Below are 144,179 nucleotides of genomic sequence, written 5' to 3'. Positions count from 1 at the left end.
CACAATTTCGGGGCTGGGTCATGTGGCTCTCCCAGCAGGTCTACCTACCTGCGCACCTCCACCACTGAACGTCGCCACCTGAGCTTGCCTAGCTCCTTCACACTACCCTAACCTGGGGAAGGCCCTACTGGCGCTCTCACCCCATCTATGCCCACCTTGGCATTGGGCTACCCGGGTCCTCTCCTGGGATCCTCGGGCCCCACTGAACTCTACACAACACTACCTGGCTCCCAGAGCCTACCTGCAGCCTCACCTGGCCGAATCTATTAATTAAGGCTGCGCGGAGGGCTGGCAGGGTGATAGCACCCGGTGGTAAGGCTGTCAGCACCTCCGCCGCTGCGCAGTTCCCCCACGAGGTGTACTCCACGTTCATCCAAATTCCAACCATTCCCCCTACACACATGGTCGAATTGCGCCAGGTACGCCCTCAAATCACTCTTGCCGTCATATTGCGCGATTAGAACCTTATGGCTGCCCGAAGGCCGGACCCCGTGCGTCGCTTCTTGCGGAGTTAGCACGGGGACGAACCGTTCGGGCCCCCACAGTACACTATTCCCGGGGGGCTCGCGTGCATCCCCCGTCCCTCTAAAGACTATCCCTGTCGGTGTCGATGCTTGGGTCGCCTCGTCGCAACCCGCTACCCACTCCATACTCCATACTCGCACACCCCGGCTCACCAACACCTCTCACACTCCCCATGGTCGGACATCCCTGCTCACACTCTCTCTCTACACACTCCGGACCAGTCGCACACCTTACCATTGGCCTCTCGCGAACGCCCGGGTCTATACCAACCCCCAAGCTCGCTGAACCTCCTCTCACACCATATACATTTCCGATCATATCGCCACTCACCTCGGCGCTTCTTCCTCTTCGCTCCTCCTCAACCACCTGCAAACTCTTTATTTGGTTAGCAAGTACGTCATCATGATGTGAGCACAGACCTTGTACCAATTCCATCACCTCCTCCTTTATTTCCTTCTTAGTCTCCCTTCGTCTCTTTTAAATTTCACTCAAGTAGAGGAAAAATGTTGTTCCTGGACCACCCTCATTTCTCCATTCACTTACATGTAAATTTCCCTCTCACCCTCATTTTCTTTATTTCCCCTTAACACCTCTATTCCTACCCCCCTTGGCCTTATGGACCTTTTACTCTTACTATCAATGTTGTTCATTAGACCACTCAAACAACGATCCTACAAATATTTGTTTATGCATAGGAAATAATTTAATTCTCTTACCACTTCCATCACCATCTAATATATTAACAAAGAAGATGTTTGAGTTTGGTTCTTTATCAAGATATTTTAACTGAGCTAAGATAAAATGATAAACCTCCCTCAATGTTCTTGTTTGAGTGCCTCCAGTGCCACACACCATTTTGGTAGGCTCTGCCCACTTTTTGTTAAGCTCCGTCCACTTTTTTGGTAAGCCCACCCACTTTTGGTTATCTCCACCCACTTTTTACTAAACTCCACCCCCCTTTTGCTAAGCCCCCGCCCACTTTATAAACTCTCTACCATTGTATAATTTTCAGTTAAGACATTATATCATTTTCAGGGAATTTCCATCACATCATTTCCAGTTAAGACATGTCCAGGTTTGCCCAGGGAATTTCCACAGGAAATGACACACACCCAGCCCTTCTTATAAAAGGCACCGACCACACAGGCTTTTTCAAACACGCTTTCTGCTTCTCTTGAGAATGGACGACTGTGCCGAAATGGAATGGGATAACTTTGCTATTCCTTGGAGTCCAACTACCTGTGTGGAGCTCAACCTTCAGATTGATGAACTGGACTCGAACCTCTTATCAATGGAGGTAAGTTTGTTTATTTATTTATTTAATTATTTTTTTTGATTTTTTTTTTTTTCAGATGATACTGATACTCTTGAGTTATCTTCGGTAAGGTAAGAGTTATATAAGAGCAGGTAAGAGTTATCAAAGTTTATTTTAATATTCATAGAGCTTGATTTATACAAATAAAAATATTGTATTAAATTAATACATTGTTATTTTCTCTCACAGGAAATTGTATCTGAGATACGAAATGAAAATTCTGCTTTTAACACAACTTGGGATGAAGTTATTTTTTTGTTTGAAGACATTTTGAACAACCAAGACCCACAGAACGAGTTCTACCTTGATGACCCAGCCAAAGAGTTATACCTTGGAGATTCACAAAATCCTGAAAAAGAGTTCTACCATGATGATACTTATTGTGAGTTATCAAAACAAAACCCACTGAACAAGTTCTACCTTGATGATCCAGAATACAAGTCATACATTGGAGACCCACAAATTTATGAAAATTGGGAAATGGGAGTTCTCCATGATGGTCCGCAGTTATACTATGTGAGACTCATCACAGAAACCCTAAAAAATTGGGAAACGGGAATTCTCCCTGATGGTCCGCAGTTGTACTATGTGAGACTCATCACAGAAACCCTAAAAAATTGGGAAACGGGAATTCTCCCTGATGGTCCGCAGTTATACTATGTGAGACTCATCACAGAAACCCCAAAAAATTGGGAAACGGCAATTCTCCCTGATGGGTCCGCAGTTATACTATGTGAGACTTATCATGGAAACCCCCAATATTTCTGAAAATTGTGGTTCTACCTTGGAGACTTGGAAAGATGGTTATATTTTTGGAGACTCGGAATGGGGGTTTTGTTTTGATGACTCGGAATGTGATACCTATCTTGGAGGCTCAACAGGAATGTGGTTATACCTTGGGAACTTGGAAAGTTGGTTTTATTTTGGAGACTCTACCTGTGGGGTCCATCTTGGAGACTCTTTGGATTCTAAAGCAATGAACAATGTTCTTTGTTTAATGACGCTTGATTTAAGCAATATCAAGAAAGTTCGAGAAAGAAAATGCTGGAAAATTCTTTCTTCTCATTTCTACTTCTTCAAACTTAAAAGCCTTGAAAGACAGAATTGTAAGAAGAGGAAAAAAAAAAAATGAAATACGCATTTAAAAAAAGAAAAGAAAAAAAAGATTATGTTAGGATTAGGATTTTGAATGTGAGGGTTAGGGTTGACGTTGGGTTGGGTTGGGTTGAGTTTGGGTTAGGGATGGGGTTGGGTTAGGGTGGGATTTTGAATGTGAGGGTTAGGGATGGGGTTGGGTTAGGGATGGGGTTGGGGTTGGGTTGGGGATGGGTTGGGTAAGGGAATGTTTAGGATTGGGTTAGGGTTGGGATTTTGAATGTGAGGGTTAGGGATGGGGTTGGGTTAGGGATGGGATTTTGAATGTGAGGGTTAGGGATGGGGTTGGGCTAGGGTTGGGATTTTGAATGTGAGGGTTAGGGATGGGGTTGGGTTAGGTTAGGGATGGGGTTGGGTTAGGGATGGGGTTGGGTTAGGGATGGGGTTGGGTTAGGGATGGGGTTGGGTTGGGGATGGGTTGGGTTAGGGGTGGGGTTGGGTTAGTATATTATTATGACTCACTCACACACACACACACACACAAAAGTTAAGCCCCAACTGAAAAGTTGAGGGATTCTGTGTTTGGGGTTCACAGATCTCAAGAACGTATCCCCATTACATACACACACACACAAAAGTTAAGCCCCAACTGAAAAGTTGAGGGATTCTGTGTTTGGGGTTCACAGATCTCAAGAACGTATCCCCATTACCATATTTTCCAGTGTATCAACCGCACCCCCGATTTTCGACTTCAAAAAAAATAAAAAATAAAAATCAGATTTTAGAGGGGAAAAAAAAAAATCAGGAAAATTTAAAAAAAGAGAAGAGAATAAATAAATAAAATGGAAAGCGAAATATGATGAAAGGAAAGAGAAACTGAAGACAGAGAAAGAGTGAAAATACATGAAATGAGTTGAAAGAGAATTTAAAAAACATTATAATTATTCTTTCTTGCCAATGTGGGGCCCTGAAAAGGGCCGTTGGGTTTTGGCTCTTGCCAATGTGGGGCCCTGAAAAGGGCCGTTGGGTTTACCGGTAGTCTCTAAAATCCGAAGAAGTCCTCGTCATCCGTTTCTTCAGTCCAATCCGAGTCGGGGTAGGTGAGATCCTCGTCGTCGTTATCCTCTTCTCCATCGTCGGAAAAGGGCCGTTGGGTTTAGGCTCTAAAATCCGAAGAAGTCCTCGTCATCTGTTTCTTCAGTGAAGACATTACGAAGATCATCATCCGAGTCTGGGTAGGCGAGATCATCGCCGTCATTATCCTCTTCTCCATCGTCGGTCACTGCCACTTCATCCTCCCAGATGATGTCATCTTGAGTGCACACACGAAACACACCCGACCCGAAACTTTTTTTATTTTGAAAAAAATCATAAAAAACGATCTTTTCATATTCAAATTTGGCGCCGTTCTGCACCGCATGCGCAGTGCGTGCTGCGCAGAGCGTCGCAAGTGCCTCGGGCAACTTCACCCATTTTACGTTGGCCATTCATGGCGGCTATTGTGTGAGATTTTTCCCACTGAAATCTGTATCGATTTGTGCTAGAATCGGCTTGAAATGCCTATTGTGATCGCATCGATAGCCCGTGAGGGCTCTTCCAAGACGGTGAAGGACTGGTTTGCGTGCAATATCGAGTTGGATGTTACAATCTCGGACTTCTATGCAGAGTTCTCAGACGGCAAGTATGATGGTGATAGGGAGCCATTGCCTGACGATACACGCGGTACTTTTGTCAAAGTATTCGCCGGCCCCAGTAAAACTGACATGACGAAAGTTTCACCAGCTTGCAAAGTTTCTGATGTGACAAAGACTCTTGGCTCATTTCTCAAATTTGTGTTGACTGCAGACACGGCCACGGATCACAGGATGGAACCCGATGAAAAAAAACAAAAAAACAATTATCACAAAATGAAATGAAAAAAAGAAAAGAAAAAAAGATGGAACCCGATGAATGAAGAAATAAAATCATTTTGAGGAGAAAGGAGTCTTTATTTCATATTTTTCCATGTCAACAAAACTCAATGGAAAGTAGGAAAAAAAGATAAAAAAATAAAAATAAAAACCTCCCTCCCTATAGGCTATGAGCCAGACCCCCCAAATTGACCGGTCGGTACCATACAGATGGAGTAAGGCTCATTGTGATTTTTAGCAAGATATATGTCCCTAGATATGAAAAAAAAGTGATAGCAGTGTATATCTCTCGGCCATCTCTGTATTATCACCCGAAATATTATTATACGCCTGCTTCGCTTCGCCAAAAAATGTGATATTTGCTAAAATTGGAATAAATATGTTTTTAAGGACCACAGAGTGCCAATAATTTGCATACTGGATGCCAACTAATATAGTAATAGAAATATAGAACATTTGTGGGGATTATTTATCAAAATATTGATATAATGACAAAAAATATGTTATATTTAGTGAAAAAGTGGTCGAAATCGCTTCGAGTTCAGAATTCACATTGTACATTTTTGTCAATATTTCAAAAATGAAAACTCCCAGAGTAACATTTGACCCTTCAAAATCTTCGCAAGGAACCACTGCATTGGAATATATCATTACTTTGTAATATGGTGGTTGTTTGGGGCACATATTTTGGCAAAGTTCAAAATATGTTCAATCATACCCCCTAATTTTGATATTTTGGAACGAAACAGCTTTTGAACATTTTAGGTTTATTCGTCTACTACTTTTGGTATCTCAGTGTAATTTTTGGTATTAGCTAGTATCCTAAAGTAGGTTTGTAACATCAGCTACATTATATTTCACAATGCATGCAAACTTGCTCCACACTCTAGGTTTATCATGATCTCTCGAACAAATACGATCTCAATCTCGATCTCGATCGACATTTCTCTGTCTGCTTCATGTTTTTCATCCAATGTAGTGGTATTCCCATAAGCAATATCATGTTTCATACACACTTCATCAACCCTATTTATAGGTTTAGACCAAGGTTTAGGATTGTCAGCCTCATCTAATCTTTTATCCAAGTTTGTTCCTGGACCACAGAAAGAATACCCTGGAAGGTGTAATTCCCCTGGAATTCCAGTTGTTGTAAATTTACTTCCTGACAGAAACTTTTGTATGTCTCCTCCACTTTTAGGAGAGATGAATTGGCACTTTTTAGATCATTATTCAATTGGTATTAAAAAAAAAAAAAAAACCACCTTTAGAGGCCATTTTTCCCCGCAAGCGTAAATTGGTATCTAAGATCATTATTCAATTCAATTAAATCAGCGGACCAGATGTGGTCAGTGTCTTTTGAATAAACTTTCCTTCTTTTAAACTTTGTGATTATAGGTTTATGTAATTCATCAGCCAAAAGCTCCTCAGTCTTGTTGACATCATTAGAGCCTAATAGTTTTTTGAGGGTGAATAACCAAGACCAAGTTTCAATTTGGCACTTTTCATTTTTTTCACAATAAACCTATCAACTTTCTCTCTCAACGTAGGATTTCGTATCAAAGACAAATTATACAACATTTCTCTGTCTGCTTCATGTTTTTCATCCAATGTAGTGGTATTCCCATAAGCAATATCATGTTTCATACACACTTCATCAACCCTATTTATAGGTTTAGACCAAGGTTTAGGATTGTCAGCCTCATCTAATCTTTTATCCAAGTTTGTTCCTGGACCACAGAAAGAATACCCTGGAAGGTGTAATTCCCCTGGAATTCCAGTTGTTGTAAATTTACTTCCTGACAGAAACTTTTGTATGTCTCCTCCACTTTTAGGAGAGATGAATTGGCACTTTTTAGAGCCACACACTTGACATATTCCTTTTTGATAAACTCTATTATTTTTAGCTTGAACATAAGAGATATTTTTAGATTTAGTTTTCTTTTTACATTTGAGACAATAACTCATATTTATTTATGAGAAAAAGTCCTACATAGTGCCAAAACCTTTTTGGTTTTCAACATATACATTTCGATCTTTATTTTGAAAACATAAAGAATCCTTAGAAATGTCTTCACTCTCTCCTCCATTTATTTAAGAAAAAAACTTAAACTTTAACCAAAATCAATAACCCCAACATCATCAACTATATGACCTTTCTCTTCTTCATGTATATCTTCTCCCTGAACTCATCTCAGCAAATTTTAAAACCAATATCTTCCCAAGAGTCATTAATTATTTATTTTCCTCTTCGGTGCGTTGAGATTGATTTATTTGCCGTAATACATTCAATCTTTTATTAATCTCACTGATTTCCATCTTTTTATATTTTTCCTCCCTCTCTCTTTCCTCCCTTTCCTCCTTCTCCTTTTTCTCTCTTTCCTCCCTCTCCTTTTTTTCCCTCTCCTACTTCTCCTTTTTTTCCCTTCCCTCCTTCTCCTTTTTCTCCCTCTCCTCCTTCTCCTTTTTCTCCCTTTCCTCCTTCTCCTTTTTCTCCCTCTCCTCCCTCTCCTCCTTCTCCTTTTTCTCTCTTTCTTCCCTCTCCTCCTTCTCCCTTTCCTCCTTCTCCTTTTTCTCTCTTTCTTCCCTCTCTTCAACTCATTCCTCATCCCTAGCTACCCTTGAGTTTGAGCCCCAAAGAATATTATACATATACTCATCTGGATTTTGAGATATTCTTGTATCTATAATTATTTTTCTCATAATAGGATACCAATAAGATTTGTTGATGATTTCTAAAAGAGTTTTATATGTCATAACTTTGAGGAGTTCATTTTTATTTAATATTTTAATCAAGTCTCTATTTGTGGGTTTAGCAATATCAGTATAAGGCCAGTTTTTAATTACAAAATTTCCATGTATATGTTCCAATTCATAAGGTATGTAAAACCGAGCACCCTTTTCTTGTAGGTATCCCTGAATACAAAAATTATAATTCTCTTGTAGTCTTCTTCCTGCCATTTATGTATCAGAAATATATGTGAGATTAATATTATGACAGGTAATACCACCCCATCTTCCCACTACCAAATCGGTTTGTATTCCTTGGCTTTCTATCTTTATCTCATTACCTTCCTTCTTTGTCATATAAACTATTATTTTGCTGTCATATGATTTTCTATTCTTAAAATCATGTATTTGTTGTTTACTAATTGTACTTCCACATAAATCCTTATCCTCGCCAAGCGGATAATATTCTTCTTTACGAGACTGATTCAAATCATGTAGCTCTTCTAAGTTTATTGAAAAAGACCAATTATACCCTAAATCAGGCATATCATACCCCCATTTATTAATTCGCATATTAACTAAATGTCCTTCTTTATAAAATTCAATTGTAAGCAGGTAGTTAAATTGAATGAGGAAAGGTGTATGGTCAGTATAACCAGGTGTTGTGGTTGTAAATTTTACTTGTTTAACAAAACGTGCTGTTTTATTTAAAGATATATATTGTGATAAATCACTGAATCTAATTAAGTCATTCGCATCTGTAGGGTTTGGATAATTGATTAATTTATAAGTATTTTTCATATTAATATTTTTTGTTATATTATATCTTTGTCGTTCAGCTTGTGCCTTTGTATAATAATTTGATAAATCAATATCCTGAGAGGATTCTCCAAAGATAGAACCATCTTTTCCAACATAAGTCATTTATATTAGGTTAAAAATGACATCATAAAAATTTTCATTATTGTTGAGTTGAAATAATACATATAAACATAATTGACCACAACATTTAGAATTAATTTCTTGAACTTGAAATGTTTGATAAACACCATTCTGTAAGAATTGTATTACTTCAACAGGTGGTGGTATACCATAACTATCAAAATAATATTTATCCTGACTATTATGAATACAAACCCAATGAGAACCATTCTGTGTGTCTAAATTCATAATAATATTCTTTGTATTCTTGGTCAACTTTGTTAATTCATCTCTCATACAAATAACCACATTATCAATTTTTAGTTTTTTACAATACTTAGCAAGTTCTATATTTGACGTTGTATTCTTTCCAAATTGTTTAAACCATTTATCCATTTATTTATGAGAAAGATATAACCCATTGCCCCTTTTAGTTAGTTTAACACCCGCTTGAGCGATAGAGGAAAGCATATCTCCAACCAACAATCTAGCTTTATCAGGTAAACTTTCAAGTTTTTGAGCAAAATCCACAATTACACCACTTCCACTAATTTGTTTCTCCAACTCCTTGTTATGTCTTTCCAATTCTTTTTGAGCTTTTAGTTGTGCCTTCCTTTCGTTAGCAGTTTTTACCGCTGCTGAAATACCACCAGTCAATGCTCCCGCCGCACTTAAACCAGCAAATAAAGGAATTAGAAACGGGAGAAATCCTCCCTCTTGTATTGAATATTTCTTTAACATAGGTTTTGTCATTTTAATTTTAAGTGAACCAGCATCATTTAGTGTTTTTACCTGCTCTCTTGTGAGTAAAACATCAATTCTTACTGCTCCTTTTCTTTGAATTGTATTAACATTAATAATACAAGGCTTTTGATTTTGAATACAATATGTTAATTTATTAAGATTGATTTGATTAACATATACCGGTTCTTTCCTACTCATTTATTTATGAGAAAAAAATCTATGTGATATTAATCATAACACCATTATCTGTATTAATCTGTAATTCTGTTTCTTCCAAAAGCAAACAATATGTATTAACCTCTTCACTCTCCCCTCTTTCAATGTATAGAGAAGTATCCACTCTATTAGACTTTATAGTTTCTTTTTGGGGAACTCAGGTCAATTGCATAGATCGTATAAAGTTTTTGAAACGCAACCATATCCAAAATAGGTCATTATTACCGTTGATGGAAAGGGTGGAAAGGGTGGAAATGCGAATGGTTCGATGGATGTGCGGAGTATCGTTGAGAGAGAGGAAGACAAATGATGAATTGCGAAAGATGATGGGAATATTGCCTGTGATTGATGCTGTGAAGAGGAACAGGTTGAGATGGTTTGGTCATGTATTGAGGAAGGATGAAAGTGACTGGTTGAGAAGAGTGATGGAAGTTAATGTAGAAGGAAGTAGCGGACGGGGAAGACCGAGAAAGACTTTGCTAAAGATGGTGGAAGAAGAAATGCGGGCAAGGGGGTTAACAAGGAGAGATGCAGAAAATAGGGCAAAATGGAGAAGATTGTCATGGGGACCGCAAGGCTAACCCCCGCTCTAGCAGGGAACATGGCCTTAAAATGCATGTTGTTGTTGTTGTATTACCGTTGCTTTCACATACCTTTTGGTAAGACTTGTAGGCTCCCGCATAATCATTTTTTTCCCAAACAATTTCCAATCTATCTCGTGGATAAAATGTGCCATCAAGAGAAACCCGAAGTTGTTTCACCTTAGCATTATCACTCAGCGCATTATTCTTATCAGTACTGTCCTCTCCATCTGGTTTTTAAAAAATGAGCCATAGGTATCGTGGCTTTCCTTGAAGAACACCCAAATTCCAAGTGTAGGTAGTGTGTTCCAGTTTAACGTGTTGACATCTTCTTTTAAGGTATGATACATTTAGCGGTTTCTTTGAGTTAAGTCTTCTATTCAACATCTCTTCCGTTTTAAGATTAAGAGTATATTCACTGATATACCAACACAAATCATTAATAACAAATTTATTATAGTCTCCAAAAGCATTTTCGGCCCCAAAGTGCAACCTATTTACATTATCATTCCTTTGTAGTTGAAATCTAATTTTAAGCCCATACAAAACTTTATCATAATCACAAAATCCAAATATACCTTTCAGAGGTACTTCTACGGTAAAATTATTCTCTGCTTTTGTATCATCATTATACATTGACTTCCTTTGACTATAACCAGCATTTGTTCCCGTTGACATATCAGGAATAAAACCTTCAACAGCTCCCTTACCCATTCTATCACTAAACGAATATAGTGTAAATTTCATCATTTCAGATGTGGCAGAGACATAATCAACCGCTTCAACCTGTGTTCCAATATAAAGGCGGACACTATCAAACATTTTCCAGAAGAAATCATTTACGAGTGTAGCATTAGTATTATTCGCAGCCTTAGTGAATTTAAATTTACACAGCAAGAAACTATCAGCTAGATTCAAGTAAGTTTGTTGATTATTTATTTCAAAACTTTTTGTTCCATTTGAATTCCAGTCTGTTCCTGTTATAGCATTTACCTTAAAATAGTCTTCCTTTTTAGTGGAGTTTGAAATGATAATCGTATCATCCAAATCATAGATACTATCAATCGCTTCCATACTTGTATTTATATAGCATTAAAATCGTTGAAACCCTGACCCAAGTATTTTAATGATTCTTTGTCCTTGTGAAGATAGTTGAGTTTTACCTTTTTTAATTTTTCTTTGATTGCTTGTAATTTATGAGACTCCTTTTGGGCATCTTTTATACTCTTTATAGCATCCGCAACTGAGCCCACGGCAGAAGCAGTTGAACCAATTAGTTCTTTATGTTTAAGGATGGTTGAACCAATACTCATTAGAGTATCAATTATCCCATCTCCTTTATTTCTAAATTGATGTCCCACACCCCGTTGTCTCTTTGGTTTATAGTATCCTCTACCAAGAAACATACCTTCACCCTTATAGTATGGTGAAAGGAACATCCCATCCCCTGTAATTATTTTATATTTTCCCAACTCGTGTTTTCTCACAATAACCATTATTTATTTATTGAAAAACTTCACGTAGGTGAATTCTGATGGATATAATTTCATCATTAAAGGATATCATACGATTATCTTGGTCGGTTATCCTAAAATTTACTCTGTATATGGTTTTTCCTGACAGGTAAATAGACAAGCTTTTTTGGTTCCATATTAAATTTATAACCAATCGGGGTTGAGTATGCGCTGAATGAAAATATTGTATTTGTTCTTATTCCATCGTTATAAGCACCATCAATCAAATCACAATGAATTAATACTGAATTTATACCGGAGGATATTTGAATGACATTATCACTGTAAGACGTCCCGTTAGTTTCAATCTTTTTTGAAGAGAAACCCAAGCTCTCTCAACGATTTTTAAATCGTGAAATCAACTTTATAATTATTTAAAGTTTAATAGTTGATTTTGAAGTGTGTTTTTGAATATCTATGACCATATTTTTTGGTTCATCACCTTGTTCTTTCATAAGGTGAGAGACTTCAGAAGATATTTGAGAAATCTCATAAGCTCCAGGTGAAACGGTTATAGTTTTATATCCACTTCCTGGATTATAACTAAACTTGTTGTTTTTCTCTGTGATATTAAACAAGGTATTATAAGTTTCCATCGACAATAAAGATGCCTCAAATTCTTTTGTGGTGTCAAGTTGTAGTGGGTAAGGGAATGATGCTGTGTAATCACTCGTGAAATTAAAACTAAGAATTGTGCTTCTCATCTTATTTAATATCTAATAAAATATCTTTGTATTGATATTTATTAATTATTTTCATATTCATGAACTGGTCTAAAATGGCGGATGTTTCATTAAAACAATTGTTGTTTCCAGCCTTCTTACTACCTAACAACAATAATAGTCTATTAACTAATTGTGATGGGTCATCTATCTATAATTCCAGTAATCTCTGTGTGTGTGTGTGTCTGTGTGTGTGTATGCGACCGCTGTTTCTCGACAACTACCGGTCCGATATACTTGAAACTTGCCAGGTATATTGCTGGGGACCCGAGGATGTGCCTTTTCAAGGTTTTAAATTAATCGGACAAGTAGTTACCGAGGTATGGCGATTTCTTTACCAAACTCCGCAAGCCGTTCGCTTTGGACCAAACCATTTCATGTAAATAGAGGGGGGGGGGGGGGGGGCATTGTCACCGTACTCGCAAGCCGTTCGCTTTGGACCAAACCATTCCATGTAAATAGAGGGGGGGGGGGGGGGGGGATTGTCACCGTACTCGCAAGCCGTTCGCTTTGGACCAAACCATTTCATGTAAATAGAGGGGGGGGATTGTCACCGTACTCGCAAGCCGTCCGCTTTGGCTTTGCGAATGGACCAAACCATTTCATGTAAATAGAGGGGGGGGATATAATTTTAGATATATATATAGTACGGGCATGCCCTAGTTTGGAAGAAAGCTAACACCCGAACCAAGCTTACTTAAAGCATCAATAATATGTTTCTCCTTCTCATTCTTCTTACTTTTACCAGCAACAGAAACTCCATAATCAAGTGCGTTTAGCAACTCAATATACTCTCTATCTTCCTCTCTTTCCATATCAAGTGGTTCCTCAAAATATTTTGAACCGCTGAATCCAGAGTTTGTTAGAAGAAACATTAATCTTGGAGTTAATTCAACATTTGGTTGAGCAGAACTTAAGAACACCAATTTATCATTCAATATCAATAACTTTTCTTTCACAAGATGGAACTGTGCTGGTTCTTCTGTTGGAATGAGACCTGCTCTGGTTTTTGAATCCGCCAAATATTCATTGTTTTGAAGAGCTTCCACAACATAATTAGGGGGTTGATTTACCTCCTCAAGTTTCCAAAATAATCCCTCATCATCATATTCTAATTCTCCAAGTTCTTGCTCTGTCATTTGACTAAAATCTTTGAGCATTTGAAGTTTTTTCGGAGTAAATTCTACCGTGGGAACTGCAGGTGAAATCGTTTGTTGCGTTTTTAAAAGTGGTTTAAAAAATTTCTCTTGTTTTCTTTCAAAGGCTTCTTCGCCCGTTAGTTTCTGTCTCCTTTTCTTCTTTATGTCTTCCTGTTGCTTTACAACTTTTGAAACCAACTCTTGATGTTCTTTAAACTTTATTGCTCTTTCTTCGGTATTCATTTTCTGTATTTATTTATTGAAAAATATCATTTACTGAATTGTAAAGGTCAATGGGGAAATTTTCCTTTTCTTCGTCATTATAGTAAATGTGTTGAAATAAATCCTTTTCTTTAAATATTTCATCAAATTCTTTCTTAGTATTAATACGAGTTGTTATTTCTTCTTCACTAATACTTGTATCTCTGCTTTTCATACGTTTGCGTTGAGTCTCCTCATCGATATCAAAACCGAATGATAAAATCTTAACTCCATCACCACGCAAATGTTTAATAATTTGTCTCATTCCTTCAGGATTAGTTTCTAAAATCCCAAGACCATTGGATTTTACTTTATTTAACTCACTCTTACAATATGAATATCTTGTAGAACCAAGAGAGACCTCCTCAAATATTTGACCTTCATTCCTCAATCGCATATGTTCCTCCATTAAAATGTGGTAATAATCTTTCCCTTCTACTTCTCCTGGTCGCTTTTCTCTGGTTTTAGTACCTACAAAACGAATCATAGGGTGTTTAAAAAAAAAACTTACAATCTTTTCATTTTTACTATTCAAGAGTTTAGATTTATGAAAGTTCTTTCCTGAAGCAGATTCACCCACAAGATTAATAATAATTGTTGTCATTTATGTGTGTAAAATATCAGTTAGTATCTCATCTTGTTTCACAACAATATATTTATATTTTCCAATCGTGTGTTTCATATAATTTTCAAATTCCTTCTTACTACATAATGTAGAACAATTATCTCTCCAAAAATTATTTGTATCTATTGAATTCAACTTAAATAAAATAAAAGTATTAGCATTGTTTCTTATTGAGCGCCGAGGGAGTTGAAAATATGACTGACTTAGATGAATACAATTACAAGAAGAATGTCTCCCTCTTGTATAGTAGCTATCCATTACTGTTTGGTTTCTCTCATTAACACAATCAAAGATGACGAGGTTCTTTTTTTGATTTATCTAAATCTTGAGGTGAAGGTATATCATCCGTATTATCACTGAGAATACAAGTTATGGGTTTTGGTTTCGGTTTTGATTTCTGTGTATCACAAAATAATTGTATTATATCTTCAATATTATAATCATTTAGTTTGTTTTGAAATTTAAATAAACCGATAATGTCTTCCTTTTTAAGACCCGCATTAAAGCCTGGTGTTGGCTTAGCGGTTAGGGTGCCGGCTTGGGATCCTAGGATCCTAGGTTTGAATCCCGGTCGATCGCTAAATTAACACCAGGGGGGTTGACTCAGCCTGTCATCCTTCCGAGGTCGGCAAAATGAGTACCAGCTTGCTGGGATGAATGATCCCGGTATGTACCCCGGCTTAGAATAGGTACACCGTATCCCTGCGCATCGTAAGAGGCGACCATGAGTTGGCGTCAGGAAGGGCATCCGGCCGTAAAAACATTGCCTCAAACAGGGAACCATGATTGTCATGGGGCCCGCAAGGCTAACCCCTGCTCTAGCGGGGAAAATGGCCTTAAAACGATCATTCATTTATTCATTCATTAAAACCTTGTGATAGTAGTTGATACTCGGGTTGAAAACTTGACTTCGTAAAAATTATTAAATTATCATAATCTAAAAAGTTGGGGGTAAGGAGCATCTTTAAAAGCAAACAGGTTTTTCCACATCCGCTTGAACCGACTATTAGACATCTTAATGAATTTGGAAGATTTTTATGGTTGTTAAATTTTATCTTGTTTTCCCAAATGGGTAAAAAATCATTCATTTATATATTTGGAAAACAAGTCATCTAACTTTTTTGGAGCTATTTTAGAAACTCTATATTTTATCCTGAGTTCAGGTTTAATTTCAAAATAATTCATTATTTTATTTATATAGTATCTTGTATTAACATTTCCATTAAAATTATTTTGAATAATAAATATCATTAAACCCTTATACATTTCCTCAATACAAAGTCTCTTCCCTTGAAAGAAATGGTGTATTATCATCACAATACTTAACATTCATCTCTCTTATTAATCTTGTAAAGTAATTCATTTTTGGTTCTAATTTAAAAGAGTTATATATTTTTATATATTTTTTATTATCATTAATTAGAAGATAATCACAGAATAAACATTGTTTATATGAATCCTCATCATTAAGCCCCACTCTATCACAAGCCGGGCAATTCTCTAATTTATCATATGGAGAGTCTGGAAATTCTAAATATCCTTCTATCATATTTATATAGTAAATTTTTACTTAAACTAAATGCAAGTTTATTAGCTAATAAATACAATGTTTCAAAACACAAAAGACAAATTTCAATCAATCTCTACTTCGGTACCAGCAGAAAAATATGTCAAAGATGTTAAATTGAACAAAGATAAATATGGAAATTTTTGGATTAAACCCATAATGGAGAATAACATGTGTCCTTTTATTACATTTACGGGACAAGCTATGTTAATTAATAACTCTATTAAAGTAAATTTGACAAAAGTTTCTCCACTACTACTGGCAATTTACTCAAAGCTTGAAAAGATCATTGATAAAGAAGCTTTGAAAATGAATCACAAGACCATCAACGATTCTAGAGGAAACATTTGTATATTCTTTAATAGACCCAAAGATGTGGGTGAAATTAATAATATGAATATTAGTGGTGAACTATCATTCCATACCCTGATTATTAGAGATTATTTGAAAATAACATTTAATGTAAAAAATATTGTGGTTATTAGTTCTAATGAAAGAAAATATATAGATATTGATGGAAGTTTAATGGTATGTAAATGAGTGATATTGACAGTCAATACTCTGAGAGTCAAGGATCTGAATATGATACTGAGAGTCTAGGATCGAAAGATAGTTATGATACTAATAGTTTGTGTTCAAATGATAGTTATGAGAGTAGTTTTATTAATGACTAGCAGAAGTACCCGGCATTGCCGGGTGGGGGAGGGGAGGAGGAGGGGGAAGGGGAACGGGGGGAGAGCGAGCCCCTTGGTAAAGCGAGCGATTTTTTTTTTCATAGCGTCATAGCGTCATAGCGTTCATAGTGTCCATAGCGTTTCATAGCGTCATAACGATTTTTTTTTTCATAGCGTCATATCGTTCATAGCGTCATAGCGTCATATCGTTCATAGCGTCATAGCGTTCATAGTGTCCATAGCGTTTCATAGCGTCACAACGATTTTTTTTTTCATAGCGTCATAGCGTCATAGCGTTCATAGTGTCCATAGCGTTTCATAGCGTCATAACGATTTTTTTTTTCATAGCGTCATAGCGATTTTTCTTTTCATAGCGTCATATCGTTCATAGCGTCATAGCGTTCATAGCGTTTAATAGCGTCATAGCGATTTTTTTTTTCATAGCGTCATAGCGTTATCACGTGATCGCTCTGAGCGAATCAGCGCCCACCTGCTCTGATTCCGTTGATTCCGTGCACTGAAATGCGCTGAGGTAAATATGAATAAAAAATATGGATCGTCAAATATTTTGAGTTCAGCCATGTTCGTCCCAGGCTCAATGGCCATGTCTATGCCAAATATCAAGCACGTAAGCCTCTCCGTTTAGGAGTCTATCGGTAACATTACACACACACACACACACACACACACACACACACACACACACACACACACACACACACACACAAACTGTGTTTTATATATATAGATGATAGTGAATCAATGAGTGATAGTGATAGTGATTTTAGTGATGATAATTCAGTGTACACAAATGATACTGTGTTCTCATTGAACTTAGATGATAGTGATGATGATGATTTTAGTGTTGAATTTTGTGATTAAAAAGCGCTTTACTTTTAGTATACCTGTAACAAGGTGTTTTACTTTAAGTATAGTTTCATCTATCTATAATTCCAGTAATCTCTGTGTGTGTGTGTGTTTGTCTGTGACCGCTGTTTCTCGACAACCACGGGTCCGATATACTTGAAACTTGCCAGGTATATTGCTGGGGACCTGAGGATGTGCCTTTTCAAGGTTTCATATTAATCGGAGAAGTAGTTACCGAGCTATGTCCAAAAAACGATTCAACCAATCAGAGAGCAGCGAGCTATCACGTGTGCCGAACGTGGCGAACAGACTCTGCCTCGGACGGCACATTTGAGAGCGTATTCATTTATTTCACGTTGGCAAACTATGTTGGCGCTATGTTGGCGTTAAACTATGTTTTAAAACTAATTAAAACTAATTTGCGATTCATCGTAACTGCGATATGCGACCTTCCGGACAGTCAAATGAGGACGTCACTTCCGGACTTACGGATAGTCATAGTGACGCTGAACGTGGCGAGCAGACGCTGCCTCGGACGGCACATTTGAGAGCGTATTCATTTATTTGACGTTGCAATCTGTGTTGATTGTTGTAAGGTACGATCGATTGTAGTACACGTTTATAATAACTCTGCCGATACAGGCCCGATTAACTGCAGCGCCATCCGAGCTGCGGCGTCGGGACGATACATTCATTGTACGGTCACATCACGCACTTACGGGCACGCCCATGGGCCCATGGGCACGCCCATGCATGCATGGGCGAAGACATTTTTTTTTTTTTTTTTGGCAAGGAACGGGCACCCACGTACGGGCACGTCCTAGTATATAAAAAGCCTGTAAAAAGGCACTTTCTTCTATAAGTGTTTTACTTTAAGTATAGTTTCATATATAAAAAGCCTCTAAAAAGGTGTTTTACTTTAAGTATAATTTTACTATATAAATATGATCAAAGCAACGTATTGTGGCGTTTGTGAACAAGAATATAAACAATACAAAAGACACCTTAAAACTAACAAACACACATTTAATCTACTTCACCTACTAGCTCCTATTCAGAAGGAAACAAAACACTGTTGTCTGTCATAAAAATATCCTCAAGAAAGGCTTCGAAATACATCTTAAAACAAATCTACATTTATCAAATTTTATCACAACTAAAAACTCTGATGGTGCATTCAAAGGACATATTAAAATAAGAGTCTTTAACTTTAAACCTCCTGAACCAGAGTCTATAGTTGATGCTGTAGAAATAGTTAAACCTGCTGTTCAAACGTTGATTAAAAAAACACTAAAAGAAATGAAACCACTTAAATTTTATATGGGAGTAAAATTAGAAATAACAAAGGACGAAGGAGTTATAGATACACCATACATGAGAACTGAGCCACACTTTATATCTTCATATCAAGATTTTAAAACATCAGGAGTCTATGATGAACTTATTAAACAAGAGCAAGATGTGGATAATTCAATCGTAGGAAGTGGCTTCAATATAGGAAAAATTATTTACATAGACATTCATATTCTTAAGTCAGATCCTCTAAAAGCTTCTTCTTACATTGATTTACCTAGTGTTATCAAAAATAGAAAAGCAGTTATCAATATCAAAAATAAAGACAATAAATATTTTCTCTGGTCTATTCTAGCACATTTACATCCTCCACATTTTCATGATGAAAGAGTATCTCATTATAAAAAATATGAGAATACATTAAATACGAAAGATCTAAAGTTTCCTATGGCTTTAAATAATAAAATAATAATAACCACCTTTAGAGGCCATTTTTCCCCGCCAGCGGGGGTTGGCCTTTTTCGGGAACCATGGTTGTTGTTGTTTTTCGGTCCCCTTTTTGAAGCAATGTTTTACGGCCGGATGCCCTTCCTGACGCCAACCCTTTTTGCCGCCTTTAACGACAAACAGGGAATTACCAGTGAACTGGTCCTCAATTAGCCGACCTCGGAAGGATGACAGGCTGAGTCAACCCCCCTGGCGTTAATTCAGCGATCGACCGGGATTCGAACCCAGGATCCTAGGATCCTAAGCTGACACCCTAGCCACTAGCCCAACACCAGGCTTTAAATGATATTCCTAAATTTGAAAAGATGAATAATTTATCAGTTAATGTTTATGCTCTCACAGAAACAAACAACATTCAGATTTTAAAGCTTTCTGAAAATTATAATCAAACTCATATTAATCTTCCATATTTTAATTCAGAGGAAAATTCACATTATACATACATCAAAGATATTACAAAATTAATAAAACCACAAGTATGTAAAAGAACAAATAAAATATATATTTGTTTGCGTTGTCTTAACTTCTTCCATACACAAGAAATTATTGTGGTGAACATAAATCAACGGTAATCAATATGCCTAAAGAAGGCTCAAAGATCTCATTCAAAGATGAAAAGAAAACAATCAAACATCCGTTTGTAATATATGCTGATTTTGAAAGTATTCTAGAAAAAATTGATACTGCTTCTCCAGATCCAAAAGAATCATACACAAATAAATATCAAAAACATACTTCTTGTGGTTTTTGTTATTATATCAAATCATCCGTTGGTGATGAATATAACAAGTTAGAGGTGTATAGAGGCTCAAATACACCAGAGGAGTTTGTGAAACGACGAGAAAAAGACTGTGTTCGATTAACCAAGATAATGAGAGAAACCAATAAACCAATGTCCTTGACGAGTGAAGAGAAAAGGGAATTTAGAAAAAACAATGTCTCATATTTGTGAGGAAAAAAATTGGTAAAGGTCTAAAGGTTAGAGATCATTGTCATCTCACTGGTAAATATAGAGGTCCGGCTCATCAAAGTTGTAATATTAATTATAAACTCTCCTCTTTCATTCCTGTCTTTCTTCATAACAACGCTCATTATGATACGCATCTATTTATCAAGGAACTCTCAAAGACCTCTGGAAGTATCTCAGCAATTCCAAACACGGATCAGAAATACATTTCATTCACAAAAACAATTCACACATCTCCTATTACTCATATCAGATTTCTTGATACATTTAAATTCATGGCAAGTCCATTGGCTAACTTGGTTCAAAATCTAAAAGAGTTTCCATGTCTTTCAGAGTATTTTTCAGATAAAGATTTACTAACACAAAAGGGAATTTATCCCTATGACAACACATATGGACTCATTTGAGAGATTCAATGAAACACAACTTCCTTCAAAAGAAAATTTCTATAAAAAATTAAATAATAGTCATATATCTGATAAAGATTATGTACACGCACAAAATGTTTGGGAAAAATATAACATCAAGAATCTTGGTATCACGATTTGTACCTCAAAACTGATGTGCTTTTGTTGGCTGATGTGTTTGAGGCTTTCAGAACAATCTGTCATTCTGGATATGGATTGGATCCTGCTCACTATTACACTCCTCCTGGATTGGCTTGGAGTGCGATGTTGAAAATTACAAAACAAGTTTGGATTTGATAACCGATGTCGATATGCTTTTGATGATTGAAAAGGCAAAAAGAGGTGGAATTTCACAAGTATGCTCGAGCAGATACGCAAAAGCAAATAACAAATATCTTCCGAATTATGATTCAACGAAAGAGAGTTCTTACTTGATGTACTATGACGCGAACAACCTGTATGGCTGGGCAATGTCTCAGGCTCTTCCTTATGGAAAACTTAGATGGGTAAAGGAAAAAGATGATAAAAAGGTTTTACAAGATGTATGTATCTCTACACAAAAAGAATTGGATGAAACAAAGAAGGGATATTATTTTAAGGTTGATTTGAAATATCCAGAGGAACTCCATGACCTTCACAAAGATCTCCCATTTGCTTGTGAAAAGGAAAGTCCAAAGAAAGAATGGTTGAGTGATTATCAACGATCGTTTGATATAGGTGAATCAACAGAAAAATTACTTACTACATTATATAACAACCCCCGCTTGCGGGGAAAAATGGCCTCTAAAGGTGGTTATTTTTTAAATTTATTTATTATAGAACAAGAAAAATTATGTTCTACACCAAAGAAATTTGCGACAATATTTATCAAAAGGTCTAAGAGTAGAGAAGATCCATAGGGTTCTAAAGTTCAATCAAAGTCATTGGCTAAAGGAGTACATTGATTTTAATACACAAAGAAGAACAGAGTTAAAAACAGATTTTGAGAAAGACTTTTATAAATTGATGAATAATGTGGTCTTTGGTAAGACCATGGAGAACATGAGGAAAAGACAAAATATCAGACTAGCAACATCTTGGAAACAAGCATCAAAATTTATTAATAGACCGAGTTTTACTAGAGCTGAGGTCTTTACTGAGAACTTTTGTGCGATCCATTTGATTAAAGAGAGTATTGAAATGGACAAACCTATTTATATTGGAACATCAATTCTTGATTTATCAAAGTCATTCATGTATGATTACTTTTATAACTTGAGGAAGAAATATCAAAATGATGTTAAGCTACTTTATATGGATACAGATAGTTTTATTTTGAAAATTAATACTGACGATGTTTATTCAGACATGAAAAGGGACATTAATATCTATGACACAAGTAATTATAGTCCAGAGAGTGAGTTGTTCTCTTCTAAAAATAAAAAGGTGATTGGAAAGTTCAAGGATGAATTAGGAGGATATGTTATGACTTATGAGTGAATTTGTGGGATTGAGGTCAAAGGCTTATGCTTATAAATACATTGTGAATAACGTTGAAAAGACTGATAAGAAGTTAAAAGGTGTAAAGAAAAATGTTATTTAAGAAACAATAAACTTTAAGGATTATTATAACTGTTTAACAACAAAGAAAGAAGAGTTTAGAAAGATTAATGGAATAAGAAGTTATAAACATCAATTATATACAGAAGAGATAAATAAGAAAGCATTAGGAGCTTTTGATGATAAGAGGTTTATTTTAGAAAATGGAATTGATAGTCTCCCTTATGGTTATAAGTGTTAAAATATATATAAGTGATAAGATATATAAGTGATAAGATATATAAGTGATAAGATATATAAGTGATAAGATATTGTTGCGGATATGGGATTTGCATCCATCCATATCCGCTTGTAAATATTCCCCTATTTCCTCAATACTTCCCAACTATCCCCAATACCCCATTCCCTAGTCCCATTTTCTGTAAACAACACTCTGTAGACCCGACCTCCCCCTATTTCCCCCCATTAAATGTCGCATCCAGGTCCACCGCATCTCACGTAGACAACTATAGGACATCTTGCTAGTTATTCTTAGTCTATGTCAGTTAAGGATTCGTTTCCATTAATTCTGACCCTTCGTTGCACCAGAATGTGATTGTATGGCACCGTTAGGAAGTTTAGGACCTCCCAATACCTCCCCGCAGCTCTTCCTCACGGTTCAGAAACAACAACAACAACAGCAACGGCGGCGGCGTGCACAGGGAGTGCGCGTCCTCACTCTGGCTTGGGTGGTAGGGGGTGTTGGGAGGGCACGAGGCCTTCCCCACGAGCCGCCATCAAACATGTGCTCGACGGGGTTACCAAATAGGGGCTCCCTGTCAGCTCCTCGTCAAGGGCGGAGCCCGGTAACCCCCGCACCCAATGGAAGCGGCGGACCGGTCCCATCTGGGGCGGAGCCAACCAGCCGAGGGCGTGTCACTCCCCGTTGAGCATGCGCAGCCGAGGGAGTGGTGACGTCAGATGCGCGCTGAGCTTGAAGCAAGAGAGACGTCCCTTCCGAGCGCAGTGAGACCTCCCTGCATCTCTTGGACCGTGCTTGATCCTGCCCCCGAGCCAAGGTGCACCTTGTGCTATCGACTACCTGTCCTTCCCTGCCATCAATCCCTGTGTAAGTCAGCCTTGTCCCGTTTGTCTGTGGTCTGTCTGGGCTAAGATAAGATTGTATTTAAGTGCCTATCTCTTCTGTGTCTTTACCTCACTACCTTGTAATCTACCCCTTTTCTCCACCACTAATTATACCCTCCTCTGGAGGTCTTGAGAACTGTACCCCTTGCGTCGTTTCATTTATCCCAGTCGTTGTGTCCTTTCCAATCATTGATTTAGCGTAGCGCGATTTGGCCAACGTTCGGGTGGAATCGGGTGAGTTGGGGAAGAATCGGGGGAACTGTTAGGTCGCGGCAATACCACCGCTCGGTAAATAACATCTAATCCGCGATCCGTAACAATATATATAAGTGATAAGATATATATAAGTGATAAGATATAAGTGATAAGATATATAAGTGATAAGATAATGGGGTTAGGGAATTTAAGGGGCTACCGCCACCTTTTTTTATGAATATATAAATGATAGAACCAAGTATCAACCAGACTAAAGAGTGGAGATGTAATCAACCTTGGTATATAAATGGAAAACATAACGAATGTGAAAAATATCAAATAGGTATAATTGAAAAGGCAACTGGTAAAAAAGTTCACAAAACAAATAAGAGAATTAATTTAAATACCGGTGAGTTGGGCAAAAAAGATGGAAATATTTTTGAGTGGACGGAAAACTTTGATGGTTGTCAGGAAAATATATACTTTAATTTTAAAATGGTGTGTGGCACTGGAGGTGCTCCAACAAGAACATTGAGGGAGGTTTACCATTTTATCTTAGCTCAGTTAAAATATCTTGATAAAGAACCAAACTCAAACATATACTTTGTTCATATATTTGATGGTGATGGTAGTGGGAAGATAATTAAATTATTTCCTACGCATAAACAAATATTTGTAGGATCGATGTTTGAGTGGTCTACTCGGGATCATTGATATTAAGAGAGTGAGAGGGAGCAAATATTCGTAGGATCATTGTTTGAGTGGTCTAATGAACAACATTGAGGATAGGTGCTATAGCTCGTATGTTAAAAGGCCAAAAGGTTCGTAAAGAACAGGGTGGGAGAAATAGAGGTGTTTTGGGGAAATGAGGGTGAGAGAAAAATTAACATGTAAGTGAATGGAGATTTGGGGTGTCCCAGGAACAACATTATTCCCCTACTCACGCTCGCCAAACTGCAGGCCATGGAACAATGACTGGATGCAACCTTCCGGTTGTGGCCAGCCAACATATTGAGCAGCTAGTCACAAACCCGATGGATCGCATGGTCCTGCAGTCGATTAAGACTGACCACATATCATCTTTCGGCACCTACGACAAGGTCCCGTCGCAGAAGGTGCACCGTCGGTCGCCAGGTTCGTGAGCAGGTAGAGGAAGAATGGCGCAAGCTTAAGGTGCACAAAACTAGTGCTGCCAGTTCCATCATTTCGTTGGCAGACGACAGTGAGGCGGCAGCAACAATGAAAGTGATGTGAGGACCACTGCGACTTCCACTCAGAGCCGTCATCGCAGCGAGCACACCAGTTCATCCTCCACAATATCCTACGCAGTCTGAAGTTGGTTTCCCTGGACACTCAACTCAAGTTGACAGAAAGACCAGCCAAATGTCTGCGATGTGAAAGTGATAGGCCCAGAGACTCAGCTTAATCATGGTAGGTAGACACCAATGATCTTTAAGACTTTGGTTTCCACAGCATCAAGCTGAGCGAGGTGTGAGGCAGTTGTACCAGCCCAGTACTCCACAAAGCTGCAGGTGAAGGCCTTTCAGATGGACAAGAGTTCAGGTGTACCAAAAAAGGACTTTGCACGAGTCCTTCCCTTAATTTGCTGTCACGTCCTTGTAACCTTGCGTAAAAAGCTCCTTCACAAGCCTCTAAATCAATATATAAAACGACCAACTTGGGAAAACTCTTCTGTGGACCTCACCGTGTAAAAAAGGTTCAGTTCGTAACTAGCATTATCAATTAGAATATCATTGAACAATTAACAAACTACTTCCACTTGGGAAGATCCACTTTAAAACTCGAAGGCACCACCGACTGGTATCATTGCCCAGCAGGCGAGGCCCAGGTCCGACGTTGCGACTACCGTTTAGATCCGGGGCTGACTCAGATGAAGACCATCACGTGAGTGGAGAACCAACTCGTCAGCACCGATTAATGTACTGGCTTCCCGCTTACAGAAGCAGTAAAGGTGAATGTCAGTCCCGCATATAGAAGCAGTAAAGGTGAATTTCTGTCCCGCTTATAGAAGCAGTAAAGGTGAATGTCTGTCCCGCTTATAGAAGCAGTAAAGGTGAATGTCTGTCCCACTTATAGAAGCAGTAAAGGTGAATGTCTGTCCCGCCTATAGAAGCAGTAACGGTGAATGTCTGTCCCGCTTATAGAAGCAGTAAAGGTGAATGTCCCCCTTACAGAAACAGTAAAAGTGAATGTCTGTCCCGCTTATAGAAGCAGTAAAGGTGAATGTCTGTCCCACTTATAGAAGCAGTAAAGGTGAATGTCTGTCCCGCTTATAGAAGCAATAAAGGTGAATGTCCCCCTTACAGAAGCAGTAAAGGTGAATGTCCCCCTTACAGAAGCAGTAAAGGTGAATGTCCCCCTTACAGAAGCAGTAAAGGTGAATGTCCCCCTTACAGAAGCAGTGAAGGTGAATGTCCCCCTTACAGAAGCAGTGAAGGTGAATGTCGCCTTCACAGAAGCAGTAAAGGTAAATGTCCCCTTTACAGAAGCAGTAAAGGTGAATGTCCCCTTTAAAAAAGCAGTAAAGGTGAATGTCGCCTTCACAGAAGCAGTAAAGGTAAATTTCCCCTTTACAGAAGCAGTAAAGGTGAATGTTCCCTTTACAGAAGCAGTAAAGGTAAATGTCCCCTTTACAGAAGCAGTAAAGGTAAATGTCCCCTTTACAGAAGCAGTAAAGGTGAATGTCCCCTTTACAGAAGCAGTAAAGGTGAATGTCCCCTTTACAGAAGCAGTAAAGGTAAATGTCCCCTTTACAGAAGCAGTTAAGGTGAATGTTCCCTTTACAGAAGCAGTGAAGGTGAATGTCATCGACTTCGGCAATTGTCTCTTAATTTGTTTGTCTGTCTTGTCGATTCTGTATTTTGCTCCAGCCATTTTATTCATGAAATAAAAGACCTTTTAATTGCATTCGTTTATTCTGGCTGTCAGAGTATAACGATGTTTCCAACTCCACCTGCAAAAGCCTCGATTTCCATGCTCTCGTTTCTCAAGCACGGACCCTGTGGCCAATAGTAATGTTGCTGGAAGTCGAGGCCCAGCTAAAGATGTTCCACATCCCAGATGTTGATTCAAGGTCACTTCACTATCTCTGAACCCGAAAATGGTCCCAATCTAGCGGAATTCCTGACCACTCAATTGGAGAATGCTGGCCATCGATATTGCAAAGGGGAGGTAGGTGATAGTGGAACACCTCCACACTCCACTCAAAATACAGAAATTCCAGTACTTGAAAGTCCAATCGGTCTATCTTTTGTTTATTGTTGCTTTGTACAACGCACATGTTCAGCATACAAAAAAGAAAAGAACAAAAAAGGAGAACAGCATCCCATGATTTATACTCGGAAACAGAAACGTAATCCTAAGCTCCAAAAAGTACAAAATTACAACATTATTCCTTCTTGTCATGCTTAAAGTAATCTTTAAAAATTTCAACAGCTACCGATACAAAAAGATATATGGTCGTGCTTCAATCTCCATTAAAAGCTCGTCTAAACGTCATAATACTCGGCACCAGACAAATCTATTCCGTGCGGGTCGCTAACGAACGGGACATTACATGGAACCCACACGACAATTTGCTACAAATTGGTGCGTACGGGCCGTTAGTTTACAAACTATATGTTACATGTCAAAACCATCGATGTCTCAAAAAGTGAAGTATGTACACATGAATTATATACGTACGAACGTAATACACATATGAATTGGACTTCCGAGTTTTTCCTTTTTCCACCAATATACACATCGCCGCTCCGTCGTGCCGTTTAAAAAGAATGAAGGGACTGGAAAGAAAAATGCGTGGACATTTTAAATTGTGTAAAAAAAATATTCAAAAATCGGGCCTATCAAAGCTCCCTGCAAGCAGAAAGTGAAGACGTGCGTGACATCAGCTGGCGGTAATCGGCTCTGAGCTGTTGATCGAATGAGCCGATCACCGTAGTCAAAAGTAGCGCCCGATTTCTGTTTATATACATATATATATATATATATATATATATATATATATATATATATATATATATATATATATATATATATTTCTGTCAGTTGATTGTTTGTTTGCCATTTGTATTACAGTGTACAAGAAGGTATAAATAAATGAATGACATGTTTATGTTTATCAGCTTTCGGCTTGATGAAAACTTTCCCGGAAAGTGGATCGGCCGCCGCGGTCCGATCGAGTGGCCGGCACGCTCCCCAGACCTTACACCTCCAGATTTCTTTCTTTGGGGGCTCATGAAAGACCTTGTTTATCGTGAAAAGCCTCGTACCATTCAGGAATTGAAGGCTCAAATCACTACAAAGTTTGAGGAAATTGATATCGAACTCTGCAAGCGTGTGTGCCACTCTGTGCCTGCTCGGCTGCAATTGTGCATCGATCACGAGGGAGGGCACTTTGAAAATTGCAAGTAAAACAGCTTGGTACACTTCCGTAATAATTTTCCACTGAATAAATGGTTAGGTAAACATGTCATTCATTTATTTATACCTTCTTGTACACTGTAATACAAATGGCAAACAAACAATCAACTGACAGAAATATATATATATATATATATATATAAACAGAAATCGGGCGCTACTTTTGAATCACCCTGTGTGTATATATATATATATATTATCAGCACATCAACATCCTTTGATACCCCAAAATTTGAAATTCACAGCACAGTGCGTATCCCAGGGTTAGGTCAAGACATCGTAAGCTAATTCCCATGGCTTAAGGGATCCAGGTCATCGTCCACCCATTCCTCTCCAAATCTGTAGCTTTTCGCTACCTCGCTCGCATACGGCCCTCTTCTAAATACAGCATTTTCTGGCGATGCCAGCATCTTTGGGAATGACACACACAATGAACTGCCTCCATAAAGCACGATGAAACATGGTTTCAAATTGGACAAAACAGCTGGCCAGGCCAGGCAGCGACACAACAAGAAAAACATGCACACGACAAAGAAACTTTCTCAACCATGTCCTCCTCTCTCCTCTTTTCCTGATGTTCTCGCAGCCAAAGTCACCTATACGCAATCAGAGTACAATGAGATTTTTTATATACTATATACAAACATCGCACACAACTAAAACTATCAGGTTGTGAGTATAAAATTTTCTTTATCTTCCTCTTCACTTAATGCCATCGACGGCTGGCACCAAGGTCCCATCCGAGCACCTTTGCACCTCGGCCAAATCCGCAGCGCAAGCTCTGCAGCGAACTGATGCAGTCTGTACATTTTCGCGCAGTAATCTCAAAGATAAGGTTTTCACTGATGTACCCGGAGATAAGAAGGTGATGAAGCATATCAAAATAAATGGTCACTGGAGATCTTAAAACGCCACGTGTAACGGTTAAAATGACCGCATCTGTATTTAAAATAACGGTTATTAAGGGTAGGGGATTAAAGATGTAGGTGTATCGGATCCTGATTGGCTGGAGCGCTGGCTATGCAAGCCCGGGTGACCGAGAAATGCGTCAGTTCTCAGTAAAGCATCCTCTTGCCTGTAGGTTTCATCGATGACACTACAAAAAGAAGACAAAATAATAAGTAGGTTGGTTCATAAAATAACATTTTAAAATAATCTCATGGATAAGAAAAATGTGCTCAATAAGAAGACGATGAACCACATTAAAACTAGAGTTCATTGAACACCTTACCCCGTGCAGTATTGAGAAAAAAGGACAAGGGAACGTCGAGAGAGCAAGCGGCAAATTTGATTGGTTGAGATGGTGATGGTGTAAAATTCTGCAATATTTTGTGCATGTACTGCTAAACGAAAGTTTTGAAAGTGTCAATTTGGTGATTGGTGTTTTACAGTGTTCAAGTTAATAATTAAATTGAAACAAAATAAAGATTTTATAGGTTGTAGAAAAAAAAAATCTTTTTTTGGAAGTTCACCGCCGATGATGCACCCTCTTTTACAGCACATTAACACGTTATATTAGTTAATAGCAAAGGAACACAGCATTGCCGGGCAACGCAGGATCCTTCCTCCCCTTCCCACCTCTTCCCCTCCCTCCTCCCACCCCTCTCCCAGCCCCCTCCCTCAGGACTGACGGGAATACTAAGAGAGGAGGGTAGAGAGTTGGTGGGGATGGGGGAGGGGGGGATGAGGGGGGGGGGGAGAGAGAGGGGTGTGAGATAGAGGGAGAAGAGAGAGAGATGGGAGACACAGGAGTGCAAGAGTAGAGAGAGGGGGAGAGGTGGGAGGGAAAGGAGGGGGGGGGGGGAGAGTGAGGCAGGGTGGGGGAGAGCAACGCCTCACCACACGTCACTATACTGTACACAATGGGAGGGACGGGGTGCGATGAGGAGGTTGGGAGCGAGAGAGAGGGAGGAGGGACAGAGAGGATGAAGGGGAGAGTTGGGGAGAATGAGGGGGGGGGGGTAGGTGAGCAAGAAGAGGGGCGAGGATGGGTGGGAGCTAGGAAGGGGGAGCGAGTGAGGAGGGGGAAGGAAGAGTGAGGAGGGGAGGGGCAAGAGGGGGAGAAATTCTGGCAGATGTGACGGCCAGTTTAACGTCCATCTGAGGGCCGGCAGACACGTTGATGAAACACCAGTATGACAGTTTATAGATGGGTCCAGATTCGAACCCAGGCTAAACAGCTTAGAGCGAGTGTGCGTAACATCTCAGCCATCCTGCCATGCTGTGGGGATTCATTGCTTTGTAGCCACTGAAAACATTTTTCAATTCTCCGTTGAACACGCAGTTCACTTGCCCCGTTGCTTTGGACAGTATGGAGGTTTTATTTACAGGTAAAGGTTTTATTTTTATGGAGGTTTTATTTTTAACTTTAAAGTTAAAAATTAAAACTTTAAAGTTAAAAATCCTAAAACTGTCACACCATAATTTTGTTGCACAAGTACAAACAAGAGGTTTCAGGGAACCTGAACTCAACTGGTCTATATCAATATGGTTAGAATATGCATATAATTTATGCACCCTTTTTAGGGTGACATAGTCACAATTTCGGTCTTCGAGGCCGGCCGATAGGCAAAGTGTGACCAGAAGGGACGAGGTTCTCCTGACCACGTGGCCCTCGACTTGGTGGGGTTTGTCCGCACAATGTGGGCGCATCAGGATGAACTTGGGCCGGGGAGCGTTTGGGCGCGAGGCGCGTTTGGGCGCCCCGGTCTGATACTGCCGCCCACGCACATAACAACGTGTGAGTGCACGTGGGTCCCGGCGGTCCCACTGGCCTAGCGCTACCATGTTTAGACAGCGAAATCCGTCCCCGGGCACCGGCACCTACTCCCGGAAGCTTGAGAGAATAGCGGCGCCAGGCACGGTAGGACACCCGCGGAGCCCTGGCGGACCAGGGACGCGCGAGCCTACGCGTTAGCGTGCTACGGCGGAATCAACGGCTTCGGCCACGGCCGGGCCGATATTCGGCCCGGTCGCACCGGAAATGAACTGGTTCGACGCCCGCGCTGGAGAGGTCGCGGGCGACTGAGATGTATTAACAAATTAATTAATTAATTAATTAATTTGAGACGCCCAATTTCTAGTGTTTGGAAATTTGGGAGAGCTTGACCCTAGCCTTTCCCTTGCGAGGGCAAGGAGGAACTTAACACTTAACACTTAAGCTTAGCTTGAAGTACACCCTGACCAGCGCTCACGGTGGGACGGCAAGGCAACCAGAAGGGACGAGGTTCTCCTGACCACGTGGCCCTCGATCTGGGAAGCGAGAGGCGTTCCATTAGTGGACGCGCCCCTCACGCCCGACTTTTGGGCGGCCCCGGCAGGCCGTTTGTTTTGACGTTCCGTGACAGGCCCCGCACCCCCACCTCCGGGCCGACCGGAATGAATCCCGGTGTCCCGATCCGAACCTTCAGAGCGGGCCGGCTGGGGAGTGCCTGGCACCCCGTACCTGCACTTTCCGTCCCTGCGGTCCCAAATACCGGAACCACCCGAATACCACTTCATTCGACAAAATGAGGTGCGGCCTACATCTAGGCAAGGCCGCGTGCCGTCATCGCGCTTTCACCTTAAAAGACTTATTTGATATAAGTTAATATTTTGATATAAGCCTTAGAAAACCAACCCTATAGAAGTCAATACCTCCAACGACAGGCGCGCATTCGTGCCGCGTGACGTGGTGACGTCATCGCGCTTTCACCTTAAAATACTTATTTGATATAAGTTAATATTTTGCTATAAGCCTTAGAAAACCAACCCTATAGAAGTCAATACCTCCAACGACACAGGCGCGCATTTGTGCCGCCATCGCGCTTTCACTTTAAAAGACTTACTTGATATAAGTTAATATTTTGATATAAGCCTTAGAAAACCAACCCTATAGAAGTCAATACCTCCAACGACACAGGCGCGCATTCGTGCCGCGTGACGTCATCGCGCTTTCACCTTAAAAGACTTATTTGATATAAGTTAATATTTTGATATAAGCCTTAGAAAACCAACCCTATAGAAGTCAATACCTCCAACGACACAGGCGCGCATTCGTGCTGCGTGACGTGGTGACGTCATCGCGCTTTCACCTTAAAAGACTTATTTGATATAAGTTAATATTTTGATATAAGCCTTAGAAAACCAACCCTATAGAAGTCAATACCTCCAACGACACAGGCGCGCATTCGTGCCGCGTGACGTCATCGCGCTTTCACTTTAAAAGACTTATTTGATATAAGTTAATATTTTGATATAAGCCTTAGAAAACCAACCCTATATAAATCAATAGTCCTATATAAGTCCCCCCCTATATAAGTCCCCCCTATACAAGTCCCCCCCCCCTCCCCTTCCCACGCCTCCTGCCCCCAAGCCCTCTCCCTCCCATACTTCTCCCTGCTCTCAAATGTTGTGGTTGTGTGTTTCCCCTTCTCTCCCCATCTTGGCTTCCGCTCCCTCTTTTGTATATTTTGTTTGTCTGGTTGATTTGTTTGTGAAATAAATGTTAGCTCTTTCACGAGCCTCGATTCAGTATACAAAAAAAAAAAAAAAAAAAAAAAAAGAACCACAAACTATATAGTTTATATGTGCGTTTATATGTTTATATGTGCGTTTATATGTGTGTTTTCAAATATCTTTAAGTGGCAAAAGGCACAAGTTTCATCAAATTTAATCAATATTTGTGACTTTTGGCATCAGGAACGGCATCCAGCCATAAAAACATTGCCTCAAACAGGGAACCATGATTGTCATGGGGCCCGCAAGGCTAACTCCTGCTCTAGCGGGGAAAATGGCCTTAAAACGATCATTCATTCATTCATTTGTGACTTTTAGAGCGTAGACGTCTAATTGTTTACAGACGACAGACAGACAAACAGACAGATGACGGACACTGGGTCAAATGTTAAAAGTCAAATGTTAAATTTCTTCTATTGCTCAACGAGGTTAAAGTTTTGGACTGTAGTGTCCTGATACGAGTGGCCTGGCATGTTTACTTGATGTCACTTTTACACTGATATTGTTTACTTTATGCTTTTGAGGAAGCAGCTTTTCTGGTCCTGCGTGACTTGATGGAGGAATTGCTTCTGTTCTTCTTTCTTTGTCATGGTGGAATTACACTCTTCAATAAGGACCACACACCTTTCAGCATTGTCATTTACCTCCTCCAAGTGTTCAACTGCCTGTAATCCTCTCTGAGCTCCTATGACTTTAGGTCACAATCAGAAAAAACAGCTGGAATTTCGAGGCACTTCAGGAAGTCCATTGTGTTCTTTGTGACAAAATCTTCAATTGATATTTGTATTTTCCTGATATTCAGCAGGATACACCTTGGAGGTTTATCCATATAGGTATTCCTTTTTTTTGAGTGCCATCACCATTGCTCGCTTTGACTTTGTGGATACAGCTGAATTAAAGAAGGTCAAAACCAATGAGCTGCTCATTGAGAGGCCATAGATATCCAGCAAATTTAGAACAGGCAGATTTTGAAAGTGCAGAATTGACCTTCTCTTGCTAAACAAGATGTTGTGGTAAGTTAAGGTCATTGCGAGGAGTAGCAATAGCATGAGTAGCAGTGAACCTTGACCTAAAGTAGACTCGAACAACAAAGACGTTCTTTCCCTGTGAGGTCATGAAAGAGCGTGCTATCCCACTGCAATCCCCAAGGTTGATGGTTAGCTCCTGCAAATCACAACCGAGACTCTGAGCTGTGGTAACAAGGACAAATGTTGCTTTTGTATCAGTCAAACTTGGTACTGTCCATAGCTACTGCCAAATTCAGAATGATAATGGACAATGTTTCTTCTTGCCATCGTTTTAGCTTTAGAATATTATGATTAATTCTAGAATATTCAAAAGATGTGGATATAAGGTCAGCCACAAGGTAAAACTTGAACTTCACTGAGAAAACCCTGAGGGCTAATCAATGTGGATCAAATTGGGTGTGAATTAATGCAAATACTTGCAAAATCGAAGATTTTTCAAGTGAATTGGTTGGTCTTGTGCGTCTGTCTGTCTATTTGTCAGTCGCCTACAGGTCACAATTTTAGTTCAATCTTCACGAAACTTCACCAAATGGTAGGTTAAACCACCAAGTAAGTCATAATTGAGGTTAAAGGTCATCTTCAGGTCAAAATTCTAAAATTATCATTTTTCTTCCGATTGACTTGAAAATTGAACAGCATTTGCATACTGAGTCACAAAATTGGGAAACCAGCTATTTTTGAGGTCAAAAGGTCAACTCAAGGTCAAACTACTGAAATCATAATTTTAGTGTTTGGAAAATTGTCTATTTTCATCCAATTAACTTGAAAGTTAAAGAGCAATTGCAAAGTGCATCACAGAATTAGGAAAGCAACTATTTTTTTAAGGGCAAAAGGTCAAAGGTCGACTCAAGGTCAAACTTCTAAAATCATCAATTGTCATCCTTTTGAACTGAGCTTTTGAAGATCGTCAATTTAAATATTAATAAAATGGACAATTTTATGTATCCATGGCAACTTTTTTTGAGGGGAGGGGAGGTGGGGGGTGGATTTTGTAAGTATCGTTCTCTGCATGTCATTTTTCTTGCTTCTGTATTGGAACAAAATGAGACGGTGAGGGCAGAGCCAGATTTATGTGTAACAGGGCCCGGGACATTAGAGTAGGAGAGGCCCACCCCTCCCCCCCATACCAACCTCAAACCGTAGTGGGAAGAAAAAAAAAAAAAAAAAAAACTGAACTGCGTTATTGTGTATAGCTTATACTAATTTATTTAGCGACCTAACTGCATTGAAACCCAGCGATTATAATACAAATGCCCAATACTAATTTTAATTTCAGAGATATAGAGATTATGCGAAGTTTTTATGCAAAGTTTTTCCAAGATGGCACCCATAACCTATGACGTCATAATTATCATAAAAATTCTACAAGGCGATCCTATGGTGAAACTTTTAAAATTTTCAATTGGACCAAAAATTGCAGAGAAAAAAAAATGTCATGCTGATCGGATGAAGCGTTGTACTTGTTGAATTATGACGTCACAGGCTCACAGCCAAGGCACCGACCGATGACCTTATCGTTACCATACCTTATTCCCCATGGGGAGTACTTGACAGTGAGCGTTGTTTCAATTTTTTCCATTGAGCAGTTTTGGGGATATGAAGGTGCAACGTTTTTCGATTTTTCCAAGATGCATCCATACCACGTAACCTATGACGTCATAATTATGAGAAAAATATATATACAGGCGGAGGCACCCCTATGGTAAAATTGCATGTCAATCAGACTAACAATTGCAGGGAAAGTTAATTTTAAAAAATACAGACCCGTACGTACGCACCCGATGACCTAACCCTGTTTTTGCTTCGCGAGCGCAGGGAAAAACTACAACGGCACTGAGTAGAGAGCATACCTCCGCCTGGTTGGCTACATCACTCAATGGTGAAGAATCACTTAAAAAATTAAATAATTATGATATCCGAATCCATATTCAGATCTTCACCAAAAATGAATCGATTCTTCCTTGTCACACACACAATCGGTACACCAAGTTTCATCCAAATCCGTCCACAACTTTTTGAGATATCCTGCTATGTATCGTTTTTGGCCCTATCTCCCAATGCTGAAGAATAACTTTAAAAATTCTCGTAGCCGGATCCGAAACCGCATCTTCACCAAAATCGAATCGTTTCGTCCTTGTGACATACCAAATTTCGTCCGAATCCGTCCACACCTTTTTGAGAAATTTTGTTCACAAACAAACAGACAGACAAACAGACTAGAAATTGGTCAGAGTCCGAGGACTTGCCGGAATGTATTTTTTTTTCCAGGGGTGTTGGTTAGAAGGGAATCGGATAATGTTTGACAGAGTTATGATTAAAAAAACAATTTTTGACCTTGAGTTTGACCTTTCAAGGTCACTCAAGGTCAACGGTCATGGTGCCAAATGAAATGTCGTATGTGACTTCCTATATGTCAGTAACAGTAAGTGTATGCATATCTCTTGTACTTTTAGAGTGAAAGTGGAAGGGAAGTGGTGTGAGAATGGTGAAGGGTAGGCAGGGACAGAAATACAAGTTTGTGTGGCAAGGGTGCCCGGAGGGCGTGAATGGTGTTGGTGTCCTGTTTTCTGAGGAGTTTGTAGAAAGTGTGGTGAGTGTGATTAGAGTGAGTGATAGGTTGATGATGGTGAAAATGACGATTGGAAAGCTCTTGGTGAACGTCATCTCGGGATATGCTCCGCAGGTTGGTCGGAGCGATGAAGAGAAGGACAAGTTCTGGTGTGCGATAGAGAAGCTGATGGAAAACGTGAAAGATGAGGAAGTTGTTGTGGTAGGAGGAGACCTAAATGGACATGTGGGAAGGAGTATGGACGGTTTTGAGGGAGTTGCTGGGGGTTACGGATATGGTGTGAGAAATGGAGAAGGTGACAGAATTTTGGAGTTTGCTGATGGAGCTGATTTGTTGATTTGTAATACTCAGTTCCAGAAAAGGGATAATAAGCTTGTTACATACACGTCAGGTGGGTCGACGACAACCGTTGACTACCTGACGGTGCGTAGGCGAGATAGGGGGCACCTCCGGGACACAAAGGTGATCCCGGGGGAGGAGGCTGTTTCACAGCACCACTTGGTTGTCTGCGACATAAGGGTGAAAGGTGCGAGGAGAGCTCGGCGGGTGAAGTACCAACCGAGAATGAAGGTGTGGAGGTTGAAAGAGGTGACAGTAAGGGAGGCATTAAAAGAGAGGCTGAGTAGGGTAGAGGCTGATGTGGCTGAGGTTTTTTTTTTTTCTTTTTTGGATACAGAGTCGAGGCTCGTGAAAGAGCTAACATTTATCAAAGAAACAAATCAAACAAACAAGCAAAGTATATAAAAAGGGGAGTGGTCGACAAGATGGGGAGAGAAGGGGAGGAAGCACACAAACACAACATTTGAGAGCAGGGACATCGGGAGATGTGTGGGAGGGAGAGGGCCTGGGGGGAGGCAGGATAGGTATAAAATGCAAGGTCACCAAGGACTTCCAGGAAAGAAGACAAAAGTCACCTCAAAAAGTGGATTTGGGGTGAAATTAGCGGGGGTAGAAAAGATCAAGGTTTTGGATTGGGGCCAGATAAGAGATGATAAGAGATGGTGGTGAACAGCCGTTTTAAAGACCTGGAGGGAGGAGTGGGATTGAAGAGAGTGAGGGAGTTTGTTCCAGAGGCGGGAGAAAAGAGGAATTAAGGAGTGAAGGTGAGCAGAGAGTCTTGATTTTGGCAGTTTAACCAAAAGAGGGTTGCAGGCAGATCTTGTGCGACCTGCAGGAATATTTGGGGGACAGAGCCTAGAGAGAGCTGGGGGAGCAAGGCAGGAGAGGAGTCGGTAGAAGACGGAAAGACCACCAACTGCAGTGAGTAGGTGAAAGGCCCTCGGAGATAGCGTCATCGCAGGAGATTCCAATGATTCTGAACGCTTTGGTTTCAACAGCGTGAAGACGAGCTAGGTGTGAGGCAGGAGCACCAGCCCAGAGGGGAGAGCAGTATTCCATTGAGCTGCGGATGAAAGCCTTGTATGTGGTGAGGAGCTCAGGTGTGCCAAGGAAGGACATCACACCACGGAGGATGCCCAGTCGGCGACTGGCTTTGGAGGCCAGCTTGGAAATGTAGTTTTCCCAGGAAAGATCATGGCAGATAGTGAGACCCAAAACCTTGAGTGACAGAACTTCTTGGAGAGGATTATTCAGAAAGTAGATGGGAGGGTTGTCTAGTCGGTCTTTTCGGAGAGACATCGTAAGAGTGTGAGATTTGTCAGGATTGAAAGACATGTTCCACTTGTTTGCCCAGTCTGTGATTTTGTCCAGGTCTGCAGAGAGTGAGGAGGCTGCAGACTGCCAATCTGAGGGATGAGGAATGGAGCGGCAGAGAGTGGAGTCATCAGCAAAGAGATAGAGAGGATTTTCAAGAGAGTCAGAGAGATCATTGATGAAGACCAGAAAAAGCACAGGGCCCAGAACACTGCCTTGGGGAACTCCAGCCTGAACAGGAAGAGGAGATGAGAGAAACCCATTCACGTTGACTACGACGAGAGAGGAAGTCCGCCAGCCATGCGTGGAGATTTCCCTGGATACCAAAGGAGGAGAGCTTGGTGAGCAGAGCGGGGTGCCAGACCGCATCGAAGGCACATGATATGTCGAGGGAGACAGCTCTAATTTCCTGTTTGGCATTGAGGAGCTCCATCCATTGTTGAGACAGCAGAAGCAGCATGTCCAGAGCAGAGTGACCTGGTCTGACACGAAATTGATGAGCAGAGATCAAGCCATTGGAGAAGAGGAAAGATTTCATATCCGAAGCAATGATGGATTCCATGACTTTGCTGATAATTGGGAGAAGGCTGATTGGTCTGTAGTTGCTAGGATCTGTTTTTGCACCTTTTTTGTGCAAAGCGGTGATGTTGGCCGATTTCCAAGCAGATGGCAGTTGACCTTGAGCAAAAGAGAGGGTGAAGAGAACATAGAGAGGGAGTGAAAGAGCGGAAGAACATAATTTTAGGACCCGTGGGCTGATGCCGTCAGGTCCAGTTGCAGAATCAGAGTCGAGGGTTGACAGAAACTTTTCCACCTTGTCAGGAGGAAAGGACACGGAGTCCAGGAGCAGCTGGGTACGACTGGGTACGGTGTGTACAGAGAGGGATGGGTTTGGGACACAAGATTTGGAGGCAAACACAGAGTTGAGGCATTCAGCTTTTTCACGTGCGGAGTCAGCTGTGTAGCCGTTTGAGGTAAGGGAGGGGATGGAGGTGGAACAAACACCAGAAACAGATTTGACCAGACGCCACCAGGATTTGGAAGAGGGAGACAGATAAGGGGGTTCGGTCTTGAGAACGGAGAGATATTGTTTCATGGCTCTCCTGAGGGTGGACACACACTTGTTTCGGGCTTTGTGAAAGGAAATGAGATTTCCTTCCGTTGGATTTGCTTTCCACAACGTGGAAACGTGGTTGGATGAACGTGCTTGAACGTGGTTGGATGTCAATGAAAGATATTCTATTGGGAGCCGTTGGTGAGGTATGTGCATGGACAAAAGGACCACCGAGGCACTCGGAAACATGGTGGTGGGATGATGAAGTTGGAAAGAGGATTGACGAGAAGAGGAAGAAGTTCAAGGAGTGGCAGAAGGCGAAGGGTACGGGAGCAGAAAAAGCAGAGCATGAAAGTTATAAGGCAGCCAAGAAGGCTGCAAAGAAAGAGGTAGCAAAAGCGCAGGAGGCATGTCGGAAAATGTTCGGAGAACGCTTGGATTCGGAAGAGCGTCAGAGAGCGGTATTCAGGATTGCAAAGCAGATAGCGAAAGAGAGGTGTGTTGTGATGGGGCGAGTTGCTTGAAGGATGAAGTGGGACAAATCGTTGTGGACCCAGCTGGAATTAAAGGAAGATGGAAGAGATATATGGAAATGCTGTTGAATACAGAGAATGAATGGGATGGCAACATAGAGAGTAACCCAGTTTTAGGACCGGCAGAGAAGATAACTGAGAAGGAAGTTGAGGAAGCGATAAAAGCAATGAAGAGTGGAAAAGCGGGAGGGCCGACGGGAGTTGTGGGAGATATGTTGAAGGCAGCAGGAAGTTGGGGTGTGAAGAGAATGACAGAGATCTGTAATCTGGCAGTGAAAGAAGGCCGCATTCCAGTGGTTGGGAACTGAGTACCCTCGTCCCTCTATACAAGGGGAAAGGTGACCCTTTGGAGTATGGCTCGTACCGAGCGATAAAGTTATTGGAGCATGCAATGAAGGTATTGGAAAGGGTGTTGGAGAGGAGGATAAGGAAGAAGGTGAAGATCGACGAAATGCAGTTTGGATTTATGCCAGGAAGAGGAACGACAGACGCGCTCTTTATTGTGAGGCAGTTGCAGGAGAAGTATGTGGAGAAGAGGAAGAAGTTGTTTCTTGGGTTTGTTGATCTGGAGAAAGCATTCGACAGGGTTCCACACAAAGTATTGACATGGGCATTGAGGAAGTTAGAAGTGGAGGAATGGTTGATCAGAGTAGTGATGGCAATGTACAAAAGAGCGCGCACAGCTGTAAGGACGAAGGACAGGAACAGTGGTGAGTTTGAGGTGAAGGTGGGAGTGCATCAGGGGTCGGTACTAAGTCCACTACTATTTGTAGCTGTGATGGAGGTGCTGGCTCAGAACGTAAAGGAGGGTTTACCGTGGGAGTTGTTGTATGCAGATTATCTGGTGTTGATTGCGGAGTGTATGGATGGACTGAAGGAAAAGAAGAACGGAAGGAATGTATGGAGACAAAAGGTCTGAAGGTGAATATAGGAAAGACGAAGGTGATGGCAAGTGGTAAAGCATGTGGTGAGGTGGAAAGAACTGGGAAGTAGCCATGTGCTGTGTGCAGGAAGGGTGTTCGTTGTGAACTCCATTGAATGTACAATGTGCGCTGAGTGGGTTCATCAAAAATGTAGTGGTCTGAGAGGGTCATTAACCAGTGTGGCAGCTACATTCAAATGTAAGGTGTGCACAGAGGGAGCTGCAGATGGAGGAAATGTTGAGTTGGATCTTGGACACGGCGTGAAGCTGGAAGGTGTGAAAACATTTTGCTACCTCGGAGACATGCTACCATGGAAGTATTGGTCAGCAGAAGAGTGGACATATGTTGTGTGCAGGAGACAAGATGGAAGGGAAGTGGTGTGAGAATGGTGAAGGGTAGGCAGGGACAGAAATACAACTTTGTGTGGCAAGGGTGCCTGGAGGGCGTGAATGGTGGTGTTGGTGTCCTGTTTTCTGAGGAGTTTGTAGACAGTGTGGTGAGTGTGACTAGAGTGAGTGATAGGTTGATGATGGTGAAAATGATGATTGGAAAGCTCTTGGTGAACGTCATCTCGGGATATGCTCCGCAGGTTGGTCGAAGCGATGAAGAGAAGGACAAGTTCTGGTGTGCGATAGAGAAGCTGATGGAAAACGTGAAAGATGAGGAAGTTGTTGTGGTGGGAGGAGACCTGAATGGACATGTGGGAAGGAGTATGGATGGTTTTGAGGGAGTTCATGGGGGTTACGGATATGGTGTGAGAAATTGAGAAGGTGAAAGGATTTTGGAGTTTGCTGATGGAGCTGATTTGTTGATTTGTAATACTCAGTTCCAGAAAGAGGATAAGCTTGTTACATACACGTCAGGTGGGTCGACGACAACCGTTGACTACCTGATGGTGCGTAGGCGAGATAGGGGGCACCTCCGGGACACAAAGGTGATCCCGGGGGAGGAGGCTGTTTCACAGCACCACTTGGTTGTCTGCGACATAAGGGTGAAAGGTGCGAGGAGAGCTCGGCGGGTGAAGTACCAACAGAGAATGAAGGTGTGGAGGTTGAAAGAGGTGACAGTGAGGGAGGCATTAAAAAAGAGGCTGAGTAGGGTAGAGGATGATGGGGTTGAGCTTGAAAGTGGTTGGATGTCAATGAAAGCTAGTCTGTTGGGAGCCGTTGGTGAGGTATGTGGATGGACAAAAGGACCACCGAGGCACTCGGAAACATGGTGGTGGGATGATGAAGTTGGAAAGAGGATTGACGAGAAGAGGAAGAAGTTCAAGGAGTGGCAGAAGGCGAAGGTTATGGGTGCAGAAACAGCAGAGCATGAAAGTTATAAGGCAGCCAGGAAGGCTGCAAAGAAAGAGGTAGCAAAGGCGCAGGAGGCATGTAGGAAAATGTTCGGAGAACGCTTGGATTCGGAAGAGGGTCAGAAAGCAGTATTCAGGATTGCAAAGCACATAGCGAAACAGAGGTGTGATGTGATGGGGGTGAGTTGCTTGAAGGATGAAGTGGGACAAATCGTTGTCGACCCAGATGGAATTAAAGGAAGATGGAAAAGATATATGGAAATGCTGTTGAATACAGAGAATGAATGGGATGGCAACATAGAGAGTAACCCAGTTTTAGGACTGGCAGAGAAGATAACTGAGAAGGAAGTTGAGGAAGCGATAAAAGCAATGAAGAGTGGAAACGTGGGAGGGCCGGCGGGAGTTGTGGGAGATATGTTGAAGGCAGCAGGAAGTTGGGGTGTGAAGAGAATGACAGAGATCTGTAATCTGGTGGTGAAAGAAGGCCGCATTTCAGTGGATTGGGAACTGAGTACCCTCGTCCCTCTATACAAGGGGAAAGGTGACCCTCTGGAGTGTGGCTCGTACCGAGCGATAAAGTTATTGGAGCATGGAATGAAGGTATTGGAAAGGGTGTTGGAGAGGAGGACAAGGAAGAAAGTGAAGATCGACGAAATGCAGTTTGGATTTATGCCAGGAAGAGGAACGACAGATGCGCTTTTCATTGTGAGGCAGTTGCAGGAGAAGTACATGGAGAAGAGGAAGAAGTTCCCAATTCAGTGAGGCAATGTGCAAATGCAGTTCTATTTTCAAGTCAATTGGATGAAAATTCATGGGTTTTCAGATGAAAATCAACTTCGACTTCAACTTCGATCAACTTCGACTTCCGTTTCCGGTCTTGCTGGCGATGGTTCGTTTTTTCGCAGCTCTCCACGCTCTCCATCGAAATCGAAGTTAAGTAATTGTTCCAATTTGTATTTTCGTTATAACTGTATTTCTTTTATGGTGTATGTACGTATATTGTCCCGTCAAAGATTTTCGGTGCAAATCTTTCATACCTGTATTGAAAATCGTGTTAATTCGTGTCGTCTTGAGGTCTTGTACAGTGTACACTGTACAACCTTGAGGCTTTGTTTTTCTCTCAGCGCCTGTCGTTTGTGATCCAATAACTTTCGTTCTCTGTTTTCGCAGTCTTTCCACCCCAAAGCCTACTTCCTTATGTAAATCTCAACTCAAAAAAACAAAAAAAAAGACATTACCTTCTCTGTGCTCATTCGTTTATTCATTCTTATTCGTTCGTTCGTTCTTCGACCACGTGTTTCTCCCCCATTTCCCCAGATAGATTGTCAAATTTCAACTCGTTATTTTATCGTCCATGTGATATTGTTTGATTATAGTTAGTTTTGGTTTGAATTTCCTGTAACTCGTAATTAATTAATCGTGTTCTGCTCCTCGTGTGTGGCCTTGTAGTTGTACCCCCGTCGGTGTTTTATTAACTTAAGCGTGTTTTGCTTGGCTCTTGGTTTTTTCCCTTCTACCCCGAACATAATACTGTCTAACGTTCTAAATCCCCACCCCCCCCCCACCCCCCCAAAAAAACAAAAAAAACAAAAACATTTATTTTCTTTTCTCCACGTGTACTGTTGTCTCATCCTGTATTTTCTGTCCAGGTGTGCTGTTCGCCCCACCCCCATTATCTCCTTGCCATCCACCGTTTGCCCTGTTCACGTGACTCGTGGTGGTCCCTCTCGGCTCTCCCCCCGTTGGTATTTTTGTGCATATAAGATTGTTCATAGTTCTGTTTAAATATTATTTAAATATGTTTAACCTTTCCCCTTCTGTTTTTTATTCAGTGGTATATTACAACACGCTGTTTTTCTTCCTATTTAAAAGGCTTTTCTCAATTTCCTCTCCAACTCATTCCACTTCAAAAAAAAGAAATTCAATATCTTATACGTCTCCCTCACTACATGGTCTAAATTCACATTCATTCCATCCCTCCTCCATCGTTCTGAATCGGATTGCTAACTTGAAAATCACAACAAACCCAATTTGTTATCAATGTTCGTCTTTCATTAATCATCCACTTTCTAAACTCCCCTCTTGCCCCTCCCATCCAAATCCCCCCCCCTTGCACCTACACTCCGAAACTTCCCCCTTGCCCCTCCACTCTTAAACTCCCCCCTTGCCCCTCCACTCCTGAACCCCCCCCTTGCCCTTCACCTTTGCCCCTCCCCTCCTAATCCCCCCCCTTGCCCCTCCACTCCTGATCTCCCCCCTTTCCCCTTCCCTCCAAAACTCCCCCCTTGCCCCTCCCCTCCTAAACTCCCCCCTCACTCCTCCCCTTCAAAACTCCCCCCCAATCCCTCCCTTTCAATTCTCCCCCCATACCATTCCTCTCCTCTCCAACACCCAATTCTCTCTCCTCCCCCCTCCTCCTCCAAGCTGCCTCCTCCCCACTTCGTCTCCCTTCTATCTCATACCTCCACCCCCCCAAACCTTCTACTTTCCTCTGCCCCCCCTCAAACAACCCCTCACTGTGCCGCATCCCTTCACCATCAAACCTTTCATCCTCCTCATCCTTCCCTTTCTTGGAACTCTTCTGCAACATCTGAAACACTATCAACTGCTCTCCCTACCTCCCCCTCTCATCCTTCATCTTACCCTACTCCTCCCCTCCCCTGTCCTGTACCCGATGCTCCCCCTCTCTCTTCATTAACGGTATGGACCTCAAACATCCGGGGCCTTCGCTCAAACCTGACTGATCTCTCCATACAGGTTGCTTCTGACAATCCAGACTTGATCTGCTTAACAGAGACTTTCCTCCTTCAAGATGTCTCTGATTCCTTAATATCTCTTCCTGGTTACTCCCTCCTCCGGTATGATAGACCTGAGCCTCGGCCTGGTGGTGGGGTGGCTATCTTTGTCAAAAACTCTCTTCCTCACTCTCCTTGCACTGCTCTCTTTCCTCCTCACCCGCAGGAGTACCTCTGGTTACGGCTTCCTCTCCGCTCCCACCTTTTGTTCATATGTGTTCTGTACCGTCCCCCAAACAGTGATGACTCCATCTACATTTCAATGTCTGACAACATGGACCAACTTCTATCCACTCATCCCAACTCTCTCTTCCTCATATGTGGTGACTTCAACTATCATCATGCCACCTGGTTGGGTGTGGGTTCCTCTCTCACTAGTCATGGCACCTCAGCAAAGGACTTCTGTGACTCACTGGGATTGACACAATCTGTCAATTTCCCGACCCGGATCTCAGCCAATGGAGTATCTTCTCTTCTAGACTTGTTTATGACAAACTTCCCTGCTAATGTCTGCTGCTCTTCTTCTGCTCCAATCGGTTCTTCTGATCATGTGCTTGTCAAAGTGGACATCTCTCTGGCCATTCTCAGAGAGCCTCCTCAGCGTCGACGAGTCTGGCATTTCACTCAGGCCAACTGGGACGGTCTTCAAGCAGCCATCAATCGTCTGGATTGGTCTCCCATCTCCACTGCCTCTGACATCAATTCTTCCTGGGAATTCTTCCAAAGCAAACTGATCTCTCTCATGCACAGATTTATCCCATCTCGCCTTCAATTGTCTTACCCTTCCTCCCGTCCATGGTACACTGAATCTTGTGGTGAGGCAGTTGCCCTGAAACAACTTGCCTTTGCCTCTTGGAAGGCTAATCCAACTGAAGGAAATCTCAGTTCCTTCCACCAAGCTCGGAACAAGTGTGTGTCTACCCTCAGGAGTGCCAGGAAGCACTATCTCTCCTCACTCAAGAATGAACTCTCAAACCTGTCTCCTTCCTCCAAATCCTGGTGGCGTCTGGTCAAATCCGTTTCTGGTGTTTGTTCCCCCTCCATCCCCTCCCTTACCTCAAATGGCCACACAGTTGACATCGCACGTGACAAAGCCGAATGCCTCAACTCTGTGTTCGCCTCAAAATCCTTAGTCCCAAACCCATCTCTCTCTGTTCCCACCTTTCCCAGTCGAACCCAACTGCTCCTGGACTCTGTGTCCTTCTCTCCTGACAAGGTGGAGGAGTTTTTGTCAAACCTCGACTCTGATTCTGCAACTGGACCAGACGGCATCAGCCCACGGGTCCTAAAATCCTGCTCTGCCGCTCTATCTCACCCTCTCTCTGTTCTTTTCACCCTATCTTTTGCTCAAGGTCATCTGCCAGCATCCTGGAAATCAGCTAACATTACCGCTTTACACAAAAAAGGTGCAAAAACAGATCCTTGCAACTACAGACCAATCAGCCTGCTCCCAATTATCAGCAAAGTCATGGAATCCATCATTGCTTCGGATATGAAATCTTTCCTCTTCTCCAATGGCTTGATCTCTGATCATCAATTTGGTTTCAGACCAGGTCACTCTACTCTGGACATGCTGCTTCTGCTGTCTCAACAATGGATGGAGGTCCTCAATGCCAAACAGGAAATCAGAGCTGTCTCCCTTGACATATCAAGGGCCTTTGATACGGTCTGGCACCCAGCTCTGCTCACCAAACTCTCCTCCTATGGTATCCATGGAAATCTCCATGCATGGCTTGCGGACTTCCTCTCTGGTCGTAGTCAACGTGTGGCCCTGAATGGATTTCTCTCATCTCCCCTTCCTGTTCAGGCTGGAGTTCCCCAAGGAAGTGTGCTGGGCCCTGTACTTTTTCTGGTCTTTATCAATGATCTCTCTGACTCTCTGGAAAATCCTCTCTATCTCTTTGCTGATGACTCCACTCTCTGCCGCTCCATTCCTCTTCCCTCAGATCGGCAGTCTGCAGCCTCCTCACTCTCTGAAGACCTGGACAAAATCACAGACTGGTCAAACAAGTGGAACATGTCTTTCAATCCTGACAAATCTCACTCTCTTACTATGTCTCTCCGAAAAGCTCGACTGGACAACCCTCCCATCTACTTTCTCAACAATCCTCTCCAAGAAGTTCTGTCACTCAAGCTTTTGGGTCTCACTATCTGCCATGATCTTTCTTGGGAAAACCACATTTCCAAGCTGGCCTCCAAAGCCAGTCGCCGACTGGGCATCCTCCGTCGTGCGAAGTCCTTCCTCGGCACACCTGAGCTCCTCACCACATACAAGGCTTTCATCCGCAGCTCAATGGAATACTGTTCTCCCCTATGGGCTGGTGCTCCTGCCTCACACCTGGCTCGGCTTCACGCTGTTGAATCCAAAGCTTTCAAAATCATTGGAATCTCCCGCGATGAAGCTATCTCTGAGGGCCTTTCACTCACTCACCGCAGGCAGGTAGGTGGCCTTTCTGTCTTCTACCGACTCCTCTCCGGCCTTGCTCCCCCAGCTCTCTCTGTGCTCTGTCCCCCAAATATTCCTACAGGTCGCACAAGATCTGCCAGCAACCCTCTGATGGTTAAACTGCCGAAATCTCGGCTCTCTGCTCACCTTCACTCTTTCATTCCTCTTTTCTCCCGCCTGTGGAACAAACTCCCACACTCCCTTCAATCCCTCTCCTCCCTCCAGGTCTTTAAAACAGCTGTTCACCACCATCTCTTATCTTCCCCCATCCATAACCTTGATCTTTTCTACCCCCACTAATTCACCCCAGATCCACCTTGTTTGAAATTCCAACTTCTTTCCTGGAAATCCTGGCAGTGTCCATATGTTTATACCTCTCCCACCCCCCCCCCTCCACATGCCTCCCCCCCAAAGCCCTCTCCCTCCCACAGATCTCTCGATGTCTCCATGTCTCTCGGTCCCTGCTCTCAAATGTTGTGTTTGTGTCCTTCCCCCTCTCTCCCCTTCTTGTCTACCGCTCCCGATGTTATTTGTTTTATGTGTCTGTTTGTCTTTCTGTGTGATTAATGTTCGCTCTTTCACGAGCCTCGATCTTGTATACAAAAAAAAAAAAAAAAAAAAAAAAGTTGTTTTTTGGGTTTGTTGATGTGGAGAAAGCATTCGATAGGGTTCCACGCAAAGTATTGACATGGGCATTGAGGAAGTTAGGAATGGAGGAATGGTTGATCAGAGTAGTGATGGCAATGTACAAAAGAGCGCGCACAGCTGTAAGGACGAAGGACGGGAACAGTGGTGAGTTTGAGGTGAAGGTGGGAGTGCATCAGGGGTCGGTACTAAGTCCACTACTATTTGTAGCTGTGATGGAGGTGCTGGCTCAGAACGTAAAGGAGGGTTTACCGTGGGAGTTGTTGTATGCAGATGATCTGGTGTTGATTGCGGAAAGTATGCATGGACTGAAGGAAAAGATGAACAAGTGGAAGGAATGTATGGAGACAAAAGGTCTGAAGGTGAATATCGGAAAGACGAAGGTGATGGCAAGTGGTAAAGCATGTGGTGAGGTGGAAAGAACTGGGAAGTGGCCGTGTGCTGTGTGCAGGAAGGGTGTCGGAGTGAACTCCATTCAATGTACAATGTGCAATGAGTGGGTTCATCAAAAATGTAGTGGTCTGAGAGGGTCATTTACCAGTGTGGCAGCTACATTCAAATGTAAGGTGTGCACAGAGGGAGCTGCAGATGGAGGAAATGTTGAGTTGGATCTTGGGGACGGCATGAAGCTGGAAGGTGTGAAAACATTTTGCTACCTCGGAGACATGCTGAATGGAGAAGGTGGATCAGACTCGGCAACGGTTGCTCGAGTGAGATGTGCATGGAAGAAGTTTCGGAAACTGAGTGGCGTGCTGATGAGGAGGAGAGTGTCGCTGAAGCTGAAGGGAAAGGTGTATGCTGCATGTGTGAGAAGTGTTATGATTTCTGGGAGCGAGACATGGGTAATGAACGTAGAGCAGCAACAAAGGCTGGAAAGGGTGGAAATGCGAATGGTTCGATGGATGTGCGGAGTATCGTTTAGAGAGAGGAAGACAAATGATGATTTGCGAAAGATGATGGGAATATTGCCTGTGATTGATGTTGTGAAGAGGAACAGGTTGAGATGGTTTGGTCATGTGTTGAGGAAGGATGAAAGTGACTGGTTGAGAAGAGTGATGGAAATTAATGTAGAGGGAAGTAGAGGACGGGGAAGACCGAGAAAGACTTGGCTAAAGATGGTGGAAGAAGAAATGCGGGCAAGGGGGTTACCAAGGAGAGATGCAGAAAATAGGGCAAAATGGAGAAGAATGTCATGGGGACCGCAAGGCTAACCCCCGCTCTAGCAGGGAAAATGGCCTTAAAATGCATGTTGTTGTTGTTGTTGTTGGAGACATGCTGAATGGAGAAGGTGGATCAGACTCGGCAACGGTTGCAAGAGTGAGATGTGCATGGAAGAGGTTTCGGGAACTGAGTGGCGTGCTGATGAGGAGGGGAGTGTCGTTGAAGCTGAAGGGAAAGGTGTATGCTGCATGTGTGAGAAGTGTTATGATTTATGGGAGCGAGACATGGGTCATGAATGTAGAGCAGCAACGAAGGCTGGAAAGGGTGGAAATGCGAATGGTTCAGTGGATGTGCGGAGTATCGTTAAGAGAGAGGAAGACAAATGATGAACTGCGAAAGATGATGGGAATAGAGCCTGTGATTGATGCTGTGAAGAGGAACAGGTTGAGATGGTTTGGTCATGTGTTGAGGAAGGATGAAAGTGACTGGTTGAGAAGAGTGATGGAAATGAATGTAGAAGGAAGTAGAGGACGGGGAAGACCGAGAAAGACTTGGCTTAAGATGGTGGAAGAAGAAATGCGGGCAAGGGGGTTAACAAGGAGAGATGCAGAAAATATGGCAAAATGGAGAAGATTGTCATGGGGACCGCAAGGCTGACCCCTGCTCTAGCAGGGAAAATGGCCTTAAAATGCATGTTGTTGTTGTTGTGTTTTAGAGTTATAGTGGTTTGAAATATATTTTTAATGAAAACTCGACCCCCCTGATTTCACGTTTTGGGTGACCTTGAGCTTGACCTTGGGCCGAGACTAGAGAGTTAAAAATTGGGCACAGTCTATTCCAGGGCAAGGCAAATATGTGTGTAAAGTATGGCGACTCTATGTGCAACGATGTAGACGTAGTACTGCGCACAAACAGACAAACAGACAGACAAACAAACCAACCAACATACTTGCTGGAATCTATTCCGGCAAGTAACAAACAGACAGGGGTGAAAAGATAACTTCCATCCACCTTTGGTGGCGGAGGTAAAAAACAGTTTACAATCTAAATCACTGGGAAATCGTCTCTCCGTCATGTTGCATTCCGGTATGTCTTCTCAACTGCTAATTGGACGACGCGTTCGTCATAATCATCAAAATCATTGCAAATGTTTTGAAGATATGATTTTAGAGATTCCAGTCATTTAATCATGTGTGATAGTTCGATGTCTTCTGCTTGGACTGACGTAATACTTGCATTACATCTATCCAGCATTGTATCCATTATAATTCATTATAATAAGATGAAAGAAAACTAGGGATAAGCTCCATTATAATAAGATTCGGCCTAATGTATGAAACAATTCCACGTCGTTCGTGGTTGCGTGATTTTTACGTGATGATGCAAAACCTCCCATTTTTACCTCCGCCACCAAAGGTGGATGGAGGTTATGTTTTCACCCCTGTTTGTCCGTTTGTGAACAAAATATCTCAAAAAGTTGTGGACGGATTTGGCCGAAACTTGTTTGTTGGACATGTTGTGTATGTGACAAGGACGATTCGATTCGATTTTGGTAAAGATCTGAAAATGGATTCGGATATGAGAATTATTTAATTATCTTCAGTGATTCTTCACCATTGGGAGATAGGGCCAAAAACGATACATAGCGGGATATCTCAAAAAGTTATGGATGGATTTGGACGAAACTTGTTGGACATGGTGTGTGTGTGACAAGGAAGAATCGATTCATTTTTGGTGAAGATTCGGATCCGGATCCAACTAGTGGAATTTTAAAAGTGATTCTTCACCATTGAGTGATATGGCCAACTAGGCGGAGGTATGCTCTCTACTGAGTGCCGTTCTAGTTATGGTATCTCACTCGTTACTTGTACGGGTATTACCGTTTGTTTTTTTAATTATACGTTGGATTATTTATATTATACCTTGAATTCCTGTCTCTCATCGCTGCTCTGCTAACAAGGGAGTAAATAATACTAGCTTTATACATAAATAAATGTATTTATTCTGGTATTTGTTTTGCTTTTTGTTTTTTGCACTTGATCGTATGTATTTTTGTGGTCCCCTCTGGAGTGTGGGCCCTGGACAAATGTCCCGTTGGTCCTCCCCTAAATCCGGCCCTGGGTGAGAATGCTTAAAAATCTGAACTTCACAAATAATGAACACCTTAATGGACAGAATGTGGATAATGGAACAGTGGGTGGTGGAATTACACCGCATGATGCCACAGAGGTTCTTTTCATGCGCTCTGGCTAACTGGACTTTCTGAGCGTGGCAAGCTAGCCGTCATGGCTCATGTTGAGTCAGTGAGCCGAGTCCACTCCTATGGTGGAGAAGCACCAATGGGGTTCAAAAGCGAATTGCCAACACAGATTGAAATCCCAAATTATTGTCACAGTTGTGTGGAATCTCTCAGATCCTGTAGGACGTTTACAAAAAAGAAAAGCAAGAATGGAAAAGATGAATATTAAATAGAAAATACTGGGTTATAGAAGCAGCACGACATCAAGGTTCCAGCGGAAGGAATCAACAGCAACAGTTCACAATGTCATAATTACTCAGGTTTTTTAAAACTACATTTTGACATCTATGGATGGTTTTGAGGGAGTTCATGGGGGTTACGGATATGGTGTGAGAAATGGAGAATGTGAAAGGATTTTGGAGTTTGCTGATGGAGCTGATTTGTTGATTTGTAATAGTTCCAAAAAGAGGATAAGCTTGTTACATACACGTCAGGTGGGTCGACGACAACCGTTGACTACCTGATGGTGCGTAGGCGAGATAGGGGGCACCTCCGGGACACAAAGGTGATCCCGGGGGAGGAGGCTGTTTCACAGCACCACTTGGTTGTCTGCGACATAAGGGTGAAAGGTGCGAGGAGAGCTCGGCGGGTGAAGTACCAACAGAGAATGAAGGTGTGGAGGTTGAAAGAGGTGACAGTGAGGGAGGCATTAAAAAGAGGCTGAGTAGGGTAGAGGATGATGTGGTTGAGCTTGAAAGTGGTTGGATGTCAATGAAAGCTAGTCTGTTGGGAGCCGTTGGTGAGGTATGTGGATGGACAAAAGGACCACCGAGGCACTCGGAAACATGGTGGTGGGATGAAGTTGGAAAGAGGATTGATGAGAAGAGGAAGAAGTTCAAGGAGTGGCAGAAGGCGAAGGGTACGGGAGCAGAAACAGCAGAGCATGAAAGTTATAAGGCAGCCAAGAAGGCTGCAAAGAAAGAGGTAGCAAAGGCGCAGGAGGCCTGTAGGAAAATGTTTGGAGAACGCTTGGATTCGGAAGAGGGTCAGAGAGCGGTATTCAGGATTGCAAAGCAGATAGCGAAAGAGAGGTGTGATGTGATGGGGGTGAGTTGCTTGAAGGATGAAGTGGGACAAATCGTTGTGGACCCAGATAGAATTAAAGGAAGATGGAAAAGATATATGGAAATGCTGTTGAATACAGAGAATGAATGGGATGGCAACTTAGAGAGTAACCCAGTTTTAGGACCGGCAGAGAAGATAACTGAGAAGGAAGTTGAGGAAGCGATAAAAGCAATGAAGAGTAGAAAAGCGGAGGGCCGATGGGAGTTGTGGGAGATATGTTGAAGGCAAACAAGTGGAACATGTCTTTCAATCCTGACAAATCTCACACTCTTACGATGTCTCTCCGAAAAGACCGACTGGACAACCCTCCCATCTACTTTCTGAATAATCCTCTCCAAGAAGTTCTGTCACTCAAGCTTTTGGGTCTCACTATCTGCCATGATCTTTCCTGGGAAAACCACATTTCCAAGCTGGCCTCCAAAGCCAGTCGCCGACTGGGCATCCTCCGTCGTGCGAAGTCCTTCCTTAGCACACCTGAGCTCCTCACCACATACAAGGCTTTCATCTGCAGCTCAATGGAATACTGCTCTCCCCTCTGGGCTGGTGCTCCTGCCTCACACCTAGCTCGTCTTCACGCTGTTGAAACCAAAGCGTTCAGAATCATTGGAATCTCCCGCGATGACGCTATCTCCGAGGGCCTTTCACTTACTCACCGCAGGCAGGTTGGTGGTCTTTCCGTCTTCTACCGACTCCTCTCCGGCCTTGCTCCCCCAGCTCTCTCTGGGCTCTGTCCCCCAAATATTCCTGCCGGTCACACAAGATCAGCCTGCAACCCTCTTATGGTTAAACTGCCAAAATCAAGACTCTCTGCTCACCTTCACTCCTTCATTCCTCTTTTCTCCCGCCTCTGGAACAAACTCCCTCACTCTCTTCAATCCCACTCCTCCCTCCAGGTCTTTAAAACGGCTGTTCACCACGATCTCTTATCTTCCCCAATTCAAAACCTTGATCTTTTCTACCCCCGCTAATTTCACCCCAAATCCACTTTTTTAAGGTGACTTTTGTCTTCTTTCCTGGAAGTCCTTGGTGTCCTTGCGTTTTATACCTATCCTGCCTCCCCCCAGGCCCTCTGCCTCCCACACATCTCCCGATGTCCCTGCCCTCAAATGTTGTGTTTGTGTGCTTCCTCCCCTTCTCTCCCCATCTTATCGACCGCTCCCATTTTTATATACTTTGTTTACTTGTCTGTTTGATTTGTTTGTTTGATAAATGTTAGCTCTTTCACGAGCCTCGACTCTGTATACAGAAAAAGAAAAGAAAAAAGGCAGCAGGAAGTTGGAGTGTGAAGAGAATGACAGAGATCTAAAATCTGGTGGTGAAAGAAGGCCGCATTCCAGTGGATTGGGAACCGAGTACCCCCGTCCCTCTCTACAAGTGGAAAGGTGACCCTCTGGACTGTGGCTCGTACCGAAGCGATAAAGTTATTGGAGCATGGAATGAAGGTATTGGAAAGGGTGTTGGAGAGGAGGATAAGGAAGAAAGTGAAGATCGACGAAATGCAGTTTGGATTTATGCCAAGAAGAGGAACGACAGACGCGCTTTTCATTGTGAGGCAGTTGCAGGAGAAGTACATGGAGAAGAGGAAGAAGTTGTTTCTTGGGTTTGTTGATCTGGAGAAATCATTCGATAGGGTTCCACACGAAGTATTGACATGGGCATTGAGGAAGTTAGGAGTGGAGGAATGGTTTATCAGAGAAGTGATGGCAATGTAAAAAAGAGCGCACATGGCTGTAAGGACAAAGGACGGGAACAGTGGTGAGTTTGAGGTGAAGGTGGGAGTGCATCAGGGGTCGGTACTAAGTCCACTACTATTTGTAGCTGTGATGGAGGTGCTGGCTCAGAACGTAAAGGAGGGTTTACCGTGGGAGTTGTTGTATGCAGATGATCTGGTGTTGATTGCGAAAAGTATGGATGGACTGAAGGAAAAGATGAACAAGTGGTAGGAATGTATGGAGACAAAAGGTCTGAAGGTGAATATCGGAAAGACGAAGGTGATGGCAAGTGGTAAAGCATGTGGTGAGGTGGAAAGAACTGGGAAGTGGCCCTGTGCTGTGTGTAGGAAGGGTGTCAGAGTGAACTCCATTCAATGTACAATGTGCGCTGAGTGGGTTCATCAAAAATGTAGTGGTCTGAGAGGGTCATTAACCAGTGTGGCAGCTACTTTCAAATGTAAGGTGTGCACAGAGGGAGCTGCAGATGGAAGAAATGTTGAGTTGGATCTTGGAGACGGCGTGAAGCTGGAAGGTGTGAAAACATTTTGCTACTTCGGAGACATGCTGAATGGAGAAGGTGGATCAGACTCGGCAATGGTTGCTCGAGTGAGATGTGCATGGAAGAAGTTTCTGGAACTGAGTGGCGTGCTGACGAGGAGGGGAGTGTCGTTGAAGCTGAAGGGAAAGGTGTGTGCTGCATGTGTGAGAAGTGTTATGATTTATGGGAGCGAGACATGGGTCATGAATGTAGAGCAGCAACGAAGGTTGGAAAGGGTGGAAATGCGAATGGTTCGATGGATGTGCGGAGTATCGTTGAGAGAGAGCGGAAGACAAATGATGAATTGCGAAAGATGATGGGAATAGAGCCTGTGATTGATGCTGTGAAGAGGAACAGGTTGAGATGGTTTGGTCATGTGTTGAGGAAGGATGAAAGTGACTGGTTGAGAAGAGTGATGGAAATGAATGTAGAAGGAAGTAGAGGACGGGGAAGACCGAGAAAGACTTGGCTAAAGATGGTGGAAGAAGAAATGCGGGCAAGGGGGTTAACAAGGAGAGATGCAGAAAATAGGGCAAAAATGGAGAAGATCGTCATGGGGACCGCAAGGCGAACCCCCGCTCTAGCAGGGAAAATGGCTTTAAAATGCATGTTGTTGTTGTTGTATTTTGACAGACAGTCGTTGCATCTATTGGACAAACCACAAGGATGATTGTGGCAATGTTATCTGTAAATGCCAACCTCAGTCAGTACATGGGGAAGTAGGCTGGACCCGGTGTAGGAATGGGTGCTGGGATCTGTGCAGAGATTTGTCCCGTCAGGTGACCCACGCAACATAGGTCCTTGGCTGTGGGAAAAGTATAAAGATGCAATGAAATTAAAACGAGGAATGGGGGGGGGGGGGGAAGGGGAAGGGGGGGTCGGAAGGGAGGAGGGGACAGGAAGGTGGGGAGAGATAAAACAAAGAGAGGGACACAAAAACCGTACACGACTAACATGAGACAACGCCCTTATTACATATGTTGCACACGTGGCTTGGTTGCTCTGCGTGGGCTTTCATGTGTTCGGGGAGCTGGCTAGCCCCTAGCTGCTTGCCGCACACGTGGCATGCAACCTTCTCCTCGTGCCGTCCCATGTGAGATCGCAGGCGATCTTTTGTGGCAAAGGCTGCTTCACACGTCTGCATGTCAGGCACATGCAAGAGAGACGACAGGTTAATGAGTCCACTGATAAATTTCATGGGCACAACGCATAGATGTGACATGAAATGTTAAACAAATGTCACATGAAGGAAAAAAGTGGCAGCTGCCCATCCAAGGAACACATAGACAATAAAAGGGGAACTGACCGGCAGACAGGACGTGTACTGGGGAATGAAACGGCTGGGAAGAAAGCGAGAGGTGATTATTGGAACAAGGAGAAGGGATATAAACAAGCGTTACGCCTAGGTCCCCCGTCGGTGAAGTGATGTGAGTTGACAAAGTGGAAGACGCAGAAAACATGCTATGATATGATATTTCGCTCACAAGGTTCAGACATATAGCGGCCATCTTGGATTTTGACGTGGCGACCCAATTTACAATAGCGGTCTTCCTTATGCCGAGATACACCCACACACCAGATTAGAAGTTGGTACTTCGCTTATTTTTCAAGATATTCATCTCACAAGGTTCAGACATACATGGCGGCGGCCATCTTGGATTTTGACGTGGCGACCCAATTTACAATAGCCTTCTTCCTTGTGCCTAGATATACCCACACACCAGATTAGAAGTTGGTACTTCGCTTATTTTTCGAGATATTTCGCTCACAAGTTTCAGACATATATATGGTGGCGGCCATCTTGTATTTTGACGTGGCGACCCAATTTACAATAGCCTTCTTCCTTGTGCCTAGATATACCCACACACCAGATTAGAAGTTGGTACTTCGCTTATTTTTCGAGATATTTCGCTCACAAGTTTCAGACATATATATGGTGGCGGCCATCTTGGATTTTGACGTGGCGACCCAACTTTCAATAGCGTTCTTCCTTGTGCCTAGATATACCCACACACCAGATTAGAAGTTGGTACTTCGCTTATTTTTCGAGATATTTCTCTCACAAGGTTCAGACATATATATGGCGGCGGCCATCTTGGATTTTGACGTGGCGACCCAATTTACAATAGCGTTCTTCCTTATGCCGAGATACACCCACACACCAAATTAGAAGTTGGTACTTCGCTTATTTTTCAATATATTCATCTCCCAATTACATCTCCCAATCTCACAAGGTTCAGGCATACATGGCGGCGGCCATCTTGGATTTTGACGTGGCGACCCAATTTTCAATAGCGTTCTTCCTTATGCCTAGATACACCCACACACCAGATTAGAAGTTGGTACTTCGCTTATTTTTCAAGATATTCAGCTCACAAGGTTCAGACATACATGGCGGCGGCCATCTTGGATTTTGACGTGGCGACCCAATTTTCAATAGCGTTCTTCCTTATGCCTAAATACACCCACACACCAGATTAGAAGTTGGTACTTCGCTTATTTTTCAAGATATTCATCTCACAAGGTTCAGACATACATGGCATCAGACATACATGGCGGCGGCCATCTTGGATTTTGACGTGGGTTGCACCCACACACCAAATTCGAATGCGGTCCTTCGCTTATGCACGCAAACACGCACAGACACACACGCACGCACGGACGGACAGACGGACACACGGACGGAGGGGAAAACCATAGTCCCCCTTTCGCTCCGCTGTGCGACGGGGGACAATAAAGTGGAGTATAACCTGGCACTTGAACGGCCTCTCCGTAGAGTGCACCTGCCGTACATGGTTGCTTAGATGGTCTGGCCTGTGGTGCAAAAAGGGTGACACAATCAGCCAATGAGGTCAATGTCCACTGCAATAAATAATTACAAAAAAAAGATATATGGGCACGGAGTGTAATGAGACAAGGTAATGTAATGTGGAGGAAGGAAGGGGGGAGGAAAAAATAGTGAGAAAAAAAAATAGCGTGGCGAGGTCGGAGAAAATAAAGTGAAACAGAACCGAGAAAGTGAGCAACAAGTAAGAACAGACAAAAGATGGATTCTTATAATCTCATCTAAAGTGAAAGCAAGTCGAGATGTGTCCAATGTGTCTGTGTGTCTGCGAAGGCGAATAAAACGTGTTTAATATGCTTGCTGTTTGTGCAAACAATGAAAACAAGACTGATAGTCTGTCTAACGACGGCGTAGCCGAGCTTGGATCTGCTGAGTGGAGGATCTGCTGTCCCCCTGTCATGTGACCAGATCCTCAGCTCTGATTAATGGACGTTTGTTCAGGACTTATATACACCAGATGAACAGACAAATGCTGTTCCAGACGACATTTCCCTATGGGCTACACTGTCAAAATATGGCTGCCGAACCACATTACCGATGATGTGATCAAAAAAAAATTTCTCGACCTATTTTTCCCAAGATCACGCTCAATAAATTTCATACCGATGGGATTAAGTGTTCCACTTGTCGTTTTATGACGTTGTAATGAAGGCAACTATGGCATCATCCTTAACATATGTTATTCCGCATGGGGAGTACTGTACGATGAGCCACCTTTCATTTATTTTCCATGGAGAGGTTTTGGAGACATCGAGGTGCGAAGTTTTTCGGTTTTTCCAAGGCGGAACACCTGTTCCACATGACCTATGACCACAAAATGACCATTAAAAATTACACAGGAGGTGCTCCGATGGTGAAAATCTTGTCAATCGCACCAAAGGTTGCAGAGAAAAGGAAATTTAAAGGGAATAAACCACAAAATGCCGGCGGAAGGGACATACAGACAAACGCTGTTCCAGACGCCATTGCCCCAGTTTAGCATAATATACGGGATGCTGCAGACGACCAGACTTCTGACATTGTAACAACCAGAAGGCACTTCCGCCCGGAGGGCAGGAGTATCCTTCTCGGCCCACCTTCCGCTCCTGCTGGAGTACGTGCACCGTAATAAGGCTAAAGTAACGCGCTCGTCTGCTGGCCTCGGGTGCCCACTCAAGGCCGGCATTGGGGTTTGAGCCAATAGTACTCGACCCGGTTGTTCTCGCAAACCTGCAGACTCTGTTGTTGTCTCTCTGTCAGTGCCACCATTTCCAAACCGCAACTGAAATCATCAAACCGGAATTAGCAATTTGGTGTCGGTCTGTCTGTTTGACCGTGATACATTCGGTCGACACTTATCAATTCTCAAGCAAACTTGACACCGGTAGTCAGGGTTACATGATGGAGGATGGAGCGACTTCATTCCTCCACCAACCCCGCACACCCAAGGGGGGTTTTCCTCCTTGGCCAAACACCGTCTTAACATGTATAAATAGCTTATTGTGGCGTTTTTCCAAGACTTCTTCGAATAACTAAATTAACTACAATGGCACTCGGTAGAGAGCATACCTCCGCCAAGCTGAACAGTTCACGTTTTGTATCCCACTGATAGGCCGGATGTGGATCCAGACTTGAACCAAAATCTAATCGGCTTGTTATTGTCACCGACCCAACTCATTCACCAAGTTTCGTCAAAAGGCATCCACAACTTTTTGAAATATCATGCTGCATATAGTTTTTGGCCCTGTCGCACAACAGTGAAAAGTAACTTGAAAGAATTAAAAATTGTCGTATCCGGATCCGGATCTTCAGCAAAATAGAATTGATTCGTCCTTGACACCTACACAACCTGTCCCCCACGTTTCGTACGAATCCGTTCATAACCTTTTGAGATATCGTCATATATATCGGTTTAGCCCCATCTCTCAATGGTGAAGAAGCACTTTAAAATACACAGATCCAGATCCGGATATGGATCTTCATCAAAATAAAATCAAAAAATAAGACAAACCAGACTTGATCTGCTTAACAGAAAGTTTCCTCCTTCACGATGTCTCTGATTCCTTAATTTCTCTCCCCGGTTAATCCCTACTCTGGTATGATAGACCTGAGCCTCGTCCTGGTGGTGGGACTGCTATCTTTATCAAAATCTCTCTTCCTCACTCTGCAATGAAAGCTTTGTATGTGGTGAGAAGCTCAAAGGTGCCAAGAAAGTCGGTGTCAGGATGTCCAGTCGGTGGCTGGCTTTGGAGGCCAGATTGGAAATGTGGTTTTCCCAGGAAAGATCATGGCAGATAACCACCTTTAGAGGCCATTTTTCCCCGCAAAGCGGGGGTTGGCCTTTTTCGGGAACCGTGGTTGTTGTTGTTTTTCGGTCCCCTATTTGAAGCAATGTTTTACGGCCGGATGCCCTTCCTGACGCCAACCCTTTTTGCCGCCTTTAACGACAAACAGGGAATTACCAGTGAACTGGTACTCAATTAGCCGACCTCGGAAGGATGACAGGCTGAGTCAACCCCCCTGGCGTTAATTCAGCGATCGACCGGGATTCGAACCCAGGATCCTTGGATCCTAAGCCGCTAGCCCAACACCAGGGATATGGCAGATAGTGAGACCCAAAAGCTTGAGTGACAGAACTTCTTCGAGAGGATTGTTGGGAAAGTCGATGGGAGGGTTTTCCAAATGGTCTTTCCAGAGAGACATAGTGAGAGTGTGAGATTTGTCAGGATTGAAAGACATGTTCTACATGCATGTCCAGAGTAAAGTGGCCTGGTCTGAATCGCAATTAATGATCAGAGATCAAGACATTGGAGAAGAAGAAGGAATTAATATCAGAAGCGATGATGGATTCCATTACCTTGCTGATTATTAGGAGCAGGCTGATTGGTCTGTAGTTGCAAGGATCTGTTTTTGCACATTTTTTGTGTAAGGCGGTAATGTTGGCTGATTTCCAAGATGATGGCAGATGACCTTGAGCAAAAGAGAGGGTGAAGAGAACAGAGAGAGAGGGTGGGATAGAGCGGCAGAGCAGGATTTTAGGACCCGTAGGCTGATGCTGTCTGGTCCCGTTGCAGAATCAGTGTTGAGGTTTGACAGAAACTTCTCCACCTTGTCAGGAGAGAAGGACACAGAATCCAGGAGCAGCTGGATTCGACTGGGAAAGGTGGCTACAGAGATGGTTTTGAGAAACAACATTTTGAGGCAAACAGTTGTTGAGGCATTTGGCTTTTTCACGTGTGGTGTCAGCTATGTAGCCGTTTGAGATAAGGGAGGGGATGGAGGGCGAACAAACACCAGAAACAGATTTGACCAGACGCCACCAGAATTTGGAGGAGGGAGACAGGTTTGAGAGTTCAATCTTGAGAGTAGAGAGATAGTGCTTCCTGGCACTCCTGAGGGTAGACACACACTTGTTCCGGGCTTTGTGAAAGGAACTGAGATTCCTTTCAGTTGGATTTGCCTTCCATGAGGCAAATGCAAGTTGTTTCAGGGCAACTGCCTCACCACAAGATTCAGTGTACCATGGACGGGAGGAAGGGTAAGACAACTGAAGACGGGATGGGATAAAGCTGTGCATGAGAGAGAGAGAGCAATTTACTTTGGAAGAATTCACAGGAAGAGTTGATGTCAGAGGCAGTAGAGATGGGAGACCAGTCCAGATGTTTGTTGACTGCTTGAAGACAGTGCCAGTCGGCCTGAGTGAAATGCCAGACTTGTCGGCGCTGAGGTGGCTCTCTGCAAACGGCCAGAGATATTTCCACTTTAACAAGTATATGGTCAGTCATCACTGTTTGGTTTATTTATTTTTACATTGAAGGCTCCAGTCATGGACTATATTGTCCACCTTAAATTTAAAGAGCTGCATTGATAGAAAAGTGAAGAAAGGGGGAATAGTCTGAGACTTTTTGAGGAAGTAAAAAAATCTGCTTTTTGAAAAGGGGAAGGTCATAAGTTTTTGGAAATACATGGGAAGGTAAATAATTCCAGAGTTTGGGAGTGGAGAGGAAGAAACAAACATCATAATGGCCCACCCTTGAGTTGCCAATGGCCACACAATAATCATGAGATGTGGTGGCTTGCCCAGTATTCTGTGGTTTCGCTAATGGCGGAGGTACACAAGCATCAAGTTCTTGGGAGCAGAAACCGAAGTAATATCTGTAGAAAAGAGAAAGAGAGCCAACTTTGTGGTGTAATTCGAGCGGGTCGAGTTTTGAGGTCAGATTGGGAGAGTTGATAAGTCGCATTACTTTGGATTCAATTATGTCCAGTAAGTGCAGCTAGAACCTTCCCAGATGTGAGAGCAGTACTCGATACAAGGACAAATCAATCCTTCATATAGTTGAAGCAACTGTTGAGAGGAGAAGAATCTTCGACATCAGAACAGGACTCCCAGTTTCTTCGAGGCAGACTTAGCTATTTGTGTAATGTGTGGATTCCAGGATAAATTTGATGTTAGGGTAATACCTAGTAGGTTTACTGAATCACATGATGTAATTGTTTGAGATCCATACCATTAGGAGGGAGAGCGTCGGGTACAAGAGAGGGGAGTGGTGGGGGAGGGTAAGATAATGGAGGAGAGGGGGAGGTAGGGAGAGCTGTTGACAGTTTGTCAGACATTGCAGAAAAGCTAGGAGAGAGGGCAGGATGAGGAGGACCAAAGCCAGGTGGTGATGGGATGAGGAACAGTGGTGAATGTGGTGGTGGGGCAGAGGGAAGTAGAAGATTGGAGGAGGTGGGGCAGAGGGAAGTAGAAGATTGGAGGAATTGGGGCAGAGGGAAGTAGAAGATTGGAGGAGGTGGGGCAGAGGGAAGTGGAAGATTGGAGGAGGTGGGGCAGAGGGAAGTGGAAGATTGGAGGAGGTGGAGGAATTTGTTAGAAGAGAGAGGAAGGGGGAGGAGGCAGCTTTGTGAATGAGTTAAGAGGCAACTTTGAGGAGGAAGGGTGAGAGGGGAATTTTGAAGGGGAGGGGTGAAGGGGGAGTTTTGAAAGGGAGGGTTGATGGGGGGTAGGGGGGGATTTGAAGGGGAGGGATGAGGGGGGGAGTTTTGAAGGGGAGGGATGAGGGGGGAGTTTTGAAGTGGAGGAGTGAGAAGGGAGATTTGAAGAGGACGGCTGTTCCCCCTTCGTCTGTTCCCCCTCCAGGTCTTTAAAACGGCTGTTCACCACCATCTTTTATCTTCCCCAATCCAACACCTTGATCTTTTCTACCCCCGCTAATTTCACCCTAAATCCACTTTTTGAGGTGACTTTTGACTTCTTTCCTGGAAGTCCTTGGTGTCCTTGCGTTTTATACCTATCCTGCCTCCCCCCAGGCCCTCTCCCTCCAAAAACATCTCCCGATGTCCCTGCTATCCAATGTTGTGTTTGTGTGCTTCCTCCTCTTCTCTCCCCATCTTGTCGACCGCTCCCCTTTTTATATACTTTGTTTGCTTGTTTGTTTGATTTGTTTGTTTGATAAATGTTAGCTCTTTCACGAGCCTCGACTCTGTACACAAAAAAAGAAAAAGAAAAAAAAAAAGGAGGGGTGAGTTTTGAATGGGAGGGGTGATTGGGGAGATTTGAAGGGGAAGGGGAGGCATGAGGAGGGATTTTTGAAATGGAGGAGTAGGGAGAAGTTAGTGATGGAATGGGGGTAGGAAGGAGTAGAGGGAGGGGACATGGAGTGAAACGTTGGTATGAGATAGGGTTGGTAAGATAGGAACAAGAACCAGTAGAGTAGGGAACAGACAGGGAATGGTTTGACATTGAAGATGTACAAAAGGAACGGTTAATGAAATACGAACATCAAATGCAAACTTTGTGTTCTTGAGATTTTCAAGTCAGATATATGTTTGCAAATGTTAGAGGAGAGGTGATATAAAGGTGAGTTTAGAGAATGGAGAAAGGAAGAACTGTAAGAGACTAATTTTGTGAATCAGAATGATTGAATGAATGAATGAATGAATGATCGTTTTAAGGCCATTTTCCCCGCTGGAGCGGGGGTTAGCCTTGCGGGCCCCATGACAATCATGGTTCCCTGTTTGAGGCAATGTTTTATGGCCGGATGCCCTTCCTGATGTCAACCCTTAGTTGCACTCTTACGATGCGCAGGGATACGGTGTACCTATTCTAAACTGGGGTACACACCGGGATCATCCATCCCAGCAAGCTGGTACTCAATTTGCCGACCTCGGAAGGATGACAGGCTGAGTCAACCCCCCTGGCGTTAATTCAGCGATCGACCGGGATTCGAACCCAGGATCCTAGGATCCCAAGCAAAACCGTGAAGACCGCCTGGGTATTCACTGAAATGAGGGTAGGGAGGCTGGGAGGACAAATAATGTAGACAGGTTCAGGAGGAAAAGAAGGATAGAAGTAGATTAATAATCCAGGTGGAGCGGAGCTCTAAGGAAAGTGGAGGTGTATATAAGCACTTGGTTAATACGGTAGGAGAGACCCCTTATTATTTTGTTTATTATTATTTTATTATTATTGTTATTATTATTACGTAGGTTAGGTGAAAGCAGATTTGAGTAAAAAAAAAGAGGAAGGTTGAAAGAGATCGTCGAGGAGTATGGTGAATACTTCACGATCAGAATGGGGGTAGAAAAGTGAAATTGGCTGGAAAAAAAAGGAAAAGGAGGAGAAGATGGAGGAAGGGAGGATGAAGAGGGGGAGGATGAAGACATGAAACATAGGGTAAAAAGTTGGGAAAAAGCAAAGGGTGAAAATAAAAGGCAGTACAGCGCAAGGACGATCGTGGACACACAACGACTAATGAGGGAACTGGGTAGGCCTCAAAAACCATGGTACTAGAACGGCACTCTTCGATGTAGACTGATATGCTTCCGCCCACATTATGACCATGAAAATACTTGTGTCAAGTTTGATTTAAATCCATTCAGCTGTGCCGAAGTTAGCACATTTTTACCTGACATGACCTCTGACCTTTGACCTATTGGCTGCAAAAATTAATCAGTTCATGTTTACATTATTATGCACACCTGTACCAAGTTTAAATTATATCCCTTTAGCCATTCTCAAGTTATAGATCTATTACAGACTTTGACCTTTGACCTCTTGACCCCAAAATCTAATCAGTTCCTCCTTACATCGTTATACATACCTCTACCGAGTTTGAATTAGATCACTTCAGCCGTTCTCAAGTTGTAGACCAATAACAGACTTGACCTTTGACCCCAAAATCTAATCACTTAGCCTTTACAATATTATACATACATGTACCAAGTTTGAATTAGATCACTTCAGCCGTTCTCAAGTTATAGACCTATTACAGATTTGACCTTTGACCCCAAAATCTAATCACTTAATCTTTACATCATTATACATACCTGTACCAAGTTTGAATTAGATCACTTCAGCAGTTAAGTTATAGACCTATTACAGACTTTGACCTTTGACCTCCTGACCCCAAAATCTAATCAGTTCATCTTTACATCGTTATACATACCTCTACCGAGTTTGAATTCGATCACTTCAGCCGTTCTCAAGTTATAGACCTATTACAGACTTGACCTTTGACCCCAAAATCTAATCACTTAGCCTTTACAATATTATACATACATGTACCAAGTTTGAATTCGATCACTTCAGCCGTTCTCAAGTTATAGACCTATTACAGACTTGACCTTTGACCCCAAAATCTAATCACTTAATCTTTACATAATTATACATACCTGTACCAGGTTTGAATTAGATCACTTCAGCAGTTCTCAAGTTATATACCTATTACAGACTTTGACCTTTGACCTCTTGACCCCAAAATCTAATCAGTTCCTCTTTACATCATTCCACATAAGTGTACCAAATTTGGTCAGAATCCCATCACTGGTTCACAAGTTATCACAGTAACAGTATTTTTACCTAACATGACCTCTGACCTTTGCCCTTATGACCCCAAAATCTAATCAGTTCATCTTCACCTCATTATACATACCTTGCACCAAGTTTGTCCAAAATCCCTTTAACCATTCTCAAGTTATCGCAGAAACGAAAACCTAACACGGACGACGGACGGACAGCCGGACGGACGGACAACCTGAAAACACGAGTGGGGGCACCCGTGGGGATCCCACGGGCATGGACGTGTGTGACATTTGAACATATTGAGTTAGATGTTGCACCTGCACATTCAGTTTAACAAAATAGAGGGGTCAATATATGGTTGAACCCGCAAAAAATTGATACAAAAGGTTTTTCAATGGATTCTGGTACCATTGGGCATGCTAAATAACATACTAAAAATCTAGTAACATCTGACTTCCGGAAAGGGGTCATTTTCAAGATGGCGTCCAAGATGGCCGCCGGGAGCTTAAAATGGACATATCTCAATTATTATTCAACCTAGAAAGGTGGTTTTGGTGTCTAACCCTAGGTTTTAGGGCCCAAGGAATCCAATTGAATCAATAAAATTACCATCAGTTAATTATTTATTGACAAGTCCAAGATGGCATCCCAAGGTGACATCCTGATCCACTAAAATGGCTCTGTCGAATAGTAGTCAACCTAGAGAGATATTTTCAGTGTGTATACCTAGGTTTAAGGCACCCAGGAAATCATCAACCCAGGATTCTGTACCAGAAACGGAGATCCACGTCCTTGATGGAGGTTCACTCCTTCACAGAATACCATGGAAGAGTGGAGAAAGCTATGGTGAAATAGCGCAGTCGTATGCTGACTTCACCATCCAGCATTATGGTTCAGCTACGACCATTGTCTTTGATGGCTATGAGGAAGGGCCGTCCATTAAAGACAACACGCATCAGAGAAGAGGACACAATATTCATCCCATTGTCAGCTTCACTGCTGAGACAAAGTTCTCAGGCAAGAAGGAGGAGGTCCTGTCAAGTGATATCAATAAACAGAGACTGCTCGGGATGATAAGTGATGAACTGAGAGAAAGGTATTGCACTGTGGTCAATGCACCTGGAGATGCTGACGTAGATATAGTAAAGGCTGCAGTGGAGGCATCTCTTCTACACACCACTACACTGATTGGAGAAGATACTGATCTCCTTGTCTTACTCCTTTACTATGCGCAGGGAGACAGTAAGAGCCTTTATTTCAGATCAGACAAGTCCAAAGCTGATGGCAGTTTTAAAGTGTATGACATCAACCGTCTAAAATAAATCCTCGGACATGACATGTGTTCTCAGTTGATATTCATCCATGCCACGACTTCTCGGATTTTTGGTGTTGGCAAAAAGACTGCTTTCCAGAAGCTTGTAAAAGGAGACCCTGTCCTTTGGTCTTGTGCCAACACATTCACCATCCCAAACCAGACCACAGAGGTGATCGATGACCTTGGATGCCGAGTAATGGCTATCCTCTTTGGTGGCAAGTGCAAAGATTCCCTTGCAACAATGCGATATAACACCTTCAGCAAGAAGGTTGTCTCTGCTTCGTCTTTTGTAACACCCGAACGTCTGCCCCCAACTGAATCTGCTACCAAACTTCACTGTCGTAGAGCGTACTACCAGATCATGGTGTGGATGGGAAAAGAAGAGGGTATGGATGCCATGAAATGGGGGTGGAGCCTGCAGGATAATCAGTTTGTCCCACTTATGTCAAGAATGAACGCTGCTCCAGACAGTCTCTTGAAGGTCATTCATTGTAACTGCTCCACTGCCTGCAAGACACTCCGCTGCTCTTGTAGACGATATGGACTACCATGTACTACTGCCTGTGGACCGTGCCAACTTGAAGAATGTGACAATCCACATAACAAGTTTCTTCCAGAGGAGTCGGAGGATGACGATGAATAGCGACTAACTGTATAAGACAACAAATGCCTAATGGGCTGGTAAACCTGGCTTACTGGATTACCTGATTACTTTGTGCTTATTTAAGTAATTTTGATGATTTCCTGGGTGCCTTAAACCTAGGTATACACACTGAAAATATCTCTCTAGGTTGACTACTATTCGACAGAGCCATTTTAGTGGATCAGGATGTCACCGTGGGATGCCATCTTGGACTTGTCAATAAATAATTAACTGATGGTAATTTTATTGATTCAATTGGATTCCTTGGGCCCTAAAACCTAGGGTTAGACACCAAAACCACCTTTCTAGGTTGAATAATAATTGAGATATGGCCATTTTAAGCTCCCGGCAGCCATCTTGGACGCCATCTTGAAAATGACCTTTTCTGGAAGTCAGATGTTACTAGATTTATAGTATGTTATTTAGCATGCCCAATGGTACCAGAATCCATGAAAAACCTTTTGTATCAATATTTTTGGGGTTAGGTGAGTTTGTTTTCGTATATTGGCCCCTCTAAAATGGTTACTGCCAATTTTATCAGATCCACAAATTATGTAATCGACACAATTTATTTACTTCTGATTAAACATGTGAATGCATTTGCGTGCACATGGGAAATACAGTTTGAAATCACCCAGGGGGTGGGGGAGGGAGGTCACACACATCACACATGTGGGGGTGGGTCACACATTTGGGGGTGGGTCACACACGTGGGGGTGGGTCACTCATGTGGGGGTTAGTCACACACGGGGGAGGTCACACATGGGGGGCTGGGGGTACATGGGGGGTGGGTCACATATGGGGGGTGGGTCACACATGGGGAGGGGGGGTCACACACGGGGAGGGTGGGTCACACACACGGGGGGTGGGGTTCACACAAGGGGGGAGGGGGAGGTGGGTCGCACACGGAGGGGGGGGTGGGTCACACACACGGGGGAGAGTGGGTCACACATGGGGGGGGGGGGGGTCACACATTTGGGGGTGGGTCACACACGTAGGGGTGTGTCACTCATGTGGGGGTTAGTCACACACATGGGGGCAGGGGTGATACAGGGGGGGAGGTCACACATGGGGGGCTAGGAGGTCACACACGGGGGGGTCACATATGGAGGGGTGGGTCACACATGGGGAGGGGGGTCACACACGGGGAGGGTGGGTCACACACGGGGGAGGGGTCACACAAGGGGGGAGGGGTCACACAAGGGGGGAGGGGGTCACACAAGGGGGGAGGGGGAGGTGGGTCACACACGGAGGGGGGGTGGGTCACACACGGAGGGGGGGGTGGGTCACACACATGGGGGAGAGTGGGTCACACACACGGGGGAGAGTGGGTCACACACACGGGGGAGAGTGGGTCACACACACGAGAGAGAGTGGGTCACACACACGGGGGAGAGTGGGTCACACACACGGGGGAGAGTGGGTCACACACACGGGGGAGAGTGGGTCACACACACGGGGGAGAGTGGGTCACACACACGGGGGAGAGTGGGTCACACACACGGGGGAGAGTGGGTCACACACACGGGGGAGAGTGGGTCTCACACACGGGGGAGAGTGGGTCTCACACACACGGGGGAGAGTGGGTCTCACACACACGGGGGAGAGTGGGTCTCACACACACGGGGGAGAGTGGGTCTCACACACACGGGGGAGAGTGGGTCTCACACACACGGGGGAGAGTGGGTCACACACACGGGGGAGAGTGGGACACACACACGGGGGAGAGTGGGACACACACACGGGGGAGAGTGGGACACACGCACGGGGGAGAGTGGGACACACGCACGGGGGAGAGTGGGACACACGCACGGGGGAGAGTGGGACACACGCACGGGGGAGAGTGGGACACACACACGGGGGAGAGTGGGACACACACACGGGGGAGAGTGGGTCACACACACGGGGGAGAGTGGGTCACACACACGGGGGAGAGTGGGTCACACACACGGGGAGAGTGGGGGTCACTTTACTATTCTCCCCTCATTCCTTTTTTTTTTTTTTTTTTTTTTTTTTGTATACAAGATCGAGGCTCGTGAAAGAGCGAACATTAATCACACAGAAAGACAAACCGACACATAAAACTATAACATAGGGAGCGGTAGACAAGATGGGGAGAGAGGGGGAAGGACACAAACACAACATTTGAGAGCAGGGACCGAGAGACATGGAGACATCGAGAGATCTGAGAGAGGGCGAGGGCTTTGGGGGGGGGGGGCGTGGGAAGGGTCTCCTATCCCCCCCCCCCCAATCTCCTCTCCCCACCCCCCAGGCTCCTCCCCACCCCCCCAGTCTCCTCCCCCCCCTCCCCTCTCACTCTGGCAGTCTCCTCTCTCCCTCCCCCAGTCTCCTCACCCCTCCCTCAGTCTCCTCTCCCCCTCCCCCAACTCCTCCTCACTCCTCTGCCCCTCCCCCGGTCTCCTCACCCCTCCCCCTGTCTCCTCACCCCCTCCCTCAGTCTCATCGCCTCCTTCCTCAGTCTCCTCTCCCCCTCCCCCCAAACTCCTCACCTCCTTCCTCAGTCTCCTCTCCCCCTCCACAAAACTCCTCCCCTCCCCAGTCTCCTCTTCCACCCCTCACCCCAGTCTCTCCCCCTCCCCCAGTCTCCTCTCCCCCACCCTCAGTCTCCTCTCCCCTCCCTCAATCTCCTCTCCCCCTCCCTCAGTCTCCTCTCCCCCTCCCTCAGTCTCCTCTCCCCCTCCCTCAGTCTCATCGCCTCCTTCCTCAGTCTCCTCTCCCCCTCCCCCCAAACTCCTCACCTCCTTCCTCAGTCTCCTCTCCCCCTCCCACAAAACTCCTCCCCTCCCCAGTCTCCTCTTCCACCCCTCACCCCAGTCTCCTCACCCCTCCCCCAGTCTCCTCACCCCTCCCCCAGAGTCCTCACCCCTCCCCCAGAGTCCTCACCTCCTCCCTCAGTCTCCTCTCCCCCTCCCCCAGAGTCCTCACCCCCTCCCCCAGAGTCCTCTCCCCCTCCCTCAGTCTCCTCACCCCTCCTTCAGTCTCCTCTCCTCCTCCCCCAGTCTCCTCTCCCCCTCCCCCAGTCTCCTCTCTCCCTCCCCCAGTCTCCTCTCCCCTCCCCCAGTCTCCTCCCTCCCTCCCCCAGTCTCCTCTCCCCTCCCCCAATCTCCTCTCCCCTCCCCCCAGTCTCCTCTCCCCCTCCCCCAGTCTCCTCTCTCCCTCCCCCAGTCTCCTCTCCCCTCCCCCAGTCTCCTCTCTCCCTCCCCCAGTCTCCTCACCCCTCCCTCAGTCTCCTCTCCCCCTCCCCCAGTCTCCTCTCCCCCTCCCCCAGTCTCCTCTCTCCCTCCCCCAGTCTCCTCTCCCCTCCCCCAGTCTCCTCTCTCCCTCCCCAGTCTCCTCTCTCCCTCCCCCAATCTCCTCTCCCCTCCCCCCAATCTCCTCTTCCCCTCCCCCCAATCTCCTCTCTCCCTCCCCCCAATCTCCTCTCTCCCTCCCCCAGTCTCCTCTCCCCCTCCCCCAGTCTCCTATCCCCCCCCCCCAATCTCCTCTCCCCACCCCCCAGGCTCCTCCCCACCCCCCCAGTCTCCTCCCCCCCCCTCCCCTCTCACTCTGGCAGTTGTTCCAATCGAGCAGGTCCAGCAAACATTAGAGGTAATTTAACTTTTCTCTTGGAGCAACACAGTGTAAATCCGCCCCCTTGTCCTGTTCATTCATTTGTGAAATGTTTCGTAGAACAGTACATGCATGGTGACGTCATCTGTCTCGCACCGAAATGATCTTCAACAATATTGTCGTGCGAATCCCTCCGGTTAACACCAGGGACCGCGGATGGACCAAACGGATCTACTGGAGGCGACGACCAAACACGGATTTTGCTTTTGCTATCAACCGCACGGGAGAAGAACGGAAGCGGAAAATGAGGTAAAAGCGCGTAACTGTGGAAGGGGAACAAACTCAAACGAACACAAGATTTGAAGGGAATGAGAAATAATAAAAGGGTTTATTGTAATGAAAGGGTTGGGACAGGTAAACGCGATATTAAATAAAAGTCCTAAATTGGGACGTCCCCACAACTCACTTCAGAAACAGCACACAGGAATGGATTAATAAAAAGAAACGTCGTGTACTCGTAAATGTGGGGCGTAAGTGCAGCCTTATCTCGTCTGTAGTCTTGTCCGTCGTCGTCCCACGCGGCTCCCTCCATCCGCCTCCGAGCACCAACCTAAAAGCACCACGCGTCCAACGCACCATGCGTCCAACGCACCAAAAGCACCACACGTCCAACGCACCAAAAGCACCACGCGTCCAACGCACCAAAAGCACCACACGTCCAACACGCAGGCTAGTGAGCTCCACACAAGGTCGATCTCCAACACGAGGCACAAAGAGACAGGAATGGAGAGATTGCAGGAGAGAACAGCGTCGAGGAGAGGAACAGAGCCAACAGGAATCCAAGCCAAGCGCAGCGCGAAGCACGATCCAAGTCAAGCATGAACCGGGTGAAGAGAGCTAGCTAGCTTCAATGTCGTCTCTGAGAAAAAGCTCCCAAATCGGTGCAGCGCCCCCTTATATCACTTCGCCTGGTGATGTCAGACCGAAGCTTCTCGTCGTTCCCCGAACTTTCCAGCATATTTCCTCCAATGAATCCCCTCCTCCTCAGTTGCGTCCTGTGCCTCTGGCGCTGATTGGCTGAGGTTCGCGCCTTCCGCGCCAACCAATCACAGGCCTCCCTGTGGCGTGGTCACAGCCCCTCCCACGCGATGTTGCTATGCGAACAGGTGGTGCAGCTAGCGGCAGTCACCATCGGCGGTGCCCCGATCTGGCTTCCTGCCCGTCTTCCAAAGTCGTTGTGGTAAGGGAAAGGGAATTATTTAATGTTGCACTAAGGGCCTATCTAAGTGTTTATGTTGGTGTGCATTGCCATAAGGGACAAAGGTTTGATTACCAGGTGTGACACACAAGGGCTGTTATCTTTAATCCTTATAACTACCGAGCACACGAACATCCTGGTATGTTTTTTTTTTTTTTTTGTATACAGAGTCGAGGCTCGTGAAAGAGCTAACATTTATCAAACAAACAAATCAAACAAACAAGCAAACAAAGTATATAAAAAGGGGAGCGGTCGACAAGATGGGGAGAGAAGAGGAGGAAGCACACAAACACAACATTTGAGAGCAGGGACATTGGGAGATGTGTGGGAGGCAGAGGGCCTGGGGGGAGGCAGGATAGGTATAAAACGCAAGAACATCAAGGACTTCCAGGAAAGAAGTCGGCACCTCAAAAAGTGGATTTGGGGTGAAATTAGCGGGGGTAGAAAAGATCAAGGTTGTGGATTGGGGAAGATAAGAGATGGTGGTGAACAGCCATTTTAAAGACCTGGAGGGAAGAGTGGGATTGAAGAGAGTGAGGGAGTTTGTTCCAGAGGCGGGAGAAAAGAGGAATGAAGGAGTGAAGGTGAGCAGAGAGTCTTGATTTTGGCAGTTTAACCATAAGAGGGTTGCAGGCAGATCTTGTGCAACCTGTAGGAATATTTGGGGGACAGAGCCCAGAGAGAACTGGGGGAGCAAGGCCGGAGAGGAGTCGGTAGAAGACAGAAAGCCCACCAACCTGCCTGCGGTGAATAAGTGAAAGGCCCTCGGAGATAGCGTCATCGCGGGAGATTCCAATGATTCTGAATGGTTTGGTTTCAACAGCGTGAAGATGAGCTAGGTGTGAGGCATGAGCACCAGCCCAGAGGGGAGAGCAGTACTCCATTGAGCTGCGGATGAAAGCCTTGTATGTGGTGAGGAGCTCAGGTGTGCCAAGGAAGGACTTCGCACGACGGAGGATGCCCAGTCGGTGACTGGCTTTGGAGGCCAGCTTGGAAATGTGGTTTTCCCAGGAAATATCATGGCAGATAGTGAGACCCAAAAGCTTGAGTGACAGAACTTCTTGGAGAGGATTATTCAGAAAGTAGATGGGAGGGTTGTCCAGTCGGTCTTTTCAGAGAGACATCGTAAGAGTGTGAGATTTGTCAGGATTGAAAGACATGTTCCACTTGTTTGCCCAGTCTGTGATTTTGTCCAGGTCTGCAGAGAGTGAGGAGGCTGCAGACTGCCGATCTGAGGGATGAGGAATGGAGCGGCAGAGAGTGGAGTCATCAGCAAAGAGATAGAGAGGATTTTCAAGAGAGTCAGAGAGATCATTGATGAAGACCAGAAAAAGCACAGGGCCCAGAACACTGCCTTGGGGAACTCTAGCCTGAACAGGAAGAGGAGATGAGAGAAACCCATTCAGGGCCACACGTTGACTACGACTAGAGAGGAAGTCCGCCAGCCATGCGTGGAGATTTCCATGGATACCAAAGGAGGAGAGTTTGGTGAGCAGAGCGGGGTGCCAGACCGTATCGAAGGCACGTGATATGTCGAGGGAGACAGCTCTAATTTCCTGTTTGGCATTGAGGACCTCCATCCATTGTTGAGACAGCAGAAGCAGCATGTCCAGAGTAGAGTGACCTGGTCTGAAACCAAATTGATGATCAGAGATCAAGCCATTGGAGAAGAGGAAAGATTTCATATCCGAAGCAATGATGGAATCCATGACTTTACTGATAATTGGGAGAAGGCTGATTGGTCTGTAGTTGCTAGGATCTGTTTTTGCACCTTTTTTGTGCAAAACGGTGATGTTGGCTGATTTCCAAGCAGGTGGCAGTTGACCTTGAGCAAAAGAGAGGGTGAAGAGAACAGAGAGAGGGAGTGAAAGAGCAGAAGAACAGGATTTTAGGACCCGTGGGCTGATGCCGTCAGGTCCAGTTGCAGAATCAGAGTCGAGGGTTGACAGAAACTTTTCCACCTTGTCAGGAGGAAAGGACACGGAGTCCAGGAGCAGCTGGGTACGACTGGGTACGGTGGGTACAGAGAGGGATGGGTTTGGGACACAAGATTTAGAGGCAAACACAGAGTTGAGGCATTCAGCTTTTTCACGTCAGCTGTGTAGCCGTTTGAGGTAAGGGAGGGGATGGAGGGGGAACAAACACCAGAAACAGATTTGACCAGACGCCACCAGGATTTGGAAGAGGGAGACAGATAAGAGAGTTTGGTCTTGAGAACGAGTTTGGTCTCATGTTCACAGGTATACTCCTTAACCGACAAACCGGACGACACACAGAACGTATTACAGGGCAGATTCCTTATCGCGACAGACGAAGCATGTTACCTATTCAGATCTACCTGACTCTAGATATTGCTCTACCCTCCCGACATAACAATATGCTCCTGTCAGCATGACTGAATGTTGGTAAAACTGAGGAAGTTATCGTGGATTTTAGGAAGTCTTGTGTTACATATGCTCCTATCATCATTACTGAATGTTGGTAAAACTGAGGACGTTATCGTGGATTTTAGGAAGTCTTGTGTTACACATGCCCCTATCAGCATTACTGAATGTTGGTAAAATTGAGGAAGTTATCGTGGATTTTAGGAAGTCTTGTGTTACGTATGCCCCTATCAGCATTACGGAATGTTCATAAAACTGAGGAAGTTATCGTGGATTTTAGGAAGTCTTGTGTTACATATGCTCCTATCATCATTACTGAATGTTGGTAAAACTGAGGAAGTTATTGTGGATTTTAGGAAGTCTTGTGTTACACATGCCCCTATCAGCATTACTGAATGTTGGGAAAACTAAGGAAGTTATCGTGGATTTTAGAAAGTCTTGTGTTACATATGCTCCTATCATCATTACTGAATGTTGGTAAAACTGAAGAAGTTATCGTGGATTTTAGGAAGTCTTGTGTTACATATGCTCCTATCATCATTACTGAATGTTGGTAAAACTGAGGAAGTAATCGTGGATTTTAGGAAGTCTTGTGTTACATATGCTCCTATCATCATTACTGAATGTTGGTAAAACTGAGGAAGTTATCGTGGATTTTAGGAAGTCTTGTGTTACACATGCTCCTATCAGCATTACTGAATGTTGGTAAAACTGAGGAAGTTATCGTGGATTTTAGGAAGTCTTGTGTTACATATGCTCCTATCAGCATTACTGAATGTTGGTAAAACTGAGGAAGTTATCGTGGATTTTAGGAAGTCTTGTGTTACACATGCTCCTATCAGCATTACTGAATGTTGGTAAAACTGAGGACGTGATCGTGGATTTTAGGAAGTATTGTGTTACACATGCTCCTATCATCATTACTGAATGTTGGTAAAACTGAGGAAGTTATCGTGGATTTTAGGAAGTCTTGTGTTACACATGCCCCTATCAGCATTACTGAATGTTGGTAAAACTGAGGAAGTTATCGTGGATTTTAGGAAGTCTTGTGTTACATATGCTCTTATCAGCATTAATGGATGTTGGTAAAACTGAGGAAGTTATCGTGGATTTTAGGAAGTCTTGTGTCGCACATGCCCCTATCATCATTACTGAATGTTGTTAAAACTGAGGAAGTTATCGTGGATTTTAGGAAGTCTTGTGTTGCACATGCTCCTATCAGCATTACTGAATGTTAGTAAAACAAAGGAAGTTATCGTGGAGTTTAGGAAGTCTTGTGTTGCACATGCCCCTATCATCATTACTGAATGTTGGTAAAACTGAGGAAGTTATCGTGGATTTTAGGAAGTCTTGTGTTACATATGCTCCTATCATCATTACTGAATGTTGGTAAAACTGAGGAAGTTATCGTGGATTTTAGGAAGTCTTGTGTTGCACATGCCCCTATCATCATTACTGAATGTTGGTAAAACTGAGGAAGTTATCGTGGATTTTAGGAAGTCTTGTGTTGCACATGCCCCTATCAGCATTACTGAATGTTGGTAAAACTGAGGAAGTTATCGTGGATTTTAGGAAGTCTTGTGTTGCATATGCCCCTATCAGCATTACTGAATGTTGGTAAAACTGAGGAAGTTATCGTGGATTTTAGGAAGTCTTGTGTTGCATATGCCCCTATCAGCATTATGGAATGTTGGTAAAACTGAGGAAGTTATCGTGGATTTTAGGAAGTCTTGTGTTGCACATGCCCCTATCAGCATTACTGAATGTTGGTAAAACTGAGGAAGTTATCGTGGATTTTAGGAAGTCTTGTGTTACACATGCCCCTTTCATCATTACTGAATGTTGGTAAAACTGAGGAAGTTATTGTGGATTTTAGGAAGTCTTGTGTTGCACATGCTCCTATCAGCATTACTGAATGTTAGTAAAACTGAGGAAGTCATCGTGGATTTTAGAAAGTCTTGTGTTACATATGCCCCTATCAGCATTACTAAATGTTAGTAAAACTAAGGAAGTCATCGTGGATTTTAGGAAGTCTTGTGTTACATATACTCCTATCATCATTACTGAATGTTGGTAAAACGAAGGAAGTCATCGTGGTTTTTAGGAAGTCTTGTGTTACACATGCCCTATCAGCATTACTGAACGTTGGTAAAACTGAGGAAGTTATCGTGGATTTTAGGAAGTCTCGTGTTACACATGCTCCTATCAGCATTATGGAATGTTAGTACAACTAAGGAAGTTATCATGGATTTGAAGAAGTCTCATGTTACATATGCTCCTATCAGCATTATGGATTTGTTTGTACAACTAAGGAAGTTATCGTGGATTTTAGGAAGTCTTGTGTTGCACATGCCCCTATCAGCATTATGGAATGTTAGTAAAACTAAGCAAGTTATCGTGGATTTTAGGAAGTCTTGTGTTACACATGCCCCTATCAGCATTACTGAACGTTGGTAAAACTGAGGAAGTTATCGTGGATTTTACGAAGTCTCGTGTTACATATGCCCCTATCAGCATTATGGAATGTTAGTAAAACTAAGCAAGTCATCGTGGATTTTAGAAAGTCTTGTGTTACACGTGCCCCTATCAGCATTACTGAATGTTGGTAAAACTGAGGGAGTTATCGTGGATTTTAGGAAGTCTTGTGTTACACATGCTCCTATCAGCATTGCTGAATGTTGGTAAAACTGAGGAAGTTATCGTGGATTTTAGGAAGTCTTGTGTTACATATGCTCCTATCATCATTACTGAACGTCAGTAAAACTGAGGAAGTTATCGTGGATTTTAGGAAGTCTTGTGTTACATATGCTCCTATCATCATTACTGAATGTTGGTAAAACTGAGGAAGTTATCGTGGATTTTAGGAAGTCTCGTGTTACATATGCTCCTATCAGCATTATGGAATGTTAGTACAACTAAGGAAGTCATTGTGGATTTTAGGAAGTCTTATGCTAAACGTGCTCCTATCAGCATTACTGAACGTTAGTAAAACTAAAGAAGTCATTGTGGATTTTAGAAAGTCTTGTGTTACACGTGCCCCTATCAGCATTACTGAACGTTAGTAAAACTAAGGAAGTCATTGTGGATTTTAGGAAGTCTTGTGCTACACATGCCCCTATCAGCATTACTGAACGTTGGTAAAACTGAGGAGGTCATTGTGGATTTTAGGAAGTCTCATGTTACATATGCTCCTATCAGCATTACTGAACGTTAGTAAAACTAAGGAAGTCATTGTGGATTTTAGGAAGTCTTATGCTACACGTGCTCCTATCAGCATTACTGAACGTTAGTAAAACTAAAGAAGTCATTGTGGATTTTAGAAAGTCTTGTGTTACATGTGCCCCTATCAGCATTACTGAACGTTAGTAAAACTAAGGAAGTCATTGTGGATTTTAGGAAGTCTCGTGCTACATATGCTCCTATCAGCATTATGGAACGTTAGTAAAACTAAGGAAGTCATTGTGGATTTTAGGAAGTCTCGTGTTACATATGCTCCTGTCAGCATTATGGAATGTTAGTACAACTAAGCAAGTTATCATGGATTTGAAGAAGTCTTGTGTTACATATGCCCCTATCAGCATTATGGAATGTTAGTAAAACTAAGGGAAGTTATCGTGGATTTTAGAAAGTCTCGTGTTGCACATGCCCCGATCAGCATTACTGAACGTTAGTAAAACTAAGGAAGTCATTGTGGATTTTAGGAAGTCTCGTGCTACATATGCTCCTATCAGCATTATGGAATGTTAGTAAAACTTAGGAAGTCATTGTGGATTTTAGGAAGTCTCGTGCTACATATGCTCCTATCAGCATTATGGAATGTTAGTAAAACTAAGGAAGTCATTGTGGATTTTAGAAAGTCTTGTGCTACACATGCCCCTATCAGCATTACTGAACGTTGGTAAAACTGAGGAAGTCATTGTGGATTTTAGGAAGTCTCGTGTTACACATGCCCCTATCAGCATTACTGAACGTTGGTAAAACTGAGGAAGTCATTGTGGATTTTAGGAAGTCTCGTGTTGCACATGCTCCTATCAGCATTACTGAACGTTGGTAAAACTGAGGAAGTCATTGTGGATTTTAGGAAGTCTCGTGTTACACATGCCCCTATCAGCATTACTGAACGTTGGTAAAACTGAGGAAGTCATTGTGGATTTTAGGAAGTCTCGTTTTACATATGCTCCTATCAGCATTATGGAATGTTCGTAAAACTAAGCAAGTTATCATGGATTTTAGAAAGTCTTGTGTTACACATGCCTCTATCAGCATTACTGAACGTTGGTAAAACTGAGGAAGTCATTGTGGATTTTAGGAAGTCTTGTGTTACATATGCTCCTATCAGCATTACTGAACGTTGTTAAAACTGAGGAAGTCATTGTGGATTTTAGAAATTCTTGTGCTACACATGCCCCTATCAGCATTGTGGAATGTTAGTAAAACTAAGCAAGTTATCATGGATTTTTGAAAGTCTTGTGCTACACATGCCCCTATCAGCATTATGGAATGTTAGTAAAACTAAGGAAGTTATCATGGATTTTAGAAAGTCTTGTGCTACACATGCTCCTATCAGCATTATGGAATGTTAGTAAAACTAAGGAAGTTATCGTGGATTTTAGAAAGTCTTGTGCTACACATGCCCCTATCAGCATTACTGAACGTTAGTAAAACTAAGGAAGTCATTGTGGATTTTAGGAAGTCTCGTGTTACATATGCTCCTATCAGCATTATGGAATGTTAGTAAAACTAAGGAAGTTATCATGGATTTTAGAAAGTCTTGTGCTACACATGCTCCTATGAGCATTATGGAATGTTAGTAAAACTAAGGAAGTTATCATGGATTTTAGGAAGTCTTGTGTTACACATGCTCCTATCAGCATTACTGAATGTTGGTAAAACTGAGGAAGTTATCGTGGATTTTAGGAAGTCTCGTGTTACACATGCTCCTATGAGCATTATGGAATGTTAGTAAAACTAAGGAAGTTATCATGGATTTTAGGAAGTCTCGTGTTACATATGCTACTATCAGCATTACTGAACGTTAGTAAAACTAAGGAAGTTATCATGGATTTTAGAAAGTCTTGTGCTACACATGCTCCTATGAGCATTATGGAATGTTAGTAAAACTAAGCAAGTTATCATGGATTTTAGGAAGTCTTGTGCTACACATGCCCCTATCAGCATTACTGAACGTTAGTAAAACTAAGGAAGTTATCATGGATTTTAGGAAGTCTCGTGTTACACATGCTCCTATCAGCATTATGGAATGTTAGTAAAACTAAGCAAGTTATCATGGATTTTAGGAAGTCTTGTGCTACACATGCTCCTATCAGCATTATGGAATGTTAGTAAAACTAAGCAAGTTATCATGGATTTTAGAAAGTCTTGTGTTACATATGCCCCTATCAGCATTACTGAACGTTAGTAAAACTAAGGAAGTCATTGTGGATTTTAGGAAGTCTCGTGTTACATATGCTCCTATCAGCATTATAGAATGTTAGTAAAACTAAGGAAGTTATTATGGATTTTAGGAAGTCTCGTGTTACACATGCTCCTATCAGCATTACTGAACGTTAGTAAAACTAAGGAAGTTATCATGGATTTTAGAAAGTCTTGTGCTACACATGCTCCTATCAGCATTACTGAACGTTAGTAAAACTAAGCAAGTTATCATGGATTTTAGGAAGTCTCGTGTTACATATGCCCCTATCAGCATTACTGAACGTTGGTAAAACTAAGCAAGTTATGATGGATTTTAGGAAGTCTCGTGTTACATATGCTCCTATCAGCATTATGGAATGTTAGTAAAACTAAGGAAGTTATCATGGATTTTAGAAAGTCTTGTGCTACACATGCTCCTATCAGCATTATGGAATGTTAATAAAACTAAGGAAGTTATCGTGGATTTTAGGAAGTCTCGTGTTACATATGCTCCTATCAGCATTACTGAACGTTGGTAAAACTAAGGAAGTTATCGTGGATTTTAGGAAGTCTTGTGTTGCATATGCTCCTATCAGCATTATGGAATGTTTGTAAAACTAAGCAAGTTATCATGGATTTTAGAAAGTCTTGTGCTACACATGCTCCTATCAGCATTATGGAATGTTAGTAAAACTAAGGAAGTTATCGTGGATTTTAGGAAGTCTTGTGCTACACATGCCCCTATCAGCATTACTGAACGTTAGTAAAACTAAGGAAGTCATTGTGGATTTTAGGAAGTCTTGTTCCATATGCCCTTCGTGTGGTCCGACTTGTAAACCATTAATCTTGTTTTATATATGTCTGCTTTTCTTTTTTGATAAGTTTTACTTTTACTTGAGAGCACTCATATTCAAAGAATTCCAATGTCTTTCTGTGATATTCGTGGGTGCTCCATGTGGTAATAAAATTATTTGTATCTGTAATCCGTCCACAACCTTTTGAGACATCGTGCTGTACAATATCGTTTTTGGCGCAATCTGTCAATGATGAAGAATCACTTAAAAAATGCTCGTATCTGGATCCGTATCTTCACCAAAATCGAATCAAGTTATCCTTGTCACACACCGAACATGTCCACCAAGGTTAGTCCGAATCTTAGGCCAGACTGAATGCTCATACAAGAAGCTTATACAGGATTGCACGGGGGAGAGTAGGGAGGTAAGCGCAAGGAGTAGTTTGGGACAATGTAAGGAGTAGTTTGGGAAAGGATGGAAAAGCTATTTATGGGACAATGGGAAAAGGGATGGGGTAAACATTCCACCAATTTTCTCCACTCATTCCTCCTCACATACCTGGAAAAGCCCTTCCCGCAGCTGTCACATACATATGGCTTGGCAACATTTCCTTCATGGGATCTGACATGAAACGCCATGCGGTCCTTTCGTTTGAATCGCTGCTGACACACGGGGCACTCAAAGGGCTTCTCGTCCGAATGCGACAACTTGTGCCGGTTTAGGTGGTAAATGTCACGGAACGCCTTTCCGCATACGTCACAAGGGTGGTTCTTCTTGGGTGGCGGTTTGCAGGGCGTATTGACCGTGGTAGTAGCGATACCGGCACCACCACTGCCGGCCCCTGGGGAGGGTCCGGGTATGGGTTGCCCGCCTCCTATACCCTGTGCGGCTCCATTAGTAGAAACGGGTATCATGGCTGACATTTGTGGTTCTTTCTTTGTTCGCGTCGCGGTGGGCATCTTGACGCCCGTATGGCGAGTCTCATGGCGACGGAGGTGGTAGCTGTCGCGGAACTCCTTCCCACAGTATGAACACACATATGGGCCACGACTCTTCTCCTTTCGCTCTGTTCCGGGTACTGGTACAGAGGGAGCGGAAGTTCCAGTGCCTGAGGTCATTGACACACCAGGTTCAGTTTTAATAGGTTCTGACTGGACTCGCTTGGTCTCTGCCGAATCCATCATTGGAAGCAGTGGTCCGGTCTGCTGTGCGACCGAATCCTGCGGTTGGCCTAGACCCCCGGGTGCCACCAGCTTGTTAAGTTCCCCACTGCTCAATGTGACCCCACCATTCTCACCCTCAGTGTTGGCACCAAGCTCCATATCCAAGTCGTACCCAAAGTCTACACTTCTGCAAAACATAAAACAAAGCCGTAAAGTAACGAACAAGTGAGCGCAATAGAAACCACATAGCTGTTCAGATTGACACGGCTATTAAAATGGGCATTTTAACATCTCAGTTAAATAGTGTTTGGCAGTAGACATTCCAAAAGGCTCCATCTATATACTGTGTATCTGGGGGAGTAGGAGAGGGCAACTTGAGAACAAACAGGAATGATGAAGGGATGGAGATAGGGATAGGGGTGGGTGGCAGGGGAGAAATGGATGGGGAAATATGGAAAGGGAGAAGGCGGTGTTGACAATTATTTTGTGTACTTAATATAGATATTTATACACAACCCGAGATAGATTTGTAATTGACATGAACTAGACTAATTTTCCCATAAAAATATGAATTCGTATGATAAAAATGTTAAAAAACTGGAGAAACATAACATTTTAAATTCTAATCATCAGTCTCGTGGAAGAAGAAATCTGTTTTCAAAGTCGATTCTACTCCGATTATTCGCCAGAGGACGAGGATGGTCACATTTCGTCACGGCCCAAAAGATGCCCACCTGTAAGCCGGGTGACCGTGCCCCGCATCACGATTTCGTGCCAGTGCTAGTGGCAATGGTATCTGTGACTGCTTAATGACCTCTTGACAAATCTCCACCACGGACTTCATTACCAAGAACTTGGCAGCAGTCATCAACTCGGGAAAGTTGTCCAGCCTCACGACGATCTTGGCCGTGTACGCAAAATCCAAAATGTCCCTGAAAACCTGTTTGAGGCAAAGATTGTACAAGACCATATCATTGTCGAGTTTAAGTTTCGGCACAAAATGTTTCTTTCTTTCTTGAACGGCCACAATTATTCCCACATTCTTGTGGGGTTGGCTTTTGGCCCAAGTCTTTCACGAACTGGCTGGTGAGGCCTGACATTCCACTAAGTAGTTAGGGAAGGAATTAGTAATTTGCTCAGGGTGCCGGCAATAGCTCGCTTACTCTTCACGAAGGGACACCGCGGAATCTTTAGCGTCCACCAACCAACGTTGGCAGACGGGACGCCCAGTTTAACGTCCACCCGAGGGACGAATGGACGGCACACACATTGATGAATCACCCTACCTGTAAAACAGTTCATAACTGCGTCGGGATTCAAACCAAGGCTAGACAGCTGAAAGGGCGAGCGTGCGTACCTCGAGGCCATTCGGCACAAAATATAAGGCTATGAATTTACAACTTTGTCAACAAGAAAAGGGTTTTGAACATTTCACTACAATACAACACCTTAAACTTTCACCTGTGTTAGCCCTGTATTGTATCTAGATGTTGCATCAATGTTGACCCTGTCTAGTGTGGCATCACATAGATCTCTCGCTACAACCAATGACCAAATTTTGTTCCCCTTCAACAAATTCAACCGATTAATGAGAGCAGATGATCAAAATAATATTCATATTTAATAATACTTATCCCAAAAATAATTAATGAAGGTTCACCGGTCACCCAAGGTTAAAATTGGTGTTAAGCTAGTTTCAGCAGAAAAGGCTCAAATGTACTCGAAATGAGGATGCAAACTCTGAGTTTGGGAACGCCACCGGCAAACATGGTCTACTGTTTGCTAAAGATAGCATGCGATCATTAGCATGAGCAAGTCGACGGGACAGCCAGCTTAATGCGTGCTCCGACACACGTAGCCGCGCCATTGTTTGGAGATGGAACGAGGTGAGAGCGAAGCAATGGGAATCCGTGGCTTGTGCGTCGCGAGACCTTCGCGCTGATGGTGTGCATCTCGAGCTCGCGGAGAGACCCCTCGGCGTCCGCAGAGAACAGGGAATCGAAGTAGTCACTGCAAGCGGCGAGCACGGCTTTGTGCGCCGGAAAGCTTTGCTCACCGACCTTCACGACCACGTCGCACAAGCGGCCGGCTTTCCGCTGCCCATTCAGCCGGGCTAACAGCTCCATGCTGTGCCGGCTCACCTGCACAACAACACGAGACCGGGTCTTTGTTTACCATGCATGGCTCGATTGGCTCGGATCATTTATGCTGTTATCAATTTTAAAAAGATAAATCTGCAGCTCATTTCACGACGATGCACGACCATGAACAAATTGGGCTGATTGATGTATCATATGAACCAAATGCAAACTCTCAGATGATAAATCAGATGTCAGATGATACCTCTATTGGCTTTTACATTCAGGGTTAAGTTTGACTTCAAGAAAACAGATTCATCACGGTACAATAATTCCTCAATGAAAGGTTCATTTCAAAATTTAGCCATCTTTGCCTTAATGTGGGGTGAAAACAAATAAATAAATGTGTCAGCTTTGACTTAATGTGGGGTGAAAGTAAATAAATAAATGGGTCAGATTTGACTTAATGTGGGGTGAAAGTAAATAAATAAGTGGGTCAGATTTGACTTAATGCGGGGTGAAAACAAATAAATAAATGTGTCAGCTTTGACTTAATGTGGGGTGAAAGTAAATAAATAAATGGCTCAGATTTGACTTAATGCGGGGTGAAAACAAATAAATAAATGTGTCAGCTTTGACTTAATGTGGGGTGAAAGTAAATAAATAAATGGGTCAGATTTGACTTAATGCGGGGTGAAAACAAATAAATAAATGTGTCAGCTTTGACTTAATGTGGGGTGAAAACAAATAAATAAATGTGTCAGCTTTGACTTAATGTGGGGTGAAAGTAAATAAATAAATGGGTCAGATTTGACTTAATGCGGGGTGAAAACAAATAAATAAATGTGTCAGCTTTGACTTAATGTGGGGTGAAAGTAAATAAATAAATGGGTCAGATTTGACTTAATGTGGGGTGAAAGTAAATAAATAAGTGGGTCAGATTTGACTTAATGCGGGGTGAAAACAAATAAATAAATGTGTCAGCTTTGACTTAATGTGGGGTGAAAGTAAATAAATAAATGGGTCAGATTTGACTTAATGTGGGGTGAAAGTAAATAAATAAATGGGTCAGATTTGACTTAATGCGGGGTGAAAACAAATAAATAAATGTGTCAGCTTTGACTTAATGTGGGGTGAAAGTAAATAAATAAATGGGTCAGATTTGACTTAATGCAGGGTGAAAACAAATAAATAAATGTGTCAGCTTTGACTTAATGTGGGGTGAAAGTAAATAAATAAATGGGTCAGATTTGACTTAATGTGGGGTGAAAGTAAATAAATAAATGGGTCAGATTTGACTTAATGCGGGGTGAAAGTAAATAAATAAATGGGTCAGATTTGACTTAATGTGGGGTGAAAGTAAATAAAGAAATGGGTCAGATTTGACTTAATGCGGGGTGAAAACAAATAAATAAATGTGTCAGCTTTGATTTAATGTGGGGTGAAAGTAAATAAATAAATGGGTCAGATTCGACTTAATGTGGGGTGAAAGTAAATAAATAAATGGGTCAGATTTGACTTAATGCGGGGTGAAAACAAATAAATAAATGCGTCAGCTTTGACTTAATGTGGGGTGAAAGTAAATAAATAAATGGGTCAGATTTGACTTAATGCGGGGTGAAAACAAATAAATAAATGGGTCAGATTTGACTTAATGCGGGGTGAAAACAAATAAATAAATGTGTCAGCTTTGACTTAATGTGGGGTGAAAGTAAATAAATAAATGGGTCAGATTTGACTTAATGCGGGGTGAAAACAAATAAATAAATGGGTCAGATTTGACTTAATGCGGGGTGAAAACAAATAAATAAATGGGTCAGATTTGACTTAATGCGGGGTGAAAGTAAATAAATAAATGGGTCAGATTTGACTTAATGTGGGGTGAAAGTAAATAAATAAATGGGTCAGATTTGACTTAATGCGGGGTGAAAACAAATAAATAAATGTGTCAGCTTTGACTTAATGTGGGGTGAAAGTAAATAAATAAATGGGTCAGCTTTGACTTAATGTGGGGTGAAAGTAAATAAATAAATGTGTCAGCTTTGACTTAATGTGGGGTGAAAACAAATAAATAAATGTGTCAGCTTTGACTTAATGTGGGGTGAAAGTAAATAAATAAATGGGTCAGATTTGACTTAATGCGGGGTGAAAACAAATAAATAAATGTGTCAGATTTGACTTAATGTGGGGTGAAAACAAATAAATAAATGTGTCAGCTTTGACTTAATGTGGGGTGAAAGTAAATAAATAAATGGGTCAGATTTGACTTAATGTGGGGTGAAAACAAATAAATAAATATGTCAGCTTTGACTTAATGTGGGGTGAAAGTAAATAAATAAATGGGTCAGATTTGACTTAATGTGGGGTGAAAGTAAATAAATAAATGGGTCAGATTTGACTTAATGTGGGGTGAAAGTAAATAAATAAATGGGTCAGATTTGACTTAATGTGGGGTGAAAGTAAATAAATAAATGTGTCAGCTTTGACTTAATGTGGGGTGAAAGTAAATAAATAAGTGGGTCAGATTTGACTTAATGTGGGGTGAAAGTAAATAAATAAATGGGTCAGATTTGACTTAATGTGGGGTGAAAGTAAATAAATAAATGGGTCAGATTTGACTTAATGCGGGGTGAAAACAAATAAATAAATGTGTCAGCTTTGACTTAATGTGGGGTGAAAGTAAATAAATAAATGGGTCAGATTCGACTTAATGTGGGGTGAAAGTAAATAAATAAATGGGTCAGATTTGACTTAATGCGGGGTGAAAACAAATAAATAAATGCGTCAGCTTTGACTTAATGTGGGGTGAAAGTAAATAAATAAATGGGTCAGATTTGACTTAATGCGGGGTGAAAACAAATAAATAAATGGGTCAGATTTGACTTAATGCGGGGTGAAAACAAATAAATAAATGGGTCAGATTTGACTTAATGCGGGGTGAAAACAAATAAATAAATGGGTCAGATTTGACTTAATGCGGGGTGAAAGTAAATAAATAAATGGGTCAGATTTGACTTAATGTGGGGTGAAAACAAATAAATAAATGGGTCAGATTTGACTTAATGCGGGGTGAAAACAAATAAATAAATGGGTCAGATTTGACTTAATGCGGGGTGAAAGTAAATAAATAAATGTGTCAGCTTTGACTTAATGTGGGGTGAAAACAAATAAATAAATGGCAGATTTGACTTAATGCGGGGTGAAAGTAAATAAATAAATGGGTCAGATTTGACTTAATGCGGGGTGAAAACAAATAAATAAATGGGTCAGATTTGACTTAATGTGGGGTGAAAACAAATAAATAAATGGGTCAGATTTGACTTAATGCGGGGTGAAAACAAATAAATAAATGGGTCAGATTTGACTTAATGTGGGGTGAAAGTAAATAAATAAATGGGTCAGATTCGACTTAATGTGGGGTGAAAGTAAATAAATAAATGGCAGATTCGACTTAATGTGGGGTGAAAGTAAATAAATAAATGGGTCAGATTTGACTTAATGCGGGGTGAAAACAAATAAATAAATGTGTCAGCTTTGACTTAATGTGGGGTGAAAGTAAATAAATAAATGGGTCAGATTTGACTTAATGCGGGGTGAAAACAAATAAATAAATGGGTCAGATTTGACTTAATGCGGGGTGAAAGTAAATAAATAAATGGGTCAGATTTGACTTAATGTGGGGTGAAAACAAATAAATAAATGTGTCAGCTTTGACTTGATGTGGGGTGAAAGTAAATAAATAAATGGGTCAGCTTTGACTTAATGCAGGGTGAAAACAAATAAATAAATGTGTCAGATTTGACTTAATGTGGGGTGAAAACAAATAAATAAATGTGTCAGCTTTGACTTAATGTGGGGTGAAAGTAAATAAATAAATGGGTCAGATTTGACTTAATGCGGGGTGAAAACAAATAAATAAATGTGTCAGATTTGACTTGATGTGGGGTGAAAGTAAATAAATAAATGGGTCAGCTTTGACTTAATGTGGGGTGAAAGTAAATAAATAAATGTGTCAGCTTTGACTTAATGTGGGGTGAAAACAAATAAATAAATGTGTCAGCTTTGACTTAATGTGGGGTGAAAGTAAATAAATAAATGGGTCAGATTTGACTTAATGCGGGGTGAAAACAAATAAATAAATGTGTCAGATTTGACTTAATGTGGGGTGAAAACAAATAAATAAATGTGTCAGCTTTGACTTAATGTGGGGTGAAAGTAAATAAATAAATGGGTCAGATTTGACTTAATGTGGGGTGAAAACAAATAAATAAATATGTCAGCTTTGACTTAATGTGGGGTGAAAGTAAATAAATAAATGGGTCAGATTTGACTTAATGTGGGGTGAAAGTAAATAAATAAATGGGTCAGATTTGACTTAATGTGGGGTGAAAGTAAATAAATAAATGGGTCAGATTTGACTTAATGTGGGGTGAAAGTAAATAAATAAATGTGTCAGCTTTGACTTAATGTGGGGTGAAAGTAAATAAATAAGTGGGTCAGATTTGACTTAATGTGGGGTGAAAGTAAATAAATAAATGGGTCAGATTTGACTTAATGTGGGGTGAAAGTAAATAAATAAATGGGTCAGATTTGACTTAATGCGGGGTGAAAACAAATAAATAAATGTGTCAGCTTTGACTTAATGTGGGGTGAAAGTAAATAAATAAATGGGTCAGATTCGACTTAATGTGGGGTGAAAGTAAATAAATAAATGGGTCAGATTTGACTTAATGCGGGGTGAAAACAAATAAATAAATGCGTCAGCTTTGACTTAATGTGGGGTGAAAGTAAATAAATAAATGGGTCAGATTTGACTTAATGCGGGGTGAAAACAAATAAATAAATGGGTCAGATTTGACTTAATGCGGGGTGAAAACAAATAAATAAATGGGTCAGATTTGACTTAATGCGGGGTGAAAACAAATAAATAAATGGGTCAGATTTGACTTAATGCGGGGTGAAAGTAAATAAATAAATGGGTCAGATTTGACTTAATGTGGGGTGAAAACAAATAAATAAATGGGTCAGATTTGACTTAATGCGGGGTGAAAACAAATAAATAAATGGGTCAGATTTGACTTAATGCGGGGTGAAAGTAAATAAATAAATGTGTCAGCTTTGACTTAATGTGGGGTGAAAACAAATAAATAAATGGCAGATTTGACTTAATGCGGGGTGAAAGTAAATAAATAAATGGGTCAGATTTGACTTAATGCGGGGTGAAAACAAATAAATAAATGGGTCAGATTTGACTTAATGTGGGGTGAAAACAAATAAATAAATGGGTCAGATTTGACTTAATGCGGGGTGAAAACAAATAAATAAATGGGTCAGATTTGACTTAATGTGGGGTGAAAGTAAATAAATAAATGGGTCAGATTCGACTTAATGTGGGGTGAAAGTAAATAAATAAATGGCAGATTCGACTTAATGTGGGGTGAAAGTAAATAAATAAATGGGTCAGATTTGACTTAATGCGGGGTGAAAACAAATAAATAAATGTGTCAGCTTTGACTTAATGTGGGGTGAAAGTAAATAAATAAATGGGTCAGATTTGACTTAATGCGGGGTGAAAACAAATAAATAAATGGGTCAGATTTGACTTAATGCGGGGTGAAAGTAAATAAATAAATGGGTCAGATTTGACTTAATGTGGGGTGAAAACAAATAAATAAATGTGTCAGCTTTGACTTGATGTGGGGTGAAAGTAAATAAATAAATGGGTCAGATTTGACTTAATGCGGGGCGAAAACAAATAAATAAATGTGTCAGCTTTGACTTAATGTGGGGTGAAAGTAAATAAATAAATGGGTCAGCTTTGACTTAATGTGGGGTGAAAGTAAATAAATAAATGGGTCAGATTTGACTTGATGTGGGGTGAAAACAAATAAATAAATGTGTCAGCTTTGACTTAATGTGGGGTGAAAGTAAATAAATAAATGGGTCAGCTTTGACTTAATGTGGGGTGAAAGTAAATAAATAAATGGGTCAGATTTGACTTAATGCGGGGTGAAAACAAATAAATAAATGTGTCAGCTTTGACTTAATGTGGGGTGAAAGTAAATAAATAAATGGGTCAGATTTGACTTGATGTGGGGTGAAAGTAAATAAATAAATGGGTCAGATTTGACTTAATGCGGGGCGAAAACAAATAAATAAATGTGTCAGATTTGACTTGATGTGGGGTGAAAGTAAATAAATAAATGGGTCAGATTTGACTTAATGCGGGGCGAAAACAAATAAATAAATGGGTCAGATTTGACTTGATGTGGGGTGAAAGTAAATAAATAAATGGGTCAGATTTGACTTAATGCGGGGCGAAAACAAATAAATAAATGTGTCAGCTTTGACTTAATGTGGGGCGAAAGTAAATAAATAAATGGGTCAGATTTGACTTAATGTGTTTTGAAAATCTATATTATAAAAGGAGCCGTGCCTGTCTGTTTGTCGTGTTGTAACTTGAGAACGGATTAACGGATTTCAATAAATCCAACTACGGTGGATTTGGGTAACTCCCGTGAGTGTTTGTGATCCAAAAAAAAAAAAAAAAATAATTTTTATGGGTACATGGACACACGTGTCAAAACTGCAAATGCCAAAAAGTGACGTTGGTTATCCCTGCACAGAGAGCAGGATCTCCCAGGAATCCTTTAACTTGAGATCGGATTTCAATGAAACCACTCTCAGGAAGTAAACATAACCACTTATACCTCTCCCTACAAAGATGTTTTATCAACCGCGTTCATTCCAAATCTCCACGAATCTCTACGAATCCAAATCATACTCATCTATATTTTTTAAAAAAAACTCTTCCTCCTTCATCATCTTCTTCACATATAATAATGCTGAGTCTCTTTCAATCCCGTTTCTCATATCGATTAGATTCAGCAAACGCTTGCGATAATCAATAGTTTTTCTTTCAACATTTCCATTTTAATATCACCCTATCAGACACCATTTCCGAACATACACCGCCTATTAAAGCATCACAAAGCAGGTCGTGCGACAGTCTACTTGCAACTCAAAAATAATTGGTGTTCCTGTCAGCGAAGCGACGGGTCTTATATTCTAGTAAATAAATAAATGGGTCAGCTTTGACTTCGTATAGGGTGAAAATAAATAAATGGGTCAGGTTTGACTTCATATAGGGTGAAAATAAATAATTGGGTCAGCTTTGACTTCATATACGGTGAAAATAAATAAATGGGTCAGGTTTGACTTCATATAGGGTGAAAATAAATAAATTAATGGGTCAGCTTTGACTTCATATACGGTGAAAATAAATAAATGGGTCAGGTTTGACTTCATATAGGGTGAAAATAAATAAATTAATGGGTCAGCTTTGACTTCATATAGGGTGAAAATAAATAAATAAATGGGTCAGCTTTGACTCCATATAGGGTGAAAATAAATAAATAAATGGGTCAGCTTTGACTCCATATAGGGTGAAAATAAATAAATAAATGGGTCAGCTTTGACTTCATATAGGGTGAAAATAAATAAATGGGTCAGGTTTGACTTCATATAGGGTGAAAATAAATAATTGGGTCAGCTTTGACTTCATATACGGTGAAAATAAATAAATGGGTCAGGTTTGACTTCATATAGGGTGAAAATAAATAAATTAATGGGTCAGCTTTGACTTCATATACGGTGAAAATAAATAAATGGGTCAGGTTTGACTTCATATAGGGTGAAAATAAATAAATTAATGGGTCAGCTTTGACTTCATATAGGGTGAAAATAAATAAATAAATGGGTCAGCTTTGACTCCATATAGGGTGAAAATAAATAAATAAATGGGTCAGCTTTGACTCCATATAGGGTGAAAATAAATAAATAAATGGGTCAGCTTTGACTCCATATAGGGTGAAAATAAATAAATGGGTCAGGTTTGACTTCATATAGGGTGAAAATAAATAAATAAATGGGTCAGCTTTGACTCCATATAGGGTGAAAATAAATAAATGGGTCAGGTTTGACTTCATATAGGGTGAAAATAAATAAATTAATGGGTCAGCTTTGACTCCATATAGGGTGAAAATAAATAAATGGGTCAGGTTTGACTTCATATAGGGTGAAAATTAATAAATGGGTCAGGTTTGACTTCGTATAGGGTGAAAATAAATAAATGGGTCAGGTTTGACTTCGTATAGGGTGAAAATAAATAAATGGGTCAGGTTTGACTTCATATAGGGTGAAAATAAATAAATTAATGGGTCAGCTTTGACTTCATATAGGGTGAAAATAAATAAATGGGTCAGCTTTGACTTCATATAGGGTGAAAATAAATAAATGGGTCAGGTTTGACTTCGTATAGGGTGAAAATAAATAAATGGGTCAGGTTTGACTTCGTATAGGGTGAAAATAAATAAATGGGTCAGGTTTGACTTCGTATAGGGTGAAAATAAATAAATGGGTCAGGTTTGACTTCATATAGGGTGAAAATAAATAAATTAATGGGTCAGCTTTGACTTCATATAGGGTGAAAATAAATAAATGGGTCAGCTTTGACTTCATATAGGGTGAAAATAAATAAATGGGTCAGGTTTGACTTCGTATAGGGTGAAAATAAATAAATTAATGGGTCAGCTTTGACTTCATATAGGGTGAAAATAAATAAATGGGTCAGCTTTGACTTCATGTGGAATGAAAATAAATAAATAAATGGGTCAGCTTTGACTCCATATAGGGTGAAAATAAATAAATGGGTCAGCTTTGACTTCGTATAGGGTGAAAATAAATGGGTCAGGTTTGACTTCATATAGGGTGAAAATAAATAAATAAATGGGTCAGCTTTGACTTCATATAGGGTGAAAATAAATAAATAAATGGGTCAGCTTTGACTTCGTATAGGGTGAAAATAAATAAATAAATGGGTCAGCTTTGACTTCATGTGGAATGAAAATAAATAAATAAATGGGTCAGCTTTGACTCCATATAGGGTGAAAATAAATAAATGGGTCAGCTTTGACTTCGTATAGGGTGAAAATAAATGGGTCAGGTTTGACTTCATATAGGGTGAAAATAAATAAATGGGTCAGCTTTGACTTCGTATAGGGTGAAAATAAATGGGTCAGCTTTGACTTCATATAGGGTGAAAATAAATAAATGGGTCAGCTTTGACTTCATGTGGAATGAAAATAAATAAATAAATGGGTCAGCTTTGACTCCATATAGGGTGAAAATAAATAAATGGGTCAGCTTTGACTTCATGTGGAATGAAAATAAATAAATAAATGGGTCAGCTTTGACTCCATATAGGGTGAAAATAAATAAATGGGTCAGCTTTGACTCCATATAGGGTGAAAATAAATGGGTCAGGTTTGACTTCATATAGGGTGAAAATAAATGGGTCAGGTTTGACTTCATATAGGGTGAAAATAAATAAATAAATGGGTCAGCTTTGACTTCACGTGGAATGAAAATAAATAAATAAACAAACAAGCAGTCCAAGTTCGTGCAGATGCAGTCATCCATGATCCAGTCATCCATGATCCAGTCATTCATTATCCAGTCATCCAGTAATACATGATCCAGTCATCCATTATCCAGTCATATATTAACCAGTCGTCCAGTCATACATGATCCAGTCGTCCAGTCATCCATTATCCAGTGATCCAATCGTCCAGTCATCCATTATCCAGTGATGCATGATGCAGTTGTGTAGTCATCCATGGTCCAGTCATCCATTATCCAGTGATCCAGTAATACATGATCCAGTCATCCAGTAATACCTGATCCAGTCATCCATTAACCAGTCGTCCAGTCATATATGATCCAGTCGTCCAGTGATCCATTATCCAGTGATCCAATCGTCCAGTCATCCATTGCATTATCCAGTGATGCATGATGCAGTTGTGCAGTCATCCATGGTCCAGTCATCCATTATCCAGTCATCCAATCGTTCAGTCATCCATGATCCAGTCATCCATTAACCAGTCATACATGATCCAGTCGTCCAGTCATCCATTATCCAGTGATGCATGATGCAGTTGTGCAGTCATCCATTATCCAGTGATGCATGATGCAGTTGTGCAGTCATCCATGATCCAGTCGTCCAGTCATCCATTATCCAGTGATCCAATCGTCCAGTCATCCATTGCATTATCCAGTGATGCATGATGCAGTTGTGCAGTCATCCATGGTCCAGTCATCCATGGTCCAGTCATCCATTATCCAGTCATCCAATCGTTCAGTCATCCATGATCCAGTCATCCATTAACCAGTCATACATGATCCAGTCATCCATTATCCAGTGATGCATGATGCAGTCATCCATGGTCCAGTCATCCATTATCCAGTGATGCATGATGCAGTTGTGCAGTCATCCATGGTCCAGTCATCCATTATCCAGTGATGCATGATGCAGTTGTGCAGTCATCCATGATCCAGTCGTCCAGTCATCCATGATCCAGTCATCAATTGATGCAGTCGTCCAGTCAGCCATGGCCCAGTTGTCGTCATCCACGATCCAGTCATCACGATCCAGTCATCCATGGTCCAGTCAACCATGATCCAGTCATCCATAGTCCAGTCATCCACAATCCAGTCATCCATGGTCCAGTCAACCATGATCCAGTCATCCATTGTCCAGTCATCCACGATCCAGTCATCAATTGATCCAGTCATCAATTGATCCAGTCGTCCATGATCCAGTCATCAATTGATCCAGTCATCCACGATCCAGTCAACCAGCATAAACATTTTATTAGCACCTTGGGTTGGGAATTATAATCCCATATTTTGTGATAAAGCTTCCTAACAATCAATGTGTGACATTTTGCGGCAAATTGAAGGAATAATAATAATAATTGAATGATCTCGATGAACCATTGTCGGTGCAACAGGTATTTCGTTCACGGTAAGGGATCCTTGATGCCTTCAGCACCCGAGGGTCGAGCGAGGCGCTGCTCGGGTAAGGAAAAGCTGTTTCTTCATGAATAATCCGGTACCAGCTCAATTGGCTTCAACTTACTTACCTGATACATGTAGCCGTTCCAGTTCCCTTCCATTGCGAGCGGATCGTATGCAAACACCGGCGACGAGTAAACAAGTACGAACGGCGGGTTCTCAGACAATACGGGCAGAGAAACGAACGACCGCCAGGATAGAACCCAAGTGCCAGGTCCTCGAGCCTGACCAGGCCCCTCACAACGCCAACATGGCGACTAATGCTTTCCGGTTGTTCTTCGCGCCAATTGACAAATAAGACCGACACGTAATCGATTATTATCTCAAAGGCAAATCGTGTTCGGTTTTGCGTTCACTGGCGATAAAATTGTGCGTTTTGTTGGTAACATGATTTTATCTCAACGTGAGTAACTCGTCTGCGAAACAAGTATAAAGACTTATAAATGTATTCATTGCGAAAAAAATATTAGAAAAGGTCATATTGCTGCATTTAAAAGCTGCGTTAATAAAAAACAATAATATTCGCAGTATGGCGTTATATCTATTTCCGGTGACGTCAAACGTTTTATAGATTCGGGTCCATGTTTGCTTTTCTTCATTGTCGTCTCTTCCTTCTGATGTCTGTAATTTTTGAATTGAATTTGTTTTTGAACGATTACTTTCTTGGGATTTATTGTAGAATTCGAGACAGATCTTGCAATGGTAAATAATACTTTGGAACGGTGTATGACATCGGCACGTTGTTTTCTATTTTCAAGGATTAAAAAAAAAAAACTATACCCCTTAAAATGAAATTACACAACTCTGACAGATTTGTCGTTCTAGCATTGTTGTTAATTGTTACCACTTACTGATCAGTCGAATCTTGACTGACTGCATGTGTTTCTTTCTTTTACCCATTTGCGTACGTAAGCGGCAAGAAGGGTCATGGTTATGGTATTATCTTCTTTGGGGTATATAGATTACGGTAGATCTAGGCTAAGGCTTCAATGACGTCGTGCGTGTGTTCAGTTACCAAGTTTATTGAAGAGTGCCTGTCTCGTGGTTGAAGTGCATTGAAGGAAGCACTCCATTTGAAACCGTTGATAAGGAACAGCAGGCTTGGCAAGCACTAGCTAGCTGCATGGTACCTGAACACACCCCGCGTTTCCCCCCTTTGTTTAATGTTAAACAGCAGTGCCAGTAGGGTAGGGACGGTTTCAAAAGGTAAACATTGCGCGTTTGCGGTTTATCATATTTTACTTACGGTAAGGGTTTTTCCACGAACCGCCACGACTTGTAGGGACTTCATCCCCTCTCCCTCCCCCCAAAAAACCCCTCTGCCAAAAGGGGTTTATCGTCTCGCGCGAAATCAGTCTTGAGGTGTATATCCCTCTTAAGATAGCTCATCATGACGTTTTTCCAAGGCAGATTCTTATAACAAAAGCAATAACAACATTAATGACAATAACTTAATATTAATGCTATTACAAAACAATGTTAATACTAATATAATAGTAATAATATCACTCCTTCCCAATGGGGTTTTTCTTTCTTGGACAAACGCCGTTTTAACGTGTTGTAAATATCTTATCGTGGGCTACAATACAATTTCGGTGAGATTGAATAAGTAACGACCGAATGTATCGTGGTCAGACAGACACCAAATTGCGTGTTTTAGTATGGCGATGAATGATGATTTCACCTTCACCCGACTCTTGCTCGTGTTCTCTGTATAGCGGCCATGGCAGTGTAATCAGCAACAGATGTTTTTCAACTTTTTCTCTTCGAAATATGAACAGGCTGCAAAATAATTTGATCACATTCGATTTATGATTGTAATTTACATTTATTTTAGAGACAATTTAAACGAGATAATAAAATAATCACAAATAATGTGATAAGCGGTGTATAACCTCATTTCTTTGCTCATGCTCTCTGTATAGCGGCCATAGCAGTGTAATCAGCAACAGGTGTCTCAACTTTTTCTATTCGAAATATGAACAGGCTCCAAAATAATTTTATCACATTCGATTTATGATCGTAATTTACATTTATTTTAGAGACAATTTAAACGAGATAATAAAATAATCACAAATAATGTAATAAGCGGTGTATAATCTCATTTTATATCTTTAATGTAACGTTCCCCATTTAAAAAATAGTTTTATTTCTGCTTACCAAAATTGCCAGGTTCGTAAAGCATTATTACGGCGTGTTGATGTTAAATTGTCATCGAAATGGTCAATATTTGATATCGAGGAAAAAGATATTGGAATTGTATTTAATGCACGTGACGTGCATTCGCACCGATTGGTCAGTTTGAATTCGTTGGCCGTTGCCGGTGAGAGACCGTTCTTTTTTTTGTGAATGTGAGTTGGTGTTCGTTCGTTTAAAATTCCGATAATTACTAATAAATTATTGCATCCTGACCCCATTTACGAGGTGTTTGCAGTCGAGGTCTCTTTAACGTCATTTTGAATCGAAAATGTAGGAATCTGGATTTGTTAATGGAAATGAAGCAACTTAACGATTGGTAGGAAGGAAAGAGTCTTACCTTAGCGAAACCTTTCTCGCTGAGACTGAGAGTAAAGACTAAAGGTGAATGATTAAAGTGCACTCTTTTACTTTGGGATCATGCCTGGTGTTGGTTGGCAATTAACGTTTATGGTGTCTGGCTGGAGATCTTAGGGTCTTGAGTTCAAATCCTCGTGGCGCCATTGAATTAACCCCAGGTGGGTTGACTCGGCCCGTCATCGTTCAGAGGTGGGCAAAATGAGTACCTGCTTAGTGCATTGGCGGCACACCTGCACCTCCAGAAAATGATGCAACCACCAGCCTGTTGCAAGCCGGGCACGAAATAATAATAACTTTGGGATTGACTACAACACGTTAGACCCAAATGAAGGTACAATAGCAAAAGAAAGATTCAACGTACTTCATTTCAACAAATGACATTCTTCCGGTCCGACGAATTACCCAAATGTACGCAAATGTAAGTGAATTTACCCAAATGAAAGCACAATGTACCCAAATGCAAGTCGTACTACGTAAAGGAAGGTTGGCCCATAGGTGGGCAATGGGCAATGGGCAATGTGTATGGCCCATAGGGCATTGTGCATTTTTTTCTGCACCAGATTATAGTTGTTAGGGTTAGGGTTAGTTGTTGTTAGGGTTAGTTGTTGTTGGGGTTCGGGTTAGGTAAATTTGGGTAAATCGTCATTTTTGAGAATTTTCATTTGGGTAAATATTCCACATCATTCTGATACAAATAATAAGAAAGTAGGGTGTAACTTTGATCAAATATTTATATTTACTCCTTTTTGTGTGACTAGGTCCATGTGAGATGATCTTCATTTGGGTAAATCTTGGCTGGTTGCCGTTCATTTGGGTAAATCGTCAATTTTTTGGATTTTCATTTGGGTAAATATTCCACATCATTCTGATACAAATTATAAGAAAGTAGTGTGTAACTTTGATCAAATATTTATACTTCATTAATGTCTAGGATCAACCTATGTGGGTAAACTTACCGCCACCTTGGTCGCTTCAGCACGGATTCATTAATCCTGCAGATGTGTACCGAGTTATGTCCCCCTGGCCTAAAATGGCTGCCACCGATCGGGCCGGTGAAATTTGTAAAATTATGTTCACATTCGTTTTCTTGGACGTCAAGAAGCACACCGTAACGTTTTACTGCATAAAATAACCTTCCTTTACGTAGTACGACTTACATTTGGGTACATTGTGCTTTCATTTGGGTAAATTCACTTACATTTGGGTAATTCGTTGGACCACATTCTTCTCCATTCCTTAAATCTCAAGAACAAATGCAGTCTCGCCAATTGTTAAACTTGATTTATGGATTTCCATTTCTGGGAGGCAGGGGAATCCATCCACCTGGTTACCGATAGTCTTTCAAATTTACTTGCGCAATACGATGTGGCAATGTTCTTGTAATTGTAACATTCAATGTTTTCATCTACAAGTGGTTTTCTGAGCTTATTAAGGACAATAATGCTTGTACATACCTTAGTAATTGTGTTTTCTTTTTATTGCATGGAAAAGCTCTCTGCCCACTCTTGTTTATCATAGTGTTGGAGCTGGAAAGCAGGAAGGTAAACATGAAAGGTGTGCTGCGGAGGACGTTACATGCTTACAATCTGGCTGTTGTGGTGGAGGATGCAGGTTTGCGAGAACAGGAGGATTGTGGGAGGGAAGAGGGTGGATAGAAGGAGAATGGATGAACTGAGGGAGGAGGTTGGTGTGCAGATGAGCTTGATGGGGAGATTGGTGAAATGCAGAATGAGATGGGCTGGACATTTGGTGTGGATTGGGGAAGAGAGAATGGCAAAGAGAGCGGATCGGTTGAGGGAGAAAGGTAGGAGGAAAGGAGGTAGACTGCGGTTGACATGGGAGGATTTTGTGAAGAGGAATATCAGTAAGGTGCAGGTGGTTGGAGGGTGGAGAGAGTTGGCGAAGGGCAGAGGGTGATCATGGTCAAGGCAGAGCAGGAGCTCGGTACCATCGGACCTCTCCCCTTTATAAAGGGAAAAGGAGAACAACAAATTGTACATTCCCATGTTGCAAAACATCGTTAGACATTACGTATCACTTTCTGTAAGCCTTCTTCCATTTAAATTCGTTTTCCTTTTCTACATGGCTTTTTCAGTTCGTTTAATTTTCAATTTCGTATTTTTCTCTCTCACCCCCACCCCGGCCTGATTAGACACGGCTAAGATTGTGGACCCAGAGTTTGGAGAGGACCTGTGATTTGATAGGTCAAAACCTCAATGATGGATCGTGCCTAGCCGATGATACGGATGGTGAGATGACCATTGAATCAAGCAGTCAGTAAGCTGAAGGAATTATTCAGATCTCTCTGGATTTGTGTCTTCAGTAAGCCAAAGTAATTCTTAAGTAAGTACGCTACCTGTGCATCGTCCGGTTGGGTGTATTCTTACTAACTAGGGCATGCCCGTACTATATATATATCTAAAATTATATCCCCCCCCTCTATTTACATGAAATGGTTTGGTCCAAAGCGAACGGCTTGCGAGTACGGTGACAATCCCCCCCCTCTATTTACATGAAATGGTTTGGTCCAAAGCGAACGGCTTGCGAGTACGGTGACAATCCCCCCCCTCTATTTACATGAAATGGTTTGGTCCAAAGCGAACGGCTTGCGGAGTTTGGTAAAGAAATCGCCATAACGTGCACAAACGCGCAGGAAAGCGAAAGAATCGCAAATTAGTTTTAATTAGTTTTAAAACATAGTTTAACGCCAACATAGTTTGCCAACGTGAAATAAATGAATACGCTCTCAAATGTGCCGTCCGAGGCAGAGTCTGTTCGGCACGTTCGGCACACGTGATAGCTCGCTGCTCTCTGATTGGTTGAATCGTTTTTTGGACATAGCTCGGTAACTACTTGTCCGATTAATATGAAACCTTGAAAAGGCACATCCTCGGGTCCCCAGCAATATACCTGGCAAGTTTCAAGTATATCGAACCCGTGGTTGTCGAGAAACAGCGGTCACAGACATACATACATACGTACATACATACATACATACATACACACAGAGATTACTGGAATTATAGATAGATAATGCATATCATTTAACTATTATTTCCCTTTGTATTGCTGGAATCAGGACATGGACAAGCCAGACTCAGAGCGCAGCAAGGTGAAGGTGGCTATCCGCCTCAGACCTTTCCGCTTCCGACCTTTCCTGCACTCGAGTGAACGAGAGGAGCCTTGTCTGCGAATTCTGGACAGGCAGTCGGTCTCGATCATGAACTACCGTGATCACCGTGAGAGTGTAGTGTACAGGTGGGTATGAAATGCGATGTTGAATTTTCATTGTTTTTCGATAAATTTGCATATCGTAATCTTGTTCACCACGTCATACCTTTTCTGCCCGTTTGCTCAGCTTTGACTGGTGCTACGGGCCTGACAACACCCAGCAAGAGCTTTATGAAGAGGCCGTGAAACCGGAGTTGAGCCACGTTCTACGAGGACAGAACGCCAGTGTGTTTGCGTATGGCCCCACCGGCACAGGTAATGTTGGTCCAACAGATAAAGGATAAATTCAAGTTTAAGGCCCAGTTCATTGCAGCTGACCTGTATGAACGAGCGTATGATACGGTGATCGCTGCAGCATAATGATCTACTGACACCAACTTACCAATGGGATTTGCTGTCTCGAGTCAGAGACTCAGATCCGAGTTCCCTTTTTGTGTAAGTTAGTAGTTTGACACGTAAACATATAGTGCAGCTTGACACTCAAGATTTGGGAAGCTGAAGACTCCACTGGAATTGGGAATTGAACCATATGAAATATCTTTAAACCTGCGACAAGCTGGAGTTGTTACTGTAGATGTTTAACTGGGTTCCGCCTCCGCTTCTGCCGGCGAGGTCATGTTTTTCCAAGCTCTCCACGCTTTCAATGTAAAGTCTTTTCCCGTTTGTGTTTTTGTCGAAACTTTATTTTTATTTTACTGTGTATGTGTCTACTTTACCTCTAAATTTTTTTATGGCCTCTAAATTGCCACAATTTAATGGCCACATTAAAAATGGCCTCTAAACGGTGGTTTTTATGTGTCTACTTTGTGTTTCTAGTAAGATCTCGGTTGTAAATCGTGCTGTGTATAATCGTCGGTTGTTCGTGTCGTGTTTTCAGGCCTGGTCCCTTGAGGCTTTCCTGTCTCCTCTCGGCGGTCGTTTATTGTCCATTTACTTTCGTTCTCTCACTGTATTGCTTTTTTCTTTGTCTTTCTTTTCACCCCATACTTCCCCCGAACATCTTGCCCTTTGTTACCCTCGCCAGAGGAGAGGGTATTGCATTTGAGTCGGTTTGTTTGTCTGTCTGTTGTCTGCACAGAATAAATATGATTTGCTCTGCAAACCGTTGCTCCGATTCACAGGAAATTTTCACCATAGGTGCATTTTTTTTTTTTTTTTTTTTTCATCGTTCTGTTTGGATATTGTTGGAATATGTTTAAACCGCAGCCGTGATGCTGACGCCCCCCCCCCCCCCACCCCCCCAGAATTTACATGTTTTAAACGTTTCCCAGTGTGTACCCTGGTCAGAATAGGTACACCGTATCCCTGCGTGTCGTAAGAGACGACTAAGAGGGTTGGCGTCAGGAAGGGCATCCGGCCATAAAAACATTGCCTCAAAAAAGAGAACCATGACAATCACAAGTACATATGGGCAGGGTGCAGCCCGAAGTGGAGATCGGTTTCTGAGGTTTGGGACATGGAATGTGGGGACAATGACAGGGAGATCAGGAGAAGTGGTGGAAGTATTGGTCAGAAGAAGAGTGGACATATGTTGTGTGCAAGAGACGAGATGGAAGGGAAGTGGTGTGAGAATGGTGAAGGGTAGGCAGGGACAGAAATACAAGCTTGTGTGGCAAGGGTGCCCGGAGGGCGTGAATGGTGTTGGTGTCCTGTTTTCTGAGGAGTTTGTAGACAGTGTGGTGAGTGTGACTAGAGTGAGTGATAGGTTGATGATGGTGAAAATGATGATTGGAAAGCTCTTGGTGAACGTCATCTCGGGATATGCTCCGCAGGTTGGTCGAAGCGATGAAGAGAAGGACAAGTTCTGGTGTGCGATAGAGAAGCTGATGGAAAACGTGAAAGATGAGGAAGTTGTTGTGGTGGGAGGAGACCTGAATGGACATGTGGGAAGGAGTATGGATGGTTTTGAGGAATTCATGGGGGTTACGGATATGGTGTGAGAAATGGAGAAGGTGTAAGGATTTTGGAGTTTGCTGATGGAGCTGATTTGTTGATTTGTAATACTCAGTTCCAGAAAGAGGACAATAAGCTTGTTACATACACGTCAGGTGGGTCGACGACAACCGTTGACTACCTGAGGGTGCGTAGGCGAGATAGGGGGCACCTCCGGGACACAAAGGTGATCCCGGGGGAGGAGGCTGTTTCACAGCACCACTTGGTTGTCTGTGACATAAGGGTGAAAGGTGCGAGGAGAGCTCGGCGGGTGAAGTACCAACTGAGAATGAAGGTGTGGAGGTTGAAAGAGGTGACAGTAAGGGAGGCATTAAAAGAGAGGCTGAGTAGGGTAGAGGATGATGTGGTTGAGCTTGAAAGTGGTTGGATGTCAATGAAAGATAGTCTGTTGGGAGCCATTGGTGAGGTACGTGGATGGACAAAAGGACCACCGAGGCACTCGGAAACATGGTGGTGGGATGATGAAGTTGGAAAGAGGATTGACGAGAAGAGGAAGAAGTTCAAGGAGTGGCAGAAGGCGAAGGGTACGGGAGCAGAAACAGCAGAGCATGAAAGTTATAAGGTAGCCAGGAAGGCTGCAAAGAAAGAGGTAGCAAAGGCGCAGGAGGCATGTAGGAAAATGTTCGGAGAACGCTTGGATTCGGAAGAGGGTCAGAGAGCGGTATTCAGGATTGCAAAGCAGATAGCGAAAGAGAGGTGTGATGTGATGTGGGTGAGTTGCTTGAAGGATGAAGTGGGACAAATCGTTGTCGACCCAGATGGAATTAAAGGAAGATGGAAGAGATATATAGAAATACTGTTGAATACAGAGAATGAATGGGATGGCAACATAGAGAGTAACCCAGTTTTAGGACCGGCAGAGAAGATAACTGACAAGGAAGTTGAGGAAGCGATAAAAGCAATGAAGAGTAGAAAAGCGGGAGGGCCGACGGGAGTTGTGGGAGATATGTTGAAAGCAGCAGGAAGTTGGGGTGTGAAGAGAATGACAGAGATCTGTAATCTGGTGGTGAAAGAAGGCCGCATTCCAGTGGATTGGGAACTGAGTACCCTCGTCCCTCTATACAAGGGGAAAGGTGACCCTCTGGACTGTGGCTCGTATCGAGCGATAACGTTATTGGAGCATGGAATGAAGGTATTTGAAAGGGTGTTGGAAGGAGGATAAGGAAGAAGGTGAAGATCGATGAAATGCAGTTTGGATTCATGCCAGGAAGAGGAACGACAGACGCGCTCTTTATTGTGAGGCAGTTGCAGGAGAAGTACATGGAGAAGAGATAGAAGTTGTTTCTTGGGTTTGTTGATCTGGAGAAAGCATTTGATAGGGTTCCACACGAAGTAAATGACATGGGCATTGAGGAAGTTCGGAGTGGAGGAATGGTTGATCAGAGTAGTGATGGCAATTTACAAAAGAGCGCGCACAGCTGTAAGGACGAAGGACGGGAACAGTGGTGAGTTTGAGGTGAAGGTGGGAGTGCATCAGGGGTCAGTACTAAGTCCACTACTATTTGTAGCTATGATGGAGGTGCTGGCTCAGAACGTAAAGGAGGGTTTACCGTGGGAGTTGTTGTATGCAGATGATCTGGTGTTGATTGCGGAAACGATGGATGGACTGAAGGAAAAGATGAAGTAGAAGGAATGTATGGAGACACAAGGTCTGAAGGTGAATATCGGAAAGACAAAGGTGATGGCAAGTGGTAAAGCATGTGGTGAGGTGGAAAGAACTGGGAAGTGGCCGTGTGCTGTGTGCAGGAAGGGTGTCGGAGTGAATTCCATTCAATGTACAATGTGTGCTGAGTGGGTTCATCAAAAATGTAGTGGTCTGTGAGGGTCATTAACCAGTGTGGCAGCGACATTCAAATGTAAGGTGTGCACAGAGGGAGCTGCAGATGGAGGAAATGTTGAGTTGGATCTTGGAGACGGCGTGAAGCTGGAAGGTGTGAAAACATTTTGCTACCTCGGAGACATGCTGAATGGAGAAGGTGGATCAGACTCGGCAACGGTTGCTGGAGTGAGATGTGCATGGAAGAAGTTTCGGGAACTGAGTGGCGTGCTGATGATGAGGGGAGTGTCGCTGAAGCTGAAGGGAAAGGTGTATGTTGCATGTGTGAGAAGTGTTATGATTTATAGGAGCGAGACATGGGTAATGAACGTAGAGCAGCAACGAAGGCTGGAAAGGGTGGAAATGCGAATGGTTCGGTGGATGTGTGGAGTATCGTTGAGAGAGAGGAAGACAAACAACAACAACAACTTGCATTTTAAAGGCCATTTTCCCTGCAAGAGCGGGGGTTAGCCTTGCGGTCCCCATGACAATCTTCTCCATTTTGCCCTATTTTCTGCATCTCTCCTTGTTAACCCCCTTGCCCGCATTTCTTCTTCCACCATCTTTAGCCAAGTCTTTCTCGGTCTTCCCCATCCTCTACTACCTTCTACCTTCAAATCCCTGGTGTTGGGCTAGCGGCTAGGGTGCCGGCTTAGGATCCAAGGATCCTGGGTTCGAATCCCGGTCGATCGCTGAATTAACGCCAGGGGGGTTGACTCAGCCTGTCATCCTTCCGAGGTCGGCTAATTGAGTACCAGTTCACTGGTAATTCCCTGTTTGTCGTTAAAGGCGGCAAAAAGGGTTGGCGTCAGGAAGGGCATCCGGCCGTAAAACATTGCTTCAAATAGGGGACCGAAAAACAACAACAACCACGGTTCCCGAAAAAGGCCAACCCCCGCTTTGCGGGGAAAAATGGCCTCTAGAGGTGGTCTTTTTTTTTTTTTTTTGTTTTTCTCCTTGTTAATCCCCTTGCCCGCATTTCTTCTTCCACCATCTTTAGCCAAGTCTTTCTCGGTCTTCCCCATCCTCTACTTCCTTCTACCTTCATTTCCATCACTCTTTTCAACCAGTCACTTTCATCCTTCCTCAACACATGACCAAACCATCTCAACCTGTTCCTCTTCACAGCATCAATCACAGGCTCTATTCCCATCATCTTTCGCAATTCATCATTTGTCTTCCTCTCTGTGTCGTCGATGCGGTGGTGGGTTAGTATCCAGGATGCTGTTTGGGCCCAATTGATGGTGAGTCGGTATGGATGTTTTTTGCAGTTGCTCCTGATTGGTGGGGGAGGTTCTGAAGGATGTCGTTGTAGTGTATTTGGGGTGTACCTTTAATGTGTCTTGGGGTCTGTAGGTGGTTGGAGATCGTGGTATGGGTGATTATAATTGGCACTTATAGCTGCAAGGAGCTGTGCACCTCTTGTGTCCAAGTGGTCTTTGATTTTTAGCATTTCTGCCTCGGTGTCAGCGCTCGATTGGTGTCATTGATCTATATTATAAAGCAGGAGTGTCTGTCTGTCGGCCTGTCTGTCCCCAAACTACTCCCTCACCTTGATGGAATGTTTTGGGATCCCAGCGGATGTTGTAAGATAGGTGGTCGGGTTGTCGGCGACTAAACTGACACCCCTCACTGGCTTTGCGAGTGGGGAGGATGACTGTGACACCTTGCCAGGACCAAAATGTTACAACACCTGGAAAAGGGCAGATGGATTTTTTTCTCCTCTTCAATTTCTTCAATTTTTCTCCTTTTTCTCCAAGATTTTCGCTCTCTCCCACAGATCTTCCGATGTCCCTGTTCTCTGCTGTTGTACTTGTGTGCTTCCCTCTCTCTCCCCATCTTGTCTCCCGCTCCCTTTTTTTGTATGTTTTGTGTGTCTGTTCGTTGTTGTGTTTTGTGATTGATGTTAGCTCTTACACGAGCCTCGATCTTGCATACAAAATTTTTTTTTTACCTCCCATAGGGGGCCAACGGCCATCCAGTCAGTAAGGAGATGGTGTCTCCTAAAAAACGACCCATCTGGTTTGTACCGGTTCAAGTCAAACCAAAGACTTTTAAAATGGCACGTGCTGCTTCCTTGCTTGAAAGGTATAGAGCACGGACAATCCCCATCGGTTGTCATCCATAGGGAGGAGGAAATTCCTCTTGAGGAAATGCCCTCTGAGTACGGTGACAAAAGCGGCGCAATTGTTATGACGTCGCTGGTACTCAGAGTATCCCGGGAATTGACGGTAGTGACAGCACTGCCCCCAATTTGTGTGTGTGTGTGTGTGTGTGTGTGTGTGTGTGTGTGTGTGTGTGTGTGTCAGCTATACTACCAGCTTCAGCCCATGTATTTAAAATATTTTAAAAAGATTTTCTTTTGGGGACCTTGCAGTGGTCACGACAGACAGGCGATTGCTGGAACAAGGTGGTCGCAAGAGCAGGTTTAACTGTGTAAAAATTGCCTTTTACCCAATGAGAAGTTTCATATACAGTAATGAAAGTACCTGTAATAACAGGATATATGTAGCATTGTCAAGATCTTCACCTGTGCATTGGCTTTTCTATTGTGGTGACTTGCGATAACCTATGATTGTACCAGGTAAAACGCACACCATGGTGGGCACCTCTGGAAACCCAGGTGTGATCCCTCGAGCTGTTGGTGACCTCCTCCAAGCATCTCAAGCTGCAGCAGAGACCAAACTCTGGACCGTTTCTTTTTCCATCTCATACCTGGAGATATACCAGGAGAAGGTGAGTGCATCCCATCACATTCAAATCCTCATGCTATCACTTGGAAACAAATGGATCCTCTCCTTCTCGCACTGACACCTGATATATTCTTGATGACTCGGTGTTGTTCTGTACATGCAGGTGCGTGACCTTTTGGACACCAACAAGCAGGACTTGCCCATTAGGCAGGACCGCAGCGGTGCCATCCTGGTTCCTGGGCTGACCGAACGAGTGATTGACAGCTACACGCAGTTCGAAAGGATATTCATGCCAGCTAGCAGGCATCGCATGACGGCCAGCACTCAGCTGAACCATACATCCAGCCGCAGCCATTCGCTGCTCATGCTGCGTGTATGTGCTTTCTATTGTTGGAAAGGGGTCATTGCTGCTGATGGTTTCAAGGATAATATTTCGTGCAACTTAACTGGAGTGTGGTTTTAACTACTGTGCACACGTTCTCAGGTGGTTAAGGCAGAGCAAGTCGCCCCTTTCAGGCGTTTTTTGGGAAAACTCCACCTTGTTGACCTGGCTGGGTCAGAAGATAACAGGCGAACAGGCAATAGTGGTGTAAGGTGAGCTTCAAACCGACAATTTACCTGTAAGCTCTGCAGTGTTATTTACAGCCGAACACACATATTTGTTTGGCAATCTCAAAGGGATCACTCGTAGGATTATGGCATCCGGACTACGTTCATTACTTGTATAGGTTGTCAAGATGATTACGTCTTGCAGGCTTTTACCAAGAACATCTGAAAAAGTAAAAGATTATCAAAATTTTGTATAAATGTTTGTGGTGAGGGGTGATTATGGAGACGTTGTCCTCTCTGGCACCCCTCACTCTTCCATGTGCCTTTGGTGCTCATTATCTTAACCGATAAGCTATGATGCCCCTCCTTCGGTGAAGGTCTTCGGTGAGGGTGAAGGTCTTCATTATGGCACAATGATATTTGTCATATTATATCATATCCCTGGTGTTGGGCTAGCGGCTAGGGTGCCAGCTTAGGATCCAAGGATCCTGGGTTCGAATCCCGGCCGATCGCTGAATTAACGCCAGGGGGGTTGACTCAGCCTGTCATCCTTCCGAGGTCGGCTAATTGAGTACCAGTTCACTGGTAATTCCCTGTGTGTCGTAAAAAGGCGACAAACAGGGTTGGCGGCAGGAAGGGCATCCGGCCGTAAAACATTGCTTCAAAAAGGGGACAAAAAAAACAACAACAACCACGGTCCACGAAAAGGCCAACCCCCGCCTTGCGGGGAAAAATGGCCTCTAAACGGTGGTTATATCATATCATTCAATGTAAGATGACGACACCATACAGAAGATTGTCATGGGACCCGCAAGGCCAACCCCCGCTCTAGCAGGGAAAATGGCCTTAAAATGCATGTTGTTTTATTGTTGTTGGTGTATGATATCATATTATGATATTTATATTACATTTATTAATGATATCATATCATGATATTTATATTACATTTATTAACTCAACTGGACTATGTCCAGCTGAGTTTTTGTCGACACCCAGTGTCCGTCGTCCGTCCGTCGTCCGTCTGTCGTCCGTCTGTCTGCCTGACTGTCTGTCTGTCGTCTGTAAACAATTCGACGTCTACGCTCTAAAAGTCACAAATATTGATCAAATTTGATGAAACTTCTTATGCAGCATCTTTAAGACAAACTAGTTTGGGATTGCATTTGGGTGTTGCACGCCCAAAAATGGTCGCGGCAGGGCGACCATATTGAAAAATCAATTTTTGTCAATCTGGTACTTCCTAATGTAGCTGGAAGGTTGAAACTTGGTGTGTAGACAGTATGTAACAAACCTCAACACATATAATAAATTCAAGTCTGAAATCTGAAAAAAGTAATTGTAGTTTTACTTTTCATGCCTCACTTAAAACTCAATTTTTTCTAGTTTCCTGTTTAAACATGAGATATCTTCAACGTTACTGTACCTCTTTAGCACATATAAACTATATAGTTGTGGTTCTATTATGCATATTCTAACCATATTGATATAGACCAGTTGAGTTCAGGTTCCCTGAAACCTCTAGTTAATGATATCATATTATGATATTTATATTACATTTATTAATGATATCATATTATGATATTTATATTACATTTATTAATGATATCATATTACAATATTTATATTACATTTATTAATGATATCATATTATGATATTTATATTACATTTATTAATGATATCATATTACGATATTTATATTACATTTATTAATGATATCATATTATGATATTTAAATTACATTTATTAATGATATCATATTGTAACGAATTTGAGAAGTGTAACGGTTTTGAGAAGTGTAACAATTTTGGAGAAAGTGTAACGAATGTGAAAAGTATGGTTTTGTTGTGTGTAACACCCTCGTAATGTCAATAATGGTCGCAGCCGTCCTCCTAGTTAATTCCATGAAACTTACACACAGGCCACGATATATCTTTTTAAATAGTTTATTTCCTTATTCTATGTAGGCTAAATATGTGTTTCCCACTAGATTGACTCTGCATTGCATCAAACGAAATAAAGCGTAGGCCCCTCCGATGATCCATGGCAGCTCAAGTGCCAGGGATTCCCCCACTTGAGCTTTGACAACAACCGTTTATTGCAGTACTGAACTGCTGTGCAACGTGACGGCGCCTTACCTGCAGCTGCTGACCGGTTTTCGCCATTTGCGGCCATTACGAACAAGGGGAGTGGCTAGAGAAGACGGGTCGCCCCCCTCGTCATAGGGGGGAGGAGTAAGTCGGCCCCGCTCATCCAACCCAGAACAAGGGGTTTGGCTAAGAGAGGGCGGAGCGGGAACCCCCGAGAAAGTGCGCGAAGGTTCGGTGAGGAAACCAATATAAGCCGCCGCGGGACGCACTCCACCCTCTTGCTCTGACCCCGCTCTCTTGCTCTGACCCCGTCCTCTTGCTTGCTGTCGCTCGTTGTTGCTGGGGAGAAGGAAGACGCCTGAACGAGCAGGTGTGTGCGAGCCATCGTGCGACCAGCTGCGCTGCAGCTAAGGGGGCAGCTAAGGGGCCGCAGGCCACGAAAAGGACGCGCCAGGCAGCAATCCACACCAGACCCTCCATTGCCTCCCAAAAACAACCATCCATCCTCAAGCCATACCTGCCTGCAATATCCCCCGTGTAAGTGTGAACGTCGTCTGTCCTAATCGTTGTCCTGGGGTTAAGTAAATTGACTAGTATAAGCTAACGATTCACTGTGTGACTGCTTCTTCCATCCATTGCTTGTAAATAACTTTGATCGCTCCTTCTTTTTGCTTGTGTGTATAATAAATCCTGTTATTCCTCCGTACTCTGTCTTCTTCTCTCTTCCTCTTTACATTCGGTCGCTTTAGAGGTTTCCCGATTGAATATCTGTGGTGCGATCTGGTCAACGTTGGGGGAGTCGGGCCAATCGGGGATCCTGTAACGGTCGCGGTTGACCATCCGCTCGGCCCATAATAACATATTAACCGCGTCCGTAACAATATTATAATATAAAAAAATAACCACCTTTAGAGGCCATTTTTCCCCGCAAAGCGGGGGTTGGCCTTTTTCGGGAACCGTGGTTGTTGTTGTTTTTTGGTCCCCTTTTTGAAGCAATGTTTTACGGCCGGATGCCCTTCCTGACGCCAACCCTTTTTGCCGCCTTTAACGACAAACAGGGAATTACCAGTGAACTCAATTAGCCGAATTAGCCAGTACTCAATTAGCCGACCTCGGAAGGATGATCAGGCTGAGTCAACCCCCCTGGCGTTAATTCAGCGATCGACCGGGATTCGAACCCAGGATCCTAGGATCCTAAGCCGGCACCCTAGCCGCTAGCCCAACACCAGGCTTAATGATATCATATTATGATATTTATATTACATTTATTAATGATGTCATATTATGATATTTATATTACATTTATTAATGATATCATATTACGATATTTATATTACATTTATTAATGATATCATATTACTATATTTATATTACATTTATTAATGATGTCATATTATGATGTTTATATTACATTTATTAATGATATCATATTATGATATTTATATTACATTTATTAATGATATCATATTACGATATTTATATTACATTTATTAATGATATTGTTACGGTTTTGGCGCGACCCTCTCGTTCCCTTACCAAGGGGAGATTAAGCCCCTTGTTTTCCTTGGGTCGTCGCAACCGCGAGACTTGAGTTGCCACTCCCGTGCAGACGCAGGACAGGGTTTCGGGACAATGTTCGCACGTACCTAAGTACCCCTGCCGCCACGGAAGCGGGATTCAAGTCTCGCACGAACCACGTGTAATTTGAGTGCACGCGAGCGGATGGCGCACCACGTGGTCCGTGCAGTTACCTTGGTATTGGAACCCGATTAGAGCGATATAATTCGTACCACGCTTAGTCAATAGATGGAAATTATGGGAACGATCAAATAGAAGGAAGAACACAGGTTTATTTACAGCTATACAAGGCGAAGAGACACAGAGCAGGCACTTAAGCAGTCTTAGCTTAAAGCCCAGACAATGGGCCCGTTCACACTCACAGGGGGAATGAATGAAGGAAGGATGGTTCATGTGCTGAACACGCCGGCTTTGTTGTTCAGGAACAGCTCGCCCGGCGTGGCCCTCTGCGGTCACAGCACGTCCCTCCCCGAAGGCAGGCAGGCAGGCGGGAGGGATCCTCGCAGCGCGTATCTCGAACAAAGGCAGGCAGGCGAATATGCGCGTCTCTCGCCCGGCTCGGCGGTTCTTCACAGCGCGATTTATGTAACGGCGCGCTTTCACTCTCGCAACTCAATTCAGGATCTGACTCATGTTCAATTCAACAGAGGACCCCGGCTCATAACTTGGCTCAGCACACCTCTCCTCAGAACTCGTAATTCAACACAGCGCTTCGAACTGATAACTCAAGCTCATCACTCAGCGCAGGTCCTCCTCAAACTTAGTTCAGCGCACCTTTCCTCAGAACTGAGGTGGGGGCTTTTGGGCACAGGGTTATATTGCCACGCCCTGGCCTGCCTCGAATGTTCCAAACCACGCTTTTTGCCGCAGTGCTAAGCCACTCCCCTCGAGTCCTGATTGGCAGCTCGTGCTTACCAGTCACTCCCACTTCTCTTGTTCCGCCTTCCTTCGGCTTGCCTCGACTTGTCAGGCCGGCCTCGTGGTAATTTGCGCCAAAACCCAAAGCATTGAGGCGGCATAAAACATTGGAAGGGGACCTAACTCTCATTATTCTACTCAACGCAAAACTACACATAGGAAAGGTCTACGCTTACACTTACGAAGAAATAACTGAGCTGAAACGAGGCTACATGTTGTAGTGTGACTAACTATGAGGGGAAATTAACCTTTATTATCAAAACACAAAACTGCAACGCTACCCCCCTCCCTCGTCAGACTCGTCCCCGAGTCGAACCCAACAACTGAAACGACCGGTTAGAGAATGACATGCAAAATTAACTTTACTTTTACATGTGACATATAGGTGTGGTTCCCCCTCACGTTTACTCTAACCCGTGTATGCGACAGTTTTAAAACACTAAATATGTCCCTCCTATTGCGTTGAGTAGCTATCTATCAGATTCATGCCCACAATTAACCGAATTCCGGAATTTGTCAAACTAAACACATAGCCGGTGGGCAGCATTTTTATATTCAAGCACAGAAACTTAATTTATTGACAATTCTATGACCCAGGACCTGTCCTTTTTGGAAGAGAAGATTGGAGGGGAGAGAAAGCACAGCAAAAACACAAAACACTCATCAATTAAATCATAACACTTGCTGCTTGCTTCTTGCATCTTGCTTCTTGCTTCTTCTGTGTGCATATATCAAACCGGCTAGCCCCCGGACCGGCATACAGGCCATTTTTAATCTTCAGGGCTATCTAAACTTACAAATCTTCTCATCCCTAGCAGACCCTCATAAAAAGGCACAACAAATGCTTTTATTTCATTTCTTTGCCAGGCAGGGCCAACCTTATGTGGTCCGACTGCGTGACATTAATGCCACTCAAAACAAGTGGTCCGAAGATGCAAGGTGATGTTGCAGCAAAGTGCTGCACAGCAGAGGTGCAAGGCCACAAGGTTTGTGGTCCATGAGTGTGTAAGGTGCAGCAAAGTGTTTGTGGCAGCAAAGTGCTGCACAGGTGCAGCAAAGTTACAGTAAAAGGGTATGGCAGCAAATGCTGCGCAGTTCGGCTGCACAGATGTAACAAGGGTGCAGCAGAAGGATACGGCAACAAAGTGCTGTGCAGTTCGGCTGCACAGACGTAACAAGGTGCAGAAAGGATGCTGCACCGGTCGATGGTGCTGCACAGCTCCACCTCCAAAGTGGTCCTGGGGTGGGGGGAGAGACGAAGCACGACCAGCAAAGCGGAAAGGGCGCAACGGCACACAGCAAAACAAGGTAATGCAATGCGAGGGGCGCGGAAGAGCGAGCAGAGCAGGCTCGTCCCTAGCCGTCCGTACCCCCCACCGTCGGCTTACACTACCCTAGCCCTCCTTTATTTACAAATTCGTCTCTACGTCTTGTCTCCCATATCCCCCTCTAATCCAAATTAGTCTCCTAATCCCTCCCAGGAAGGAAGGAATGGAACAAACACAATGTCTCATTACATCATGATGCGTCTTACAACTCAAACGGCTTTGAGAGCCTTGGTGTGGAGTTCTGTCCTCCTTGGTAATTGGCTGTGGATGGTGCGAAGGGATTTCTCATCTCCTAACTACACTACTGACATTTACTTTGTTAAACTGCCCGGGGTCGTACCCTGCCAATCGGCCTCTTTAAACTATGTGGTTCTAAAAACCCAAATTCCCATTGTCCACCCTGTGGTGCCATCTGAATTTGGGTCTCACTCCCACAAATTTTCTCTCTGTTACCTCACACAATTTCGGGGCTGAGTCATGTGGCTCTATCAGCAGGTCTACCTACCTGCGCACCTCCGCCACTGAAGTCGCCACCCGAGCTTACCTGCTCCTGCGACTACCTAACTGGGGAAGGCCCCTCCTGGCACTTTACCCCCTGATGCCCACCTTGGCATTGGGCAACCCGGGTCCTTCCTTTGGATCCTCAGGCCCCACTCACACTACAACGAACCGGCTCCCAGAGCCTACCTGCAGCCTCACCTGGCCGACAAACTACCAGTGGCGGAGTGCCCCAATAACCATATGCACCAATTAAACCACACGCCCAGCCATTCCACATACTCATGCACCCAACAAAACACTACTTGCTGCTGCCCGCACCACAGGTGTCAATATCCATACAAATTTTGCCTATGCCCTCTACCTGCCTTTACACTACCCCCCCAGGCATCCGTGAATGGGTTCCACCTCCCCCCATTCACTCATTCGCACCATGCATTCCACACCTTTTATTCCACACACCAAGCATTCCACACCACTTATTCGTACACCATTTATCTCGCACACCACTTTCCTCACACACCTTTTGTGCTCACACACCACTTTCCATACACCTCAACCAACACAATTCCATTTATCTCCACAATTCCTCACTAAGCACACAGCATCATCTAGCTGACTAATTTCCCCTAAAACTCGTGCTTCCCCGTCGTCCCGTTACACTATGCACTCCCTTCGTCATTATCATTCATCGAAACTACCTACATCCCCTCTATAGGTACAAGTGTCTACTTAAATCTCAGTCTCCTCTACTGTCTGCTAATTCCCTATCATTATCCTAGCCCTCCCTCGGCTAGCTTCGGTGCCCCATGGAGGTAACCATTGCTGGCACCCCCATGTGCCTATCACTGCCATCCCCCTAAACGAATGCTCATGAGCCCGGGCGCTAGGGTGCATCAAACGCCCTTAGGTTCTTGGATTTTAATGTCTATTCTCTCAAATGTTACACTTGTTGGTAGAAGTATGTATGCAAAAAATAAATGAAATCAGAGGTGGTCCTGGGTGGCCACCGGCCACTTTTATATATTTAGGGCCATTTTCTGGGCCGCACTATGTAAAAATGTTTGATTTTGTTATTTTACACCCAAACCTAGTCATGTTTGGTATCAAATTGAAGGTCTTGATGAGAGGAATACAAATATAACAATTTTATGCAAAAAACGATGGTTTGATAATTAGTTTGTATTTTTACATGAATGAAATCGGAGGTCTAATCGTGGGTCCCATACTAGTAGTCTAATAATATCCTTTATTTTCTTTCAGATGGCAGATAAGAAGACCAGATTAGCAAGTGCCATTTTTGGTCTTGGCAATGCTTTTACAGAAGCAGATGGTACATTGACAGGAGTCCGCCTCCCAACTTGCCGGCAGGTTCTTCGATGCGTGATGTGGTACATCCAGAAAGAAATATGTGAAGGCAAACAAACTCAGCCACTGAAATGGAAATCTGCCAGCATCGTCCTTATCCAGCTGAAAAAATTCTACACTAAAGCAAATATTCCTATGCTTTCAGACCATCAATGCTGCAAACTAATACTTGACCTTCTTAATGACAATAACAAATTGCGTCAAATACCTGTTTCTCGCCGAGAATCTCCAAGCACTTTGGCTAAGTTGCAAACCATGAATGAACGTCTTGATAAGACCTTTGGTGTATGGACAAAAGATGCAATGACAAACATTAAGAATGAGGAAGATAGAGTATTTTTAGAGTCAATGAAATCTGACAGAGTAGCCTCATTTGGTGGTGTTGACAAGAAGAAAGTTGATAAAGATCATAGAAAAGAAAAACGCCTCTTAGCGGAAGCTTCAAGACGAGAACGTCATGAATCATCCAGTGTACAAGAGATGACAATTAGTTCTGTATGCTCTGATGATAGTGACTCTGCAGATAGCTTGGAAGAAACTGAAGAAGAGGCGATTCCAGAGTTTCAAAGGAAGCGTAGTCACCACAGATCAACATATGCAGGTACATCTGCCTTTATTCCTCATGATATTCTGAAAAGACATTCAGTTGTGTCTGTTGCTACTCGACTAAACATAACTCCTGTTCAACAGGTTGCGCTCACCAAAGCTGTAATTCAAGAGGCAGGAGGTGATCCACGTCGTGTGGCCAAGTCGTACTCAACTGCTGATAAGGCTCGACGATCAATAACAAGTGCTATCGCCAAAGATATTCAAGAAAATTGGATCGCCCCAACAGCTGCAACACTTCACTGGGATGGCAAGCAGATACCAACGCTCACAAACAAGAATGTCAAGGAAGAAAGATTGCCAGTGTTGGTTGGGAATGCCACTGATGTAAAGCTACTGGGGGTGGCTAGATATCCTCCTGGAAGTGATAGGTCATCAGGTGACATCATTGCCGAGCACACTTACACGTATCTACATTCATGGAAGTGCAAACAATCAGTTGTCAACTTATGTTTTGACACAACAGCATCAAACACTGGACACGTTACAGCTGCCTGTGTTACCATTCAATCAAAACTGGACCGTGCTCTTCTGTGGTGTGCATGTCGCCATCATGTTGGAGAGGTAATCCTGGATCATGTGTTTGACGTTCTCAAAATTGAGGCATCAAAGTCTCCAGAAGTATCTTTGTTCCAAAAATTCCAGAAGAATTGGGAACGCATATCGCATGCAAAGAATGAAAGTTTAACCAAAATTGACATTTCCATGTACAATGACTATGCACAACAGCTGCTTTTATCCTGCAAAAACAAGGTTTTAAGCACAATCCGCACAAGCGCTTCATACTGTAGGGAAGACTACAAGGAAATGGCACAACTCTGCCAGGTAGTCCTCGATGATGATGTCACAAAACAAGGAACACTCCACAGACCAGGGGCCATGCATAAAGCAAGGTGGATGTCAAAGATTCTTTATTCCATCAAAATATGCCTACTTGAAGAGCAAATTTCTCTACTACCTCGAGGAACTGTAACAACACAACATCAACAGAAAAAACTGAAGGAGTTTGTTGTTTTTGTTGTTTATATTTATTGTGATTGGTGGCTCATATGTCAGTCTGCTTCAAATGCCCCATGGTTTGATTTGTGCTTTTACAAGACTCTGCTCAACTATAAAGCTGTCAACTCAACCATTTCAGTCAGCGCTGTGAAAGCCTTTGATAGACATTTGTGGTATTTAACCCCAGAACTGGTTGTTTTGGCACTGTTCAGCAATGCAATTCCTCAAAAGGATCGTCGTGCCCTTGCAGATGTGTTACTGGCCATACAACCAGATGAAATGCCAAGCACTCCAAAACACCGCTACGGTTCTGGATATGGCAAACCGTCATTTCCAAAAATTACAGAAGCGACAACCCTGGCTGATCTTGTGAACGAGGACTCGTGGTTTACAGTAAACCTTCTTCACCTAGATATGACCTTCCTAACAGAGGATGTTGACACTTGGCAGAACAATGAGCACTTCAAGGCAGCCAAGTCCATTGTGGATGGGCTTAATGTTGTGAATGACCCTGCGGAGAGAGCAGTAAAGCTCGCAACTGATTTTGTCTCAACTGCAAGAAGAGAAGACCACTTCCAAAATCTTCTTCAAGTGGTTGAATGTGACCGCAAAGCGAGGCCAAATTTGCGGAAACGAGCAAAGTTGGAGTAGTGACATTGGCGTTGTGCTTAATACATTTTCAAACTTTTAATCAATGAAAGTACAATACTACAACACTGTACTACAACTTTGTAATATGAAGAACGATTTTGGTTAATTTTACATTGACATGTAAGGTTGTTTTAACTGTTTGATATTAGGCATTTAGTAAAAGTAGGACTTTACTTTTGTATATAGGTATAATGGTTAATTTTACATTATCTTGTAGTTAATTTTACATTATCTTGTAAAGTAGTTTAGCTGTGGCCCTAAATGGCCCTAAATATATAAAAGTGGCCGGTGGCCACCCAGGACCACCTCTGATTTCATCTATTTTTTGCATACATACTTCTACCAACAAGTGTAACATTTGAGGGAATAGACATTAAAATACAACAACTTTTTGAAAATCATGGGGCGTTTGATGCACCCTACCGGGCGCGTGATGAATGGTCAAACTTCCATTCCCCCACCTAGGGTACACTATCCTCATCAGTCCGCTACACTCTACGAGCCTCTCCAAGTGGATGTACATTGTCGTCACGGCTCGGCCTCGGAGGGCAGAGCGATCCATTCGGGTGGTTGGTCGCCTGTAAGTGGTGTCCGTCCGGCATTTTTGATCCAAAGGGGGAGGTATGGATGGGCCGAGGTGCAGGGCCCCATCCCTGTGCGGGGCGTCGCGGTCCCACGCACGATGACCCAACCGGCCCCGGTCGGAGCACCGCACCCGCCAAGGTGCGCGGCTCCGAAATCTCCTACCTCCCCTCGAACCTCGCCGATTGCCTTTGCCGCCACGGCACGGCACCAACCATACAGTGCAGGGGCCAGCACGAATCGTGCACGTCGGTCCTTGTGAAACTGCCGCGGCACCGATCCCAGCCGGTCCCTGCTGCACACAACTCACCGGGGGCTCACATACGCTACCCGTACCACTAAACGCTACCCCGGTCGGTGTCGATGCTTGAGCCGCGTCCTCACACCTCACGACCCACTCTACACTTGCACAGCCAGGCGTCCCCGCGCCTTGCACACATCCCGTTACACACTTTTCTCACACACAGTCTGGTGTGCATTCTCCCTCACACTCTGTAACACACTCGGTTATCGCACACTCTTGCGCACACTTTCTCTCATACTTCGTGCCAGTCGCCCTCGTACACCGCACAATGGACCTTCCGCGACCGCCCGGGTCTCGTCTCTGTCCCAAGCGCGCCAAAAACCCGTTCGCGCCAAACACATTCGCGCCATTATTTCTCACCTCCTTCCCCGGCTTCCTTCCCCGGCTTCTTCGCCAGCACCTGTAAACCTCTATTGGGGTTAGCAAGCACGGCATCACGGTGTGAATACGAACTTTGTGTGCATTCCATTTCTTCCCTCTGTGATTCATTTTCCGATTCTACCGTCTCTTCGGCCCCAATTATTTCTTTAATTCCAATCATTTCTTTTTCCTCGACGACCGCCGGCGCCCATGAAATTTCGTCTTCCAATTCGACCTTCCCCGGCGCCCCCGACATTTTCGTCCCCAATTCGACGATCGTCGGCTCTTCTACAATTTCCTGTTGCGTCGCGACTTCATTATCCCCGGTCAACTTGGCTGTGCCTCGCTCAAGCTCGCTCCCCACGCGTTCCTCACACCGCGTCACCTCGTCGCGTACCAATGCGACCTTCCCGCTCAACATGCGCCCAATGTCCTCCCCCGCCTTTTTCATGTCACACCTGGATTCCTCCCTCATCTTTTTTAATGTCTCCCCTCCGGTGTCCATTCTTTCATTTATTTTATTCATCATTTTTTAGTCCCCGCATTTCGTCCTTTTGGGCATCAATTATTTCCCTTTTTGATTTGTCCCCCATTTCTTTCATGGATGCTGTTATTTGCGCCATGAACAATTGCATGTACCTTGGCACCGCGGGCTCGGCTTCCGCCGCCACGTGCGAGGCGCCGCCATTTTCTTTCCAAGCTGTCGCACCCTCATCTGCTTCCACTACCAACTGTCTCTCCTGGTCTTGGGTCATCAATTTTTCCTCTATTTCTACCCCGACCGGCATTCGACCACCTTGGCCAGCCATGGTACGAATATAATTTGGGTTTTAAACTAAATTTCGTTCGCTCGTAATTTCGAGTGCGTGAAGCGCACTCCAGGTCCAATCCCACTCCCGGACACCAAATGTTACGGTTTTGGCGCGACCCTCTTGTTCCCTTACCAAGGGGAGATTAAGCCCCTTGTTTTCCTTGGGTCGTCGCAACCGCGAGACTTGAGTTGCCACTCCCGTGCAGACGCAGGACAGGGTTTCGGGACAATGTTCGCACGTACCTAAGTACCCCTGCCGCCACGGAAGCGGGGATCAAGTCTCGCACGAACCACGTGTAATTTGAGTGCACGCGAGCGGATGGCGCACCACGTGGTCCGTGCAGTTACCTTGGTATTGGAACCCGATTAGAGCGATATAATTCGTACCACGCTTAGTCAATAGATGGAAATTATGGGAACGATCAAATAGAAGGAAGAACACAGGTTTATTTACAGCTATACAAGGCGAAGAGACACAGAGCAGGCACTTAAGCAGTCTTAGCTTAAAGCCCAGACAATGGGCCCGTTCACACTCACAGGGGGAATGAAGGAAGGATGGTTCATGCGCTGAACGCGCCGGCTTTGTTGTTCAGGAACAGCTCGCCCGGCGTGGCCCTCTGCGGTCACAGCACGTCCCTCCCCGAAGGAAGGCAGGCAGGCAGGTGGGAGGGATCCTAGCAGCGCGTATCTCGAACAAAGGCAGGCAGGCGAATATGCGCGTCTCTCGCCCGGCTCGGCGGTTACAGATTACAGATTACAGATTAAGTTACAGATTCGGATGAAATGGTGGTGGTTTATCAAGGATATTTTTGATTTATTGATAAATCATTTAATCGATTAATTATTTATTGATTAATCGATTAATTATTTATTGATTAATCAATTAATTATTAAATTTTTTATTCATGACCTATTTAATTAAATTTCTAAAAGATACATCTTCGGATGAAGCACTAGTGGTTTAGTTATGCTATTAGCCAATTGATTAAGAAAATATTTTGTGATAATCTTTTATTGATTTTAATTATACAATTAATCAATCAATTAGTGTACACCTCTCCCTCCCAATGCAGCCTCTATGAGCCGCACTGCGGTATTGCCGGGCACCGGAGGCGCCCCGGCAATGCCGCGCTGTAGAATATTTAATTATTTGGCATGGGGGCGGTGTACCTTGAATGTATCTGTACTTGTTTGTTTGTTTGTCCGGGCGATATCTCAGCCATCCTTTGAGCTCGGAAGCTGAAATTTCGGCACAATAGTGAGCAAGTCCTTTGTCAAAAACGCTATTTTTTGTTTTTTGATTAATCAATTAATTGAGGAGTTATTTAATTATTAGCGATTAATTAAGTACTTATTTAATTAATCAAATTTCCTTTCTCTTCTGACCATTAACTCAGGCACGTTTTGAGTTAGGAAGCTGATATTTGGACATGCCAATGACCAGGTGATTTGGCTGCAAAGGCTATTTTTGATTTATTAATTAATCAATTAATTATTTAATTATTCAATTAATGACAAATTTTTTTTCTAAGCTGATGAAATGGTGGTGGTTTATGTGTTCTATGACCGAATTGATTAATAATTTCATTTTTTAATGATTATTCTTTATTTATTTTCATTATTAATCATTTATTTATTTTCTTTCTCATTTGGCCAATATCACAGGCACCTTTTGAGCTCGGAAGCTAATATTTGGACATGAGTGACCAAGTGATGTGGCTATCAAGGATATTTTATTTATTTATTGATTAATCAATTAATCGATTAATTATTTATTGATTAATCAATTAATTATTGAATTTTTTATTAATGACATTTAATTAAATTTCTAAAAGATACATCTTCGGATGAAGCACTAGTGGTTTAGTTATGCTATTAGCCAATTGATTAAGAAAATATTTTGTGATAATCTTTTATTGATTTTAATTATACGATAAAAAAAAAAAAACAACCTTTAGAGGCCATTTTTCCCCGCAAAGCGGGGGTTGGCCTTTTTCGGGGACTGTGGTTGTTTTTTGGTCCCCTTTTTGAAGCAATGTTTTACGGCCGGATGCCCTTCCTGCCGCCAACCCTTTTTGTCGCCTTTTACGACAAGCAGGGAATTACCAGTGAACTGGTACTCAATTAGCCGACCTCGGAAGGATGACAGGCTGAGTCAACCCCTCTGGCGTTAATTCAGCGATCGACCGGGATTCAAACCCAGGATCCTAGGATCCTAAGCTGGCACCCTAGCCGCTAGCCCAACACCAGGCTATTTTAATTATACGATTAATCAATCAATTTGTGTACACCTCTCCCTCCCAATGCAGCCTCAATGAGCTGCACTGCGGTATTGCCGGGTGCCTGAGGCGCCTTAGGCACCCCGGCAATGCCGCGCTATAGGATATTTAATTATTTGGCATGGGGGCGGTGTACTTTGAATGTATGTGTACTTGTTACATTTATTCATGCGACGTCTGCGACATGAGGGTGAAAGGTGCGAGGAGAGCTCAGCGGGTGAAGTACCAACCGAGAATGAAGGTGTGGAGGTTGAAAGAGGTGACAGTAAGGGAGGCATTAAAAGAGAGGCTGAGTATGGTAGAGGATGATGTGGTTGAGCTTGAAAGTGGTTGGATGTCAATGAAAGATAGTCTGTTGGGAGACGTTCGTGAGGTATGTGGATGGACAAAAGGACCACTGAGGCACTCGGAAACATGGTGGTGAGATGATGAAGTTGGAAAGAAGATTGACGAGAAGAGGAAGAAGTTCAAGGAGTGGCAGAAGGCAAAGGGTACAGGAGCAGAAAAAGCAGAGCATGAAAGTTATAAGGCAGCCAAGAAGGCTGCAAAGAAAGAGGTAGCAAAGGCGCAGGAGGCATGTCGGAAATGTTCGGAGAACGCTTGGATTCGGAAGAGGGTCAGAGAGCGGTATTCAGGATTGCAAAGCAGATAGCGAAAGAGAGGTGCGATGTGATGGGGGTGAGTTGCTTGAAGGATGAAGTGGGACAAATCGTTGTGGACCCAGATGGAATTAAAGGAAGATGGAAGAGGTATATGGAAATACTGTTGAATGCAGAGAATGAATGAGATGGCAACATAGAGAGTAACCCAGTTTTAGGACCAGCAGAGAAGATAACCGAGAAGGAAGTTGAGGAAGCGATAAAAGCAATGAAGAGTAGAAATGCGGGAGGGCCGACGGGAGTTGTGGGAGATATGTTGAAGGCAGCGGGAAATTGGGGTGTGAAGAGAATGACAGAGATCTGCAATCTGGTGGTGAAAGAAGGCCGCATTCCAGTGGATTGGGAACTGAGTACCCTCGTCCCTCTATACAAGGGGAAAGTTGACCCTCTGGATTGTGGCTCGTATCGAGCGATAAAGTTATTGGAGCATGGAATGAAGGTATTGAAAAGGGTATTGGAGAGGAGGATAAGGAAGAAATTGAAGATTGACGAAATGCAGTTTGGATTTATGCCAGGAAGAGGAACGACAGATGCGCTTTTTATTGTGAGGCAGTTGCAGGAGAAGTACATGGAGAAGAGGAAGAAGTTGTTTCTTGGGTTTGTTGATCTGGAGAAAGCATTCGATAGGTTTCCACGTGAAGTAGTGACATGGGCATTGAGGAAGTTAGAAGTGGAGGAACCCGTATTGAGAATAGGTGCACCGTATCCCTGCGCATCGTCAGAGCGTGACCAAGGGTTGGCATCAGGAAGGGCATCCGGCCATAAAACATTGCCTCAAACAGGGAACCATGATTGTCATGGGGCCCGCAAGGCTTACCCCCACTCTAGCGGGGAAAAATGGCCTTAAAAACGATCATTCATTCATTCATTCAATGATGTCATGTAATGATAGTTGTCATTGTAATGTATGTGTGGCACAATGTGGCATTTCAGGCTGAAGGAAAGCGGATCCATCAACTCATCCCTGTTTGCTCTCAGCAAGGTTGTGGATGCTTTGAATCAGGGCTCCGCCTGTGTACCTTACCGGGAAAGCAAGCTCACACGCCTTCTGCAGGTATTTGCTGCATTGGTCTTGGTATCGGTAATCTCGAGTTTTGAATGTGGAGGGAAATCATGGGTCTCGGCTCTAAAGACCACCGGCTCAAAGGTCCATTGAATCGTTTTATTAAAAACATCTATTTACAGCGCAAAACTATCATCCATGTGCACATTACGATTGGAGAGACTAACATGATGCCTGCCCGACATCATAGCTCGCTCTGACTAATAGTCCCAAGGAACAATCTTGTATACCTTCATGTTCTCAAACAGGGGGAAGGGATATTTGCATAGCTGACCGAACCTGAGGGCAGCACGTTGCTTGATGCAATGGAAGTAAAGATATGCAGATTGGAAAACAAAGAGCAGAGTGAAGCAATTCGATCTCCGGAGGAGTCACGGAACATGTACAAACATTACACACAGTTTCAGGAATGTAAAGCATTGTGTTGATGTAAATCATAGCAATGAAGACGTGTCGATTAGATCTCAAAGTCCGATATTTCGGCGCCACTCAGAGTCGAAGAGCTTCATATCAATTTCCTTCAAAATAATTAATTTGAAAACATTCATTCGATTATATATATAAATATAGACGTTTATATTTACAAGATTTCCTAAATTATAATTCGTCATGTATGTAACATCATTGAATGAATCAATGCATGTAATATTATAGATGAGTAATTCCAACACCATATTTCAAATCACAATACATCACATGGTGCAAATGAATCAGATATATGAATTCAAAAGTAGAAATACATCATAACAACAATACACAGAGTGGTCCAGAAACCCTGGGCACATTTTTAAGAACGATACCTGCAACAAACAACTAAGTTTATTATTGTTATTTGGTGCAAAACAAACTTGTTTACTCGTTAAACAGTCTATAATCAGTGTAATATACATGAAACAGATCAGTTCAAATGTTCAAACTGCTTTCCTTCATTGTCTATGCACAGCTGTAGCCATGGTGAAACACTCTGACACACAGTTCTGCATGTTTCAGGCGTTACGGCAGCCGTCTCATTACGGATGAATTGTTTCAAGTCTAAGGGTCGTAGGATTCCTCGCATACACTTTGTGTTTGAGGAAACACCAAAGGAAGACATCACAGGGTGGTGTTAAATAACAAGACCGTGCCGGCCATTCCATTTGTCTGTAAAGTTCAAATCAAGGGCCTGGCATACACTGGCAGCATAATGAGCAGGCGCACCATCATGCATGAACCACATTTGGCCATCATTGAGTGGAAATACCTGCTGCTCCAACATTAGAAGGTAATTTGCAGCATTCACAATTTCTTCAAAAATATTTGCCCCACAATGCCTCCAGTAGAAATGCCTTCCCAGACGGACACACTAGCTTGATACTGGACGTTGTGCTCAACAGTAAATCGTGGGTTGTCGACTGCCCATATCATGCTGTTATGATGATTCACAGAACCAGATAAAGTAAACTTGGATTCATCTGACCACAAGATCCTGTTCTGCAAATCATTGTCCATATCCATTAACCCAAGCAATGTCTCACATGCATCAACACGCCTGTCAAAATCATCCTCAGATAGTTGATGAATTAATCCGGGTATGTATGGTTTCGCATTGAGGTCTTTTAGAATTCTTCAAATCGATGATCGGCTTATATTGGTGATGTTTGATAAACGACGAGTTGATAATGGTGTGTTACTGTCGAGTTGTTGTTGAATGACCGCTCTGCTTTCCTCAGTTCGAACAGTACGAGGCATACCTGGTGACTGTTTTGGAAGAATTCTGCAGGTTTCATCAAACTGCTTGTTTATTCTGCCGATGATTCTTCTTTCAATTGCATCGGCGCCACATTCTTTGACAAGTTGTCTGTGAACTTCAGCCGAATTTCCAGATACAGAATACAAGCGTACAGCGCGAATTTTCTGTCTCACGATATCCTCCGTCATATTAGGGCATCTAATTCACAATGAACTGAACTAATGCAAAGACAAACGCGAGGAGCACAGTGAGCGAACCTCACCCCGATCCACATCATGTGATGCACCTCACCCTGTTGCGTATCACGTGATGCACCTCACCCTGTTGTGCATCATGTGATGCCTGTACATGTTGCTGTGCTCACATCCATTTCCGAGTAATCATGTTTTGTTTTGCACCAAATAACAACAATAAACTTCATTGTTTGTTGCAGGTATCGTTCTTCAAAATGTGCTCAGGGTTTCTGGACCACCCTATATATATCTATACAGATGTCCCCTTATTTACAAATTAATTTACCATTGCTTGGTTTAAGGAACCATGACAGGAGGTGGTCTAACATTGCTTCCGTAAGAGTTACGCTTTCCCTATCCCGAGAAATGAATTTAAAACAAAGAAATTCAGTCAGAACGCCAGCGATGATGCACCTACTATCCACCTGATCAGAAAACACTGTAGAATAATTATTTGGCTTATAATTCTCCCACATGAGCAATATGGAGGGAATGGAGTGGGGTTTATGTGTGACTGAAATGTTTTCCTCATTTTTGAGGTGGTGATTATGCATGGACATTGGACATGTTGAGTCGCCCTTCACTGTGTGGGGCCATGCCTTCTATGCCTGACAGGATTCTCTTGGTGGATCCGCGCACACTGTGATGGTCACAAACTTGGCACCGGAGCAGCGCTGCCTCTTTGATTCGACCTCTGCACTCAATTTTGCCAGCAAATCAAAACAGGTGGTCAATCGTCCACTCACCCTGCAGAGCCAGCAGCCAGGTGACCTCAATTTCAAAATATTAAACCCCAATTTGCTTGTAATATAAAGCATGGAATTTGTTGACTGATTAACAAGGGCTCTGTACCTTTTGTATTCAGTTATGAAGCGACGATTGTCCAACAGCAACGATGGCGATCTGGGCAGAAATGCCTTACTCGCAACACATCACGATGCAGAAAATACCTCGTTAATCGAGTGAGTTATTTATTTATTACAGGCTTGTGGAGGAGCTACGATACAAATCACACACACACACACACACACACACACACACACACATGCACACACACACGCGCGCACACACATGCGCGCACACACATGCGCACACACACACACACACACACACATATATATATATATATATACACACACATACACACACACACACATACACACACACACACACATACACACACACACACACACACACGACAATACGAGACTTGACTTTCACACTAACAAAGCCACTGAGATTGGGGGAAGTGACACTTCCCAGAGCATGCTGGGTACTAGCGACATCGTGTTCTGATTGCTTTTTTCTGGGTAGAAATAAATTTTTGTTATTCTTGAAAGATAATGGATTTTAAGATGTGGCGAAGCATGTGACTGGCAAATAATTCCAAATTTATGCAGCACATGGAAAAAAGCTATGAGCATAACTCATCGTTCTCCTCTTAGGTATCGCCAGAATGTATAAATGTGAAGTGGTAGCAAAACGAATCTCCTGACCAAAGACCCCGACAGAAGGTACCAGGTTGGAAAGAGCAGCAGAGCAATTACCATGAAAATATCTTGCATGTAAAACGAACTTGGAGGAGCAACAGACCGACGATGCGAAAGTGCTTGTCGAGACGAACCAAGCTCAACTCAAACCAAGTTGACTACACACTTCTGGCAAGATGACAGGCTCGTTGGTGCTCCAGCTCAAATGTAGCAACAGTACACCATAAGGGAGCGTATAGTTGTCTTGTACAAATAGAGGACAGCATCTGGAGGTAGATATTTCTGGGCTTGATTAGAGACTACCTACTCTCATTGAAGCACTCTGTAATACGTGAAATCTCTTCCAGCTGAGATTAGGGGAGATATCAAGACCAAGTCGGCACAGGACAGATGCTTCCAGAAAGATCAAAGGACTCGTGCACAGGAGGAAAAGACCTGTTTGTGGAACGAGACAGGAACGAGACATTCGGAATTGTAGCCTGGTGTTGGCTAAATGGTCAGGGTGCCGGCTTTTGGGATCCTCGGATCCTGGGTTTGAATCCCGGTCAATCACTGAATTAACGCCAGGGGGGTTGACTCAGCCTGTCATCCTTCCGAGGTCGGCAAATTGAGTACCAGTACACTGGTAATTCCCTGTGTGTCGCATGAGGCGACCAACAGGGTTGACAGCAGGAAGAACATCCGGCCATAAAACATTGTTTCAAAAAGGGGACCGTGGTGCCTGAAAAAGGCCAACCCCTGCTCTGCGGGGAAAAATGGCCTCTGAAGGTGGTTATTCCACCTGACACACCCTACTCCTGAAGCTTGCACAGCAATCTCTTAATGCCACACCTTATCAAAGGCCGTTGGAATATCCAAAGCTACTAAATGTGTCTCACCCCTAAAATCCAAGGCCCTGTTAAAATGATCAGTAATTAGGGAGAGTAAGTCGACCTGGCATGGCGAAATCCATACTGACAGTCAGCAAGAAGTTCCTTGTCCTCAAGGTGACTATGAAGCTTCTCATTGATAAAGCATTCAAAGATCCTACAAATCACAGCAAGTAGACTAATGGGACGGCAATTAGTAGCCATAGAACGCTCACCGAATCCCTTAGCAAAGAAGCAGGGACAACCGGAAGAGACTTTTTGTGACGAGGGAAACCCTGAAACGGCCATGCGCATGTGACGTAGCTTGGCAGGAATTGGTGCAAGTTCAGGGTAACACCTTTGCAATACAACCACAGGAATCCCATCAGGACCAATAGCCTTTGAGGTATCCAAAGAATGAATAATGCTGGCAACATCCTCCGGAGTGACAAGTGGGGCATAAATAACCTTTTCTGTGTGAGGTGTAAAGACAGGAAGGGTATGTCCGTCATTGTTAAGTGAGGAATTAGAGGTAAATAACTCTGAAAAAGGTTGGTCCTATCCAAAGGAGAGGGAATAACATCAGGAAAAATGGAATGCAAAAAAAAAAAAATCCTTTAAACTCCCGTTGGGGATTTTTCTTGGGTGGTTGTTAGACTTGTTTGAAATGTTGCTACAATGGAATGCAGACCTCTCTTGAAACAACAAAAGACATTCCAGATGGAAGTGTGGGAGCGTCTGGAATCCATAGAGCGGCTTGTCAGTCATGGGAACATGCAACCTGTAGAAATTGCACTCGATGCACTGAAGGAACGTAACCAGCAACAGCGTCAGCCATTAAAGTGTGGCTCAAATTCCCCGGTAAGGAAACCTTTTTTCACAAACTTTTGCTCGAAATCTTCTTGCATGCAAATTTAGTTGTCTTGCATGCAATTTGTAAATCCTTGTATTTTGTAGACTGGTCTCAAACTTCACAGTCTTCAAACTCTGCCCTTGCAGGTCGTGCAGGCGGGCACCGCTGGTGGCAATTCTACGCCAGTTGGTGTCGTTGCACCTTTTGGCAAACCCCAAGATGTGCACCTTAATGCTTTCCTACCCACTGCAGGTACGTGGCGGCCTGAGCAATTCCTGTCTGTCTGGGATTAGGTTGTTCCATTTTAGCGATATTTACCAGATCAGACAATTATGGTGATAGCCCTGTACCAGAAGTCTCATGTAAATTGGAGTTAAAATATGACTCGACTGGGCCTTTCTGTTGCATGCAATGTTGTCGGTAAACAAAGTGCAAAAGTGAATATTCCCCTCTGAACTGTAGCTGCAACGGTCAAATTCCATTCAACTAGCAACGGTACCCGCCCTATGGGCGGGGCTCCAATTGGGAAGCTCAAATGAAAAGGCAAAATATCAGAAATTGAAGGTTTTTTAAATTTTAAACGATTCATATCGTATCCGTTGAATCATATCACACGCAAATCATCAAAATCTAAACAGTATCTTTAGAATTTCAATAAAAGCCGCATCACTGTTTATATCGGTAAATATTATTCCATCGTGTTTCAAATCGTGATCGATACACTATGATCGTGGTGATCGTGATCGTGAATCGTGATCGATAATCGTGTTCACAATCGCTATGTCGTATGTACTCCCGATACGTGTACCAAATTCCCGATAGGTGTAACTGTACCAAATCAACAGTTAAAAGGATTTTGAGCCGATAGCTGTTACGGCCTTGGCAAGATCGATGGAGACAGCGTTTATTATACTTTTAATGAAGGACACTGTCTCAAGCCCCAGTCCCCATCACGGATGGGGCTCAGCGGTTTACCCGAGCCTGACGGCGAAGGGCAAGGTACCCCCGGACATCGAAGGGCATTAAACGTTCATTAAACATTTAACGTTCATTAAACATTAAACGTTCATTAAAGGATTACGAAACGAAAAACATTACGAAATTACGTTCACACCGTCACGTCAAACACTACCGTGAACACATACATCGTCACAATGAGAACATCGTCACAATGGACGTAATGCGAACGTGAATGTTATGCTTGAGTCCAAACCTGAGAATACTGGAGACCAAAGCTGAAATTGGGAAAACTAAATAGCCTATTTTACTCCTGGAGATCCCAGGATTACCCACACAAAATATCGTTTCGATCGGTTGAGCCGTTTTTGCGGTACCTTCGAACAGACGGACGGACATTTGGTGAATTATCGTAAGATGAAGATTGCAATTTGATCACGGAGGTTGGCGAATATCTCAGCGAAGTTTTATTGTCACCATAGTGGCCGTCAGGGATTTTCACAGGATATAGTGTGACATCCAGGTTTAACGGCAGTTCTGTTGCTTTCTGTCTGATTGTTAGTCACAAGTTAGTCACAAGTTGAAATGTACACGGTTAATCAAAGCTGACATTTCATTCTTTCTTTAGTATGTGATACCGAAGGCTCCGTGAAGGTGTATGAAGCAGTGGATTCAAATGTGAGTGGTTTTTGCATATTAATTCTTCTATATTTGTTTAACAGATACAACAACAACAACAGGCATTTTAGTTTTAAGGCCATTTTCCCTGCTAGAGCGGGGGTTAGCCGTGCGGTCCCCATGACAATCTTCTCCATTTTGCCCTATTTTCTGCATCTCCCCTTACCCCCTTGCCCGCATTTCTTCTTCGACCATCTTTAGCCAAGTCTTTCTCGGTCTTCCCCATCCTCTATTTCCTTCTACATTAATTTCCATCACTCTTCTCAACCAGTCACTTTCATCCTTCCTCAACACATGACCAAACCATCTCAAACTGTTCCTCTTCACAGCATCCATCACAGGCTCTATTCCCATCATCTCGCAATTCATTTGTCTTCCTCTCTCTCTCAACGATACTCCACACGTCCACCGAACCATTCGCATTTCCACCCTTTCCAGCCTTCGTTGCTGCTCTGCATTCATTACCCATGTCTCGCTCCCATAAATTATAACACTTCTCACACATGCAGCATACACCTTTCCCTTCAGCTTCAATGACACTCCCCTCCTCGTCAGCACGCCACTCAGTTCCGGAAACTTCTTCCATGCACATCTCACTCTAGCAACCGTTGCCGAGTCTGATCCACCTTCTCCATTCAGCATGTCTCCGAGGTAGCAAAATGTTTTCACACCTTCCAGCTTCACGCCGTCTCCAAGATCCAACTCAACATTTCCTCCATCTGCAGCTCCCTCTGTGCACACCTTACACTTGAATGTAGCTGCCACACTGGTTAATGACCCTCTCAGACCACTACATTTTTGATGAACCCACTCGGCGCACATTGTACATTGAATGGAGTTCATACCGACACCCTTCCTGCACACAGCACATGGCCACTTCCCAGTTCTGTCCACCTCACCACATGCTTTTTACCACTTGCCATCACCTTCGTTTTTCCGATATTCACCTTCAAACCTTTTGTCTCCATACATTCCTTCCACTTGTTCATCTTCTCCTTCAGTCCATCCATACTTTCTGCAATCAACACCAGATCATCTGCATACAACTCCCACGGTAAACCCTCCTTTACGTTCCGAGCCAGCACCTCCATCACAGCTACAAATAGTAGAGGACTTAGTACCGACCCCTGGTGCACTCCCACCTTTATTCCCACAAATAGTCCGAGATGACTAGTTGAAAATGAAATATTGCTCGTGTTTCAACATTGCTTTTCACAAACACAATTTTGGACCAGAAAAGCAAATTGCAAAATTAACTAGAAAGAGAAATTGGAGATTGCTGACCCTCACCAGGATGTGTTTTTGTGGTTTTTAAGGCTTTTGTGTTGAAACAAATATGGCGGCCGAACCACGTGACCGATTACGTCATAATGGAGGCACCATGTCTCGATTCTTTCTATGCAGCGCTTTCGGAAATATAGAGGTGCAAAGTTTTTCGGTTTTTCCAAGATGGCGCCCATACCATGTCACATATGACATCATAATTATCATTAAAAAATTATACAGGTGGAGGTGCACCTACGGTGAAAATTTCCTGTCAATCGGACCAACGGTTGCAGAGAAAATCATATTTATTCTTTGCGGACAAACAAACAGACTCAAATGCAATACCTTCTCCTCAGGTGAGGTTCAATATTCGACACGTACATTGTCGATTTTGGAAATATCAAAGAAAATTCCATACTTCTGCCAATTCGGAATTTCTACTTTTTTTTTGGCCTCAAGTTTTCTATTATTCGGTTGATTAATCGTTAGTTTTGTGTTGACTCCATTGCAATAGCAACCATTTCAAGGTTGGCCTGCAGATTAGGTTTGCACTTTGGCTTGTCTATGTCGGTAACATTTGTATCCACACACGCTTGTCTGTGTACAAACTCGACTTTCGAGGGTTGCAGTGAAGATGTCCGTAATGGACTCGTATCCCAACCCTAGGCCCCTCAGTTTAATGAGAAACGAAAGCAACTCGTCCTGGACATCTTGAACCATGGAAATATGCGGCAGTTGAAGGCCTTGCAGAAGGTTGGTGAGAAACGTGCGAAGCTCATCATCAGCTGGCGTGAGGAACACGGCCCATTCACCGAGGTACTTTGCCTGTCCTCCTGTATAAAGGTTGAGATGTGTGGAGAATGTTTGTTTATGTAAGAAGGTTTTTTTGTAAAAGACATACAAGGTTTTCATTGGGTTTCTTCTCGAGCTGAAAGTTTGCTTTTTGTTTGAGGCCTAAAGTTTAATAAACCACTTTACTTTGGTTCCCTTGTATTGTGATAGATGGAAGATTTGACCAAGGTGGAGGGCCTCACATCAAAAGTGGTCAATTCATTCTGGATGGTAAGTTAGGCAGTGGTTTCAACTGTGATGGTCAACACCTGACACATGTGGGGGCAGTGTATAAACAAACACCGGCATTTTGAATATCTTATCTGCGTGCCTAACAACGAAGATGAGCAGAACCGGAAAAAAAGGAGAAAATGAAACGATTAATTATATTTTGCACCGCCTTAGCTTGGTACTGAGGTGGTTTACTCACGGGCGGCCTTTTCATTATGATTGGTGAACCTCTAGTGTTACTGCAGAAGGCTCTTAGACAGAAGATCTTTGGGTTATATATGGTCAAAGGGTTATAATGGGGTCTATAGGGTCTTAGGGTCCTTAAGGGTCTTAAGTGTCTTAAAAGGTGTCTTAAAGTGTCTTAAAAAACAAAAAACATTGCCTCAAAAAGAGAACCATGACAATTACAAGTACATATGGGTAGGGTGCAGCCCGAAGTGGAGATCGGTTTCTGAGGTTTGGGACATGGAATGTAGGGACAATGACAGGGAGATCAGGAGAAGTGGTGGAAGTATCGGTCAGAAGAAGAGTGGACATATGTTGTGTGCAAGAGACGAGATGGAAGGGAAGTGGTGTGAGAATGGTGAAGGGTAGGCAGGGACAGAAAAACAAGTTTGTGTGGCAAGGGTGCCCGGAGGGCGTGAAAGGTGTTGGTGTCCTGTTTTCTGAGGAGTTTGTAGACAGTGTGGTGAGTGTGACTAGAGTGAGTGATAGGTAGATGATGGTGAAAATGATGATTGGAAAGCTCTTGGTGAACGTCATCTCGGGATATGCTCCGCAGGTTGGTCGAAGCGATGAAGAGAAGGACAAGTTCTGGTGTGCGATAGAGAAGCTGATGGAAAACGTGAAAGATGAGGAAGTTGTTGTGGTAGGAGGAGACCTGAATGGACATGTGGGAAGGAGTATGGATGGTTTTGAGGGAGTTCATGGGGGTTACGGATATGGTGTGAGAAATGGAGAAGGTGAAAGGATTTTGGAGTTTGCTGATGGAGCTGATTTGTTGATTTGTAATACTCAGTTCCAGAAAGAGGATAATAAGCTTGTTACATACACGTCAGGTGGGTCGACGACAACCGTTGACTACCTGATGGTGCGTAGGCGAGATAGGGGACACCTCCGGGACACAAAGGTGATCCCGGGGGAGGAGGCTGTTTCACAGCACCACTTGGTTGTCTGCGACATAAGGGTGAAAGGTGCGAGGAGAGCTCGGCGGGTGAAGTACCAACCGAGAATGAAGGTGTGGAGGTTGAAAGAGGTGACAGTAAGGGAGGCATTAAAAGAGAGGCTGAGTAGGGTAGAGGATGATGTGGTTGAGCTTGAAAGTGGTTGGATGTCAATGAAAGCTAGTCTGTTGGGAGCCGTTGGTGAGGTATGTGGATGGACAAAAGGACCACCGAGGCACTCGGAAACATGGTGGTGGGATGTTGAAGTTGGAAAGAGGATTGACGAGAAGAGGAAGAAGTTCAAAGAGTGGCAGAAGGCGAAGGGTACGGGAGCAGAAACAGCAGAGCATGAAAGTTATAAGGCAGCCAGGAAGGCTGCAAAGAAAGAGGTAGCAAAGGCGCAGGAGGCATGTAGGAAAATGTTCGGAGAACGCTTGGATTCGGAAGAGGGTCAGAGAGCGGTATTCAGGATTGCAAAGCAGATAGCGAAAGAGAGGTGTGATGTGATGGGGGTGAGTTGCTTGAAGGATGAAGTGGGACAAATCGTTGTCGACCCAGATGGAATTAAAGGAAGATGGAAAAGATATATGGAAATGCTGTTGAATACAGAGAATGAATGGGATGGCAACATAGAGAGTAACCCAGTTTTAGGACCGGCAGAGAAGATAACTGAGAAGGAAGTTGAGGAAGCGATAAAAGCAATGAAGGGTAGAAAAGCGGGAGGGCCGACGGGAGTTGTGGGAGATATGTTGAAGGCAGCAGGAAGTTGGGGTGTGAAGAGAATGACAGAGATCTGTAATCTGGTGGTGAAAGAAGGCCGCATTCCAGTGGATTGGGAACTGAGTACCCTCGTCCCTCTATACAAGGGGAAAGGTGACCCTCTGGAGTGTGGCTCGTACCGAGCGATAAAGTTATTGGAGCATGGAATGAAGGTATTGGAAAGGGTGTTGGAGAGGAGGATAAGGAAGAAAGTGAAGATCGACGAAATGCAGTTTGGATTTATGCCAGGAAGAGGAACGACAGATGCGCTTTTCATTGTGAGACAGTTGCAGGAGAAGTACATGGATAAGAGGAAGAAGTTGTTTTTTGGGTTTGTTGATCTGGAGAAAGCATTCGATAGGGTTCCTCGCAAAGTATTGACATGGGCATTGAGGAAGTTAGGAGTGGAGGAATGGTTGATCAGAGTAGTGATGGCAATGTACAAAAGAGCGCGCACAGCTGTAAGGACGAAGGACGGGAACAGTGGTGAGTTTGAGGTGAAGGTGGGAGTGCATCAGGGGTCGGTACTAAGTCCACTACTATTTGTAGCTGTGATGGAGGTGCTGGCTCAGAACGTAAAGCAGGGTTTACCGTGGGAGTTGTTGTATGCAGATGATCTGGTGTTGATTGCGGAAAGTATGGATGGACTGAAGGAAAAGATGAACAAGTGGAAGGAATGTATGGAGACAAAAGGTCTGAAGGTGAATATCGGAAAGACGAAGGTGATGGCAAGTGGTAAAGCATGTGGTGAGGTGGAAAGAACTGGGAAGTGGCCGTGTGCTGTGTGCAGGAAGGGTGTCGGAGTGAACTCCATTCAATGTACAATGTGCGCTGAGTGGATTCATCAAAAATGTAGTGGTCTGAGAGGGTCATTTACCAGTGTGGCAGCTTTTTTTTTTTCTTTTCTTTTTTTTTTTTTGTATACTGAATCAAGGCTTGTGAAAGAGCAAACATTTACTTCACAAACAAATCAACCAGACAAACAAAATATATAAAAAGAGGGAGCGGAAAACAAGATGGGGAGAGAAGGGGAAGCACACAAACACAACATTTGAGAGTAGGGAGATGTGTGGAAGGGAGAGGGCTTGGGGGGAGGCGGCGTGGGAAGGGGGGGGGGAGGGAGAAGTATAAAACACAAGGACACCAAGGACTTCCAGGACAGAAGTTGGTGTTTCAAAAAAGTGGAATTGGGGTGAAATTAGCGGGGGTAGAAAAGATCAAGGTTTTGGATGGGGGAAGATAAGAGATGGTGGTGAACAGCTGTTTTAAAGACCTGGAGGGTGGAGTGGGATTGAAGAGAGTGAGGGAGTTTGTTCCAGAGGCGGGAGAAAAGAGGAATGAAGGAGTGAAGGTGAGCAGAGAGTCTTGATTTTGGCAGTTTGACCATAAGAGGGTTGCAGGCAGATCTTGTGCGACCTGTAGGAATATTTGTGGGACAGAGCCCAGAGAGAGCTGGGGGGGCAAGGCCAGAGAGGAGTCGGTAGAAGACGAAGCTACATTCAAATGTAAGGTGTGCACAGAGGGAGCTGCAGATGGAGGAAATGTTGAGTTGGATCTTGGAGACGGTGTGAAGCTGGAAGGTGTGAAAACATTTTGCTACCTCGGAGACATGCTGAATGGAGAAGGTGGATCAGACTCGGCAACGGTTGCTCGAGTGAGATGTGCATGGAAGAAGTTTCGGGAACTGAGTGGCGTGCTGATGAGGAGGAGAGTGTCGCTGAAGCTGAAGGGAAAGGTGTATGCTGCATGTGTGAGAAGTGTTATGATTTATGGGAGCGAGACATGGGTAATGAACGTAGAGCAGCAACGAAGGCTGGAAAGGCGAATGGTTCGATGGATGTGCGGAGTATCGTTGAGAGAGAGGAAGACAAATGATGAATTGCGAAAGATGATGGGAATATTGCCTGTGATTGATGCTGTGAAGAGGAACAGGTTGAGATGGTTTGGTCATGTGTTGAGGAAGGATGAAAGTGACTGGTTGAGAAGAGTGATGGAAGTTAATGTAGAAGGAAGTAGAGGACGGGGAAGACCGAGAAAGACTTGGCTAAAGATGGTGGAAGAAGAAATGCGGGCAAGGGGGTTAACAAGGAGAGATGCAGAAAATAGGGCAAAATGGAGAAGATTGTCATGGGGACCGCAAGGCTAACCCCCGCTCTAGCAGGGAAAATGGCCTTAAAATGCATGTTGTGCCAACATTCACGGTGTATTCAAATGTTTATTCGCCCCCGTTGGACTTGGTCCGAAATAGCCAATGCACAATAGACGAGTACTCATGGCCCATCTGTTTCATCAATGGGTCTTGGAGACGATCCATAGAATGAACGTTGCACTCTGGCCTTGTGGAGTTGTGAAATGCTCTTTTTGCATTGTTTTGAATTCCCCCTTTTCATTTCGGACGTATGTTTAACGAGGCATCTTCATTTTCTGTTTATTATAAATGTGGAAATGGGTTATTATGCAGGGGAGGATGGGGACAGCTAATTACATTGAGGAGTGATGGTTTGTCTGTGCGTGCGAGTGACGTGTCTCTATTCCGCAGGCAAACGTGACGTGCAACATCTGAGTGCTGGTCGGATGTCTATGGAGATGACATCACTAGCTGGACAACAGCGCCGGTGTCTCGATCAACTTGTGTTCTGTTCTCCTGTTCGTATGCACGTTCAAAAGTTGCAATTTTTTTTTGAACCGAGTAAGACAACATGATACCTCATCATTCTATAATTTGAGAAGTGTCTGTATTTGACTTGTATGCACTCCTGGAGCGAATGAGTCAAACAGGTGGATTTACTTGTGGTGAGCGCAGGAAGGTTTTTTTAATTAGGCTTAAAACTTTGATCTTTTCTACCCCCATTAAAACACCCCAAATCCGCCTCTTTGAATCCCCCGCTTCTTTCCGGGGGTTCCTCGTAGTATTCATTTGCTTTATACCGTGTACCCTCCCTCCTCCCCCAGCCCTCCCCCTTCCACAGATCTACCGATGTCCCCATTCTCTACTGTTGTTGTGCTTGTGCTTCCCTCTCTCTCCCTCTTGTCTCCCTCTCCCTTCATTCCATGTTTTGCATTTAATTTGAATAGATTGACTAATTGAATATTAAGAGAACATATATCAAGTCTATATTATTTGGATAGATATGAAATGCCACGTATTGTGTGAACTTACTAATGAATTTGGTTTTAAAACCTACACTCCAGTTAACACGCTCTCTCACATCTGGCCTTAATTATGCTCCCTGGCTCCTCCTTCACACATAACAACTCCCAAGAAACTTTGATCCACGAATGCCCTTCGACATGTTTCTAGTTAAATCCCTGAGAACCTTCTCTTGGAGCATTTTGTTATTGTCTGATGTCCTCCGAATGCCAGACTTAATGGTGCCAGCTGCCGATTCATCCCAACAAGCCGAAATTCCCCTTTCACAAAGCCCCCTCCCCCCACCTCCATAACCAAGAATGTAAACTGAACATCAAATCAAAAGAAACTTACCACTTTCATTTTTTGAAATGTGCAGCTTTACAAACACGTTTCTTCAATTGTAATGGCTGATTATGTGACGGGAACTTCACTTCAATCCCCTGATTGATCTACAATGGCATGCTTGAGTGGTTCTATATAGGGATCTTTCCCTTTAAATAATGACCCTCATAATGAAATCCTTCAGTTCTCATGGTGAGACATTCATTTACTGCTGTCTATAGTCACTCTAGACTAGAGGCTTCTGACATGGAAAACAACAAGAAAATTCAGATGCCATGCCTGACATCTGAACAACGTTTAAGGGTAATTGGGATGCTTGAGGCTGGTGTAAGCCAGCGAACAATTGCCCAACGTCTTCGTTGCTCACAGCCTGCAATTTCCAACCTGGCCAGGCGTTATGGTGAAACTGGAACTGTGAATGATGGTCCATGAAGAGGAAGACCATGGGTAACCACCCCAAACCAAGACCGCTGGATTGTGCTGCAGCATTTTCGTGATAGTTTCCGCCCTGCAACGCAAACAGCTGCAGTGACGAAAGGTCGCCACAACAACCGCATCAGTGTCTCTACTGTGCGGAGGCGCTTAAGAAGTCGGGGCCTGGTGGCAAGACATCCTTGCAGAGGTCCAGTGTTGAACACAGTGCATCGGCGGAACAGACTAAGATGGTGTCTGCAGCATCACCACTGGACACAGCAACAGGGGAGTGGAGTCTTGTTCAGCGATGAGTCCAGATTTTGTCCATGCTGCTGATGGGCGTCAATGGGTATGGCGCACAGGTGGGGATAGGTATGCATCATGCTGTATTCACCAGATCAATTGTTCGTATCCAATCAATCAAATTCATTCGATCAATTCGAATCTATCGTACCCAGTGTGATGGTGTGGGCCGGCATTTACCCGTTCCAGGACACCTCTGGTGGTCATCGAAGGCAATCTCACTAGTCAGCGTTGTCAATGAAGTTTTGAGACCTCATCTGCTGCTTTTTCTCCAGGCACATCCTGACATCCCAGTTTTCCAGCAGGACAACGCTCGACCCCTTGCTGCTCACCTGACCACCAACTTCCTCCAGAAACAGGGTGTTGAAGTGATGCCTTGGATGCCTTATTCCCCTGACCTCAATCCCATTGAGCATTTATGGAATGAGCGTGGGCGACGTCTTGCATCAAGGAGATCAACGGCTGTCAATCGGCAAATGCTCATTCAAGGCTTGCAGGAGGAGTGGGACAGACTTCCCCAGGACCGCATCATACGCCTGGTGCAGAGCATGCGTCGGAGGTGTACAGCCTGCATCACAGCTCAGGGAGGACACACACGATATTGAGGACTGCTGTCATTCTGTCCTTGACTGAGGAGTGTTGTGTCCATTCCTGTGTCATTTTGTTTTGACTGTATTCAGGTGCGTGCCTTTGTGTTGCAGTGCTGTGACTTTTGTTGCACCACCCCTTGTGATGTTCATGCTTTGTTTTTTGTGATTGAGGCAACCTCTTGTTTATTGACATGTGCTTAGTAAAGATAGCTGAACTTTACCTGTGTTCAAATATTTTTCATTTTTGCATGGAGGATTTCAATGAGTCTCCTAAAGATTTGACAAGTTTATTTTGATGTTGAGTGCATATGAATGCATGTATTGAAGTATTCGGAGAGTTTCAGAATTTTATGTTGAAAGTTTGGTGTACTCACTGGGAATCTCCCATGCTCATGTGATGAATGATTTGAGCTCACGGAACCCGAACAATAAATTATTTTCTCTACACTTTATGTTGATCTAATTTATTTCTACTACAATTTCAAATTGTCACAAAACTCGCCTGTCTGCCACGATGGCTCATCGCCATTGTTGAATCCAAGCAGCATCATGTCGATGGCATCGGATTCACCACCGGTGGCCTCGAGTTATGGAGACCACAGCTGCGGGTACGTAGGTAGTCTGAGGCACGCCAGCAGCAGCGCACCTCAACATCCAGCCTCCCTGTTCTCTTGACTTGCACGCAGTGGGCCTTCCTGGCATTTGGAAGAGGTGGAGGGAGGGCGTGGAGCTGCACTTGGATCTCGCCATGGCAGGATTACCAGAGGAATTAAGAAAGTGAAGATGGTTCTCTACCTTGTTGGCACTGAAGGTAGGGAAATTTACAATACTATGTCTGGGAAATATGATGACGGGGCTCGTGTCGAACAAGTAATAGAGGCATTTGATAAGCATTGTAATCCTCGTCCCAATGAGACTGTGCAGCGCTGCAGGATCTTCACAAGAGATCAGCATAAAAGCGAGAACATAGATGCATATGTGACTTAAGTTGTGTGTACAAGCTGTCACATGCACCTTTGGGACCATCCGTGATTCCTTAATCAGGGATTGGATAATTTGTGGTATTGCACATGGGCCACAGTTAGAACGACTGCTCAGGAAAGCTGACCTCGACCTTCCAAAATGCCTCAGCTCGGCAGAGCTATAAATCGTTTAAAATAAAAAAAGCCTTCAACTTCCGATATTTTGCCTTTTCATTTGGGCCTACCAATTGAAGCCCCGCCCGTAGGGCGGGTACCGTTGCTGGTCGTATTAATTTAAGGAATTCTTCAGACCCCTCTCTATTTATCCATGATTATATTATTAATTTAAGGAATTCTTCAGACCTCTCTATTTATCCATGATTATATAATTAATTTGAGGAATTCTTCAGACCCCTCTCGATTTATCCGATTATATTGTTGCTGATCTCGCGCCCGCCGACGTACAGAGGGGGGTTAAACCCTTTTCCCCCTCGGGCCTTCGAGTCGAGGCCGCTACCCACTTTATACTCGAGCGGATTGCGGAGCAATTCCAGCCGCCACCCCTGTAGCGAGCGTGCGGAAGGGTATCCGGTCGAATCCCCAAGTACCTTCTATACACATGCCGCCATGAGAACGGGGACTGGACCTCGCACGAGTCACGCTCGTCTGATACGCCCGAGCGGTTTGCGTGTCACGTGACTCATGCCGTTAATTATTATTGAACCCGATTGAGCGGTTTTATTCGTACAATGCGAAGCCAATAGTGGGAAATGACGTGAACAGCCAAATGGATGCAAAAGAACAGATTTATTATTATGTACAATTTACAATGATCAGGGCAAAGAGACACAGGGCAGAAACTTATCGTCCTTAACTTAATCCCCGGACAAGGGCCCTTTCACTCACGCGGGGAAAGGAAGGAAGAAGGACGCGCTCAAAGCGCGGCCGTTGGCGCCGTTCGCCCCGGTCAGCTCGCTGGGCGTGTCCCTCGAGATGTTCGCGGCACGTGCAGGGAGCCCCGGGCAGGGAGATCGTTGGTGTCTGTGGCCCCGGGAGAGATCGTCCTCGCAAGCGCTATTAACAGGCAGCAGAGCGCAGGGCAGGGAGAGTTCGTGCTTTCTTTCACATGCACAGTCCTTCAGAATCCCGGGACAGAGAGCTCAGAGACAGACAGCACGCTGGGAGCTTGGCCACGGAGAGCGAGAGACTCGATCGCAGAGAGAGTTCCAACCAGACCTCTTGTTCGGGTGGCCCGGGGCAGGGTTTTATAGCCCCTCCCCAGAGTCTTACCCGAATGTTCCAAGCCCCTCCCCTAGCTGTCGTTGTTAGCCACTCCCCTTGATCTTACATTGGCTGCTTGCCGCTTACCGGCCACTCCCCTTCAGCTCCTCCCTCGGGCCTCCCAGACTTGTTCTGGGCGTAGCACATGGTATTCCAGCCCAAGGAACAATGAAGCCCACACTTACTTGCCTGCTCCAACGCATACTAACACAGGAAAGGAGACTGCTTACATTTAAGAAGAAATAACTGGCGAAAGCGAGGCGACATGTTGTGGTGCAACTAACTAAGAGGGGGGCTTACCTTTATTCCCAAAACTGCAACACTATTATTAATTTAAGGAATTCTTCAGACCCCTCTCTATTTATTCATGATTATATTATTAATTTAAGGAATTCTTCAGACCCCTCTCTATTTATTCATGATTATCTATCTATAATTCCAGTAATCTCTGTGTGTCTGTGTGTCTGTGTGTCTGTGTGTCTGTGTGTCTGTGTGTCTGTGACCGCTGTTTCTCGACAACCACGGGTCCGATATACTTTTAACTTGCCAGGTATATTGCTGGGGACCCGAGGATGTGCCTTTTCAAGGTTTCATATTAATCGGACAATTACTTACCGAGCTATGTCCAAAAAACGATTCAACCAATCAGAGAGCAGCGAGCTATCACGTGTGCCGAACGTGGCGATCAGACTCTGCCTCGGACGGCACATTTGACAGCGTATTCATTTATTTCACGTTGGAAAACTATGTTGCCGTTAAACTATGTTTTAAAACGAATTCAAACTGCGATTAAATTAAAACGATTCATCGTAACTGCGATTTGCGAACTTCCGGACAGTGAAGACTGTCCGGCAGCACGCTTTCCGGCATCCAATCACAGAACGCTTTGTTGCGTAGGCGTGGCCGATGTGAGACGAGCGGAGCTGAGCGCGTTACGAGCTGACCGCCATTACGGTACGTAATTCGATTTCTTATGCGCATTATTTCTCCCAATTCAGTCAGAGCGAAGGGCGGAAGCGAAGAGCGTTGTTTTTTTTGTTTACGGGCGTACGGGCGGGGTAGAGCGTACGGGTAGCGTTTTTTTTTTTTTTTGGCAAGGAACGGGCACCCACGTACGGGCAATGCCCTAGTATTATTAATTTAAGGAATTATTCAGACCCCTCTCTATTTATCCATGATTATATTATTAATTTAAGGAATTCTTCAGACCCCTCTCTATTTATCCATGATTATATTATTAATTTAAGGAATTCTTCAGACCCCTCTCTATTTATCCATGATTATATTATTAATTTAAGGAATTCTTCAGACCCCTCTCTATTTCTTCATGATTATATTATTAATTTAAGGAATTCTTCAGACCTCTCTATTTCTTCATGATTAAATTATTAATTTAAGGAATTCTTCAGACCCCTCTCTATTTATCCAATTATAATATTAATTTAAGGAATTCTTCAGACCCCTCTCTATTTATTCATGATTATCTATCTATAATTCCAGTAATCTCTGTGTGTATGTATGTATGTATGTATGTATGTATGTATGTATGTATGTATGTATGTCTGTGACCGCTGTTTCTCGACAACCACGGGTCCGATATACTTTAAACTTGCCAGGTATATTGCTGGGGACCCGAGGATGTGCCTTTTCAAGGTTTCATATTAATCGGACAAGTAGTTACCGAGCTATGTCCAAAAAACGATTCAACCAATCAGAGAGCAGCGAGCTATCACATGTGCCGAACGTGGCGAACAGACTCTGCCTCGGACGGCACATTTGAGAGCGTATTCATTTATTTCACGTTGGAAAACTATGTTGCCGTTAAACTATGTTTTAAAACTAAATAAAACTAATTTGCGATTCATCGTAACTGCGATTTGCGACCTTCCGGACAGTGAAGACTTCACTTCCGGCAGCCAATCACAGAACGCGTTGTTGCGAGCCGAGCCGAGCGCGTGCGCCATTACGGTTCGTAATTCGATTTCTTCCGGAGAAAATAATAATTTCTCGATTTCTTATGCGCATTATTTCTCCCAGAGCGAAGGGCGGAAGCGAAGAGCGTTGTTTTTTTTGTTTACGGGCGTACGGGCGTACGGGCGGGGTAGAGCGTACGGGTAGCGTTTTTTTTTTTTTTTGGCAAGGAACGGGCACCCACGTACGGGCATGCCCTAGTATTATTAATTTGAGGAATTCTTCAGACCCCTCTCTATTTATCCATGATTATATTATTAACTAGCAGAGGTACCCGGCTTTGCACGGGAGTGGGAGGAGGAGGGGAGGGGGAAGAGGAGGGGAGGGGAACGGGGGGGAGAGGGGAGGGGAACGGGGGGGAGGGGGGAGGGGGAAGCGGGGGAGGAGGAGGGGAGGGGGAAGAGGAGGGGAGGGGAAGAGGAGGGGAGGGGAATGGGGGGGGAGGGGGAAGGGGGGAGGGGGAAGGGGGGGAGGGGGGAGGGGAAGGGGGGAGGGAAGGGTGCGGGGGTGCCCAGGGGAAGAAGGGCCCCTCCCCTCCCCCTCCCCCCCTTTCCCCTCCCCCCCCTCCCCTCCCCCTTCCCCCTCCCCCTCCCCCCTCCCATCCCCTTCCCCCTCGTTCCCCTCCCCTTCTCTTCCCCCTCCCCTCCTCCTCCCCCTTCACACCAGGGGGGTTGACTCAGCCTGTCATCCCACCGAGGTCGGAAGTCGGAACTCATTGTCGTCAAATAAATGTAGCCTGTATGTTTCACTCTTTGTCACATGCCGTTGGTCCCATGTCAATCGGATGAAGTTGAAAAATTAACGTTACGAAGGTTCTCTGGGACGTACTGATTCCGAATAATGAAGTTGAAAAATTAACGTTCCGAAATACGCTAATTACGCTAACAGAAGCGCTGGAGGGAGCACTGCGCTCCCTCCCTTAGATTCCCTCCCTCTTCTGCTAGCGCTAATTACGCGTAACACACTAATTTTAAAACCCGAAGTTTTTTTAAT

At 43.3% G+C, this 144,179-nt stretch overlaps 2 protein-coding genes across 6 annotated transcripts; one reads left to right on the top strand and one right to left on the bottom strand.

The window, feature by feature from the left end:
• Nucleotides 1-28,837: 28,837 nt before the first annotated feature.
• On the bottom strand, nt 28,838-94,554 carry LOC137432221 (POZ (BTB) and AT hook-containing zinc finger 1). Of its 2 annotated transcripts, none has more exons than XM_068123960.2 (8): nt 94,331-94,554; nt 83,202-83,411; nt 82,005-82,210; nt 80,666-81,457; nt 56,848-56,911; nt 55,073-55,235; nt 54,797-54,902; nt 28,838-28,975 (listed from the first exon to the last, which is right to left on the bottom strand). In XM_068123960.2, exons 1-7 carry the CDS (start codon nt 94,361-94,363, stop codon nt 54,802-54,804), a joined length of 1,569 nt encoding a protein of 522 aa, XP_067980061.1. In that variant the 5' UTR covers nt 94,364-94,554; the 3' UTR covers nt 28,838-28,975; nt 54,797-54,801. The 2 variants fall into 2 exon arrangements, with proteins under 2 accessions (XP_067980061.1, XP_067980060.1); XM_068123959.2 differs by having other exon boundaries at nt 55,052-55,235; nt 94,331-94,519.
• A 1,998-nt stretch (nt 94,555-96,552) lies between these two features.
• Nucleotides 96,553-137,059, top strand: KIF22 (kinesin family member 22). 4 transcript variants are annotated; one of them, XM_078782887.1, is made up of 16 exons: nt 96,553-96,585; nt 98,971-99,161; nt 99,898-100,076; nt 100,177-100,304; nt 106,403-106,554; nt 106,675-106,884; nt 106,996-107,105; nt 123,023-123,143; nt 125,730-125,880; nt 125,980-126,076; nt 128,142-128,313; nt 128,452-128,557; nt 129,891-129,940; nt 131,873-132,022; nt 132,209-132,268; nt 136,730-137,059. In XM_078782887.1, the coding sequence occupies exons 3-16, from the start codon at nt 99,901-99,903 to the stop codon at nt 136,751-136,753; spliced, it is 1,707 nt and encodes a 568-aa protein (XP_078639013.1). In that variant the 5' UTR covers nt 96,553-96,585; nt 98,971-99,161; nt 99,898-99,900; the 3' UTR covers nt 136,754-137,059. The 4 variants fall into 4 exon arrangements, with proteins under 4 accessions (XP_078639013.1, XP_067980067.2, XP_067980066.2 ...); XM_068123966.2 differs by having other exon boundaries at nt 96,561-96,613; XM_068123965.2 differs by having other exon boundaries at nt 96,566-96,585; nt 98,971-99,067.
• Nucleotides 137,060-144,179: the final 7,120 nt, after the last annotated feature.

The sequence above is a fragment of the Myxine glutinosa genome, chromosome 8 (assembly GCF_964187855.1).
Source record: "Myxine glutinosa chromosome 8, kmMyxGlut1.1, whole genome shotgun sequence".
In the NCBI taxonomy this organism is placed as follows: domain Eukaryota; kingdom Metazoa; phylum Chordata; class Myxini; order Myxiniformes; family Myxinidae; genus Myxine; species Myxine glutinosa.
This window is presented reverse-complemented; position numbering and strand designations above follow the sequence as displayed.

Bases quoted from the DNA above. Each gene is read 5' to 3' on its own strand.
- LOC137432221 (XM_068123959.2), bottom strand. From the start codon at position 94,363: ATGGAAGGGAACTGGAACGGCTACATGTATCAG. The intron at 81,458-82,004 runs GTGGGCATCTTT...TATGTTTTGCAG, and splicing joins CACGGTCACCCGGCTTACAG to AAGTGTAGACTTTGGGTACG. The intron at 54,903-55,051 runs GTTAGTCGTGTA...CTTTTCCCACAG, and splicing joins TAATAAGGGCGTTGTCTCAT to CCAAGGACCTATGTTGCGTG.
- KIF22 (XM_068123965.2), top strand. The intron at 126,077-128,141 runs GTGAGTTATTTA...AATGGAATGCAG, and splicing joins GAAAATACCTCGTTAATCGA to ACCTCTCTTGAAACAACAAA. The intron at 132,269-136,729 runs GTAAGTTAGGCA...TCTATTCCGCAG, and splicing joins TGGTCAATTCATTCTGGATG to GCAAACGTGACGTGCAACAT.